Source organism: Sebastes umbrosus, chromosome 2 (assembly GCF_015220745.1).
Source record: "Sebastes umbrosus isolate fSebUmb1 chromosome 2, fSebUmb1.pri, whole genome shotgun sequence".
NCBI classification, from domain to species: Eukaryota; Metazoa; Chordata; class Actinopteri; order Perciformes; family Sebastidae; genus Sebastes; species Sebastes umbrosus.
In genome coordinates this window covers 37,504,368-37,645,737 of record NC_051270.1, presented here as the reverse complement: position 1 = coordinate 37,645,737, position 141,370 = coordinate 37,504,368, and the positions used below count along the sequence as shown (strand labels likewise).

The window sequence follows — 141,370 nt, the reverse complement described above, 5'->3', positions numbered from 1 at the left end:
GATTAATAGTTCTCCATCTTCATCTACGCCGATGGAAAACAAACATCATTCTGATTGGTTAATGCAAAGATGGAGTGCTATCATAAAAACAAACATTTTCTCTCAGAGGAGAACAAAGTACAAGTGATACAGAGCAGACATGTATGGTGGAGAAGATCTTAAACAGTTGTCAACAATAGTCAGTGTATTAAAACAACAAGTCCTGTTTCCAGACATGAAGATATCAGCAGACCAATTTACAGTCTTACTTTGTACAGTGCTGGTATGACTGGCTGTCTGAGGTCCAGGTCTTGTTCTGGATCTGGACATCAGCTCCTTCTCTCTGTGGAGACATTACTTTATTACTAAAATTATTTGTTGATTGTTGGTGAAAAATATCAAGACTTGGCCGATAATGTCTAGAAGCTCAGATGGTCACAGAGACGAGTTAAAGTGTTGTTACTTTTCTGTTTGAATTCAGCATTCAGTCTGTAATGAAAATGTTTCTTTATTTTAACTCTCCTGCTTTAATAAACAAGAATTAGCTGCTTTTCCTATCTGACTGTCTAATTAAACATTTAGTGATCTGACAGAAGTTTGTTTATTAAAGGAGAACAACGGCCATTTTTAAAACATTAAAGTTATTTTGGAGGCGAAATAACTATATAAACTATATAACTGTATGAAAGAACTGCAACCTGCTCATGTATGCACATATTGCGAGGACGCCCCGGGAAATCATAAGGTGGCAGCGTCATCAGGGTAAACAGTAACTGCCTGTCAGTGGCGATATGAATGGAGTATAGAATTTCAACAACATTTGCAATATAAAGAACCATTCTGTCACTTTCTGAATCTATTTTATGTGATAACAATAACCACTTATAAAACAGGGAAACTGTGTCATACCTTTCTGACTTCTTTAGTTTTCCAGTAGTTATAGTTAATTCAAGTGCTGTCCACTGGAACGGAGAAATCCAGGATTTGGGCAGTAACTAGCTTTTAGTTTCCACAGTGATGAACACACCAGTAAGGTATCTCGGATTTTTTCCATCTGTGCTATACGTGGTCAACAAAAGTCTGGTACTGTATTTATGGAATTAGTTATACAAGTCTAACTAGCTAGCTACCAATATGCCGTGCCTGTTGCTAGCATGGTCGCTAGTAGTAGGATGACCGTCACAACAATGCGCTGAAATCCTGTCATGTTCTGTCATGAAAAGTTTGTTAAACTTCAGTTAGAAAATACATTTTAGTAGAAATGTAATATACAAACACACAGTCAACAAAATCATGGCATTGGCATGGCATAATTTTGTTTGTATCTTTCCAGTGGTGTTCCTTATTTATTCAAATCTGAGAACTACGTACGTATGTTTTAGCATCAAAATGCCATTTTCCCTTCAAGCCCTTCTAAAGATGTTTTCCCACATGGTGACCTGACGTAGGTTTCTGCATGATGACACTGCTACATGTACAGTATATACTGTATATACATCCTTATAGTCAGTGTATTAACGTTACACACAGTAACTTAGATGGTGGCCGGCGTGCTCCCAGTTTGGAGAAGCAGACCGGAGTACCAAGCTAAGTGATGTATTGCTGCGGACGCCAAATTACTTCAGATCAGAAAGTCACACAATAACACAAACTAACTAACCGATGGATGCAGCGGTAGACCAGCTACTCTCCTGTTCTGAGAGGGAAAATTACTGGTTTTGTGAATTGAATCTGGTGGCTTTAAAGACAGTGATAAAACAGCTTCAGTTCTCCGTCAGAAAGGGCTGTCTGATGGCGAGGTAAAGCAGAGAAAATATTCTAAATATACCGTACACTTAAACGAATATTTTTTTTTAGGTGGCTAAAATACTTTTTTTCGCTACTCCCGTCCACAGTGGCTTTACCTCGCCGTCAGACAGCCCTCTCTGACGGGGAACTGAAGCCGTTATATCGCTCTCTTCAAAGCCATCAGATTCTATTCACAAAAGCAGTAATTTTACCACCCAGAACACGGGAGTATACATACAACCCCACTTCAAAAAAGCTGTCATAACAGCTGATTTTAGGAAAAGTCAAACCAACAAAATATTTTGAGGACAAATATGAGACAATTAATTACACATTTGAAGCACATTCTTCCAGATTTTGAATAGTTGTAAATCTTTACAGCGACTTCAACGTTCAGGCAAAATTATAAAGATTTTCTTGACGTGTAAATTGTGAAATGGAAGTTCTCAGGTGTTTTGTTACAGAAATACAATCAGTAGATTGTGGCTATAAAACGCAGACTAAGATCCATCTTAGGTTGAAACAGTATCTGCACTAATAGATAGTTCTGCATCAGGAATATAAATCTTTTAGCCTCAATGCATCATCGTTCACCAGGTCAGATTACAGTAAAAACAGTCTCTTACTTTGTGTCTGGGGGTCCAGGTTCATCACTGAAGCATATAGGTATTCCTTTGGACTGGTCACTCTTCATAGACAGACAGCTGGGTACTGGAGACTCTGCTCTCGGTCTGTACTGAACTCTGCAAACCCCAAGATTATTTTATTCATATCACATGAATCCTTGATAAATTCTCTGATGACAAAGCCATTTCAGTAGCTCTAAATACACAAACTACCGCTACTGTCAATAATTTGGTTTAAAAGTTTGTATTAGTCCTCTTAGATTACAGCTTTTCTGGGTGACTGACAGCTGTCACAGATACAAAGAGGAAGAAAGCACAAATTAAAGCCCCCTTCCAGTGTAATTTGGCATTTCTATAATATTTCATATTTATTTGAGTCATTTCCTGACTAAGTTGATTAGCCACACTTTTTGCCAATTTTTTGTTTTGACAAATAACTTAATTTTTTTGCTAAAAATTAAACTAAATGAGGGTTTTCATTTTAGTTTTTAGTTTCCTCAACATTAGTTTAGTCTGTTTATTTTCACAATGGCTTTTGTGAGTTCCGAGAACGGCTGCAATCAACGTAGTGGATTACACAAAATCCCACCGACAGAATTAACACAACACACTGACTGTCTCTCTCACTCGCTCTCTTCTTTACTTTCTCCTCCTGCTGGAGAGGAATTAACGGAAAGCAGCCGATGCCGTTTTGGAGGTTTGCCGGCCTCTATCAGGTCCGATCGACTGGGAGCGCAACTTTCAGTCCGAGAGAAAACCAGAGAAAAGTCATGTTAGAGAAATAAACGAATCTCTGAGCAGCCCGGTACGGTGTCGGTGCTGGAGCAGAGGAGAGAGCGGCCGGTGCTGGTGGATGGTGAACCTCCAAAACATCCCGAAACTGTTTCTCAAACGGCGGACCTCGTTAACATGTCTATTCGTCCTGTGGGCGGCGTGCGGCGGTGCAGCTCCTCGGTGCAGCAGCAGCCAGAAGGCCGCCTCGCCAGGAGGAGACGGTGAAGAAGAGATAGAGTTAGAGAGATTTGGTGAGTTGAGATAATTCTGGTCTCATTTGTGGTCTGATAAATAGTAAATTCATCTAAACTGGTTTGAAAAACAATGCAACTTGGTTGCCATGGTGATGAATGACGTCTGACTAATAACCACATCCCCATTCTCTGTTTGAGAAAGAGCAGCCCAATTCCAATCCACCCCCTACACCCTCCCCCTACACACTTCCACTCCATTTGCGCGATCGCGTGGAGGGTCCGCCATATCAAGTGTCATTCCAAATCAATTCACAGGGAGTGGAAGTGGGTTATAAAACCCTCCAACAGTGAACCTGCATCGATGCCGACTTAACTAGCTGCCCTAACTGACGACATGCAATGCCTTTTAGTGATCCAATGTAAGTTCCGTGTGACTACTGGTACAAATATTAACTTGTAAACTGCTCAAACTGATAGACATTTAATTTATTCTACTTTATTGTCATACAGACGTCAACAACATAAAGTAAGTAGATTGTATTTAGGATCAAATATACTCTTGTCTAGACTAGAAAACGGTGTGTGTGTCTGTGTGTTTGTGTGTGTGTGTGTGTGTGTGTGTGTATATATATATATATATATATATATATATATACACTGTATATATATATACACAGGGGCTATTGCTCCTGATAGGGGTAAAAAAATATATATATATATTATTTTTTTACCCCTATCTGGAGCAATAGCCCCATCATTTATTATATCTCCAACTGTGCAATACTGACTTAACAGTGCAATAATTTAGTGTAAAATAAAGTATTTCTGATACTGATATTTCTTTCTTTGCCGGAGAGAGAGGGAAGTTCGTTCCGCCGCTGTATTGATACCCTCCACCTTAGAAAAAGGAGCTTCATTAAGCTGTGAGTGTGACTACAAACATAGTTCACTCCGCCATGGAGAGGGAGGGTGTAGGGACCGGATTGGAATTGGGCCAGCATGAACCAAAAAACAGGAAGTAAAACTAGATGGAGGGGGGGGGGGGCTTTAGTTCTCTTTGTGTTGTGAAAAGTTTGTTCAACTTCAGTTAGCAAATACACTTTAGTAGAAATTTTAAAATAGAAACACAAAATCAACAGCAAACAGTATTGGTAGAGGAAAGTGAAAATTAGTCATAAATGAGTTGGTAGCAGCTCTCTTACTTTGACTCTGAGGGTCCAGGTTCATTACTGAAGAATGGAGGATATTCTTTAGACTGATCACTCTTCATAGACAGACAGCCAGAGACTAGAGACTCTGCTCTGTCCTCCTCTTCCTCCACACAATCACTCATCTTCTGATCTGAAGTCAGTCTGAGAGGAAAAACAGGAACACTGACTGTGAGTTCAGATGATTTAAAGGAAACAAGTTAGTACAAGAGTCACGGGCAACACTGAGAGAACAGGAAGTAACACACAACCTCTCTCTCTATCAAACACACACACACGCGCGTGCGCGCACACACACACACACACACACACACACACACACACACACAGTATACAGTTTGTTTGTTTATTTAGATCCACATTAGCGTTTGCATAGCAGCAGCTATTCTTCCTGGGGTCCACACAGTTTACATTGTGACAATACATAACACACTTTATCAAAAAAATGACTTGCTCCGCACACACATTTTTTTCTGCTTTATTAGTCAATGTTTTGGTCAACAAGGACCTTCATCAGGACATTAAGAAGATAAAATGGTGGTGAGTGTTCTTTTAAACACCACCAAATCAATGTGATTGGATGATTGGAAGTGTCTGCCATCCCTATTGGTTGATGAAGTGACATCATCACATATCCATTGCACCATGAAAAAAAACAGTAAGAGAAGAGAAGAAAAATACATGTCAAACAAAGAACATCAAACATACATCACTATTGAAGGAAAACACTAATAATCTTACCATAAATTATCAGGGCACATGATCATAAGTATATAAAGTTACACCTTAAAAACATTGCTTGGTCAATTTACTAACAGTAACTCAAACAACAAGATCAAAATGCCAAACCATCATCATTACAATTAAGTAGAAGTTCTATATTTTACAGACATACACTCATCATTGAGCCCAAAGTGGGTTATCATCATCATGACCGAAACGTTGACTAATAAAGCAGAGAAAAGTGTGTGCGGGAGCAAGTCATTTTTTTTAAAAAGTACATATTGGAGGGTATCTACTCCAAGCACCACAAACAATTTTGAGAATGTGCATGTTTTCCTCTCCTTGAAATACATAATACACTAACATAACACATCGTAATGCACATCTACTGTAAATAAAACAATAACAAGTGAAACAGTTTAAATAACACAAACACTGATCTATCATGATCTAACAGATACATATCATCATTTATCTGTTAGATCATGATAGATTCAGATAAATATCATGATCTAAGAGATACATATCATCATTTAACATGGAATACCCATAATACCTTTACACACCAAAGAGTACAATAAAACCATCCAGAACTCTACCTGGTCAGTTCTCTTTGAATCTCTGCTTGTTTTCTTGGGTTACGGCAGGTTTAATGAGTATTATTCAGCGAGTCATGACTTTGTGTTCACAGATGAATCAAACTGTTGAGTTCATTCTAACAGTTCCCTACCCTACAGTCCACAGGGACAAAACTGACTCAGAGACTTTGACAGTGAAATAATAAAATGTTGGATTAACACTCACCCTGCTTCAGCCTTCAGTCTGGAGCTGACTGACTGAACACTTTAACTTTCAAGGTTCCTTCCCTGTTCTCATGAGCCTGGATCACATGGTGAGTGTGGCTCCTTCCCTCTCCATTTACAGGAAATCAGCTGAGTTCATCTGTGACTGTGTGTGTGTTCACAGCCATTTAACATGATGCGTTCATAAGAATCTCTCTTGCCTTGAACAGGCTGAATTAACCTTCTGAGACCCACAGTAGACCAGATTTAGTCTTTTTTTAGGGGGATGCAGGGGGTCTTTAGGGGGAGATAGCAGGTCAGCAGTAGATTTCCTATACAAGTGGTGTACATCATCTGAAAGCTGGGAACCTGAAGATTAATTCAGCACTGTGTGTCAAGTTGTTCTGGTCATAAATCATAATTAAAAAATAATTAATTAAATAATTAAAATAAATAGTGAAAGTGCATAAGGGTTTAGAGCATTATGATAGAAGTATATGATGATCATTCCCATGCTCTATTATATCTCATAAATTGTTGCAGCAATTTTTGGGTTGATACCATTTGTTACTCAGATTTTGTGCTAAATTTAACCATTTTATAACACTGGAGAATTGATAAAAATGATCAATAATCCCTCCAAAATACCACATTAAGACACCAAGATCTTGAGGAACACCATAGAAAAGCCATGCTGTGATTTGATATCAACCTGAGTTGCATTTTTCGGCGATTGGATTGCGAGCACTTCTGTTGTGTAAACTGCTCAGAAACCCCCTTATTGTCAATCTAGCTAGGAGAGCCATCCATCCTTTGAATTAGACCTGCACGATGAGATTAAAAGTTGCAGCCGCAAGGAATTGTAGGGCGGCATTACCTTCTTTCCTTTGCTAAGGACGGTCCAGTGTATCCTATGCTAAAGGAGATATTAAAGGAAGCATTGAAGCACCTTTCCTCTGCATTTATAGGATTCAAACAGCTCTTATCATGGCTGCTACTGAGCTACTTCCGGGTCATTTCACTCCGTTAGGAACCTTCCTAAAAGAAAAAGACTTTTCGACCGCAGCCCCGGATTGGAATTGGGCCGATATATTGTTGGGCAGCGAGTCTCGCAAGAGTATGTGCAAGTTTTGCAGATCTCAAATCAGATTTCGAAATTTGCGGGCTCCCTTCTAGACACAACCTTTTTCAAACTGCTGAGTCGGCGTTTCCATTTACGGAACAGAGCCAGAGTTGCCAAGTCAGCTTATTATAAGTGACTTCGGGCTTGTTTTCCTGAAAAGTCCCTTACTAATATTGGTAGTCGTGGGTAGTGTATTTTTGGGCTTGTTTCTAGAGTGTAGTTGCTTATTTGGGCTCCTGTCTCTCTCCTTTATACCGGCAGTTTGTTCACACACAGATGGCTGACAGTCACTGACAGTCACTCACCGCCACCGCCACCACTCAGTGTTTTGTTGTTGTGAGACAAATCTTGATGGGGTTGATGGAGTTTATCTAACAATGTCAGGCACTAAGTGGGCAAAATATGGCAAAAAGTTGGAAACAAAGAATGGGAAAAGGAGAGTGGAGTTAAAGATTGGCTTCGCCCTTAAGTGGGGAACGATTCAAAGGCAGTTTGACGTTTTTGTAAGTGTGATATAATAGCACATCATGCCGATCTGGTTCAACATGCTAGCACTGAAACACATTAAAGAAAACGCAGCTCCATTCTCTTCAGTGAGGCTTCGATTCACGGTCTTTGCAAAAATGAAACAAAATACAAAAATAAACTAAAATTTTCAACTTCTTTAAATTTATAACAAGTTTTCTTAGATTAGATTACATATTCTCTAGGTGACTGACAGCTGTCACAGATACTAAGAGGAAGAGTTTATTTGATGAAGTCTGTTAAATTTTAGTTGGCAAATACATTTGTGTAGAAATTTGAATATACAAACACAAACCGAAAACATGGTATTGATCAGAGGTAACTAAGAATAAGTCATATAAATGAGTTAGTAGCAGTTTTCAGTGTGTGTGTGTGTGTTTGTGTGTGTGTGTGTGTGTGTGTGTGTGTGTGTGTGTGCGTGTGTGTGTTTGCGTGTTTGTGTGTATGTGTGTATGCTCACACAGATCAGCTTTTTAACTTGATTTCTTTATGAGTGTCATGACCCGGCTAATGAGCCATGACAAGAGAGGTGTACAAGTTTATTATTAAACATACAATAACCCAAAAACCATAGTGAGGTGATGAGGTGTGTGAATCAGTGTTATCAGTTTGTCAGCAGATGGATGAGTGGTTGTGTGGTGAATGAAGGGTGTCAAACCTAATCTAGTAACATAGCCGAAGCCAACCATACAAGAACATGGTGGTGTAGGAATGGAGAGATCTCAGCTTTATCTTTAAATCATGTTAATAAAGTAAGTGTTAAGTAATTTGTAATGAGGTTTTTTTAACGTTTTGTTTTTCTTTTACAGACTTATACAAATAAAATTCTTCTGAATATCTGGATGAAAAATTATTCTGTCTGTTGCACAATAAAAAAATAATTTCAACCATTTTCCTGAGTTGCAACTGTGCAACTCTTTTTCATAATCCAAACACAGATGGTAACCAGAAATGACACATCTTATTGCTCAAATAGTACAATGTGAAGCACAATCTTTAAAATGTATTATATTATCATATGAGTTACATTTGTTTATATTGATGTTTCTTCCAATATACAATTCCAGTATCATAGAAAAGGTGTGAACATTTTGCTTGTGTTTTACAAAAAAGAGCAAGGACGTGCCGTTTCCAGCAACCTGGATTTGGAAATACAATCACAACTGACACTTAACCTTTATTAAACCAAGTCAGTCAGAAAGAAAGCATTCACATCATCAGTTCAGTGTTCATTGCATCCATTCAGATAAACCACCTTTGAGGTAAAACAGAGGAAATGGTGACATCTGCTGGCAGAAAGCAGCTCCAGCAGGAACAACAGAACATGAACGGTGGTGATAACGTCCGTGTTGTCAGCCCAGGAGAGGTCCTCTGAGATGGTGACTCCCAGAAACTTGAAGCTGGAGACTCTCTCCACAGCCTCTGCTTTAATAGTTATTGCACTGTGTGTGGTCTTTCTGGTGGTCCTAAAGTCCACAATGATTTCATTGGTCTTTTTGGTGTTTAAGACCAGGTTGTTGGTGTCACACCATGCTGTCAGGTTCTGAACCACCTACCTGTACGCAGCCTCATTGTTGTTTTATATGAGCCCAATGATTGTCGCATCATCCGCAAATTTAACAATTGTGTTTGATTTGTGGGTGGGTTGGCAGTCGTGGGTGAAAAGTGAATAGAGGAGGGGCTCAGCACACAGCCCTGTGGCACGCCAGTGCTCAGGTTGAGGGTGGAGGATGTGTGATTTCCCAGTCTGATAGACTGGGGGCGGTTAATGAGAAAGTCCAGTAACCAGTTGCACATGTGGGGAGTTATTCCAGGTGTATGGAGTTTGTTGGTCAGCTGGCTTGGTACGATGGTATTAAACGCCGAGCTGTAGTCAACGAAAAGCATCCTGACGTAGGTGTTGGCTTATCCAGGTGCGAGAGGAGCCACACAGATGGCGTCCTCAGTTGATCTGTTTGCCAAAGGCAAACTGGTGTTGGTCTAGATCAGCTGGGACAGAGTTTTTGATGTTGGTGATGACCACTCGCTCAAAACACTTTGAGATGACAGTGGTGAGAGCGACTGGTCGTTAGTCGTTAAAACAGGTTATCGTGGGTTTTTTTTGGAACAGGCACAATGGTCGTGGATTTCAGGCACGTAGGGACTGTGCATAATATATTACGTTATTAAATAAGGACTATTAGAGTGTTCATACTGGGAAGTTGATTCACCTTAAAAAAATATCGGCTGAGTTACAGACGTCTCTTTCCCAATGTAAATCTATGGGAAAAAGTATTTTTGGGCCCAATGGCATCACGTGACGGACATGAAAGTTGTAGTACCGCCGTTTGGCCGCTACGAAAATGGGAAAAACCCGTCGCTCTTCCTGAGGGCTTGGTTTTAATAGGGTAACTTTATTAACTTCCCCTGATATTTAGAAATATGTGGAAATAAACAGCAAATCTCCATCGTTCCACAGGGTGGAGCTGCAACACAAAGCAAAGCAGAAAGATCTATTTAAATGTGTTAATCTACTGTAACTTTGTCATAAACTGAACTATTCTGTAGAGGTTTTTTGGGTTCAGAATATATGAATGAATAACAAAAAAAAGACAAAATATGATCCAGGTCCAGGTGGTGAACCTCTGTGGATCATCAGGACACGGCTGATTCTCTCAACACATCCACTTTTCTGATCAGTCACTCTGACATAGATCACCACGGCTTCCATCTGATGAGAGAAGAAGAGAACAGAAGTCATGAATCAGTGTTTACAGAGACTCCCTTCATCAGCTGTCAGTCACTGATGCAGCACATAGTTCATTTTTAAAACTATCATTGGCAAAACCAACCTCCATATCTCCGCTCACTACTCAATATCTCCAATAGTAACCGCAATTTATGGTCTAGCAAATTCATTAGTAAAGTTTTATTGCACTTATTGTACTTATTTTCTATGATCTAATATCTTGTATGGCCTTGCCTTCTGTCGCTGCCTCTTGGCCAGTTCGTCACTGTAAATGAGAATTGGTTCTCAGTTGACTTATCTGGTTAAATAAAGGTAAAATAGAAATAAAACATCCAGTATAAAGAGAAGCAGGGACTTCAGCCTGTATAGCGTAGCCAGCTTCCTTTCAGCTCTCATGTTAACATATTGGAGTAAATGTCACAGTAAGATTTAGTTGTTTGAATCACTTGATCCAGTATTGCACGTTTATTTATTATTATGGATTTTATCATGTGTGTACATGTATTTCCTGTTGTTTTTTATTGATGTTGTGGTGTTGCATGTTTGCCAGTTTTATTATTGCATGGGTTTTTATATTTCATATCTGGTTTTACTGAGTTGTTTGTAATTTGGATCAAGGTGATTAACTGATGAGAAACAGCTGTGACAAATTGCTTCACACACCCCTGACAGCTCCGGATTGGTAGACAGAGACGCTGTGCTTCTTTTAAGTTGATTGTGGACAGGTGCGCAGCAGTTGCACAAAGGGAGAGATTCAGCAGGCACGAGAGAACGAGGACGCGGAGCTTGACACACGAGTTTGGGACCGAGGCGGCTTCACCGGTACGTTTTGCCGCAAGAACACGGGCCGACAGAGTGAGAGGGGTCTTTTTTAACAGTGGAAACACCTTTCATTGCTCGTATCCAAATAAGAACCTCACACTTTTTTGAGATGAACACACTGAGCTCAGCTCTTTAGGCATCAAGTCTGTAGATTTCACTGAAGTACACAGTGGAAATAAACTGCTGAGAGTCCTGAATGCATCATTACTGCAGAATCAAAGAGATATCCACTGCTCACTTTAATGATGGATTTACTGCTGTTAGGGTTCAAAGATGTTAAAAAAAAGTGTCTCAGTGACATTTGAATTAAAAATGATTACTGGACTTCAGCGAAGGTTCTGGTCTGTATAAAGACCACATCATGGTTACTAAATGTAACCATGGTTCTATGAAATAAGAGCCAGTCATTTGAGGCTTCAGTCAGACTGATCTCAGAGCTTTGACAAAGATGAACTGATCAATGAGAGAACAAAGACTTTCTGATCACATTTGATTGTACAACAGTTTGATGGATGAGGACCACTGTCTCTATACATGTGATGCTGTCAGCTGTAATCCAGCTTTATTTCCTGAAGACATGAACACAACAACAAAATCTTTTCTTCACATCAACTCTAACACATGATCACAACAAGCTTCAGGCTGATATGAGCGGCTGACTGTTCTCTCTCTCTCTGTGTCACCGTTCTCCTCTCACAGCTTAACTGAGGAAACGCATCACAACAATATTGTTGAAACCACACCCTAAAAAATGTGATCAATGGTTAACTTAAAAAAATTAAGGCAACAAAGTGACACGTAATATAATTGAGTAGATTTTACTACTACAAATTTGATTAAAAAGTATTGAATAAATTAAGTAAATCCAAATTAATTTCACAAGGAAAATTGATTTATATTTACAGAATATCTGGGTGAAATTGATTTATATTTATTAATTATCTAGGTGAAATTGATTTAGATTTACTGAATATTTGGGTAAAATTGATTTATATTAATTACTTATCTTGGTGAAATTGATTTACATTTACTGAATATCTGGGTGAAATTGATTTATATTAATTAATTATCTTAGTGAAATTGATTTATATTTATTAATTATTTGGTTGAAATTGATTTATATCAATTAATTATCTTGGTGAAATTGATTTATATTTATTAATTATCTGGGCAAAATTGATTTATATTTACTGAATATCAGGGTAAAATTGATTTATATTTACTAATTATTTGGGGGAAATTCATTTATATTTACTAATTATTTGGGTAAAAATGATTTGGATTCACTATATAAAATACATAATATCAACTAACATTTTAACACATTGTTGCTTTGATCTATTCAATAATATTGATTGTCACTTTGTTGCCACAAATTTTCTATGTCTAATCTACTCAATAATATTGATTGTCACTTTGTTGCCACAAATTTTCTATGTCTAATCTACTAAATATCATGCCTTTTTGGTGCCACAGTTTACTTCAGTTGGGCCAACAGATCACAATGCATAAGTACAGCAGGTAAACATTTATTTGAGCCATTTATAAATTATTAAGTTTCTCCAATGTTTTTCAAGTGCAAAGTGCAAACATACAACAATAAAGTAGAGAGGGGCTATAATAAAACAAAGAAAGAAACCATGCATGTGTACAACAGGGATACAATTAATATTTACCTGACAAATGTATACTTGAGACTACTTGACAGACAGATGTTCACTTGGAGTGATGAAAAGGCTAAATTTACCAAAACTGCACAATGACCTATAACCTCTGCCCATCACTTTATTACAGGCACAGATTCCTTTTTTTGGATGTGATTAAAGGTTTAGTCCTGATAGTTTATTGCATTTAAATTACATTGTATGTTTTCAGACTGCAATTATTTTTTTAAATTTGAATATGAAATATTTTTTTATGACATGCACTAATTGAAATCCTCAGGGCCATTATGTTTTTCAAACAGCTAAAAGTAAGCGATAAAATATCACATGTTAATTGACTTACAGTTTGGGATAAGGTCAAGTGCTTACATTTGCCTTACATCTTCACTACTGGCTAAAATAGGACTCTGGACAATCACATTATTCATTTGTTAAAATTCCCCAATTAAAACCTATTAAATTTGCATCCCTGGTGTACACAGTAGAATCACAAGGTACAAGAACAGCTACCTGTGGCATTATTAAGTCAAAAACATAATACCACTCCCCTCAAATGAGTATGATTGTTTCTTTCTAAATAACCACCTGCAACACTGAAACTTGTGCATTTTACAAAAATAACTAACCCTTGAAAGTAACAATGTGACAGTTTTCACAATAACTTAACAATTCCCTTCATTCTGCAAGGGTCCATTTTCTTAAGCTAGTAGCTTATTCTTGAGGCTGTTCACTTTTGGGGACAAATTCAAACAATCCACCTTGAGACAGAGTTTCTGGAAGACTTCAAGCGTGTACCTGAGCTCCTTTGGATAGGCGAGGTTCACTGCATATGCCAACCCAACGAGCAAGGAGCAAGCCCTTGGAAAGTTACCCAGAGCAGTCAGAACTTTCATGCCCTCGATCACAATACCGATGTCGCCGGGAACCTCTGAAGTATTAGTCTTGATGTTGTAGATTTTCATCCTCTGTACAGCAAGGTCATGTGACACACTGTCTTCATCAGCATCCTGAAATAGCACAAACATTGTATTTCAGAGTATGCAGCCGATAGAGAAGGTCCTAATTGAACATCTCCCAAATTGCTTCTAACCCTTTGGAGAAGAAAATCTGGGGCTGTCAAAGCTGTTGCACATCAGTGTTTTAGAAAAATCTGAAATAATGTACTTGCAAAAGCATATTTTTATGCCAGGTAAGTTAAAAAAGATCCAATCAGATCACCAACAAATCAAAACAATTCAGTGACACCAGAGATGATGGTCTGAACTGACTCACAGTTGTAAATATTTATAAATGAAATTTTTGAAATTAAATCAATCCAGTGCTCCATAAATTAATTTCTTCCTTGCACTTGTGTATTGATGAATAGCTTATTCTACATTCAATAACACAGGCTGGTCACCTGTCAACCAGTCCTCTATGGCAGTGTACGCTCACTCCTGAAACTTGAAGTAATCCACAGCAACTGGATCAACTCTGCTCCTTAATTTATTTTAGAAGTTGCCTCAGTCTCTCCGTAAAACTGTCTCTCAGCTGCTTTGTGAATAGCTCTTAGGAAAAAACTCTTAGCTAGGAACTTTTAGGGCCAAATTTTAAAGAGAAGAAGTCAACTACTGATAACTTGAATTATGTCAGTTGGTAAAATCAGAATGAGATGGTGAGCATTTAGTAACACCTATTTCTACAGTAGTACGTACGAATTCCGTAATGGAAAACAAAGACTTTACACACAGAGAGAACAATGATTACTTACAAGACTCAACAAACCTATAAAAACCTTGTCAAAAATTACTGAAGAAATAGAGTTAAGATCGTATTGTGTTATTTGACCTTCCCAAGACATACTGTACAAGGTGAGAAATGAGAGAGAGAGATCAGTTTCTTTATATTTTAACATTCAACTTACATCATACGCTTTTAAGAGTTGATCCGTCGATTCCCCAAGGTACACCATCAAACACTGAATGACAACATGTCTGGTCATGTTGATGCTTGGAAGGCTTGGGGCCTGGAATGACAAAAATAAACATAGTTCAAGTTCTATTCAAGTAAAAATCATCCACTGACCTCAAACTGGCCAGAAGATGCAATTTTTAACACTAAGTGGCTTATATTACTGTTTAACAAACTCCTATCAAGCATCCTTAATGTGCTGTCCAAGTGACCAGTCTACTGAAACACTTCCCGTTATTACTGAGGTTTCCAGGGAACCAGCGGGGACTCCAGGAGGTCATTGGTCCCATCAAAGAAAGAGTGCATAGCACATAAACTCCCATAAAACTACAACATTTACACCTTTCTTTATGTATGGATTAAACAAACAACACATTACATTTTAATCAGTGAGCTCTCAATGTGCTGGTAGGCAAATTTTGTTAACTTTGGACCGTCTCCCCTTGTTTCCAGTTTTTTATGATAAGCTCTGCTGCTGGTTGTAGCTTCATATTTATAGTACAGACATGTGAGTGATATCAATCTGATATCATCTACCAAATTATCTTCCAGCGGTTTGATCACAAAATTCCTAAAAAATAATATTAACAAACATAATACTCATTGAAGGATACCTTGAGTAGGATAGCCTGCAGCCTCAACCCCATGGTTCCGCCCTTGGAGTAGAAGAGGTTCAGAAGCCTGGGAGTGTATTCATCCAGCTTGGACATGCATTTTGATTCAAGGTGCACAGTTGTGATTCTGTGAAACTCATCCTGGATCTGAAAGACCAGTAATAAAACCAGCTTTAAAGCCTCAAATATTACTATTATACAATTTTATGACATCCGTGTTTGCTGATTGTTTACCTTCTGGGTTAAATCATCTGACTGTACACTGCGGGATTCCTGATGGAAGTACCAACTTCTCAATTCAGTCATCAATCATCACTCGGAGCTTTGCCTACATCTCTGCCAGCATGACAAGAATGTGAATAGACAAAAGTTCAATAGCATCACAAGCAGAAGTTTAAAGATGAGACGAGACATACAGTGAGTAACGTAATTAAGAGGCTGGAGTGTGCCACCAGAATAGAAAAAAAAAATAGAACTAATTAATTTATTAATTAGATTGTTAATGTAATTAAAATATATTTAAATTTGCCAATTACAAATATTTCCTTATTCTGTATTTAATCAATAACATAAATGTAATATTAGTATTTGTTGTTTAGTATGTGTTGATACTGTATATATTACATTAAAATTTAGTTTATAGGGTTTTTGTCTGAAATCTAAAAAAAATTCAGAATAAATTATTATTACTATTATTTACAATATTACAAGAAGAACATGTGATTAATTTGAGTAATATAAATTGTAACTAGGGTGTGGAAAAGTATGCACAAACCATGTGTTATCAAAGCTTAATTATATGTCTATGAGAAATGAGTGATCAGTATTTTACATTTTCTGCTGCTTTAATTCAAATTCAGGTTGGAACTACAGAGTTTTTTGAACATCACTGATAATCAAAACTGAAGCAAATCTGCTTTCTAACCAGCAAAAGTTGAAACAAAAAAAGCTAGTATTAACCAAATTTTGTATTGCAAAACAAACGGTGTACAAAACATTACACAACATGTACTGTATGTGAAACATTGTATCACATCAGATTGTGTTTTGCATATAAGTGTGATACATACCTGTTGATAGATTTCAGTCAAAGACTCTTGATGCACCTGGAAAGACATTCATATTAGCTTTAATTCATGTAGCTGGTATGTCAATATACAGTAAAAAGATCACTTTCACCGTCTGTGGCATATTCTACAGATGTCTAGACATTGAAACTGTAGTAATGTTGCTGGTATGATGTCAATAAAATGTCAAACGGTCATTTTGACTGTCTATCTTTGCTGTGAACGGCAGCACAAGGAAAACAATAGACGAGACCAGTAATCTGTAGAAGAGACTCAGCTCTGCAGTCACGCTGCGCTGCTCAAGCGGTAACTAGTTTACTGACCTCAAATCCGCATTCACTAACGAGGCTTGGTGTAATCTGTCCGCATGAGCTGCAAACACTGTTTGAAAGTAACGCCACTCCAACAGAGTCAAAGTAAAGCGGGTCGGTTCTACCATCTGAATCCTGCTGTGGCCTCATAGCACCGTGAAGAGAGACATTAAACTGCAAGGCTCTGTGAATTAGTGATTAACAGCAACCAGAACATTCACTAAACACAATCACGAACTTTAGAGAGAGAGAGAAAGAAAGAGGAAATAAAGCACTTTCAAAATGTAATGACAAACCCTGATTAAACTGATTTTAGGCAACAAAAGTTGAAAAATTGGTAACTGCTTTCAACAGTTTACTTGAGAAAACGAAATGTAGTCATGTCAATGTCTCCTATAATTAATCACCTCTGAGAGCAGGAAAGTTTGTTTGTTTAAGTTTAATTGTGCATGTTAATGCACACTTAAACAGGTGTGGGGATTGGCTACTTGCTGGCGTTAGCTAGCTTGTTAGTGTGGGGGATGGGTGGAAGCTCCTATGAACATGTGTAAAAGTAGATTAGCTTGTATATTCAAAGGGCATTATATGTGGTATAACGTTATACCTGGGAAAGTCACATGAAATTGTGACATAGAGTCAGTCTCTTTTTAGGTCCATGCCTTTAGTGGAATCAAAGATAACACAGACTGACTATGAATACAGGCCTATGGACCGACTCCGACCCTCTACTGACCTCAGAGTCTCCAGTCTACAGTGTGGACTCTCCAGAAGATCAGACAGCAGCTTCACATCTGAATCCTTCAGCTCGTTGTGGCTCAGATCCAGCTCTCTCAGATGGGAGGGGTTGGACTTCAGAGCTGAGGCCAGAGAAGCACAGCTGATCTCTGACATCCTGCAGCTCCACAATCTGAATAAAGAATAAATGATGTAATTTTAGAAGACAACATTCCTGCTTGAAATCATTCAATGATTAATAATCTGTTCTGAGCTGAAGAAGGTTTAGAATGTAGACGTTTAGAAGATGTAAACTCCAAACACCTGAAGCCAACAGGATGCAGGTTAAAAACTGTAAAATACAAAAAGTGAAACAGAGCTCTTATTAATATTAATGCCATCGTGCTGCTACTTCAATAAAGACGTAGTGACTTAAATTCTTCAACTCTGACAGCTCCACCAGTGGATCCATCTATACAAACTCATGTTGTGCAGCCAAACACAAATAAAAACCCACAGAAGTTGATTCAAGATTCAACTCAAGATCTCAAAGTTCCCAAAGACACCAAATATGTCAGGATGGATTTTGGGGAAATGTCAACAAAAGTCATCTAAAATATATATTTTAGCAATAGTTAAGTCATAAAATCAAAGAATCTTCAGTTTAAACTATTCAGTCAGTATAAGCATCATATAGCTTCATAGAAGTTATAGAAAAAAGCAAATACTGAACATTTCTATATATATAACAAACTCAATCTGGGTCTGTCACAGTTGGCATTTTGAGTGAGAAACTGCTCCAATGTTGGACACGCTTTACATGTGTGTATGCCAAAATCAATAACAGGAGAAGATGTTGGGAAAAAGGAAGCTCATATTCTCCGTCAAGCCCTCGTCAGGGAGCTGTTCCGGCGTGAAAACATCATCGTCAGCAGAATGCGATTTGACAAGCGTCCTTTGTAACCCCGTACATGTCGAAGATAAGAGATGATTAGGTTGAGAACTGTGAAGAGGTTTGTCCCTATACACTGGCACTCAGTTACCAACTGTAAAAAAGTTTGTTTTATGAATTTGCTTAGAGCTATTGTCTGATAGCTGAAATAGAGATTATTTAATTATTCTTTATATTTATTTATTACACTATTGTGTTGGAATACTCGGATTCTGATCACGGCATTCTCCGGGTCTGAATTATTTCTTTATAGCAGACCGTTGCTATAGGCGCAGTTCTGATGTTGGACGCTGGCGGACCTGTCTATTCCCTGAGGAGCGCAAGAGACCCGCAGATCCAAGCGGGACGTCAGTTGAGTAGGTGGTCCTTCAATGTGGCCCAGGACACATTCACGTACACACTGCTAAAAGGAATGTGGCCTAATGCGATCCAGACCACCTCTGAATGTGGTCTGAGTGATCGGATCCGATACGTCCTCAATGTGTCTTGAGTATGTTCACACCTGTACTTAGAGCTGTCCACTTGTGATCGGATCACCCAGGACGCATGTTATGCAGGTCTGAATAGGCCTTAGTGGGGTTTCAGTTGTCTAACCATATTTGGTCATTTACATTTTGTTACCAAGTGACAGAGGCATGGCTAGCTCCTTTTGTATGTGGGGGTTTATTTTGTCCGTGCCTTATATGGAAGACAGGGGCGGGGCTGTGTGGTGGGCGGAGCTACATCCACCCAATGAAATTACAGTTTAATATTCTGTCAGTTCAGGCTCCCGTCACGAGGACGCAAAACTGAAGCAGAAGCGTTTGAATTTCTCCTCCAGCCAAGAGAACGGTATTATACATATGTCCTGTTATTGATGTTTTATTTTTATCTGTATGATTTATTTTACTCTATTTCTTTTTTCATATTTGGGTTGAATTTTTTTTTTTTTTTTTTTTCCTTGCATGCAGATTTCTTTGGGTTGGAAGCGTTTCTGTAACGTAGTGTAACGTTTGCCACTGGGTAACTGTGGGCGGGAGGTACAGAAGTTCTCTTTGGAAATTCAAACATTTTTGCAGATCCATTAAAAATAAGCTTGTTTAAGTTAAAGCTGCAGTAGGCAGTATATTTTTGGCATCATTGGGCAAAAATTTCCATAATAACCTTTCAGCATATTTAATTCAAGTGTTCTGAGAGAAAACTAGACTTCTGTTCCTCCTCATGGCTTATGTTTCAGGCTTTAGAAAATCTAGCCCGTGACGGGAGGACTTTGACCAATCACAGGTCATTTCATTGAGAGAGCGTTCCTATTGGCTGTGCTCTGGTCATGTAGCCGGTACTTGGCGTTTCCTTCAAGAGATTTCCAACCATGGCGGCTGGGTCACAAACTTTCTCATTTTACAGCACTACAAGATGATTTTGAAAACATTTGAGGCGAGAATAGGCATTAACGTAACAGAATATTCATCTGTATTTGGTCAGCGCTGCCTAGTTTGACCGTTTGATTGGTGTTCGCGAGTGATTCACAGCTGCCTCTGTTGAATGAACAGCCAATGGGAACGCTCTCTCTTTGAAATGACCTGTGATTGGCTAGATTTTCTAAAGCCTGAAACAGAGCCATGAGGAGATGCAGAAGTCTAGTTTTTCTCTCAGAACACTTGAATTACAATATGCTGAAAGGTTAAAATGGAATTTTGCCCAATGATGCCAAAAATATACTGCCTACTGCAGGTTTAAGTTAGTTAAGTTATAATTATCCCGCTTGATACCACAGCTACTTACACACGTGGACAAAATTGTTGGTACCCTTCCGTTTAAAGAATGAAAAAACCCACAATGGTCACTGAAATAACTTGAAACTGACAAAGTAATAATAAAATAAAAATGTAAAGGAAAATTAACTAATGAAAATCAGCTATTGTTTTTGAATTGTGGTTCAACAGAATCATTTTTAAAAAAAAAAACTAATGAAACTGTCCTGGACAAAAATGATGGTACCCTAGAAAAGATTGAAAATAATGTGACCATAGGGACAATGTTAAACTAAGGTGTGTCCTGTAAATAGCATCACAGTGTCTTCAAAACTTTAATCAGTCAGTCTACCTATTTAAAGGGTGAAAAGTAGTCACTGAGCTGTTTGTATCATGGTGTGTACCACACTGAACATGGACCACAGAAAGCTAAGGAGAGAGTTGTTCTCACAATGAAAAAAATTGTACTTGGATCAACTTAAAAAAAATTGCTCTAATTGTTTATAGCTAAATTATTAGTTTTTCTCAAATTGTATTTATGATGTTTGGTGAAACCGTAATTATGATTTAAATAAATTCAAAATATTTGTTTGGCCAAAGTCAAATTTATTTTTATTTAGCGAATGCAAAGTCCTTGAGCATGCAGTTGCCTCCTGGTCTGCTGTATGGAGGGTGTCTAACCCTCCTTTTAGACTGTGGAGCGGGCAAGCTTCAATGATGTGTTCCATTGTTGCACCCTCTCAACACAGGCACACAATGGCTTGGGCTGCTGCCCCATTTGTGAAGGCTGGCCAAGCAGGGGCCATGTCCGGACCTGAATCTATTAAGAGTTGACCACTGATCCTTGGCAGGTTGGTGCCAGGGACCTGTTGGGTGGGGGCTGACACCAGATGTTTATTGGGACATCCTTGGACTCCCATTCCTTTTCCCAGCTGATTGGGTGGTGAAGTCGGCTGGTGGGGTATTCTTCCATATCAGTCGTCTAGATGGAAGACGGGCAGTGGGTGGGTTGAAGATGTCTGCATGGATTGGTAGGTGGGCAGAGTCTTCGACCTTTTGAAGCATCCTTTGAGTAGATGCTACTCGCCGGATATGTGGGGGGGTTATATTGGATAGGACAGGGAGCCAGGGGAGTGGTGTTGAACGAATAGTCCCACTTATGATTCGCATGGTTGTGTTGAGCTGGGTGTCCACATGGTGTGTATGGGGTGACCTGGACCAAACAGGGGCACAGTATTCTGCTGCAGAGTAAGCAAGGGCCAGTGCCGAGGTGCGCAATGTGGGGGCTGCTGCCCCCCATTTTGAGCCAGCGAGCTTACAAGAGCAGGTTGTTTTCTAGTCTTCACCTTAGCTGCCGTTCCTTTCAGGTGTTCCTTGAAGGATAGGGTCCTGTCAAGTGTCACTCCCAGGTAAGTTGGGTTGAGGCGTGCTTCAGCTTAAGTCCGCTGAGTTGGATATTTAGCTCTGAAGCAGCTTTGCGTTGTTGAGGTGGAATACACGGGAGACTGTTTTAGCGGGGCTTGGTTTTTAGGCGCCAGGTTTTGCAGTACTGGTCCAGCTTTGCGAGGTCTTCCGTGAGCACCTGTTCCAGAGAGTCAAAGTCTGGTGCTTGGGTTTGCCAGACAGATGTCATCACGTAGATGAATTTACGGGATTAGTGGGGGGTTAATCATTTGTGTAAAGGTTAAACAGGGTTGGGCAAGGACTGACCCTTGTGGGAGCCCGTTTGACTGTTTTTCTCCATTGCACTCTTATTCTGTCCAAGGTTGAACTCTGAACCTCCGGTTAGTTAGCAGAGTTTAATTGTTGCTGTTTGCCAGGCAGGGAGTGCTTTTGTGAGTTTTAGCAGGAGGCCTTTGTGCCAAACAGTTATCGTAGGCAGCTGTGAGGTCGAGGAATACTGTTCCTGTCTTCAGTTTGCGCTCGAAACCATTTCGATGAAGGTGGTTAGGGCCAGTACTTGTTCTCCTGTGCTGCGGCCCTTGCGGAAACCGGCCTGGTCTACGCAAAGAATCTCTTCTACTCCTGGAGATATGCGTTGTAATATAAGGCGTTCTAGGATTTGAAAGGGACGCAGAGTAGAGAGATTGGCGGTAGCTTGCTGTAGTTTGTTGGTCTTTATCAGGTTTTGGTATGGCAATTACTTTTGGCTGACCGCCATTTCTTTGGGATTGAGTTTGACTGTATTATCCTGGTATAGAATTGGGTCAGCCAGGTTAGAGCTCGGGGGCCCAGATGTTTCATGAACTCTGGAGAGATGTTATCATATCCTGCTGCCTTTCCACATTTCAGGCCCTGCCAGGACTTTCTCCAGTTCAGCGACCTCAAAGGCTCAGGGTTGCTTTCCTCTCTGAGCTTTTTTCTGTGTGCCTTTAGCTCAGTTGTAATTGATCTTCTGGTGTTTTTGTCTTGGCTGCTTTGCAATAGTCAGTAGGTGGGACGCAACTTGATTGGGTGTGACAGGTGGTCGGCTTTGGGTAGGTGGTTTCTGTGCAGCTCAAGGCGGCGGATGAGGCTCCAGCATTTTCTGCTTGAGCGGGTGAAATTCATGTCTTGCTACAGTCTCCTCCCATTTTTTCCGCCGAGCTGTAGATAGTGATTCAATGAGATGGTCTGCCATCTCGGGGTCCCCTGATGTTTTGTAGGCTTGTAGGAGGGCAGCACTTTCTCCGTCCAGGCATGGGACATAGAGGGGTCGGTAGCCTCGTGGAATGCTTGTGTGGGCTAGCTTTGTAGATGGCACTGCAAAAGCGATTGTATGCTTCATCTACAGTGATGGTTTGGAGTGGGTATGTGACGATACTCCGGTCCAGAGTTTCACTGAATTTCGTCCAGTTGGCTTTTCGGAAGTTCCAACGCATCATTCCTTCGGGCGTTTATGATTTGGGAGTTGTAGGCCAATGTGTATAAGTGAGGGCCGGTGTTGGCTGTGTGGAAAGTCGTCAAGGATGAGGGTCTGTGCAGGATAGGGGGTTCCATTCAAAGAGCTGACCCAGCACAGGTCAGGGGAGTAGTCCTTATTCCACCTGGCTGAGTGGAATGTTCCTCTTTGTTTGGGGTCATGAATCAGAACAAGGTCGTTTCTGGATGCACAGGGCTGAAAGTGCCTCACAATCTACTGCTGGGTATCCCCAGTCAGGGTGGTGGCAGTTAAAGTCCCCCACATAGATGCAGGGTGGGGGAAAGTGGGTAGGACTTGCTGATCACAGTTTGGCACTCGGGGGCTTGTATACATTAACGATGTGAAAACCGCCAATGGTTATGGTTTCAGAGAAATTGATTGTTGTCAAATGGTTAGCTTCAACTATGTCAGAGCGCACATAGGTGGCAAGTCCGTGTTTGGTATGGGGCGTGTAGCACAGAAGATCAAAGCCATTGATGGAGTAGCGGCCTGCTTCCTCTGTGCCAACGTGAGTCTCTTGGAGGCAGATAACGTCAATGGAATGTTGGGAAGCGAGGACTTCGATGAGGCTCCGCTTGGCTGCAGACAGGCCTTCAACATTAAGTTGTAGTATTCGGAGGGCAGGTCCAACCGCTAGGTGCTCTTGGGGCTGTTTGTGGTTACTGCTTTCGGCTTGGGGGACTGTGACTAAGATTCTTCGATTTGGCTCTCCAGGCGTTGTCTCTTGGAATTTAGTCTGCTGGTAGGATCATTGGCTTCCCCAGGCGGGCCTGGGTACTGACGGGGGGCGCGACGTGAACGCTGATCCATTGCCATCCCCCAAAGTCAAAAACTTACATTCACACAAAGTAAAAAGATTATTTATTATGAAGACCATAAACTATTTTTTTTACTTTGTTACAACTTAATTTTTCATTTTGGATAAAACTAATATTTACTATTACATCCAAGTAGAGTTTTACTTGGAATAAACTAATTAAAATGGCTCTAATTTTTTACATCTAGTTTATTAAGTTTCTCAAGTCAAATTTCTGATTCAGTACAAACAAACTAAAATTTTAATTTACCTTAATCAATATATTTTCTTTAGTTGCAAGCCAAAATGATACTTTATCTGTGTCAATATAATAGCATTTTTTGCTTTTTTACAACTTACATTTTCACATAAACAAAAGCACATAAGATCAAATTAAAAAAACATTTTGTTACAGACAATGTTTAGTTTAGTTTACTATTAATAAAGACAGGAATATTCTCTTCAAATACCTAAAATGTTTATTGTGATGTCTTTTTAAAATATGCATCACCTTTTCTGTTATGTACTAAAAAAAAGAAAGAAAAAAAAAACAAAAAAAGGAAACCCACAATGAATTGTGCGGCCAATAAAGCTAGCAAGTATACTCAACACTTGAGGAAAAATACATAGTAACTATAAAATCAATAAATCATGATCTTTTCAATGTTTTTTTAAACCTTATGCAACCTTTCTGTAACCTTAACTACAGATATCTTAACATGTGAAACGGGTTTGTACATCTCTCCTTTAGAACCTGAGATATGTAATGTAATAGCCATTAAGAAATGTAAAATAGATTCTAACAGTGTTAAAACTTGACTATCCTTTGATAAAATGACCAGAATGTAGAATGTCCCATTATTTTGAACCATTACAAATGTGAGATCAAGAGACCCAAAAAAACAACCAAGGAAAGTGCAGTTCAATTGCTGGGGTGCAATCTATGAACAAAGCTTGCTCTTTTGTGCATAAGTCAGTTTAAGAACATTACCATTACTAGTACTGAATGCTGGTCATTGTGAATTTAGCATTATTCACATTCAGTGTTAATAAACAGTGCCACAATATTATACCACAGAAATAATTCTGTTTAACAGGGAAAATCTGAAATTAAGGCCATCTATCTTTCAACTCTTCCACTCCTGATTCCTTTCCCATAATGTCCTGTCTTTTGCAGTGAAAAAGTCTTGTCCATTTTGTCCTTTATCACTGCACAGTTGTTTCGCTTCTTCACATCACTTAAAAGTGACAGTCTCTGTTAGGTATGTCGTTGGCCTTTCCACTTTTTTTTTTGCCTGGCAATGCATCCTCTGGAGCCAGTTTTGAATTAAAGTCTGTTTCTCTCTCTTATTTACAATTAACAATGAAACTCTTCCATCATCTTGGAATGTATTTGAATACAAGCTATAAAACATGCTGTATCCAAATGTCTTTCTTGATTGATCCAGTATTTAGAGCTTGACACTCAGACTGCACACTTTGCGTGTCATTTTCTTTGGCTCTATCTCCATGAATATTTTCTGTAGTGCATCAAAAGTGTATTTGAGCTCACCTGGATAGCTCAAGTTTAGAGCATAGATGAAGGCCAAATAACATGGCACATGCATGTGCGACCGATGGCAACTCATTAAGGACTTCCCACACCTTCAAGAACAATCCCAATGTCATGTGGTGGCTGGAGAGGATCCTCCTCCTCCCTGATGACAAACACTTGCCATTGTACACCTCTCAAGCTCGGTTTCAGCTTCATCCTTCTGCACAACCTGATAAAAAACATAGACATTTATGAGAAAACGATTCTGATGAAACCACTGACTGATTTACCAATACAAGAAAATATCTATACAAACAATTCTCTCAATCAAATCTCAATAAAAAACTTAAATTGGGGTTCTAGTGATGCGGAAAATGTTAATGACTTGCAAAGTCCAGCAGATTAATGGCAGGCTCCTCCAAATATTTTCCCTCATAGCAAACATTTGACTTTATCGCAAGTAAAGCATTGGTACACGTATTAATAAAAGCTATATCCAAAAAGTATATAACATCTTAAATAGTACAATACAGTAGCATACATACTACTATAAGAATTCACTATAATGTTAAAAGATACAACTGCCTTGTGTCTTCATATTTTCATTAATTTCAGAATCTTCAGGACACTTTCCACACTCCAATATTTGGATATAATAGCCATTTTATGTCCAGGCTTTTCGCTACTCCATCTGCCACTTCTGCTGCTGCTCTGAAGTGACAAATATTTCACACTGCAATTAAAAATATCTTAATAGGTTCCAGCCAATATAGCCACACTATATAGTGTTTTACAAAATATAAAATATAAACCAGCACAGAGACTTAAGTCATTGTGTTAGACATATTCAATTTTTAAAACAATTGTGATAATTAATGACCACTGGGGGGGCAGAGAACTCCACAATAATTATACGCAGTCAAATGTACAGTACATGCATGTAAAGTTTGAATATTCAATGTTTTATCTTGTGTATAGCTTAAGTGATTCATGCAAAACTACTTACCAGATACTCCTTGATAAGTTTGTCCACGTCTTCCCCAAGGTACAGAATAAGGCACTTCAGCAGACACTCTCTTTTTTGATTCACCTCGAGGCTCTAGGTGAGAGCACAAACACACGCACATAATGCAAAACTATACTGTCCAATTTTTCAACTTGAAGATGCAACCTGAAGATTCAAACACTGCACAATGCAAAAATGGGAGTTACAGTAATTGTGATTTACAAATGCTTTGAGCAAACAGTTAAAAGGCCTGTCAAACTGAGAAAGACAAACGTAGTACATCTTCCAACGTGTAATCTAACTCCACAATCAAATGTGTTGACAAGATGAGCACTATTGCGTCTATTTACAATGTTACTATTTATGTGATTATAAGGCAAATGTTTATGTATTGTATGTACCAGTACATACTTGATCAAGAACTTTCAGTATGTTCCGGGTCTTCTCCCTGACAACTCTCCCTTGTTTCTGATGATGTCAATCAGCTTGCTGTGGTGCTGTCCAAGGAAGCCAGGAATCGCGGTTGAAGTGGAACAGTTGTGATCCTCATGAATTCAGCATTGACCTTTAAAAAACAAAATAGCACATGCAAATGTTCTTGCATTACATGTTACATTACAGCTGTGTGGTGCATGAGATTTTATTTTTGATATCAAGGGCCAAAACATGCATTTTAAATTGGTTCGGCTCCATTTCTTAGCAGGTTTCTTATGATAGGGGATAATATTATTTATTTTACAGGCCACCACTGAAGTTACTTACCTCATCCATTGTGAACAATGCAGGCCATCTCTCTTTCATCTCTTCCACTCCTGATTCCTTTCCCACAACGTCCTGTCTTCGTAGTGAAAAAGTCTTGTCCATTTTGTCCTTTATCACTGCACGAATAACTCGCAACTTGGCTGGCCTTTTTCACGGCCATGGCAGCCCATCCCAAAAGGATCTAGTAAAAGCAAGAATAAAAACAGTAGTGTTAGTTGGAGTGAAAAAATCGGCCATTAACTTACATCTGATTCATATTCACAAATTCATTGATTCACAATTCTGGTGAAAAGAAGTTGTTTTTGATTTGTGTTTATAATTCTTAAAATATAATAATAAATAAACATGTAAAAATACTGATATGAAGTGAACCTGCCAATAAATGTTCATACTGTCATGTAATTTCCACTGCATTACTAATTCAACTGAAATTATTGAAATTGCATTTATATACTACATTAGTAAGTTGGCCTATACATCTGTGGTAACTTATTCTCTAAAGTGCTGTATTTCTATTTTGGGTTTGTCATTCCTATTTAAACATACATGAAAATGATGTTCACTGTTGTTCATTTGGACTTACAAATTCAGCAATGTGGCTAAACTGTGACCTTTTCAGGAAACAACAGCAAACCTGTAAACACAAAGCAAAAGGTGAGATTTCACATTTAGTTTTTTGTTGGGATAGTCAACATTGTCCATAATTGTCACAACAGACTCTAATTTAATAATTAGGCCTTAGACATACTAGTGGTATTACAATATACTGCATTAACATTGACAAATGAGAGAATGTGATATGAATTCTTCCTCTTTAATCGATACTCACCGTCTAGTACTCAATCCATTCTCATCATTTTTGATTATGCTTAAAAAGAGTAAAAGTAATATTCATATGAGTTCACAATATTTATATTACAACATGTTGTTTCAAGAGCAAAAAGAGCAAAGTCACCATATAAACTAACATATTCCTCTTAGCAAAACGGTAACTCTGGATTAAAAAATGTGTAGGGCACAGAAAATTGTCAATCACCTGTCGTACTATCAATCCCTCCCTGTGTTGCTTATCTAAGCAGATTCACTGCTTGGAGGGTACCCTGATAGAGGGAGGTGGGGGTCTGGAGGGTACCCTGATAGAGGGAGGTGGGGGTCTGGAGGGTACCCTGATAGAGGGAGGTGGGAGTCTGGAGGGTACCCTGATGGAGGGAGGTGGGAGTCTGGAGGGTACCCTGATAGAGGGAGGTGGGGGTCTGGAGGAGCTGCATGGTTTTTCTGGCCTTTTCAGACATGGGATACCTAACTTTTAAAATAAACGAGGTTCCATGCAGTAACCAGAGAGAGAGAGCTGAGGCTGTAAACAGACCGGCTGTGGATGAGAGACGGCCGGTGAACGTGCGTCACCTCCGTCAAATTACGTTTTGTTTGTTAAACACAAGTTTTAATAAATTGATTTCGTTTTTACTCCAAAGGTTTATGACACTTACAGTAACGTTCATTATGGTCGTCAATTCAGTAACGTTAAAGTGTCCGCGGAGTTTCACCTAGTCCTCCTCACCTGGCTCTGCTGCAGCTCTCTGTGTGTCTCTGTGTCTCTCTGTGTCTCTGTGTGTGAGAGCGGCGGAGGAGCCCCGCCCCGCCCTGGTAGAAACATGTCCAGACCCGCCGGCCCTCTACCCTTCTCCCGGTCTCCCGGTCTCCCGTTATAACACAGCCATGCCTCTCCCGAGCACTTTTCTCAGGTGAACTCCGGACAATGTCCGAAGAAAATAACTGTAGCTAACAACATTAGCATTAGCATTAGCTCCAGTATTGACTTTGCACGTGTGAAACGTTGGTAAAGAAAGGTTTCTCTCTACATGAGACATTAAAGCAGATAACCTGGTTTAGCTAGTGTTAGCTAACAACCGCGCAAAATACAAGAGACAGTGTAAAATAGTTGTCCATCCTGCCACTAACCATAAATGTACACGGAAAACACATGTGCCCCTAAAAACAACACAATTTATAATTCCTACCTTGTTTAAAAGAGTTTTCTTGAACAGCACTCGTCCTCTCTGTTGAAGCGAGGTAATGGCGGACAGCAAACTTCACGAAGGAGCGAGCTGATGTGACGTCATGTGGTCACGTGACATGAAAATCTCTGGTTTGAAGTGAAAATACTATTTGAGTTAAATTATTGCTTTACTTTACTCCAGGGGGAGTATTATTTGCTTTAAAGCAAAGTGAAAAAAACTGGTTTAAACCAGAAAGCATGATTTTCAATCAGACCAATATAGAAATGCACTTTAAATGAATGACACAGTCGTTGCACTTTTTTCAGTGCAGGAGATTAGAAAGAAAATTATAGACAAGCATGTTAAAGGTAAAGGCTATAAGACCATCTCCAAGCAGCTTGATGTTCCTGTGACTACAGCTGCACATATTATTCAGAAGTTTAAGGTCCACGGGACTGTAGCCTACCTCCCTGGACGTGGCCGCAAGAGGAAAATTGATGACAAATTGAAAAGACGGATAATACGAATGGTAACCAAAGAGCCCAGAACAACTTCCAAAGAGATTAGAGGTGAACTCCAAGGTCAAGGTACATCAGTGTCAGATCGCACCATCCGTCACTGTTTGAGCCAAAGTGGACTTAATGGAAGACAACCGAGGAGGACGCAAATCATAAAAAAGCGAGACTGGAATTTGCCAAAATGCATATTGACAAGCCACAAAGCTTCTGGGAGAATGTCCTTTGGACAGATGAGACAAAACTGGAGCTTTTTGGCAAGTCACATTAGCTCTATGTTCACAGACGCAAAAATGAAGCATACAAATAAAAGAACACTGTACCTAATGTGAAACATGGAGGAGGCTCAGTTATGTTCTGGGGCTGCTTTGCTGCATCTGGCACAGGGTGTCTTGAATCTGTGCAGGGTACAATGAAATATCAAGACTATCAAGGCATTCTGGAGCGAAATGTGCTGCCCAGTGTCAGAAAGCTTGATCTCAGTTGCAGGTCATGGGTCCTCCAACAGGATAATGACCCAAAACACAGCTAAAAACACCCAAGAATGGCTAAGAACAAAACATTGGACTATTCTGAAGTGGCCTTCTATGAGCCCTGATCTAAATCCTATTGAACATCTGTGGAAGGAGCTGAAACATGCAGTCTGGAGAAGGCACCCTTCAAACCTGAGACAGCTGGAGCAGTTTGCTCACGAGGAGTGGGCCAAAATACCTGTCGACAGGTGCAGAAGTCTCATTGAGAGTTACAGAAATCGCTTGATTGCAGTGATTGCCTCAAAAGGTTGTGCAACAAAATATTAAGTTAAGGGTACCATCATTTTTGTCCAGGCCAGTTTCATTAGTTTGTTTTTTAAAATGATTCTGTTGAATCACAATTCAAAAGCAATGTCTGATTTTCATTAGTTAATTTTCAGTAAATTTTTATTTATTATTACTTTTGTCAGTTTCAAGTTATTTCAGTGACCATTGTGGGTTTTTCTTTCTTTAACGGAAGGGTACCAACAATTTTGTCCACGTGTGTACTTAACAAATCAATAATTTGACACTGAAATGGTCTGCCAGTGTTCGAGATTAGAACGGCCTCCATAGCAACGGTCTGTCAACGGTCAGCTATAAAGAAATAATCGAGTATTCAACAAAGCCACGTAATAAGGAGGCGTTATCGGTCCCTATAAGTGTAACCAGTGGACTTCTGCGTTGTGTTGGGTTAGTTAGAAAGGACACCGTGACACCGGGATCTCTTCATATACGGCCTCTGTTTATTCTCTGACAAACACACAGGCAAACAGAACCTCCGTGTGAAATCTCATGTCCGCTTCAACTCCTATACACACGATTACTATATACAAAACAGAAGTTAGCTTAACTTGCCGTAACTTTAAGCTAGCAGCATTTACTCTTAAAACAACTAGTTCATTGAAATCAATATATTGACATGTTGGGATAGACGTTATAACATGGTAAGAAACAAAAATATAAACAAAACCGTACGATAAATAATGGGATGGATAAGGATAATAAATCAGCCAAAAGATATGTCACCCACCTCTCCCACAGGATAGTTGTACAAAATGACAGAGGAGATTTATAATAAGGACCACAGAAGTAGAAACGAAGGAGGGGCTCTGAACTTCAAATATCCTCGGGGTTTGGAGGTTCTCCCATTCAGAATAAAGAGCAACTACATCCATTTTGTGTAATTATAAAAACCAGAGAACAAGATAGACATAGGGTACATAATGACCCTGTTACATAAGCACTATAGATGTGGGTCAATAAGGCCTACTATGTTGTGAAAGTGAAACTTAAAAGCAACACGTTCTAACATGTAAAGCTGAATGAAAAGTTACATTTTGAATGCAAACAAAAAGGCTTCTTTAGGTTAAGGCAACAAAAACACTTAAATTAACTACGGTTCTAAAGGGAAAATGAAACTACAGCTACAGCATCGTTGGTTTCACATGGGATACAAACCCCAATCTATTGGGCGAAAGCCCTGTGTTTCCCATCCATCACCCCTGACCTTCACCCCTTATGGACTTTTGTGCAATTTATACTACAGCACCTCACTTCCTCTTCTGATCCTGTCATAATTACTATGGTCACTAGATGTCACCGTTGTGTTCTTCTATACCTTCTTCTTCTAACATTTGAATAGATATTAAACCCTACTATTGGGTGCAGGAGGCCCCTATTGACCCACATCTATGGTGCTTATAGCAACTGATAACGCCTATTTAATAGTCTGAGAGGGTGAGGGCTCTTTATTTGGTGTGATCTAAGGCTTGCTCCTGCAGATTTTCAGGTCAAAGTTTGAAACATTTGTTGATATTCGACCTGCAAAGTAGACTCTCAAATGTCCAGCGAATATGTCATTTTCACAGCAGACATTTTGACTTATCATAGATGAAAAAGCACAGGTGTAATTAATAACACTAATGATGGGTCTGTTCCATTTAGGTGTCCCCGTAGTGAACTGGCATGCACAATCCCAGGACCCTGGCACAGGCCGACATAAGTGGAATGCAGCCAGTATTAATGTCATTAACCATTCATTACGACTGCCTACATCTAGCCTGATAATTGGTCTGAATTGCCTCTTCGTTCAGTTACTCAAGGCATCCTGCAAGACTGGCTGTTAAATTGTAGAAATACAAAGTGAAGAATTTTCAACTTCTCGAGTAAATTTCTCCTCGCTAAATTTGAAGTCTTCAGCCAGCCTTCAAATTCAGTATTAATTTCAGTTTATATTGTCTGTGACGAGGTGGAATATGAGAAATTGCAAGTTATTAATGTGGTGAAAATTGAGTCCCTTTACGCCATGAGGGTCAAACCACTAAAATACTAGTATAAAAATGTTTTCGGATTTTAATAAAACATGTCTGCTGTTATGAACAGTGAGTAGAACTGGACAAAACTTGGCCTGTTTCTTTATTACCCACAACCATAAAATCCAAATTTAGTGGGTCTCACATCTCTTGCTGGAGGGAGTGCGGATCAGTTTCAGTGGCCCATGCACATATATTTGGGGTTTTGTCCTTATGTTACGCCTTTTTGGAAAGAAGTGGGCCATTTAGTCTCAAAGATTCTGAACCAGAATTATGATTTCTCTTTTACCTTTTTGTACCTGGGAAATGTTCCTAAAGGTCTCAGTAAAAGCAACACATACCTTTTGAAGATTATTATTGCATTATGATTATTATGTGCATTTTGAACTGTATCTGTGCCTCTCTTTTTATTTACTTATTTTTTCAATGATTATTATTGATTATTGTGTAATGTCCCAGTCCACACGTGTTCTATGTTCATAAAAACAAAAACAAAAAAAAAGCAGACAGGAAGAATAACATATTTTTCAGGTGAGAAAAATAAAAAGAAATTGTTGCTTTTTGGTCAGATTAACACCTGATGTAATTCCGCCCCTTCAAATTCAAATTCAAATTCAAATAAGCTTTATTGGCATGAATGTTCAGGTCAAAGCTAAATTACATATTAAAGGTCCCATATCATGCTCATTTTCAGGTTCATACTTGTATTTTGTGTTTCTACTAGAACATGTTTACATGCTGTAATGTTAAAAAAAAAAACTTTATTTTTCTCGTACTGTCTGCTTGAATATACCTGTATTTACCCTCTGCCTGAAACGCTCTGTTTTAGTGCATTTCAACGGAATTGCAACAATTGCAACAATTGCAACAGAGTTGCGTTGCCTGGCAACAGTTTGGGTCCATGTCCATTTAGAATGTGTGCATTTAAAACCGTGTAATGGTTTAAATATTGTAGATTTGTGACATCACAAATGGACAGAAATCCTAACGGCTTGTTTCAAATGCACAATTTCTGAATATGGGCTGTGTTTTTCTCCGTATATTGAACGTTTTGATAGTTTAAAAGTATTTATAAGGCACTTAAACCTGCTTTATAATGTAAAAGACCTGAAAATCTCACTTTTTACAATATGGGACCTTTAAGTAAAAGTACAGAAGTATTATCAGCAAAGTATCTTAAAGTACCAACAGTGAGGCCATGAGATGATTATTGGAGCTGCAAAGAAGATAAAACAAGTTCTGCTACAGGAATCATAAAGCACTTAAACCTGCTTTATAATATAAAAAACATGATAATCTTACTTTTTACAATATGGGACCTTTAAAGTGCTTTAAGGTAATTAAAAGGAACAGCAGCACTTTTGTGGAGCTGGAATCATGAAACGTTTTTTTACATGAGAATTGACTGAAATGATTATCAAAATAATTGCCAATTAATTTTCTGTCAATTAACTAATTGATTAATGGACTAATCTTTCCAGCTTCACTTAGACCGTTGGGTTTAATTTATAACAAAACCTATTTCATAAGCTCTTTGTATTATTTTGTGTGTAAAGTACAAGTACTTCAAATTTGTACTAAAGTACAGTACATGGGTAAATGTACACCAGATACAACATCAGATAAAAAATACATCCTCCTCATTCCTTCAGTGACACAGAGGTTATTTACCTCTCCACACCTCTGCTATAAAAGTAAAACCCTTTACCAACCAAATGTTAACAGCGTTCTGGGTGTGTGTGTGACCGATGAGTCAATTGCCCTCACATACAGAAAAAACAAGGTTACTTCCAGGCTGTCTAAACAGTAACCAAGCAACAGGGTCAAAGACCTGAGATTCAACAGTCTCAACTTTGTATTAAAGGCTCCACAGTTCCTTTGTGAAAGTGCGTCTCTCTTGAATATCACATGTACATGGTACAAATGAAAGGTCTGATCAACATTCAGAGGACAGAAATGATTAAGTTGTGCCTGAGGCCACTTCACAGCTATTTTTCCAGTCAATAAATAAGCACATAATGTCATGTCCAATAGAATCTGTGTATTGACCGTGGCGGTCTGTAGCAGTCAGCGCTGCAGGCTCCTCCCCCGTGAACTTTGGATAACTTCTGTTTTTTTTCCATCTTTCTGTTGGCTGAACAGTCAGACTTCCCTCCTTCTCATCTCAGCCACAGACAGACCATCATAGAAGTAAGTACTCCAACTCGATTAACATGTGTAGTTCTGAATTCATGCTAGAACATGAGGAATTAAAATGATGAGTTTTAATTAGTATGTGGTTGGTAAATAATATTTACTTTGGATATGTAATGTAGTTTTTTTTTGTACTTTTTGTAAAGCTGCAATGTTACAGCTTGTTAACCTGGTGCTCACTACCTGTGTGGGGTCATGTGATTTGCAGACGGGTCGCAGCAGATAATCAAAGCGCCATCTGTGGTTTCTTATTGCCTCACACTCTCAACAAGTTTGAGATGATTTCCTGCATGTGGTCCCCTTCACCACTGAAGGGCTCTTTGGATGGATTTCACTTTTTACGTCTGGATGAGGGGAAATCACAGTTTATAGTCGTCACTGGCCACTTGCTCATCATCAAATTGGGCTGAGGCGAGATGTAGCATTGCGGTGAGGATAAAGTGAGGGTTCGTTCTTTTTTCCCTCTTGTTACTAATGAGCTGATACTGGTAATGTTGTTGAACATGTATGTTGATTAAAACGAACATTCCTCAAAGAGCACATTCCTTCCTTCTCCCCTCCTCCTCAGCTTCCCATGGTGTCTTGATGAACTTGAATCAAGCATGACGCTTCGTGGCTGCCCAGTGTTAATGCCCTTAAAATACATACGGCCCATCTGCCCCGTCTCCGGTGAAGGAGGTAGTGGGCGCCCGGCACTGGCCAGTGGCATGAGGCTGTGTCCATTCGTGAACACTGTTGCTGGTGTGAGGCTGAGAAAGCACACCTCACCCAGTGTTTGCAGTGTATTACAGACAAGCTGAGGGGAGCGGGGTGGGGGGGGGGGGGGGAGTACTCCTGTGTCTGTTTTTCTTTCATCTACCTCCACACGGGAGAAAAGAGGTAGGAAACACAGTGACACGAGGTGAGCTGGCGGTGTGTTCGAAGCCCTCATTGCCGGCTCAGCCCTTTTCCATGTCAGCCCCAGCCAAGCCAGCCTTCCGTTTATGGAGAACCTGGCGGCTGTGAAGGCTGTGATAGGATATCACAGCTTTCTAGCTGCTGCTCCACAGCTGGTAGTGGCAATGCAACTGCGCGTTAACAAAATGCATGCACAGGATGCTGAGACTGGGTTATTTTCTCTGGTTCTGCAGCAGTCCATCAACCGGGAGACTGGTTTACCACCATCGACTTAAAGGACAACATACTTTCATGTCGAGATGGCTCAGAAACTCAGGAAATTCATGCGTTTTGCCTTCCAGGGGATAGCCTATGAGTACAACAAACTACCGTTCGGCAACTGTCTTGGCGGCGGGCCAGACTATTGGGGAGGGGGCAACGGTGACGGTGTTGATCGTCATGCAGGTGCTGGGGTCCATGGCAGCTGCTCACCCAGTGGTGCCGCTTAGACTGCTGCACATGCGACACCTGCAGAGGTGGTTTGCCAGCCTACACTTGGATGCCAAGAAGCACAGGCAACTCTTGGTGACCATTCCCCGCTCGGTAGAAAACGATCTACACTACTGGGGGTCTCCACAACACCTGTTACAGGGAACACTGCTCGGACGAGCTTGACGAGTGGTCAAGCTGTTCACGAACGCGTCCCTGACGGGGTGGGTGGGGATTGCCTAGGGAGAGTGGTTGGTGGAGTGTGGCCACCGGCGGAGAACTGACACATTAACCTCCTCGAGCTCCAGGCAGTGTTCTTGGTCCTCCAGCATTTCAGGCCCCGGATACAGGGAAAGCATGCGTTGGTGAGGACCAACAACCGCACCACGGTGGCTTACATCAACAGGCAGGGCGGAGTTCGGTCCGCTGCCCTGGAAACAGTGGAGAACCTTTGGTTGTGAGCCTTAAAGCATCACGGTATGGTTTTCCCTGACATGGCAGGACGATCCGCCCTAGAGGGTGGATGTGTTTGTACACGTTTGCACACGTTTGCACACGTTTGCACACGTTTGCACACGTGCCATGGCCAAGAAAGCTGCTTTATGCCTTTCCATCGCTCCATCTCATCCCTCCCCTACTGGAGAGAGTGAGGTGGGAGCAGTTGTCAGTCATTCTGATAGCAACAGGTCTTCGCTCAGCACCATGGTATGCAGAACTGACTCAGATGTTGGACCATCCCCCAGTTCTGGGAGGCTCTGTCTCAGGAAGTGGGGACAGTAGGCACACTGCCCACTCTGGGCCATCCACTCCAGGCCTGGCTCCTGAGAAGGACAGGCTGAGGAGGGCTGGACTGTCTGTGCAGGTTGTACAGACTATCCAAGCGGCAAGAGTGGGATACAATACTGCCTGTTACAAGGCAAAGTGGTTAGGGTTCCAACGCTGGTGCGAGGCTACTCTCAGACCAAACCTCTCCTTCGTTCCTAAGAACTTAAAGAGTTAGACCATGGCCTTACCCAGATCAGTCGCATACTATATAGGTTGGCTAGGGCCCCCTGCTTCTCTGCTGCAGCAGCCTAAGTTATAAAGAAGTCGGTGGGCTGTGGTGTCTAATCCTAAACCTGTCTGGATCTGTGTGGTTTGGTCGATAAGGTGGCGCGGCAGGGCGTACATTCATCGGGCTCTACCCACTGCACCCATAGAGTCCAGTAGAGGGTGGAGCCTGTGGGAGTTAGAACGAGAGTTACGATAATGCAACCCTAGTTCTGTAAGCAGAGGCGGAGCCCTCTACCAAGGGGGCCCTGCCGCTCCTCCTCCCTGTAGAGGGTATGGGATACCAGGCAACGAGGGACACCCGTATTCGGTAGCCACATCCTGATTGGCCGGCTAGGTTCATGCAAATCTCAGTGGGCGAACGCGTGCATGTGATTGGAGGAGAGTAGTACCCATAGAGTCCAGTAGAGGGCTCCGCCTCTGCTTATAGATCTAGGCTTACATTATCGTAACTTTCGTTCTCGCTTTTTGACTTTTCCCTGATTACCAAATTCACTTCATTTAACTGAAGTCATTGAGCTATTCAATCACTGATTTGTGAAATACAATTTATCAATTTGTAGACAGGGCTCAGATCTTCAGGTGAAACAGAGATATAGAGTAGTGTGTCATCTGCATAGCAGCTGATAGAGCCTGATGGCAGCATATACAGACAGAAAAGAATCAGGCCCAGGACTGAACACAACTTTCCACTGCAGATTTGTTACAAGAAACTGGACAAAATGCTTAAAAAATATTTTGAGCACCTGGTATTTTACTCCTACCATGTCACCTACTAGAAATGACCCCACTTTCCTCTAGTCACTGCTTTTTAATGAAAAGCATGAAATTGCGGTGACTTTTAATAACATTGCTCCATCCTCTTTAGATATGTTTGACGCCTGGGTCTTATTGTTTCTTCCCCTGTTAGGTAAGTACATGCATCATTCAGACACATTTAGAACAGGTTTATATATTAACAACAATGAATCTAAACCTGTCTCAACACCTGCAGGGGCAAGGGCGTTCATGATCCACAACACCCAGTGCAGCCTGTGTCTGGAGGAATCAGCAGCTATAGGTGAAGTCCTGCTGAAGAGCTGCAACCTGGACTCACAGTCTCAGCAGTGGATCTGGAATGATCGGGGCATGCTGATGTGTGTTGTGTCGTCCAGATGTTTGTCAGCCCTGCAGAGAGAGCCTGTCCGGACTCGGTCCTGCTGGGGGTCAGAGGTGGATGCAACAGGGTTGATATGGGACTGTGACAGGGGCAGACTGATCAGCAGGAACACTTCAATGCTGCTATCAGTAGATGGCTCGCGTCTTATTCTCACACATGACAGTAAAGAGTCAAAGTGGAGATCTCTGGATGAGGGGGACATCTGCCAAGAAAAGCTCAGTAAGTCAGTGAAGATTAAAGGAACAGAAAGGTTGGGAGATTTGTGCTGGGCAGGCATTGGATTTCAATTTGATTTCTATATTCCATATTTGTATCAAAGCCATTTCTATGATATTTCATATTTATTTCAGTCATTTCCTGACAAAGATGATTAGACACACTGTTTGCCAAAAGATTTTTGACAAATAACTTAATTTTGTGCTCATAGTTAAAAAAAAAAAAGAAAGTTGTTGGTAAAATGTGAATATGACGTATGACTATAGTAGAAGCTGCAGGTCAAAGGTCATCCTCCAAGCTGCAAGTCAAAGGTCATCCTCCTGCAGGTTCACTCATGCTCGTTTGAGTCTGAGCAGCAAACCGATAAATCTGTTTATCTGTTAGTTTGTCTTTCTAGTTACTTAGTTAGTTAGATGTAGTTAGCTAGTTGGGTGAAGTTAACAAGTTAGGTATAGTTAACTAATTATGTGTAGTTAACTAGTTGGTTGTATTTAGCTAGTTAGGTGTAGTTAGCTAGTTAGGTGTAATTAACTAGTTAGGTGTAGTTAACTAGTTAGGTATAGTTAACTTTTTAGGTGTATTTAGCTAGTTAGGTGTATACAAGTATGAACCTGAAAATTAGCATAATATGGCCCCTTAAGAAGCTTGGACTTTGACAACTGGTAAAAGTTTTAATTTACTAACATTAGTATGATATTGAAATAATATTATTTAAAAAATATTAAACTGAAGCTGTTTTTGACAGATACTGTTGCATTTACATGTGTATGACATACTGCATACAAATAATCAGAAAATTGAGTTGAACGAAACGATTTGGAGACATTATTTGGCACAAGACTGATGATAATAAAAGGTCAGTCAATTTAGTGTTTGTATATTATGTATCATTTGGTCTGTAACAAACAGTGCTGCTGTGTGTGTGTGTGTGTGTGTGTGTGCGTGTGTGTGTTTGTTCTTCCTCCAGGATCCAGGAGGGCATCTGATGATCCAGACGAGTTTGAGGCTGCAGGGAAGACAGGCGAGCAGGCTTCCATGACGGAGGAACAGAGAGAATACCTCCGCTGGTACTATCGCACTGAGGACGGTAAGCTGCTCTTAAAATGTTTCATCCAAATGAAAACGTAGTGTCAGAAATCATTCTCATCACTCCAGACCAGTGGTCAAAGTGGGCCGCAGTACCGGCACTTCTACATTTTACTCCTTGGTGTACCGTGACTTTTTCATGCGAACGAGGGTGCTGTAATTTATCGGTACAATGTTCACGTCCTTTTTGTAGGCTTATTGAAAGAGATGAAGACGCGTGACATCTCCTCTTTTCACCTTCCTTGGATACGTTTTGCTGGTTGGGCCGCCAGTGACACCAGAAAATGTCAAATCCCACCAGGGCTTCAGGGCCCCATTGTAACTGCCTGACAGCCCTTGTTCATCTTCTCGCTGTGTGAGCGTGTGTTGCTGTGTGTGACAGAGTCTTGAATTGTGTACTCTCTCTTGTGAGAAAATCTTGAGAGCGATCAATTGGAGAGTGAAGAATTGACTGGAGACCAAGGAATGTCTGACGCTGGAGGTTTATTGCGTCTCGAATTGAAGGAGAATCAAGTAACAGCAGTACAAGTGAAAAACAAGTCACAATTCTGAGGACACCGCTGGTCAGAGGAGATTTCTAACCTGCTCGATGTACGCAGGCAGGATAACCCAAATATGGTCATTCTCATTCTACAAAACAACATATGCTTCAGATCGTATGAACGCACAAGTGCGTATCTAATTTCCTAATTTATTTAATTTATCTCAGGTCACAGGCAGTAATTAATCAGTGAGACAGAGACAACTAAGAATGTATGTCTGGGTAAAGGCTTCATTTATGTGTGAGGGGAGATGTCTGCATGTGCTGTATGAGAGACTCAAGCCTCGTCCACACTGGGAACGTCAAGAGCGGGTGGCTGCTGCTTTACCTGTTGTTTTTTATTTCAGCGTCCGGCTGGGTTGCGTGTCAGCTGCGTCTCTTCTAGAGATTCGAGGTCTCGCCTATTTTTGACGCGAGCCGCGCGGTTCACAGCAACAACAGACGGTGAAAGTGATCTATTGAAGGTTTATTGACATCATATCAGCAACATTACTACAGTTTCTATCTGTAGAATATGTTACGGAGATGAAAAAAAGTAAAGACTTGTTTTAAATCAATACTTCCTGCTTTCATTTCAAAATAAAAGCCCTGAAGCGTTTTTACTGGGGGCAGAATTCCTTAATTTGTTAACACAAGGCTTTTATTCTGAAATATGTGCCGGATAGTGTTGTAGAACATGCAGTGACTTGGAGAGCTCCATGAATGAATATAGTACTGGGTTTTAATTGTCGATTATTACTATTATTTACATATTACCACACGGTTCTTAACCTTTCCCTGTCTAAAATAAATATAAATGATATTAATAATGAAGTGAAATGGCCATTATGAAAGGCAAACTCTATGTAGAAAGAAAGGGCTGAAAGCAGCAGCAGCAGAAACGCAGGTGAAACGCAGCTGATCTGAACACATGCCGCGCCGCCATGCGATTACAATTACAATTACAGTATATTACAGATATACTGTATTCACTGTATATTATATCCTTAACATATCTCACAATTCTACAAAGCACATATATATATATGAATATCATTATATGAGCTGCATGTTTAGCAGTCTTCTTCCTGTTGCAGCAACCACATGGAAGTTTGTGCTGCTGGGACTGGCCCTCGTCTGCCTTCTTGTTGGTTTTTTGCTGCTGGGAATGGGAGCCATGGCCAACAAGTATGAGTTATACAACAACATGTTCATGGCAACGCTTGTATCATATTGATATTCGAAAGGCTGTTGAGTAAAAGTTCCCCGTCTTTTTTCCCTCAGAAACAGAAAGAAGATTGCCAAGTACAAGGCAGCAGCTGCTGCTGTTGCTCAGAAAGGTGAGGAGCTGCAGAGCATTTCACTGCTCAGAGATGACAGCAGCAGCAAACCGTCACCATCACTCGACAGGCTGATGCAGGGAAACAAACCCTCCCCGTCCAACGGGGAGGCGAGTGAGCTCAAAGCAGGAAACATCGTGGTCACGTGGAAAGACGGCAACACCTCCAGCCTGTACTCCGATCCCGCAGCAGAGGAGGAGAAACAGGAGGAGGAGGGCTCAGCTGATGAAGAAGTGAAGACGATGGAGTGAAGAGTTCACATTCCAGCCTGTAACACACTGTTGGACTTTACCATGCTCCCTCTTGTTAGCAGCTTCCATCACATATGGTTAAAGCCACCACCACACACTGCTCCACCCGCAGGATGCTAACATAATGTACAACTTTGGTGCACTGCTAATACTATGAAGTTACAAAGCATTACATGTGTAAAAGCTGCTGTCTCCCTACATTCACAGCAGTCTGACAGTCCAACAGATGAATCAATTCCTGAAAATGTTATAAAAAGGTCTGTAGATCCAAAACAATCCATTAGTTAGAATGTATGCAGGATGTTAAAGAGATATACCATATGTGTGACATGAGGAAGCTTATTTCTTTGGCTAATAATAATAAGTATTGCTAACACTAATAAAATTCTCCTACACGATAAACTGCATATTTGTTTTGTTTGACTGCTGCTGTGAGAGGACATTACCTAGTTAGTCGATCGTGGATGTCCAGTCAGTGTTGATGGTAAATGTAGTCCATTGAAGCAATAAATTCCTTAGTGCTGCTATACTGACCCAGAAAGCTGAGCTCTTCTGCTCTCGGAGCTGTGCTGGTAATGCCTACATGTACCAGGATGCATTGCGCGCAAGCTTCTGACGGCTGAATATTTGAGTCAAAACTGTAAAATGCATCCTCGTCCATAGCATCCTCTGCTCTCATATTTTGGGATGCCATTTTCACTGCTGGAAATGTAACTAGTTTGCAATACAAGCAAAGAGGACAAGGAAGTTCTGTTTTGGGGCAGCATCTAGCACAGCACCCCATTGGTATACCCAGAGACATCCCAGCTAAAAAAACAGTAGCCTGTAGTTCTTCCTTCATCCAACTACATCCCTGTCACGTCAAATGATGGCGCTGGATGCAGGAAGAACAACAGGAAGACTCAGCTGTCTGGGTCGATATAGCAGCACTGTGGAATCTATTGCTTCACTGGACTACATTTACCTTCAACACTGACTGGACATCCACATGAAAGGTGGCGAATTCTCCCTTTAAACTCTTCTTTAACTCTATTATGTATGGTTACATACTGTAGGAGCATGCTGTGTTTTTGCTTTCCCTCAAATGAAAAAATGATTGTCAGCAGATGAGCTTGTTGTTCCTTGTTTGTTTTTATGACAGTGAGTCTGGTACGAGACCCAAAATAAGCATAGATATGATTCAAGTAGGAGGACTATGAAGAAAACAAGAGAGATTAAGCCCGTTTGATATAAATGGACTTCCTGTTGTGATCACAGAGTGAAGGAGCTTCAGATACTCTGTAGGACATCATGAACTTGATGATGATTGTAGTTTGAATGCTGCTCCAGCTGCCTCAAACATACAGACAGCAATGAAGAAGTGGATGAAAGTACTGTGTGTCTGATGACTCAACCTAATTCCTGTTGTGACCGACACATGATGAGCCTATCAGCTAATGCCTCTTTCCAAATACTGTATGTTGATTGGCTAGGAAGACGAGTCGACCGTTTCTCTTTCTATCTATTTAAGCATTTTAATCTATCTGATCCCACATTCCTTGAAAAGCTGTATTGACATGAACTATAGTAGGACAGTGATTACATTTCAGAATAAATGTCGGCTCCCTCGAGTCTTCACTCCATCCTCTGCTGCAACTCTCATCACTCTTGTTTACATGGAACACACTTTCTTCCCTTTTGTTTTTTAATTTTATTTTGTGACCTTCACTCCAGAGCGCTGAAGACAATTCTGTTATTTACATAATCATTTAATTTCCTATTTGTATTGATTTTAATCAAAGACAATATACTGGGATCAGAAAAGTATATTCATGCAAAACTTTCACCCAGCCAACATTTTACCTAGCAACAGTTGTACCCACACACCTTACCAATCAGAGAGCTTATGGGTCTGATTACTGACCAATCACACACCAATCCCATCAGGACGAGTATAGTAGGAGATGCTTAACAGATGGTGATGCGAGAGATGTTGTAGTCTGAACGCTGTTGGATTTATTATGTACAAAAGTGCTTACAATGACCTACAATAACCTGATTGTTGGATTTGTTGTGTGTGAAGTGTTTGCGAGGACAGGGAGGATGGCATGCTCTGTTCTTTTTGCAAGGTCAAGGAGAGAAAGGAGTCAGAAGGAGAAACAAAGAAGAAGATATGCAGCAAAAACATCACGTGCCATAAGCTCATGACTATTGATATTGTGTAAACCATAAAAACGCTGGATCAGGGATAGCTCGGGGTTCAGACTTCGCGAACTGACCCATGCACTGTATGTTGTCAGGGACACGTAGGTTGGATCCAGATATCTGTAAACTCTTTTATTTTACTTATGCAACATTGATTGTTCGGAATAAATTGTATTATTATGCTTTAACCCGTCTGTTTGGAAATTCTCTTTGTCACACAAGATTAACCAGCACGTAACTGGGCCTTGACCTCTCGGAGGTAGAAGACCAGTTCCTTCAATTGGTGACCCCGACGTGATCTTCGGCATTGAGAAGCGTGTCCAAAGGACGGACAGACCGGCGAGAGAGAGAAAGGGCCCTGAAATCTTAAGGTAAGCAGAACCTGTTGTATCGAACTCTGCATATTGGCTTACTCTAAATTATCTCTCTTGTTGTGCTGAATCTCCTTTGTAATGATAAATGTTGCAGAAGTAAAGACTTTCTTTTGAAATTTAGGGGAGCAAGCTGCCCTTTTGGTAAAGACTAAGAGGAGGAAAGCTGCCCTTTTGAAATTTAGGGGAGCAAGCTGCCCTTTTGGTAAAGACTAAGAGGAGGAAAGCTGCCCTTTTTAAATTTAGGGGAGCAAGCTGCCCTTTTGGTAAAGACTAAGAGGAGGAAAGCTGCCCTTTTGAAATTTAGGGGAGCAAGCTGCCCTTTTGGTAAAGACTAAGAGGAGGAAAGCTGCCCTTTTGAAATTTAGGGGAGCAAGCTGCCCTTTTGGTAAAGACTAAGAGGAGGAAAGCTGCCCTTTTAGTAATAAAAACTGTATGAGTGTACATTAATAACTAGTATTCAGAGGAAAATTAAAACTTACTGTTGATACTGGGCCAACATCGCTGGAACATCAAAGTGTCCAGTAGAAGCTTATGTTGGTAGGATCACAGCGAGGGGCATAGCGACCCATTTACTCTGAATCTAGTTACTGTCATAAACTGAATAAACCTGTGTGAAATAGTACTGGACAGAATGGACGGAGAATGTGACAAAGACTGTGAGGAACGGGGTGGCTGTGGGCCTCCCCGTTTATCATTTGGACAGCAATGGGCTAAAGTTAAGACCAATGTAATCTGTACATTTGATCCCAAGACTAGAAATAAAGAGACTCAAGACCTAGATGAGTGGTATAACATGACAGTGAAGGAAGGGCATTTTCCAGCCACGGTGAGATGCCAGTGATGAGAGCATTAATACAGGTGGTTCATAGAAAGCTGCTGCAAGCAAGACAAGACAAAGAAAAGGGACATATGTTTGTAAGGAGGAAATTGAGGAAGAAAGAAGACGAGTTGGCAAGTAAATTGGTAAAATATAATGTGATACAGATGGCTGCACTATCAGCCTTAGGCAGCCAGACGAAAGCCACCCACGCAAAAACCGCTGAAGCAAAACCACTAGTGAAACCCTCACCCAGTCCTAGCGCACCCCCACCACCAAACCCACATACTAGCCAGCCGCCACATTACATGTCCCTCCATCAGCAGTACCCACCTGGCCCACATCCCAACCCCCCTCCTTATCCTCCTCCTACCCCTAGTCCGGTACCAACCCCACAGGACAGTGATTATACAAACGAAGTTATGGCACCATTGTTTCAAGTGTTAGGTGGTACTTTGGAACTTTAACCCCTACGCTACCTCCTTCGGTAATGCTATTAGACAAAAGTATCCCATACCAGCGGGTAAGCTCCACAGCTTGGTGTTTAAGATTAAGAACGGGGAGAGTGGACGCACGTTCATAGAAAGAGCAAAGACAGAGTGGGCGGGGGCTACGGGGGTGAACCCAGATAAAGAATCACAGCAGTCTCTGTTCAGAATAGCTCTGTTAAAACATGCTCCGGAAGGAGTTAAGAGAAAGATGCAAGAGAATCCAGATATGGCAGGGGCAAAATCATCAAGATGGGAAACACATTTCTGCCATCATCAGGATGCAGAAACCAAGGAGGAGGAAGAGGAAAATGAGTCATTAAAAGAGATGGTAGCTCAGTTGACTAAATTACAGTTGGCAGATGCACGGACTCGTGCGACAGATAAGAAAAAGGGAGGGAAAGAAAAAGATACCCAGATGGCTCAAATTGTAACACCAGCTCCAGCCCCGCCACAGAATCCTTATCCACTGCAGGGCCAGTCACAGGCTATGTATCAACCCCAGTATCATGTTCCTTACCAAGCTGCCCCGTATCAGCAGCCCCCTTATCATGAAGGTCGGAATAGAGGCAGAGGGAGAGGAGGAGGAGGCAGGGGGAGGAGGTATGCCCAACCAAGAGGAGGCAGTTGTAACATCTGCGGAAACCCGGATCACTGGGCACGTGACTGTCCTCAGAAACAACAACAGCAGATGAGAGGGCCTCCACAGCAGTCATATCAGCCAACAATACAGACTCCACCAAACCAACAGCTAGCTCCAATGCAGGCATACAGCGGGTACTCTGCGCAGGGACCTCCACCTGGTCCATATACACCAGGAATGTTCCCATAGGGGTGCCCGACGGAGATGGAGGGCCAGGGGCTGGCAGAGCCCTGTCTCCAGTTGACAGTGAACGGAAAGCGAAGATGGTTCATGGTGGATACGGGAGCACGTTACTCCACCTTAGCTGAACCTATGTGTTCCCTTTCCTCTCACTATGTTTCCGTTTTGGGATTTTCCGGCACTGAACAAAGACTGCCTTTTACTGTTCCCCTTCCTGTCCGGCTTGGGAGACAGGTGATGGAGCACCCCTTTTTGTATGCACCTGATTGTCCACGTGATCTCCTGGGAAGAGATGTTTTGGCAGCACTGGGGGCTTCTGTACATTGTTCACCAGAAGCTGTGATAGTGAGTTTCCCCGGAGGAGAAGAAATGGTGTGCTCCTCGCCCTCCAGTGCTGATCGCATGTGCATGTTGAGTCCTGATACCTCACCTGATGCCCCACCACCCTGTGCAGACATATATTGGGCCCTGCTAGCCGACAGAAACCCTCTGATTGACTTTTACAACATGTGGCAACCATGGATTAGGGCTCTACACCCTTACCTCCCTGTTCCCGATCCTCCCCACTGCACTCTGAATTATGACAGAAATAATGATCTTATGTATCAAGATGAGTTCCAACAGAACCTGTTAGATACAACCTGGGGGATAGGAGTAAGAGATGTTTATATAGCACCAGCAGGAGTAGCAGCCGCAGTAAAATTAACCCCAGCACAAGAACAATGGTATCGCATGTCAGAAGAAGCTGTTCCCCATGTGTCCCTAGCCATAGCTCCAAAACATCAGGCTAAAGACTTAGGCCCCATGGTTAAAGCAGCAGTCGCTCTGACAGACTGGGTTCCCACTTCCCTTTTGGGGGTTTCAATCTCACCATCCTCTAACATATATCGACTCTCCTTTTACAATGCAGTGTCAGGTATTTGCAAACATGAGTTACTAACACGCCACCACGGTAGGGAGATGTTAGATGGTGAAGGAGCCACTTCCATGTTGGCAACTCTCCCTTCCTCACTGTGGTCTACGGGCCCCTTTGATGTTGGCAGGTGCAGCATGGAACCGGTAACTTTCGAGATGAAGACTTACTGCCCTATCTGGAGACCTCAGTATAAGCATAAAGTGGAAGCAGCCCAGGGTATCTCCCCTACGATTGAAGGACTGATAAAGGCGGGAGTATTAAGAAAATCTTACTCTCAGTGGAACACTCCCATTTTGCCAGTAATCAAACCCTCCGGCTCATACAGAATGGCTCATGATTTAAGAGCCATCAATGAGCTGGTTTTGACTCCTGTTCTCCAGTACCGAACCTCCACTCTGCTCTCTCGATGCTCACCCCAGCCCATACATCTTTCACATGTATAGATTTGGCTAACACCTTCTTTTGCCTGCCCTTAGCAGATCATTTACAGGACATGTTCTCATTTACATATGAAGGCCAAAGGCTGACATATAATGTGTTACCTCTTGATGGGAAACAATCTGCTCAGGCAGCAGAACTTACGGCTGTAGTTTGTGCTCTGCGGTTAGCGGAAGGGAAGGCAGTGAATATTTTCACAGACTCTGCGTATGTGTGCAATGCAATTCACAGAGATATGTCTGGCTGGGTGCAAGCGGGTTTTAAGACTAGTCAGAATAAACCTATGGCTCATGAGGAGTTGATGAAAGAGTTGTTGGAAGCAATCCAGTTACCACAGAGGGTAGCTGTGATCAAAGTGAAAGGACACAGTCAGGGCACTGACTTAGAGAGTATAGGAAACGAAGCAGCGGATGCAGCCGCTAAAAAGGCGGCAGGGTATTTACCTACTATGATGGTCATGACCACAGCAGATCTCGGTTCTGAGATAACTGATCTCTCCATCATACAAGCTCAGGAATCTGCCACAGCAGCAGAACGAACCATCTGGGAAGATAAGGGAGCTATAGAACAGTTTGATGGTATATGGTATAACGGAGATCAAATAGTTATGCCCCCCTGTTGGATGTCCTCAATATTGACTCAGACTCATGGACTTGACCATAAAAGCCACAAACAGATGTTACGAGATCTCCGCCACTGGTGGATTCCCCGGAAACATGCTACTATAACTGACTTCTTGACTAAGTGTGACGTATGTAGTACATGTAACATCAGACCTACCATCACTCCTAGGGCAGGAAAACATCCTTCTCCCACTGCCCCGGGACAGGAAATCTTTATGGATTTCACAGATATGGGAGTAAGGGCTGGGGGGAAAAGATTCCTCCTAGTAATTGTGGACGCATTTTCACGTTGGGTGGAGGCCTACCCTACGGGAAAAGAGGACGCAAAATCAGTCATTAAATGTCTGGTGAATGAGTACATTCCGAAACATGGGTTTCCTAAATTGATCAGGTCAGATAATGGTTCACATTTCAAAAATAAAGACCTGCAATCTGTTGAAAAGGCTCTGGGACTACAACACAAATTTGGCACTGTGTATCATCCACAATAACAGGACTCACATCATTTGAGCTTACGTGTGGCCGACCTTTCCCAGGGCCGTCCCAAAACCCCTCTCCCCTTCCTGACCTCGGTTACAGACCATACTATTTGAAGGTTAATGCTCTTGTGTCAGCTCTCTCCTATACAGGTGACAAACCTGTCACCCCTGTCACAGAGGACGTTCCAGGACCTGACCCTGGACCCCCGGAACACCTTTGGTTGAAGGTGTTAAAGAGGAAGTGGTCGGAGCCACGTTGGACAGGCCCACACAAGGTTCTGGCCAGAACTGCAACAGCTGTGCAGCTTGCAGGAAAAGGACTCAACTGGTGGCACCTAACACAGTGCTCCAGCAGCAGGACAGGACCTGAAGCAGAGGAGGCAGCCCCACAAGGAGCCCAGGCTACGTGAAAAGAGGGTCACGTATAATTTTTTATTTTTCATATACTGTATAAACTGTGACTGTGATGAGATACACATAAGGGAAAGAAGGTTACAAGGTCTTGCCTGTATTTACAGTTAAATCAGGCTAACATGGTTGTTTAGGTGGACTCATCTAGGTGGTTTTTGAAAAACATTATATATCACATTGTATTAAAAATTGTTGCTTAGAATAAATGCTAAAATAGACAAAAATAGACAAAAATAGATAAAAATAGATAAAAAAGAGAAACCAGGGGTGGGGAGAATCCACCAGAGAGAAATTTCACTTCCTTTCCCAAACCAGTATAAAATAGGATCACCCAGATAAAAGTTTTCAGTTGCGCGCAGGAAAACAAACTAGAAGCATCATGCAGTACGACAAACTGCTAGTAGCGTTTGCTGTAGCATTTGTGTTTACCTCTCTTGTCCTCGTTCATTTCATATTACTATCTTAATGCAATTCATGTATTTTCGTGTTTTCAGTTACCATTTTAGTTATTCATGATAAAAGGATAAAGAATAACCTGGGAAAGCACAGACTGTACTAGTTTAGATACATTACTTATCATCCTCGCCTCTGCACTCTGCTAAAACTGGCTAATCACAAGTAACTCTTTAACAATAGACAATGCTTTCACTCAGAAGCAGGGTGGAAGGTGTGGGCTACAAGGGGGGGAAGGCTAAACCAAGATTATAAAGAATGATGTAGTGAGGTAGCTTCCCTAATGAATATAAACTAGCTGACCAAATAGCTGCAGGTTTTGAAAACATACCTATAATAAGTGCTCTGATCCCTATCACTCCTAACAAAAATGTTGACCGCATTAACTACATCCACTATAATGTTCTCCGTTTGACTAATCTAACCCGTGATGCAATTGCCGGACTAGCTGAACAAATGGCTCCTACGTCACTGATGGTGATCCAAAATAGAATGGCATTAGATATGCTGCTGGCAGAGAAAGGCGGTGTATGCTCAATGTTCCAAGACTCATGTTGTATTTTCATCCCTAACAATACAGCGCCGGACGGGACTGTAACTAAGGCGCTAGAGGGGCTCCGGACGCTGTCTGAATCCATGCACGATGACTCAGGTATCAACAGCCCCATTAACGACTGGTTAGACCGTACCTTTGGGAAATGGAAGTCCATGGTGGTATCTCTATTCTCCTCAATCCTTGCTGTGTGTGCATGCTTAGTATTATGCGGTTGTTGCTGTATTCCATGTATTCGCCACCTCACTGAGCGCGTGATTATTTCTGCTGTGCAACGAAAGCATCCGGATGCACCTCCTTCTTATCAGATGGCCATGTTCCAAGCGGAGAGACAGGGTCTCCTGGAAATGGTGGGGGATAGTGAAGATGTTGATCCTGAAGAGGTTGTGTGATGATGCTTATAATTAATACATCTGTACGTAACATTATCTATGCTTATAATAAATATATCTGTATGTAACATTATCTGTAGGTGAACTTAGTTAAGTTCAAAAGAGGGTCTGTTGGATTTATTATGTACAAAAGTGCTTACAATGACCTACAATAACCTGATTGTTGGATTTGTTGTGTGTGAAGTGTTTGCGAGGACAGGGAGGATGGCATGCTCCGTTCTTTTTGCAAGGTCAAGGAGAGAAAGGAGTCAGAAGGAGAAACAAAGAAGAAGATATGCAGCAAAAACATCACGTGCCATAAGCTCATGACTATTGATATTGTGTAAACCATAAAAACGCTGGATCAGGGATAGCTCGGGGTTCAGACTTCGCGAACTGACCCATGCACTGTATGTTGTCAGGGACACGTAGGTTGGATCCAGATATCTGTAAACTCTTTTATTTTACTTATGCAACATTGATTGTTCGGAATAAATTGTATTATTATGCTTTAACCCGTCTGTTTGGAAATTCTCTTTGTCACACAAGATTAACCAGCACGTAACTGGGCCTTGACCTCTCGGAGGTAGAAGACCAGTTCCTTCAACGCACACCCTTCATACTGTATGTTCAGGTCTCTATTAAGGTCTCTATTATATATGCCGACGACACAGCATTGGTCGGATTTTTAAAATCTGAAAATTCAACAGTGGAAGGTTTTGAGAGGGAAACATGGAGATTTATCCAATGGTGCTCAGATAATTTTTTTGAGGTCAGCGCTAAAAAAACGAAAGAGATGGTCATAGATTTTAGAAGGAATAAGATAACAGTTCCTCCTGCCAAGTTTAAGGGAGAATTAGTTGAGTGGGTCTCAAGTTATAAATCCCTTGGAGTTGAAATTGATGACATTTAAAATTCAGTGTATGTGCACAAAGTAAGTCTAATTAACTACAAGAGAGGCTGTTCTTTATTAGGAAATGTAATTATTTTAGAGTTGAACGTTGTATTCTTCAAATGTTTTACAATACTGTTTTTCAGAGCGTCTTCCGGTCTGCTTTGCACCTTTTGGTAATATGCATGCTCAAGATCATGTCAAACTGCAGCGCATGATCAAGACAGCAAGTAGGATCATTGGGATCGATCAGGTGTCTGCAGCACAGCTGTATAGGGACCTTATTCTAAAAAAAAGCAGATCAGATCCTCAACGATCCTACCCATCCTCTACATCAGAAATTCAGAAAGAGTAGCAGATCAAATAGCAGATTCCAGCAGCAAAAAATTAGAACAACGAGGTATAGCAATCTTTTGTGCCGACAGCAATTACACTTCTAAACGAGAGGTAAATAGGCTGTGGCCCACCCTATGTGTTCTGGATATAGGCGTTTGAACTGTGTTTTTTTCATACAATTTGATTTGTTTTGGACGGTGTTTCTCTGTCTATTAAGACTGTCGGATTGCACTTTGCATAGAGTATATATTTTATATTGTGGAGGGTGTACTTTTGTACCGGCAGTATTGTACTGGATTTTCTGCTAGTGTGTGTGTGTGTGTGTGTGTGTGTGTGATCTTGGAGGAGGGAGTGTGCATGGGAGTGCGCTGTGCACAGGTTCCTGGGAAGTGTGTGAGGTTTTATATGTTTTTCTTTATGAGACGTGTTTATGACCATATGAATTTCCTCTTGCGGGATAATAAAGTTGACCTTTGACCTTTGAGCTTATCTGAAAGAATAAAGAATAAAGCTTGTCATACTTCCGTTTCACTCTTCTGTGTGTCAGTGTTCACGTCCTACCAACTATCAGTCGTTATTTATTTAAAGTTAAAGTCCGGGTAAAGTCAAAATAAATATGTGTTCTGAGTTTGTCACACCACAGAAAAATGTATTATTAACCACCCAGCCAAATTTGAATGAATAAAATAATCACCCAGTGTATAAAATGAGGTTTAAAAATCATGGAAAAATAAGCAGTATTCTCTGCTCTGAAACGCTGGCAGGCACAATGAAGGCTGCTGAAGGCGCTGAAACCTCACCCAATCACGGGTCAGGGTTGATTATGTAAGAACAGTATATACAACACTTTATACGTTGTTGGCCATCCAATGCTGAACACGACTTTTGAAAACTATTAACGTGCATGCTCTATTGGCAGAGCATGTGTAACAGAGACTTCCGCCGGCCGAGCCAGCTAACTTCCGGTTAGCCCTATGCTTACTTGAAGGGGGATAAAATAATTAAATCGTGAGACTCTTCTAGACTTTCCAAATGTTATCGGACCAAATCGATCAGATTCTGATAGTGAAACGAGTCATTAAAACTATGTATCCACCGACATAAGCACAAGTTTAACTAGCTTGGTTGTGATTGGCCAGTGAGCGCAGACCTGGAACACGCAGTATGTTCTCATGCACACCCTGAATGACAGGAACACAGAGAGACAGACGGGACTGGACCTGGACCACCAGTAAAACCTTTATGGATGTCTTGACGGTCCACTAGGATTTGACCCGTATGCCAGATGGCCAGTACACCACTGGCTGTGGTGAGGAAGTGTTGTAACTGGCGACTGAGAGGGGGACAACCACTGATGCTATGTGCTCTAGTTATCATATAGTGTTAGAGGAGGGGTTATGCTCAGGATGGCAGTGGGGTCATCGAGCCATGATTTCAAGCCCGCCCAAAATATCCTGAACACAAAAATGGTGAAAAACAGTTTAACTACACAGTTCAGTACTGTAGTTCAGTCTTTTTACATGTTTTAAGCAATTATTTTTACCTCCGTCAGACTGAAGGCCTAGGAAGGAGGTTATGTTTTCACCGTCGTTGGTCTGTTGGTTTGTTTGTAGATTAACTGAGACTTTCTTGACATGCAAAATTATCTTTTAAATGTACAAACATCATATGTGTGATTCATGGTGTAATTCAAACGGGGTTAAAAAGTATTTATCTCTCGCCGTTGACTACCGTTCATATTTTTTCCAAAATAAGGTCCCATGGTGTCCACCAGAAGGGGCAGGACTTTGCTTCTCTATTTGAGTAAAAGTCCCATTCATTTTTCCCATTGACAATATCAGGTGACAGTTGGGTCGACGCTCTATTTAAATCATCACTACAAAAGATGAACAACTACGTTTGAAAGTATCTGATTCTTTGATAAAAAAAAGTCAGAGGTACAAGAACCATTTCAGCAAGAACCTTCCAATCACAGAGCTTAAAATTCTGTCATGTCAGCTACTAACGGTGGGCGGGAGTTAAAGGTTATGGTGCTGAGAAAACAGATTTGACAATCTTCAGTTTAAATGAAGCATGGCGACATGTTTTGTTCAAAACTGTGACGAGGCATTTTGAATCTACTACAATTCTGGGCTGGCTTCTTCTCCATGGCAACAGCGGCCCCAGCTCATGGGGATTGTAGTACTGATAGCTGTCAGTCAAAATGACAGATAAAACCTGTTTACTCATAAGTCAAACTAGTGGTCAGAACATAAATATGTTGGGTTGTTACATCATCCAGGAGAGTTGGGAATTCCCAGGGCATCAAATGCCAACGCTTTGTCCCCGGCCCGGGATTTCCATTAACTCCAATGTAAAGTTAGAAGATCTTGAAGCCTTTCAGCAGGGTGAGTGTGGCGGCCCTCCGTTTGCTCTGCACTCTGGATGTCTTCACGGTGACCAGCTTGGCGGTGGCGGGGGCCGGCAGCTCCTTGTAGCAGGGGGTGGTGAAGGTGGGGACATCAAGCAGCGCTTTGTCCTCGCTGATGAGGACGGCCGGTACCAGACGGCCACGCTGCCCACCACGTCTCACCCTCCTCACCGCCTCATGGAAGACGCGCTGCACAGAGAGGAAGTCCAGACAGGCCGACACCTCAAAGAACAAACAGCCAAAACGAGACGCCAGCAGCTCTCCGTCACACCGGCTCACCTGCCTGAGAGAGAATACGTATGTTACTGATTATTGTGCCGCAACCGAGGACACTGCAGCACTTTTAAAATTACAGAGCAGTGTACAACAGTGACCTATCTGTATATATACGGTATGTAGAATTGATATTATATGATGTGGTTAAACAATTACATTCAATTTACATTGCCACATATCACAAAACTATTTTTAGCTCAGCTTTCACACGTTCTCTATGGATTGGCCAGACATTCATGTTTCCCAGACGATGAATCCTATTGACCCCTGATCTGCCACCAGCTGGTTGTTTCACACTGAAAGACCTCAACAACTATTGGATGGTTGGTGATGAAAGGTGGGTCATCATTCGTGTTCCCCTCAGGATGAACTGTAATCATTATGGTGACCCTCTGACTTTTCATCTAGCGCCATCATCAGGTCAACATTTTAAAGTTCCCATATTGTAAAAAGTGAGCTTTTCATGTCTTTTACATTATAAAGCAGGTTTAAGTGCTTTATAAATACTGTTGAACTATCAAAACGCTCAATATACGGAGAAATACACACAGCCCGTATTTAGAAATTGCGCGTTTGAAACAAGCCGTCAGGATTCCTGTCCATTTGTGATGTCACAAATATACAATATTTAGACCATTACATGGTTTTAAATGTAAACATTCTAAATGTGTCCCAGTTTATTTCCTGTTGCAGTGTATGTTAATAACATCAGCTGACAGGAAGTAAACATGGACCCAAACTGTTGCCTAGCAACGCAATTCCGTTGCAATTCCATTGAAATGCACTAAAACAGAGTGTTTCAGACAGGCAGACAGTACGAGGTAAATAATGTGTTTTTTGAACATTACAGCATGTAAACATGTTACATAGCATATATGTGACAACAATTAGAGCTAGCATTTCTGCTAACTACAAACATGCTAAAGGCAAACCAACGTACTGTATAGATCTAACGTGATGAAGTCAACAGTCTTAAAGCGACCTATGTGCTGTTGTGCTGGAATGATGTCAAACTTCATAATATTCATGGATGTGAATATGAATGTTTATGTTGTCTGTATATGATGACTAAAACACCTGTTAGGAATCCTGCTGTCTGATTTATTAAAGAATTAATTGTAAAGATAATGATGAAGTAATGATGGACTCCTCATTAACTATTCAGTATTATGTCTCACTGTACTGGGGGGGGGGACACACAAAAACAGTAACTAATGTTTAAGCAATCAGTAATTAAAGGCAGGGTTGACGATGTTCTCCAGTACACACTATCTGTTATATTGGTTGAAATGGTCTTTACATCCCGACAGCGATCCATTACTGATGAGCTCTGAAAAAGGACCGGAAAAGAGCCGTCATCTTTAGCTGCTGTAATCCTGTAAAAACGTCTACAAATCACTGCCTGCTTGGAAAGAACCAATCAGATGCCTCCCTGCCTCCCTGCTCGTTATCTACCCTTGGCGTGCACCAGCCTGAACTCAAAGCCAGTCGCCGCGGTACTCGTGCATGTGTGTGGGGGGGTGTTGCCTTGGAAGTAGCCCAGAGGGGAGGGGTTGTGTTTAAAGTAGTTGCTACTTTCAAATTATACTAGCTTTCCAACATCGTCGACCCTATCTTTAATGAGTCGTTATTATGATTTGATTTTTATTACGATTATGATTCAGTTAATCAGGAACGACTAATGAAAGTTGTCAGTATGATCAAGTCACACGGTAAATGGACTTGCATTTATATGAAAGCACCCAGAGAGCACATTCAGTAAACCTCCTTCTACAAGGACGCACACTCAAGTACATTTATTATCTCAACAAAAGAAAAGAAGCTCAGCTATTGTTCTCAGGACCGAACTGACCAGTCTGCACATTAGGACTCAGATACACAGAGCCTTTCTTCAGCCTGCTAACTTCAGTAATGCAAAAGCACAGTACTTATACTGATGGACACATGAGGTCTAAACACAAACACACACAGAGATACCAGCCTGTGTCTGTCCATGTCCAGCTTGTTCCCCAGCAGGATGATGGGAGTTTGTGGCCTGAAGGTTTTGTTGTGTAGAGCCAGCGTCTGCAGGTACAGCTGGCAGCCTTTAAAGCTCTCCGTGTTGTCGATGCTGTAGATGACGAGGAAGGCGCTGGCCCACGTCAGATAACGCTCACTGTTCACTGGACCCTCCTTCACACACACACACACACACACACACACACACGCACACGCACACGCACACACACACACACACACACACACACACAGAAAAACCAAAAACACACACTGCATACTCATGTTCTCATCATCATGCCCTCCCGCCTAGAGGGATATCAGCTCACGTTTGAACACTGATACAAATACAAGAAGACGACGGCGACCTCTAGTGGCCATAGAAATTATGACAGGAGTAAAGGAGAAAGTCAGGAGGCGTAGTATAAAGAGCGAGGAGGTCGGGGTGGATGGACGGGTCAAACAAACACAGGACTTTCACCCAGGAGGCCGCTGGTCATGTCCTGTGTGAAACCAAAAGTCAACGTTGACTTGTTTTACCATAATTTAGTTTCATAACTTACATACTTCAGTAACGCCACGTAGGCTGCATAAGTTATGTAACAAATGTAGGCTACTTATTCTAACCCTAACCATGTAGTATTGTTGCCTGAACCAGTGTTTCTGAAGTGGGAGTACTAGTACCCCCAGGGTTACTTTGGAGTACTGCAGGAGGTGCATGAATTTTTACTTAAAGGGACTGTTTGTAAGTATCAGAAATGCTTGTTAACAGCGACACCTGTGGCCGTTAAGTCAACGGAAGTCAGCGTTGGGCTCGCGCTTGCTCGCTCTAAATAGACATGAACAAGCATCTCTCAAAACAGTGAGGCGACACACGTCAGCTAAAACCACAATATCACTCTATATTTCAGCTGCTTGGCAGTAATGTTAGCTGACCAGACGAAGGTCTCTCCATGAATCAATGCTGATCCTAGTGTTAGCTTTTCCTGCCTCAGCCCCCCGACCGCGGCCGGAGGGAACAGGGGAGACACCGGAGTTTTGGTCAAAGACGATAACATTTCTCGCTGCGAAGCTCCGTCACTTCACAAGACACGGAAAACCTCTGTTGGTCTGGAGGAGCTGCAGCAGTTATTTCTGCACAAACGTCCACTGTACATTCACTAGATATTGTCAGAGCTACAAAGTCTTCTGCAGTGTGGAGTGAGTGCGCATGCACGTGAGGTGGAGCGAGCTGAGTGCGGGCAGGCAGGCAGAGGAGCAGAGGAGCAGAGTACAGCAGAGTCTCCCCTGCGTCCTCCGACCGCGGCCAACACTGTTTTGCAAGACAGGCTTCACTAGATATAACTTTGCGGTTTTGGTGCTTCTGTGTAGTTTGTGTTGGAGTCTGAGTCTGAACAGCTTAGCCACACGCGAGCACGCATATGCGAGCGCGCATGGGACACCGACCTGGGTGATTTTTAAGTGTAAGAAGTTACAAACAGTCCCTTTAAATGTTAATTGAAAAAATATCAGAGATGCAAAATTCTTAAAATAATGATACTTTAATAAGTTCAATGAACAATGTAAATTCGATAAACCACATTTTATATTCAATATTCCAATTTTCAATGCAATCGTCAACTGCCGTAAACTGTCAACTGCTGCAAGAAGCGCAGTCACGTTCAGGACAACGATTCTTCACTTACGTTTTACGCTGGTCAGGCGGTACTTGGCTGAAAAAATATTTCAAAGGGAGTACATTATTGAAAAAGGTTTGAGAACTACTGGCCTAAACCTAAAGTTGTTTTGTTTCAATCAGTTTCATCAGTGTGCGAAGGAAATTTAGAATGAAGTCCTTGTTAAATAACTTTATGCTGCAAGTCTTCTGTTTTGTTTTGCTGTGTTCACCCTTTGAAGGGATTATGACAGTTACGTGTTACGTGTGTTTATTTGCTTGTCCATTTGTTTTGGCCTTGACGACTCGTTGTCTCGGTTGAACTGGACTGTAGTGGAGTTTTCTGTGAAGGCTTCAGCTCCCGTGTTCCACCAGCAGGTGTCAGGCCTCACCCAGAACTGGGTCTGAACTTTGGCTTCTCCTGAAGGTTTTTATTATAAGCCTATGTACTATGATCAAACAAAAATGATCAATTCATTACTTTAAGGACACATTTCCTGTGTACTTATATTACAACTGCATTAGCACACGTTGATGATATTACTATGACCTGAGAGCAGGTGTTTATTGTGATGGGTTACAAGTCTCCTCACTGTACAATCTGACAATCTTTGTCTTGATATTAAACTGAATATCTTTAGATGGTTGGAAAAAACAATCTAATAATGTCAAATAGGACTCTTGGAAATTGTAACAGACATTTTTCACTATTTTCTGCCTCCTGTACTGTAACTCTTGGTCTGGGTCAGCCCAGCAGGCATTGATAGGCTGGAGAGGAAAGGACCCGATGGTCTCATATAGTGATGGGGGATCGGGAGCAGAAGGGTATGTGGGAGTAAAAGCAGTTTAACCATACCTGGTCACAGGTGTCCATCACTCTCACTGTGACTGGCTGCTGGTCCACCCTCTCCTCTGATGAATAGATATCTTCTACACGGCAGCAATGACACAGAGAAGACTATTATTACTTTCCACCACTTATTTTCTGTGTATTATTCAAATGAAAGCAGAGGTCTCACCCAGATGGGGGTCATATTCACTGATGAAGCGCTTTGTGAGGAATTTGACAGTCAGTGCTGTAAAACAAAGAGAGACAACATGACATAGTGTGTGGAGCCTCAGGGGACCGGGGTCAGCGAGGGCCCTGAGAAAACCACCGCTACACAAACAGTCACATGGAACATCCAGATGAAACTCATGTAGCACGAAGACATCTGGTCATTTCAAAATAAAAAGCAAACAGAGGGTCAGGGCTGTATGTAACTGACCATTTCACAACAACTTCCACTGAAAACACATGTGAGCTGTTAACTGTGTAGGAAGAAACGTCTCTTTAGACTGATATTAGCTTTAAAGGTACAATGTGGCCTGAATTTACTTTAAATCAGGGGTCTGCAACCTGCAGCTCCGGAGCCACATCTTTAGCACACTCTTTAGCCCCTCTCCAGTGGCTCCCTGTGGATTTTTAAAAATGGAAATGAATAACTGTATAACTGCTATATTTAGACTGTAGGACCCAGTAGTAGAGGTATTTCTTTGGAGCATGTGTCTGTATGTGTCACACAGTGCACCTTTAATGCTTAGAACTGAAATAAATTCAATCTAATTAATCATGAAACAGCATAATGTTAAGCCAGGAAGATACATTATTGTCATGAAACATGAAAAATAATTATTTATATATATTTTTAATTTGTTCAATGAAACAGCAATAAGTCATTCAGTGTGTTATCACTTTCCTGGTTTGTATTAATGCAGTCAGCTGCTTACTTTACTGTAAACTACGACTCTGTGAACAGAAATGTATAAAACTTGGGGAAAATACAGTTATTTAGCTAGTTGTAGCCACTAGTTAATTTACTAGCTAATGATTTAGCTAGTGTTAGCCTAACTAGTGCAGTCAGTATTTTCTGACTGAACTAACATTTCAATTCGGGCCGTCAAAGTTAACGCTTTAACGCAAATTCGTTATAACACTTCTAAATTCTTTAACACATTAACGCAACTTGTGATTTTTAGGTTGTAGCGGGCTCAGTTTTAAAGCTAGAGTGAAGATACTAGAAAACCTAATGAATCCATTGGTGCCAGCCATGTCATACTAGCTTGTCAGGAAGGATGTTAAATAACGCTCCAAACTTACGCTACATTTTGGGGAAGAAAAACTGGCATAGCTATTTTCAAAGGGGTCCCTTTGACCTCTGACCTCAAGATATGTGAATGTAAATGGGTTCTATGGGTACCCACGAGTCTCCCCTTTACAGACATGCCCACTTTATGATAATCACATGCAGTTTGGGGCAAGTCATAGTCAAGTCAGCACACTGACACACTGACAGCTGTTGCTGCCTGTTGGGCTGCAGTTTGCCATTTGAGCATATTGTTTTATGCTAAATGCAGTACCTTTGAGGGTTTCTGGACAATATTTAGCATTGTTTTGTGTTGTTAAGTGATTTACAATAATAGATATATACATACATTTGCATAAAGCAGCATATTTGCCAACTCCCATGTTGATAAGAGTATTAAATACTTGACAAATCTCCCTCTAAGGTACATTTTGAACAGATAAAAAAAATGTGTGATTCATTTGCGATTAATCGTGATTAACTATTTTAATCGATTGACAGCCCAAGTTACAACAAACAAGCCCTTTCAGTAAACCTACAGTTGGAAGTGAGGCTAAGCTTCCTTCACCTTTCTTGCCATGAAATATTAGAATGTTAAAAGAGAGACCTGATTTCCCGGAGCCCATCACACCGAGCAGCACCAGGTTACACTCGGATGGACTTCTGTCAGCAGCTGCGGCAGAGTTACACGTCTTCACTTTCCCAAACATCGACATGGTTATCTTCCAACTGCTTCACATACTTATTTCCCACAATCTCTGGTGTCATTTGATAATGCTGAAGAGGATAAAAACACATTTCCGTACAGGCAGGCTGTGATTGAAAAGCACAAGTTCTCTGTTTTTTTTCCCTTTTATGTCCTCTAGAGATCCAAGTGGACTGATATACTGTGCTGTACGCAGTGTGTGAGTCTTCTGCTCCCGTGAGAGGAAAAAACAGTCCCGTGTGCAGATGGTGCACTGACTTCTCCATTTTAGGAAAAAGACTTCAAACGGAGCTTGTAAAAGCTGAACTGTAACTTTACTGAAGCACCAGCCAGTTCACTGAGCTGCAACTAGGGTGGCTGTAAATCTTCATTTAAGACATTCAGACCACCAGATATTAGTCTTACTGCATTTGTGAAATGCCTCAGGAGCTCCTTTTGTTTGTGTATGTATGTAATGCCCCAACCCATCTTTCACATACTATCCCATAAGCTCTGTCTGTATGGTATATAATATATGATATATAATATATATAATATAATCACTGGATTACTTTGATACTGAAGAAAACTCAAAAACATGAAGAATCTCAGACAACTTCTGGAGTTATAAGGAGCGTCTTTTTTCTATAATCTGTTCATGATGGACCTCAGAGACGAGGCAGTCAAACAGTCCACATTCCTATGAAACAACTTGAGGGAATTCTTATTTCCTATGATATACAACATAGGCTACATGTTGTTGACTATGTATTTGAAACTGAATTAAGAGAAAGGTTGGTATTAAGAATGCGACAGAATGTGAAAAGAGCCTACAGAAATGGAAGAATGTAATCATAGCATTGATTTTCATTTTGAATACATTTTTGCAATATTCACTCTCTTTTAGCTCTGACTTTGGTCTCCATCAACTCCTGAGGGAAATATCTGGGATTTATTGATGTTCGACTTTCTTCACCAGTCACCATACTGTATATGATATACAGTATATATATGATAGATATCATGAGCTGATATTAGCTTATCACAGACATGACAGGGTTGCTGTATATGTTAGTTCAAAAAATGTAAATAGATATGTATAAAAACATGTTTGCACTCATATAGGAACAGAAAGAGAAATATATCTCTACAGAGTTTGTCCACCAGAGAGCAATATTATATTAAATTATATTATATTATATCATATTATATTATATTATATTATATTATATTATTTTATATTATTTTATATCATATTGTATTATATTATTTTATATATTATATTATATTATATTATGTTATATTATACTATATTATATTGATATTATATTATATTATTTTATATTATATTATATTATTTTACATTATATTATATTATTTTTATTTTATATTATATTATACTATATTATATTATATTATATTATATTATATTATATTATATTATATTATATCATATTATTTTATATTATATTATATTATATTATATATCATATTGTATTATATTATATTATATCATATTATATTATATTATATTATATTATATTATATTATATTATATTATTAACAACAGCACAAATTAATAATACAATTGTAATTCACTAATGATTTTTAAAGCAAAATGATAATTGCATGGATTATGGATTATTTTTTCATTTTGATTTCTTCTTCTGTGTGATGGTTTCAGGCCTTGGCTCCTCCAGTAAAGGTAGCAGTGCCACAGTGGAAAAGTACTTAGTTACAAGTAAGAGTCCTACATGTCCTGCACTCAACTTTTCAATGACTGCTGAAACGGTGGCATGAACACTATGTGACCCAGAAGAACAACCTATTGTTACAGTTTGACTCTTCCTGCTGCTCAAGGACACATCTTCAGCTGTTCCACAACTGTCAGCCACAAACAAAGAGCTGACATAAATCGTCAGCACATTCACAGCTACCCCGCCGTTATCCGGCTCCCATTTCTCCTCTGGCTGCATGTCATCATAATGTACTGAACCGTGTCACACGTCCGCCTGCTATGTATAGCAGTCTGTTCTCAGAGCTGTGAATAAACTCTTGTCAGCTAGCATCTGTTCTGGAGAGGAGCTACTCGGTCTCACCGGCAGTATTTTGATGTGCAGTATTTCGATCGGGATCAAAGCTTTTCTTGTGAGCGTGCAGTTCAGCTGGGATGTAATGAAGATCCACGACAGGGAAGTGATGGAGTCCGACAGCTGTCCACACTTCAGCCAGCAGCCATCGGACAGCCTGAGGGTCAACATTGACGACAGCTCTTTCACTGTGGATAAAGCCGTTCTGGCGGAGAACTGTGAGTACTTCAGAGCGTTGTTCCAGTCAGGAATGAGGGAGTGCCAACAGGAAGAGGTCCACCTGCAATGTGTGGGGGTTCTGGGGTTTCTGGTCATGCTGCGGGTCCTTGATGGGGAGCGACCCGTGCTGAGCAGCGACCAGATCGTGGGCGCCATCGAGTGTACGGCTTTTTTGCAGGTGCCCGCTCTCACCAAGCACTTGACCAACATCGTCAATTCTGAAAACTGCCTGCTCATGTACCACACGGCCGCCACCTACGGCGTGTGGGAGCTCTCCCACACTTCAGCCTTGTTCATCAGAGATATGTACACTGACCTGAAGGAGCATGTTCGCGCCTTACCCAACAAGCTGGTAGAGTACATAGAGTCTCTTCTCCCGAGTAGCTACTTGGCGGTGTGCAGCCACTCGCCGTCCACAGAGCTGCTGCAGGACTTCCAGAGGACCGTCTGCTACCTGGACGAAGACAAGGGAGAGTGGAAGGTCCTCACGCATCTACCTGTGAGCACGAGCACCACGATGGCAGGTGTGGCCGTCCTGGACAACAAACTGTACATCGTCGGAGGAGTGCTTGATGTAAGCAAGAAGGTAGTAGAGACTGGTTTCTGTTACAACCCTGCATTCAACACATGGACCACCATCTGTGGCTCCCAGCAGCTACGCTACAACGTCACTCTGATAGGTCACGAGGGCTGCCTCTACGCCCTAGGAGGTGAGTACGACACGAAGGCCCTGTCGTCTGTGGAGAGATACAGGGTGTCTAGTGGAAGCTGGGCTTTTGTCTCCCCCCTCCCCTGCCCTGCAGCCTTGGTGGTGTCCGCTGTAGCTATGAACAGGATCTTTATCTGTCTTTGGAAAGGTAAGGGGGCCACGGATATACACGAGTACGTGTCCGAACGGGACCAGTGGCGTCTGGTCACCACGCTCATCCGTGAGCACAGTTACGGTCTTCACATGGTGGCCCATAAGGATAATCTGTATGTGATGCGTAATGGACCCTGTGATGACTTCTTACTGTGCGTGATGGACTGTTACAACCTGAGCTCAGGCCAGTGGATGGCCATGTCCGGCCAGTACGGGAACAGTAAAGGCTCTCTGCTCACCGCCGTGGTCAGAGGAGACTCTGTGTTCACACTCAGCCGGCAGGTGACCACAGAGTACACCGTAGAGGATCGCAAATGGACGGTGAAGCGTGAGATGAAAGGTTTTGGCAGGATTGGATCCATATATACATTTCTGATGAGGCTGCCTAAAGCCCCCGTCTCCCCCGTGGGAAACTCTTCGGATGTGACTCAGGACCAAAACGTCAGAGACTGTCCCAGATTCTCCCCACAATGCTCTGATAACCTGTAAGAGCTGCAGACAGAGCTTGTCCAGGCTTGTTACTATGCACTATGTGGTAGAAGGGAAAAAAAGGTGAAGAATAAAATGATGACCCAAACCGTCTTTTGTAAACATCCATCACAGTTTATAGACTCACTGTATGATGATCATGAGGGGTTACTCTTTGTGTAATCTGGCTAAACTGCTCGTACATCGTCGTGGGAATATCACAGAGTTTGCAGATCACACAGCAATGATTTGGTAACTGATAGAAATGATGAACAAAACTACAAAATTCATGTCTTTTATATTATAAAGCAGGTTTAAGTGCTTTATTATTGCTGTTAAACTATCAAAACGATCAATATACGGAGAAATACACGCAGCCTGTATTCAGAAATTGTGCGTTTGAAACAAGCTGTTAGGATTCCTGTCCATTTGTGATGTCACAAATATACAATATATAGATCATTACACGGTTTTAAACATAAACATTCTAAATGTGTCCCAGTTTATTTCCTGTTGCAGTGTATGGGTGTGTTCCAATCTGCGTACTTCTGTATTTACACTTACTATTTTGAGTGCATAAGTGCGTTCAAACTGTGAAGTATGGCAAAGTGCAGTGCACTCAAAGTACCCGGATGTTGTACTCAAAACGGTCAGATCGTTGAGTGTGGAACGCTGGACACTTTCCACACTCAATTACCTCCATCTTGGGTACGCAGCGGAGGGGCGGGACCACGACCACTATTCAAACATACGTAGATAACAGAATAAAACTATACAATACGTAAACATACCGGTGCATTTTCCGCCAACAGGAGGACACAGCGTAGGCAACAACGTTGGAAATGTAATTTCCACTCTGCTTTAATTTTTTTCTTCAACAAAGCAGGCAGATATTTTGGCAGGTAGTGGATGGGTAAAACCCTGAAGGAGGCCGCAGGGCAACACGTAGGATGCCAGCTGCAGTAAAACCCTGAAGAAGAAGATGATATTATGGCGGGTAGCGAGCCGCGGTGAAATGTTGCGATCGTCATTTCCGGTCAGTGCGCTGCAGAGTATTCGATTTGAGACGACCCTACCCCGCTGAACTTTACACACTACTCAAGTTAGTACAGAGTGCACAAAGTGCACTACATTGAAATGTACTTCAGGAAGTACGTGGATTGGAACACACTCTATGTAACTAACGTCAGCTGACAGGAAGTAAACATGGACCCAAACTGTTGCCTAGCAAGGCAATTCTGTTGCAATTCCGTTGAAATGCACTAAAACGGAGCGTTTCAGACAGAGGGTAAATACAGGTATATTGAGGCAGACAGTACGAGGAAAATAAAGTTTTTTTTTAACGTTAAATCAAGTAAACATGTTCTAGTAGAAACACAAAATACAAGTATGAACTTGAAAATGAGCACGATATGGGACCTTTAATAACCAGCAGGTCCATTTTGGTGATGTGAATAAATGAGAATATGTTGTGCTGTTAGTGGGAACCAGTCCCTGATGGACACTGCTCCTGTTTTCACAGAAAACAAGTCTCGGATCAGGGTTGTTTTCCCAGACGGATTCATTCTAGGAAACAAGGTTAAATAAGGCCAGAACATAGAGGAGAGAAAAGAGTTGAATAAAAATAGAAACCTGCAAATCACATGAATGACAATTAAAGAAAAAAAACACTGTCTTGGTGGATTTTCATGACACTTTAATAAATCTGTCACAATTGCAACTACTCACATCAGTTGAGACTCTCACACCAAGCACAAATCAAATTTTTCGCCCTTTTTGCCGTTGTGTTCATTCGCATCACTCGTGCTAGATGCACCGGAGAGGGGGGGGGGCTTACCTCCATGTAGATACCAACAAGGTTTCATCAACCATGGCCAAAATAACCACCATTGCTGCTTTGTACCTGTTGTGGAAGTCCCAGATATGTCTGAAAACCAAACGCTGTCGTGTCTGGGTTCATAACATCACCTGGCGGCACTCTGTGAATTTCATTAGCAAGCCACACGTCGCTACTGCGGTATGAACACTGAATAAACAGATTATGCTGTGATTTAATTGCAATAAACTGATTAAAATGATGCCGAATTAACTACATAATGATGTTGATTTGTAAAAAGTCTGAATTCATGCTTTGTCAGGTCTGTCCACAAGACGACAATCAAACAACTTTTAAATTGCTTGTTTTGTGAATGGAGTTTGGATTGATCAGTGTCAGGCTATGCAGCTGCTCCATCAACACTCCACATAAAGTCATCCAGGCATAAATACTTCAGCGACGTTGTTGTTTCTACCATAGACAGTGTATGGTTTATAGTCGTGTTACCGGTGTTACACGGTGTTCGGGCACACACCAGTTACATTACTAGCTCACCACCCCCACCGCCGTTTTATTTTTTTCATAGAAATAAAATCCATTTAGTGTATTTTCACCTTTCAGTGCCGTTTTATCAACACATTGTCGGACGACGGACGCTACAATTTGAAAGTGAAAGTGTCCGCTCAGAGTATCAGGAGTCAGATTTCACACACGGGACGAGAGAGAGAGAGAGTTGACAGACAAGACGATGGCGCAGGATCTGGTGTCAAAGCAAAAGGCAAAAGCGCCTACATGGCAATATTTCAGGTTTAAGCCCAATACTATAATAGGAAACCGTAATGGCAATGAGGCAATCGGTGTGTGGAGGACGGAGGGGTCACAGCCGGTGTGCGCGGTGCAGCGGTGCCAGGAGGAAAACTGCAGCCCCGCAGCTAAAGCTGGACCCGAGAGGCTGGACACAGGGTTTGGTCTGGTCTCTGTACAGATATGAGGTGCTGCTATCACAGAGCTCTAGGTGCAAACAGCCACAGACGGCTACAATTTGTCAGGACGTCCATGTCGTCAGTGACGGCAGGACGTCAGCGACAGCAGGAGGAGAATCTCAACACTGATAGGCTTTTGCGTCGCAGCGTCACACCTCTTCCTAACTGGCTGCGATGTGAACAAGCGATTGTTTCAGTTTTTCCCAATGAAGACGTCCTAACCTGGTTCGTGCGTCAGCAAACAGGCTGAGCGACGTGCCGCTTGTTTGAAAAACAGCTCGCCCTGGCTCTATTTATGCAAAGTTTCAAGCACCTCCAACCTGTGTTCACTGGTCTAAATCGACGCTGACAGTAACAGTTAATGACAGTTAATCAGTATCATGCTCTCTATGTAATAGAGAGTGACATCGCTCGTAGTATCTGGACAATTTTTCGGCAGAGTTCGCTCGCTCGCTGTATGTTAGGAAGAGGGGTCACGCAAATTCGTCACTCAAGTTGAAATATTTCAACTCACACAAATTTTGCATATTCACATCCTTTGAATCACGTCCTGTCTTCATTCGCGCTGCCCGATGCAAACTTACGTCTATTCGCGTCTATTTGCCTCTTTGCATTGACTTTGTATGTAATGACTTTGTATGTAATGACTTAATCTCACCACGCGGAAAATTAATTTTGTGTTTGGTGTGAATGCCCCATCACACACATAACACAAGTTCAATCACTTTCAGACGAGCCATGAATACAATCAATAAACACAGGAAAGAAAATGTGCAATATGGGCACATCATCATCGTCATCATTATCATATACAGTATATATATATATAGTTTATATCAGGCCACGCGCATCATCAGCTCCTCCAGCGCTCTCTCTCGGTGGTTTTCATGGACCAGCAGCACTTCTTTGATGGCGTTCTGCTGGAAGCCCATCTCATTGAACTGACTCAGCAGATGAAGGAACTCCTCTGCCTCAAGAGGAAGACATCATTACACTTTTTTATACAATTTCAGCACTAAAACAGACTCTTATCAAAGGAAAAGTGTAAGAAAAAGTCTTGATGAGTCTATGAGAAGATGAAAGACAAAGCCATGTTGGAGCTGTGTGCATGTCTTACCTTTGTTTCACAGTTGTGGAACATCTCTAGAGCCTCTTCAACCAGGGCCATATCATGACCCAGCTGACACAGATGGTCACATGCCACCAGGTAACTCAAGATCTGCAACACATACACACACAGCTCTTCATTCATGTGGGACACAGCAACACCTTGTGGCTCAAATAGGGTAAAAACAAAAGGAAAACTGTTGAAATGACAGTTATCCTTCTCTGTTACCAATCAGTCGGCCTGAGAAAGAAAGATGGTAACCCTGCTTATTAGGATAATAATAACAATAACTCTTGTCTGGAATACTAACCATCTAGCAGTGGTGGCGGAAGTACTCAGATTCTTTACTTTAGTATGTTACCTAAGTCAAAGTATGTACGTATAATCAGGGAAACGTCCATGTAAGCATTCTACTATTATATATCCCATCATTAGATCATTATTACTCAGGCATTACTGTAAAAGCAGGATTTTACTGTTGTATCTGCTCCAAGTGGAGCTCATTTTGAACTGTTAACTGATTATTTTGATTATTGGTTTGTAAAAGAAAAGCGTGAGAGATGCCGTCACAGTTACCCAGAGCCCAAAGTGACACCTCCAGATTTGAGTCCAAACCATCAAATTATTACAAATAAATTCAACTGAAATAATTACAAGCAAAAAGAAGGATCCTCACATTTCAGAAGCTGGAACCATGAAATGTTTTTACATGAAAAATGTAAAATAAAATAGTAAAATATCAAAATAGTGGCCAATTTATTTCCTGTCAATCGACTGATCCATTAATTGACTAATAGTTTCAGCTCTAATTTTATATATACTGTTAGGTAGTTTAATTTTTAATAAAGTATCACATTGTATGTGCTGTTGATATAAATAATAATAAATAAATATAATATATAAATTGATAAAAATCTTAATTTTGTAAAGTCCCCAGTAACTCCAGCTGTCGGATAAATGTAGTGTAGTAAAATGTTTCCCTGGCATGAAATAAAAATACTCAAATAAAGTATAAACACCCCAAAAGTACCAAGCCAGTACTGAAAGCTTGGAAATCCTTTATGACTACCTTTGGTGTCCCAAAAGTGGTGCAGACTGACCAGGGGAGTAATTTCATGTCTCGCACTTTTCCCCCAAGTGGTTAAACAGCTGAGGGTTGAACATCAGGTGTCCAGTGCATAGCGGTGAGAACCACGAGGCTTCAGATATACTGCCGCATGGAAGAATGGCAGTGAAGGCAACATGGACAACACACAGCCAGACAACTGATGAGTTTAGTTGAGCTGAGCAGAGGCTGATCTGTAACCCCACTATCAACTTAGTAAAACCATTAAACGCACCATTGAGTCCAATAAAGGCACTGAGCTGCATATCAGTGCTGCGCCATTCTTTAAGCTACTTCTCATGTAAAACAAACATGAACATTTCTCTTCATAGAACTTCAAGCTGATGGAAACTTGTTGAAAGTTCTCATTTGCATGTGTGTGCTTTTGTAACTTTAAATCTATTCAAGTGGAACTTAAAGCCCCCATATTGTAAAAAGTGAGATTTTTTAATATTATAAAGCAGGTTTAAGTGCTATATAAATACTGTTAAACTATCAAAATGCTCAATATACAAAGAAATACCCACAGTCTGTATTCAGAAATTGTGCGTTTGAAACAAGCCGTTAGGATTTCTGTCCATTTGTGATGTCAAAATATACAATATTTAGACCATTACACGGTTTTAAACGTAAACATTCTAAATGTGTCCCAGTTTATTTCCTGTTGCAGTGTATGTAAATAACATCAGCTGACAGGAAGTAAACATGGACCCAAACTGTTGCTTAGCAACGCAATTCCATTGCAATTCCATTGAAATGCACTAAAACGGAGCGTTTCAGACAGAGGGTAAATACAGGTATATTTAGGCAGACAGTACGAGGAAAATAATGTCTTTTTTGAACATTACAGCATGTAAACATGTTCTAGTAGAAACACAAAATACAAGTATGAACCTGAAAATGAGCACGATATGGGACATTTAAGCAAGGAGATAAAATATATCAGAATTATAACAAGCCAATATTAATAAGTCAGCCGGTGTGTCCAAGAGTGTGCGTCCCCTCTCTCCTTCTGTCCCATCAACCATGTACTGTGGCCTGGGATTGGAGGTGAGGCGAGGTTATGGGAACTCTCACTGTGGAAACTCTCAGCTCTATTTTTACACTGGCTTAAAGTGGCTTTAGTATACTTTAGTATATTGGCTTTTGGTTTCATTCCCACCTCCAGTTCCGCCCAAAATGTCAATCAAAAACCACGCCTACTGACTACAGCGCATGGCCAATGTCTGCTCAAAGTCCAGAGTGCAGTTCGCTGAGTGGACATGTTCTTTTTTTTTTTTTTTGATAGGGCGGAAGTAATAAAAAATTGCGTGCTGTAAACGATAAATGTCAGCTGGGTGCTGTGAATGATGAACGGTTGACTGTTGATTATCAGAGCAACACTGTTTCAAATAAAATGTCAAATTATCACATGAAGTTAAGATTTATCACTCTATTTTTCAATTCACATTAATTAGGCCACTTTCTTGAAATGATAAATGACAATTTTGTGTTATGAATGATGAATGCTGAATATAAGATGGGGAAAATGATGAAACTGGCTCTGTTTTCATCATATCACAACTGCTTTAGTCAAATTAGCCTTAAATGAATCAAATCACTTGGTAATATTTCACATCCATTTTCATCACCTCCATTTTTATCAATTCATTTTTGTGACTTCCACCCCTCATAATGGTCCCTCCTCCCGCCTGGATACTCCCGTCAGCTGACTGCTCCTGGTTCAGAGGCTGGCTGGCTACCGGTAGAAAGGATGAAAACCGGTGGACATGTTACCTGATGTTAACAGAGACGCTCAGCTGCAACTCAGTTGCATGTAAAAAACAGTTATCTCTCCACCAGCAAGACCATGTTGGACTAGCTGGATCTGGCACACAGGCTGGAGTTCAGACTCATCCTGACTCAAAGGTGAGTACACTGAGATTATTACACCTGTTTCACAAATGTTTGCCGTTAAACCCCGACTGGCTTTCACTGTTGCTGTGTGTCTTTCTGGCTCTCTTTCCCTTTGTTTAACTCAGATACGCTTGTGACTTTATGGGTGATAGGATTTGTCAGGGAACGGACCCTGGGTAACAGCCCCCACCCGCTGACACTGCGTTCACACCAGCTCAGGCGTTACGGCAATTCGCGGTAAGGGGTTGTGCGGCGGTGTGGTCGGCGGAGAGTCACTTTAATGGCCATTGTCTGCACTCGTTTGTTCCCTCATGGCTGGTTGTGCAGCTCTGGATCGCGACGTCGGGTTCTCCAAAAGTTCATTCTGTTTCTATTCTTCTGGGTCAGCATGAAGGACAGACAGTATAGAAAGTCAGAGGTCTTACTGTACGTTACACTGACTGACCTGATCTGGGGTCTGGTGGCCTGTCTTCTGCAGGGCGATGATGGCGGTACGGAGGGGGTACCCCCGGGCAGTGACGGCCCCCAGCAGCTCTCTCTCCTCTGGGCTCAGAGCTGACAGGAGCTCAGCTGACGAGTCCAAACCAGAAGACTTCTAGGAAACAAGAGCCTGTAGTGAGTGAGAGTGTTTTTTTGGGAGCAGGACGAGGATAACAGGAGGACAGACATCTGCATCTCTCATATCACAGGACACAACACAGGACAGGACATCAGGAACATCCACCTGGAGCATCTCTGTGAGGGCATCAGGTGCCTCTTTAGGCATGTGTCTGACACCGTAGAATTCATTTTATTCCATCTTACTGGGGTACTTCCACCTGCTGCTCATAAGGACCTGAGAACCTGGCTGGATTCAGGCAGCAGACTTTACGCAGTCTATTTTTAGAGTGCAGATCCCTGAAACTATTTTGGAAATGTGAACTGAAAAAAAATGGTTAGGACTGATTTCCTCATTCACAAGCAGAATAAAAGGACATCTAAAAACTGACTTATCGCCAACTTGAATAGAAGTCCGGTCAGAGGCTATGTGTGATACAGCAGGGAGCTCTGTCTGTCTGTCTGTCTGTCTGTAAGGCTCTATAGTAAACAGCAGACTGTTCACTCTAGGTTGGCTGCTTTTACCCAGAGGCATTCTCTTAATTTGCAATATCAGTTTTGGCCCCCTGACTAGTAGTCACGATTATTTATCAGCTCAAGGTCCGATCGGCACTGATGGAAACATGACACTTGTGGACATGCTACTTTCCGCCCCTTTTTCAGCAATTTCTTTCATCTCTGCCACAAACTCCGTCAATCTCCGTCCAACCAAGCGCTCAAAAAATCATTCCAAAATAGTTGGCACCGAGTTTGAAGAGAGACTGAATAAATAACAGATATAAAAAAGTAGTAACCACTGTAACATTTTCACTGGCCTCCACGCGCTTTCTATTGTTTACTAACTCTGTTTTCTGGCGCATTCGTGACGTTGACCGTGATTCACCAGCAAAAAAACCCCCCAGAAAAGCATAGGCTACTTGTCTGCTGGCAATGGGAAAGCAGTCTATCGCTTATTTTTAGCAGGTTTTCCCACATTAAAAAAAACCTGCATATATGTGCTAATTTTGGTGGAAAAATGGTATCAGTTAAAGGGAAAATGTGCCAATTTTCAACCTTATCTCTATCTGAGTTATGCCTGCAGTTGTTACTAATGTTCTCTGTGTGTCTGGTGCACAGCTGTAAAATCTGTTGTTCTTCCTGCTTCCAGTGTTGTCGTTGGAATCAAGGAAGAACTACAGAGTGCTCCTTCAGCTTTGGTAGCTGCGGGGCTAACAAAAAACGTCCTTGTTCTCTTCTTCGGTTATGTTTCCAACAGCATAAAAATAGCTTACCAAAATATGCAGTGCAGAGGATGTTATGGACGAGGATATTTACAGTGTACATTTTACAGTGTTTTGGTTGACTCGGATATTCGACCGTATTCGGTCGGAGCGAAGCCGCTCCAGGACATAGCCGGAGGGGACCCTCCAGAACTTGAGCTGCCGAGAGCACACACCGACCGGTGGAGCCTCCGATGCCGACCGAAACGGAGTCATTCTGCTGTAACGAGTGTCAGCTTGGGCAGTTTTTGTTGGGTGCTGGCCAACACCATCGCCACAGCCTGTCGGGCTCTGGCCAAGGAGACAAGCCTTCATAGCGGCCGGAGATGGTAGCGGTTGTCGCTGCCGCAGCATCGGCGAGTCAACGGCAGCAGCCCACCGGCCTGTGCTTCTACCACGCAAGTTTTGGATCTAAGGCCAAGGGGTGCCGCTCCCCATGCAGTTTCGGCAGGGCGGGAAACGCTGGGGCCGGCGCTCTGTAGCTGCCATGAGCGTCAGCCGAGCAGGCAGGCTGCAGTTCATCCAGGACAACGTCTCCGGGCGGCGCTTTCTCTGTGACACAGAGGATCCAGCACCATTCTTGATTTGAGTGTGTTAGTGCTCATTTAGTGAAACTGAAACACATCCTGGAACGTTGTTATCTTCCTCAAAAGATCAGACTGCTATTTCAAACGATTACTGTCAATAAAACCGGAGCTCCACACATACACAACACAATACAACATGTTCCCTTATGACACATTGTTGAGCTCTTACCCTGTGTGTTGTGTTGATGATGGGGAGCCTGTCGACTGTATTGGCTCTGGTGGTGGGCGTCCTGTGTGAGGACAGTCTGTCTGTGTTGGCACCATGTTGTTTTGACGTGTCCAGTTCCGACAGGGAGCACTGTCGTAGGTTCTTCCTGCGCTGGTGTGGCAGGCTGCTGAGGCAGGCCGGAGGGTTCAGGAGGTCTGGGATGAAGGCTCTCTGTGCTTTCCTCTGACCACGCTGACATGTAGCAGCAGCGGGACGCTCTCCACCAGAGCAGGCTTTCACTGACATACATAGGCCTATGTTGGCTTTCTCTGCGGCGCTCTCGCCATCATCCTCAGAGTCTGAGATGGCCAACTTAGTGCGCAGGACGGCGGGGTTGAGGCTGTGGGAGCGCTGTCGAGGATTGGGCTCCCAGAAGTCGGAGCAGTGGCGGCTGGCCAGGCGGCTCTGCTGTGGGCTGTTTAACATCACCCAGTATGGCGGACAAGAAGGCTGCAGTCCTGATGAAGAGGAGGAGAGCTGAGGCCGTTGCTGGCTGGCGAAACCACTCTGCAGCCCAGTTAACACCCAGTTCTCCAGGCTGAACTCATACTGTCACAAGGATAAACTACATATTAGTGACAGAATGTATTCTTCTCAGCCTACTACTCTGGAGCTTAAATATCCTTATTTCAACATTAGGAATCTCAGTCTGTTGGTCAAGTACTGGTCTGAAGTGAAATGTCTCAACACCTGTTCATGATGACACAGTCTAAGTCTCTATCAAAAGTCAGAGGGGAACACAAATGATGACCCACATTTCATCACGATTCATCCAGTAGTTGTTCAGTTTGGACCAAAGTGGAGGACAGACATGGCCATGCCTAGAGCCACGCCATGATCGTTCGGCGTGATGGCGTTAGTATTCTCATTTAGCCATTTGTTAGCAAAGGCTTGTGTTAACCACAGACCTTATTTCAGATATCTAACCAAAACAAAACATTCAAAAACCCATTTACTTTGAGATGTGGGAACCAGAAGTGCTAAAATGCTAACTCATTTCCAGGTTTTAGGACTCATTCCCCAGGCTGCACGGTGGTGCAGTAGTTAGCATTGTCGCCTCACAGCAAGAGGGTTGCAGGTCCGAAGTATGTGTACAGTATGTGTATGTGTAGAGTATGTGTATGTGTACAGTATGTGTATGTGTCCAGTATGTGTCTAGTATGTGTACAGTATGTGTCTGGTATGTGTCCGGTATGTGTCCAGTATGTGTCCAGTATGTGTCGTAGTACACTCACCTCTGTCTCCTGCAGTCTGCTGAGATAATCAGGGACAACAATTGCTACGTCTTCTTTGACTTCCTGTGAGGCAGCCTCGGGCATCTTCATAGGGACACCGTCCATCCTGCTCACTTCACTGACACGCACGCACACATACACGCACACACACGCACACACAGGTTTACTTATCTCACTTTTGGACATATTGTAGACTTACATTCATTTCCTGGAGACTTACCCTAACCTATAACCCCATTACCCAAACCTAACCTATAACCCCATTACCTAACCCTAACCTTAACCTAAACCTAACCTTAGCCACTGTCCAAAAAAACAGCTGTTTCCCAATTGGGGGACACGACTTTTGTCCCCAATTGGACAAACCGTCCCCAGTCAGCCGGTCTTTAGTCTAAAATGTGTCCCAGACACAGTTTGACTTTGGATGCTTGATCCATTCACCAACACTCTAGTGTAGCTACACACTAAAAAAACGCCAGATGCTGCTGTATCTGAGCATCCTGACATGAAATGGCTCATGTTACTGTACAATCTGCATAATCTCTCATCATTTTTACACAAACATCTCTGAGTCAGAACTCAGTCAAATCCAAACTGACATAATAAACAGTTTTATAAGATTCAGTGTGACTTACACTTAAAGTTCCACTTTCTTATTAAAAGATGAAAGTAGTTCCTTCATGTGAGTAAAATGAAACTGCAATTTAGTGTCTTTCCACCTACACTCCACCTCTCTGCTCTCTCTTTTAAGACAGCGTACTGTATGTCATCGTTCATCCAAGGGGTTAACAGAGGGAAAGGATTCATGACAACAAGGTTATTAAAGGAGCAGACTAAGACACTGGTCTGGGGCTGGCCAGCAGCGACCTTGGAGAGGATATAGCTTGGTAGAGCGTGTGAGAGTGAAGCATGCGTTTGATGGATTGGGTGTCAGCATTGAAGACAGTATAAAAAAATAATACCCTTGTGGTCAGACAGTATACCAGGTACATCTGACTTTCTGCACACAGACAGGTTCACACACTAAATCAGATTACCTTTCCCAGAAAACCTGCCAGCTCACACCTCTGTCTTTCTATATCGGTCCAGTGTGTTACACAGTGAAGAGAGGATCAGACACAGAAAACATGTCTGCGTATGACTACGAGTTAACCATAAGGTATAAAGGTAAATGTGCTCCGTGTCCTCTGTCCCTGCTGTCCTGTGAAAGCTGATCACATACTGTATTTGCTCCAGTAACACCTCGAGGCCAGATGGTCCAGGACTTAACAGCAGAGAGGACAGATGCTCCGTGAGCTCATCGTGTTGTCTCTAATGCTGCTGGACTAACAACAGCAAAAGTATGTGACCACTTCCAAGTAGGCCAGTTTAAGGCGAGTACGACCTCACCCTCACTTCACAAAGGCAACAAAAAAACATTGATTCTATTTTACTCACTGTACTTTTATTGACTGGATTTGATCAAATTGTGGAGCTGACTTTTGTCCTTTGTAAAGCATGTTGTAATTTTCTGATATTAAATGTACTTAGGTATTGAAAGTAAAAGTAAATGCAGAATTTTGAGATTTATGAAATGAATTACTCTTAACATGTGCACCACCCTATAAATGGAGAAAAACAAGGTCTTCACAACTTAAAGAATTTAAAAAAAACAAAATCCCGTTTTTCCTTCATCGTAATCGCATGTAGCATGATGTGATCCTGACATGCAGCCCGTCTGGACTGAAGCGGAAACTGAAACTCCACTACGGCTTTGAGAGCACTTTGTTTGCACCTGTTGCCACATCACGTGAATGATGGAACTCGCGAGCTTTGACCACTGATTCAACAAACCTGCTTGATTGCCATAGTAACGAGTAACAGAGCTACTTAAAGCTGAAGTAGGCGAGATCGGAGCAAATATGATTAAAAAAAGTAATTTTTATAAAACGGTCACTATATAGTGACAGTAGTACATGAAACAGGTAACATGAAAAAAATCATGTGTCACTGTGTCCTCCGGTGCTCCTAACGGCATCTGCAAGATTTCACAGACCGGAGGAAAACAAGCAGTAAGAGCTGATCTGAGGTCTGCTGTCCAGCTGCTGTCTATGAGAGCAGCTGTCAATCACTCGCGAACTCCGACCAAACGGTCAAACTAGGCAGCGCTGATCAAATATGAATCAATATAATGTTACGTTAATGTCTATTTCTCTCCTCAAATGTTTTCAGAATCATCTTGTAGTGCACGGTTTAGCTGTTAAATGAGAAAGTTTGTGACGCCGCCGCCATTGTAAAATCTGTTGAAGGAACGCCAAGTTCCGGTCACATGACCGGAGCACAGCCAATACGAACGCTCTCTCAATGAAATGACCTGTGATTGGTCAAAGTCTCCCGTCACGGGCTAGATTTTCTAAAGCCTGAAAACAGAGCCATGAGGAGGTGCAGAAGTCTAGTTCTCTCTCAGAACACTACAGTGTTCTGCTGAAAGGTTATTATGGAATTTTGCCCAATGATGCCAAAAATATACTGCCTACTGCCACTTTAGGGGAAATTTATCAGAGTAAAAGTACACATTTTATTTAGGAAATGTAGAAAGTTAACAGAATTATAAAAACTCAAGTTAAGTACAGATACTCACAAAGTACTGTAATGAAGTATTATTACTTTACTATATTACACCACTATATATATATAAACAACACATCATTGTGTTTATTATTACCACATTGTGTAATAATTAGTTTACACTGTTTAGAGCATTTTGGCAAATTTTTCTTGGGCGCTACCCACATAATCAGTTGTGCTGCTCATCCCACAAATGCATGATCCTTACAAGTTAGACATCATTGTGAAGGTAAATAAACAGGCTTTCCAACCATGTAAAATACAATGCCAATTAGCATTGTAACAACAGAGAAAAAATCCACCAAACACAAGTTTCCGAACTTTGTTTTTACAGTTTATATATCTATATATATATATATCTATATACAGATCAAACTGCAATGCACTGTGTGTTCTGAAACCTTTCTATCGGAACCAGCATTAACTTTTTCAGCAGTTTGAGCTCCAGTAGCTCTTCTATGGGATCAGATAACACTGGCCAGCCTTCGCTCCCCACGTGCATCAATGAGCCTCGGGTCTGACGCTGTCGCCGGTTCACTGGTTTTCCTTCCTTGGACCACTTTTGGTCGGTCCTGACCACTGCACACCGGGAACATCCCACAAAAGCTGCAGTTCTGGAGATGCTCTCACATCCTTACACTGGCCCATTTTTTCTGCTTCCAACACAAAGTTCAAAGTTCAAAATGTTCACCTGCTGTCTAATATGTCCCCCCAACTGCCAGGTGATATTGTAACAAATAATCAATGTTATTCACTTCACCTGTCAGTGGTCTTAATGTTACGGCTTATCGGTGTATATCTATATTTTATTTGTACTTTATGAGCATGTGCCCTTTAAAATAAAACAGTGTATAGCACAGCCTAATCTTAATAAGCTTGGTTCCAGTAAATTGTCTGTTTCAACAATATTTGAATGTTAATAAAACAAAAGTCATCTTACCGGTGTTGTCGTGGAGCTGCTGTCACACTGTCGGGATCCTCTCAGCTCAGATGGACGCCGAAGCTTAAATTAGAGGAGATTCACCTGGAGCAGTAATCTGGGGATTCACACTAACCTGATTTACTGCCCACACACACAGGAAGTCAACAGAGTAAAAGCCTGACGTCAGATGCCATTACAGCCGATTACAGCAGAACCCTGTGTAAACACGGTGATGTCAGGCTGGCTGGAGTCAAACATCCACATCATTATTAGATTATTCATTATTCCTTTATTATTATAGGAAATTGGTGTGACTGTGGCTCAGTGGGTAGAGCGGGTTGTCCTTTAAGCACCAGGTTCGATCCCCGGTTCCTCCCGTCTGCATGTCGTTGAGCGAGACACTGAACCCCAAGTGTCTTCCCGGGCGCTTCACAGCAGCCCACTGCTCCTAATACTAGCATGGGTTAAATGCAGAGGTCACATTTCATGTATTACCTGTATATATGTGATGATTCTAATTAAGTTTAATGGTCCCATATTATAAAAAGTGAAATTTTCATGTTTTTTTTTATAATAAAGCAGGCTTCAGTCCTATATAAATACTGTGGAAGTATCGAAACGCTCTATCCACAGGGAAATACACACAGCCCGTATTCAGAAACTCTTCATTTGAAACAAGCTGTCAGGATTTTGGTCCACTTGTGATGTCATAAATATTCAATATTTAGACCATTACACAGTTTTAAACGTAAACAATCTAAATGTGTTTCAGTTTATTCCTGGTTTCAGTGTATGTGAATAGCATCTACTGACAGGAAGTACACATGGACCAAAGCTGTTGCCTAGCAACACAATTGTTGCAATTCCATCGCAATTCCGTCTAAATGTGCTAAAACGGAGCGTTTAAGACAGAGGGTGAATACAGGCTTATTCAAGCCAACAGTATGAGGAAAATAAAGTGTTTTTTTTTTACATTACAGCATGTAAACCTGTTCTAGTAGAAACACAAAATACAAGTATGAACCTGAAAATGAGTATAATATAGGACCTTTAAGTTTTTGAAAGCAGGACAGATGCCAGACTCTCTATTGTATAATGAAAGTGCATTTTGTGCCACATTGTACACATCAAATATGATGCACTATAATCCAGAACATTACTGGACAGATTTCGCACCCATTTGTTGTGAATACACACGTAGGCAAAATTGTTCGTACCCTTCCGTTAAAGAAAGAAAAACCCACAATGGTCACTGAAATAACTTGAAACTGACAAAAGTAATAATAAATAAAAATTTACTGAAAATTAACTAATGAAAATCAGTCATTGCTTTTGAATTGTGGTTCAACAGAATCATTTTAAAAAACAAACTAATGAAACTGGCCTGGACAAAAATGATGGTACCTGTAACTTAATATTTTGTTGCACAACCTTTTGAGGCAATCACTGCAAACAAGTGATTTCTGTAACTCTCAATGAGACTTCTGCACCTGTCCACAGGTATTTTAGCCCACTCCTTGTGAGCAAACTGCTCCAGCTGTCTCAGGTTTGAAGGGTGCCTTCTCCAGACTGCATGTTTCAGCTCCTTCCACAGATGTTCAATAGGATTTAGATCAGGGCTCATAGAAGGCCATTTCAGAACAGTCCAATGTTTTGTTCTTAGCCATTCTTGGGTGTTTTTAGCTGTGTTTTGGGTTATTATCCTGTTGGAGGACCCATGACCTGCAACCGTTTTTCTCACCTGCAGCATTTTGTTCTGTGACCAATGCAGCTGGAACCTCATCCCTTCATCTTGTATTAGATCTGACACAGACAGTTCTACAGTGGGACGCTGTAGTTCACATGAAGATCACAGACCATGATGTAATTTTCTTATTCAGGTTAACAGAGGGTTTGGAACAAATGACTTCTAAATCCTTTATTAACTTCTTTACTCATTAAAGTCTTATTTGTACATCTTGCTCAGATGGGTTTATACCAGCAGTCCTTCCAGTCACCTGCACCGGAGGTTTGGATTTACTGTATTAGTGGAGTGTTGGATGTCGGGCACCAGTTGACAGCACATACAGTGAGTCAGAGGCCGTCTCAGTCCGTGTCAGCAGTGCACAGAGCAGAGGCCCAGGCATGGTCTGACGGGGCGTCTGGCAGGATCCAGCTCTGAGGAACCGCAGAACCATCAGGATGATCCGCTGGAACCGCAAACACATCCCACTCTCTCCTGAAAGAAGAACAAGTTATCATGTCACTGTCAAGGTCATTTCAATAACAGCATTCGTGGGCCTTAACACATGACTGAATGATGTCTGAATTCAACTTCAGGCTCCTGCTACTGTTCATGCTGCTCACTGTCAGGTCCATCCAAATACATCTTAAATGTTCATTGAATTTCCAGACAGTATCTAATGAAAGTTTGCATCCATTACTGTGGTAGGGTGAAAAGGAGCTGATCGGTTGATGGAGATAAACAGCCGGTGGAGCCGATTCTCCAGTTGGTGCCATTAAAGCATTGCAGAGGAAGAGGACACAACGAGACGAGGTCAATAAAAGAGCTCCATTCAAAGCTGAAACGATGGAAAATCGTGTGGAAGACATAATGTTTCATGAATTAATGTGAGGAAGGTTACGGTCTCCTCATCGCTCCACACGCATGTGATGTTTTCAGCTCTTCTGTGATGTTTTTAGCAAGCTTGGGGGGTAACCGATTGCATGGAAAGGCATTTCAGCAAACTGAAACTACTCAGCCCAGCACTCGGGACTCTGCAGGCATGATGGGAAACGTGTCGTCCCTGTCCCTACCATGGTCGCTATGATACTCAGGGCACTTCCTGCATGCCTGTGTAATTTTACACTGCATGAATTAGCCAAGTGGCTAGCAGACTTTAGTTAGTTAGTTACTTTTCCTTACTCATCATAGCTTTTCTACTCTTACTTGGTTTAACATTAAGTCACTGCATCTCCCGACAGAACAACACCTCGGTTGAATTTCAACCTACAGGCACATTTTTCAGCTCAACGTTGTTGAATCAGAGCAACTGATATTGGTAGCGAGAGCAACAAGCTCTCAGCGCCAAAGCTCCGCCTCCGCCCTCGGTGACTCCCATGGGTGACACACAGCGGTCAGAGGAGAGAAACAAGCGCGACAGTAAATGACAACAAAACCGTGTTTTTGTCTATTACAGCGCACTTGTAAAATACTGCAGAAGGATTTCTGTTTTGTTTTAGTAATGATTCTGTACTGAGGTGGGTCACAGATACTGATAATGAAAAGATGCAGCTTTTTATATTGTAGACTGTTGAAGTTTAATTATTGAAACACTTTCTAAATAAAAAGGGAGTTCAGTTCTCTTTTTAAAGAAGAATTTGAAAGTGTAAATGACAGTTGTCAGGGCATAAAACCAATGATCTGTTGATCTTTATGAACCAAGACTCCATAATCCAACAATGGCATGTTTAAATTAAAAATCGAATCGGATCGTGGATTTGGAGAATCGGGACACCCCTAGTCAGGTCACATCCCACATCTCAGTGTAAACAGTACACATCAGGTCAACCTGCACAATATATAGACTTAGTTGTACACTATACAGTAAGGACATGACCTGCTGTATATATATATACTGTATATATACAGTACATACATATATATTCATCTCCTTTCACTTCCTATAATAGCTAAATGATTCTGTTTGTTGTCTTTGTTTTATCTGTAAGTGTATTCCATCAAACATCTAACCTGATTTGTAGTAAAGCATGCAGTGAGCGCTCAGCCTGGGTGTAATAGTGTCTGAAGGGCTGCAGGACAGAATCAGCAGGAAGCTCATCTGAGAATAAAACAGAGGAAAATGATTACATATTACAAAATTACGAACAAACACATGTACTGTATGTGATTCCATCATACTGTTGAACTGTTAAACTGATGCTCTCCCTTTGGTGTCGACAGGGATGTGGGTTGTTACCTCCAAACAACATTGTGTTCACTCTGCGTTTCCTCTGCAGGTGTCTCTCCCTCTCCTTCTTCACTCGTTTCTCCTGCTCTCTCCTCCTCTCCTCCTCCTGCTCTCCTTCCAGCATCACCATCAAAGCCTTCTCCTCTGTGGAGTAGATCGCTGTCCTCTTCTTCATCACATTCCTCAGCTGCTCCAGTCTGCTGCCGAAGGCCTCGTCACATTCTCGCTCAGTGACGATACCTGCAACACACACAGTTAGAGACTGTAGTCTACACTGTCCTGTACAGACTGTAGGCTACAGGTTACACTGCGTACAGTGTGGACTCTGTACTTTGGCAGAGTGGGAAAACGCTAGGGATGGGAATAGAGAATCGGTTCTTGTTGAGAACCAGTTCCTAGTTGTCCCAGTCCTTGGTATCGCATGCCTCCATGACTATTGATTCCTCTTACTGCTTTCCAACAGTTACACATGCACAATGAAGTAACGCCATACACACGCTGTATCATGTTTCAGTTTGTTTAGGACCAGAGCCATGTGGGAGAGAAAAAAACAAAACAATCGAAAGCATGGCACTACTACACCTGAGGCGACGCACCCTATTTTGTCCCTGGTAACGCTACACTGTGAACAACAAATCTGTGTTGAAATCAACAGAAGAAGAACTAGTAACGCTACCTGTTAGCAGCAGGTGGACAGTACTGTCCTGTTTGGCTAGATAACAGAGCTACGAACGTTAACGGAGGCTCCATTGAGTTACCCTATGACAGGTTCACACTCTGTTCAGTAAAAATGAGCACTGGGCGAAGGTAAATTAAAATGTTATCATGAAGAGTTAAATGTAATCTCATTCAATGTAGTTTTTGGCCAGACACTTGAATAATTACAGTTGTTTGAAGGAGGTGTTTTCACAGTAATATGAGATAGATATTAGAGAGGGAATTGACCCCTTACTAAGTCCATCCCCTTGAACGCAGACTGGCCAATCATAGTGCAGCATTGGCAAGCTTTGACCAAGGTCTGACAACTATACAGCTGTGCTTCATCGACTCTAATGCATTCATTTCACATTTTCAGGCTGGTTTTGTGGATTTTGAGTTAGTCACGGTTAACCGTTTTGTAATGGCGAAACTCGTTACCCAGAGAGGTTGGGAGAGATATACGTAAAAACCTGTGGAGCTAGCAGAGTGTGTTAGCACATCATCAACTTAGCACTAAGCTACGTTAGCTACTGAAGGTATACCGAATGTATACACATGTTGCTTTTGATTTTTAATGATTGTAACAGTGAATAAAGACCTACAGGGCTTCACAGGAACCGCGTTGCTCTTACATTTCATTGTCTTCTGTCTGGCTCACCAGGTGATGCTGGTTCACTGGCTTTAACTTCTGTCTTTATCTTTTTAACCTGTTATCGCTGCTGAATCAGTTGGACATCCTGATATATCATTCAAAAACTTAGCAAATTATGACCTGTTTAACTTCCTAACACTAGCTCTAAGCAGCTTATAATACATACAAATCTTGGCATTAGTAGTTTATTGTAATCAAAGCAAATATTTAAATAAAAATACATTTATTTCCTATCATTTGAATTGTGTGTTTTTATGCAAATAACCACTATAGATGATAGATGAATAACAAAGCACAGTACGGTACTGTGTATAGTACCCTCCCACCTCCGAAAAATAGGGTGAACACTGGAATTTACCATGCATGTAATGCTTTTAGTGTAAAATATATAGAACATTGAATGACATCAGATCTAGAATGTTATTCCTTCATTTAGCGCAAAAAAAAGTTTATTGCACTTCCGCATTGGCTTCACTTGTCAGACCCCGGAGTTGCCCACTGGTCTGGGAATAAGGTGCATGGCTGAATAATTTACCTTTCCTCGATGCTGCCTCTTTCCTCAGTCTGCGCAGTTTCTCCAGAGATCTCAAGATGTCATGCATCCTCTTCACATCTGCCTGTTTCTTCCTCACCTCACAGAGAACCGCGTCCGCAGCCAGTTTCAGCTCCCGCTCCTGATACAGAAACAGATAAAAACACTTTAAATGCTGCGGCCGCAAGGAATTGTGGGATGTTATTCTCTGTTTTCCTTTGCTAAAGGATAGTCCAGTGTATCCTATGCTTAAGGAGATAATAAAGGAAGCATTGCAGCTCCTTTCCTTAGCATTTGGAGAATTCAAACAGCTCTTGTCATGGATGCTACTGAGGTACTTCGGGTCATTTCACTCCGCTAGGAACCTTCTTAAGAGAAAAGACTATTCGAACGCTACCCAGTATACCTTGTGGGAAGACCCGCCCCTACTCTGCCGCTGATTGGCTACTGGCTTCTAAACCTAAACGCTAACGGTAGGTAGCCTAGCTATGATGCTAATAGGAGCTGAAGGTAGGCTACCCGGTCCGAACACCGGTATGTTGTTTCATCATTAAAGTCGCTTATGAGAATTTTTGAGGCAAGAAATCATCTGTGTAGATTTCGAATATTGGCAGGTTTATAAAAAATGTTTGATGTTTTCGGAGTTGAGAAGCTACAAACTGGTGCGACAGCAGATGATCGAAGTCTTTTGCCAAGACAATTGGAGAAAGCTCCAGCCAGCTCAGAGCGGGTTCTGTCAGTGGCCTGGCCGGGTGGCTGGATGATAATCCCTGCAGGCGCTTGCTCGCTGTCGCGCCAGTTTGTGGAGCATCTCAACTGTGAAAAAATCTACACAGATGATTTCTCGCTTCAACATACCGGTGTTCAGACCGGGTAGCCTGCCTTCAGAGCTGCCGTGGTTGAGTCGCTCTCCTCCGCCACGGCAGCTCAGCAGCTCCGGTTAGCATCATAGCTAGGCTACCTACCGTTAGCGTTTATGTTTAGAAGCCAGTAGCCAATCAGAGGCAGAGTAGGGGCGGGTCTTCCCACAAGGCATGCTGGGTAAGCGCGCCCGCACATATCATGGATATATTAAAAGAACTGGAAACAGCGTTGGAGGCGGGGCACCGTTCATTCCTATGAGAGTTGCTCATTGGCGCATGAAGCCTAAATGGCTCGACATCCGTCTGGAAAAGTACCCGGATCTTGGCGGATCTTGGGCAACTGGGACATGCGCAGTAGCGTCCGCTCAGTCACATGACTTGGTCACGGGGTACCAACGTCACGCCGTCGTCACGGCTTATGCTCCAGCCTCGGTCTGGGTCTCACTCACATGAACGGAGGAAGGGAAATAACTCTGGATTCAGCTATAAGTGCATGTTACAACTTTAAAAACTTAATGATTTAAATAAGGGCTAATAGAGTGTTCTTACTGGAGAGTTAATTCACCTAAAAAAAATTATCCGCTGAGTTACAGACGTCTCTTTCCCAATGTAAGTCTATGGGAAAAAGTATGTCTGGGCCCAACGGCATCACGTGACTGACACGGACGTTGCAGTACCGCCGTTTGGCCACTACGAAAGTCCGGATCGTCGACCGGAGCTCTTCCTGGGGGCTTGGCACATATGCAAAGCAGATTGAGCAGCCGGGATGGATCGGGTACATGGATGTATAAGGAGAACTGGATACAGCGCTGGAGGCAGGCTCCAGTTCTTCCTCATCCATTGGGCCCATAGGGCAGGCGCAGTAGCGTTTCCTTTAACTCCGCCTCCCAGCCCTCACTCCAGCCTCGGTCTGGGTCTCATTCACACGAACGGAGGAAGGGAAATAACTCTGGATTCAGCTATTAGTGCATTTTACAACTTTTAGGACCTAATGATTTAAATAAGGACTATTAGAGCGTTCACACTGGGAAGTTGATTTACCTAAAAAAAATATCCTCTGAGTTACAGACGTCTCTTTCCCAATGTAAGTCTATGGGAAAAAGTATTTTGGGCCCAATGGCATCACGTGACTGACACGGAAGTTGTAGTACCGCCGTTTGGCCGCTACGACAATTTGCATCAATGCCCGGCGCTCTTCCTTCGGTTCCGAGATAGATAAAGTGATAACATGCATGAGTTTCCTTTATAATTCTGCCCCCAAGTGGACAAAATGAACACATGTTTGAATCCTCCGACAAACGTGGACTACTACTTACCTTCTTCTTCTCCTCCACTTGGTGTACCCGCTGCATCCTCCACTTGTTTATGGCAGCTTCCTTCTCAGCGAGGAGCTCCTCTCTGTGTTCTTCCTCCACCTGGAACAGCTTCCTGGCTCTCAGTCGCCGAGCTCTCCTGTTAGCAACACGGGACAACTTCGCTCTCCAGCCGGCTAAACACTCGCTGTCACCGAGGCCCTGGAGCTTCTCCTGTAGCTCTTTCTTCACATTTAAAGCCACCACATAAGAGTCTGCCCAAACACACCCGTCCTCCACGTTGTTCCTCAGAGTTTCACAGGACTCTGCTAACTGTGAGACGAGCTGAGCTGCCCGGTTCAGAGCCGCTCTGAGGTCCGGCACGGGGGTGCGGTGCGGCGGCTGCTGGGTCTGCTGCTTCTGGGTCTGCCGGCTCTTGGGAGTGTTGTCTCTGCCTTGGAGGAACCGTCCGAGCCACTGCTGGTCCTGCCTCCTCTGAAGGGCTGTTTCATCCTCAGGTCTTGTCGTCGTTCCCGGACTCCAGTCCCGGTCCTTACCGGTACCCTGCGGAGGAAACAGCAGAGCTCCGCTTCCTGAGTAATCCTCACAGTCCCGCTGCTGTCTGTGACCGGGCTCCAGGTCATACTGAGCAGCCTGAGGACCGGCTCCGAACGGCTGGAAGGTGGCGGCTCCCCTGCTGCTGTACGCGTGCACCGGAGCGGCGGTCACCACGGTAGTGGGGAAGTGTCCCGGTGGTGAACAGCCGAACGGAGGCGGGGGGACGGAGGGGTCAAACCCGTACGGAAAGACCGGGTGATGAGGCGGCGGTGCCGGGAAGTCGCTTCTAAACCCGTACGGGTGACCACCGTCATACCCCCCTGGAGGGGTCCAGCGGGGAGCAGCCGGGTCATGGTCCGCCTGCAGCACGCTGCTCCCCGGGGGTCTGTTGGCGGTGTACGGTGGCGTCTCCAGATAACCGCCATTATAGCCGAGAGGCTGCTGCGGCTCTGACGAAGCCTGGTGGTGGTATATGTTGTCCATATGGTGAGCAGTAGTGACCTACGGTGAACGTTATGGAGCTGCAGGCTGCATACAGTCTCTCTATCAACTCCTCTCTGGAGCCATGTTTAGTGTTGTCGTCGTTTCTTCTTCTTCTCCTTCCTGTTTTCGGTAGCTTTTGGTACGTTACATCGTTACATCGCCAACAACAGCAGTGTGGCTCAAATTGGTACTACAGCCCGTAACTCAACAGTAAGAAGCTGCTTACTGTGTCTCCTTTAGCTCCACCTCGAAACGCTCGGTCTGGTCCACCCCATGGTCCAGCCGAGGTCAGGGCTCATTCACATGAACAGAGGAAGGAAAATGAGATAAGATCAGATATTCCTTTTTTAGTCCCACAGTGGGGAAGTTTGCAGTGTACAGCAGCAAAGGGGATAGTGCAAAAAACAAGAAGCAACAGTAAAAACAAAAATCAAGAACACAGTAAAAAAAAAGTAAAACAAAAGTAGACAGACATATAAAATATGAACAATTTAAATAGAAGAAAATATAAAAATTAGGAACAATATTACAAGTTACAAGTTACAAATTCAACTTTATTGTCATTTTCCACATACAAAGTACACGGTTAAAACGAGATGTCGTTGCTCACGGACCAAGGTGCAAACACAGACATACAAAAACAGTCACAAACACATAACACAGTGAACAAAGTGCGATGGTGCAGCACAATAAAAAGTGGATGACAGGACATTAACAGAGTAAAGCAGTATAAAAGCAATCAGGTCTTTAAAAGTGCTATATATAAAAACAAGGGGAATGTTAAAAATTGGAACAATATATACAGTATTGACAATACACAGACTATTAACACAATTGCACAAGTGGAAATATGATATTGCACAGTGACATGAACTGTAACTGAAACTGTGACTATATTGCACGGTACGAATTACACCTGAGTAGTATTGATAGACAGTCAGTGTACAGTATAGTGCAGTTATTGTCCGTTTTTTGGTGTGTTTGTGTGTGTGTGTGTGTGTGTGTGTGTGTGTGTGTGTGGTCTACTGGGAGCAGTGGTGGTTGTGGAGTCTGACAGCTGCAGGAAGGAAGGACCTGCGATAGAGCTCCTTCACACACTTTGGGTGGAGCAGCTTGTCGCTGAAGGAGCTCTCCAGTGCTGCGATGGTGTCCTGCGTGGGGGTGGGATTCGTTCCCCATCATAGATGACAGCTTTTTAGCCATCATCCTCCTCTCTCCCACCACCTCCACTGGGTCGAGAGGGCATCCCAGGACAGAGCTGGCCTTCCTGATCACTAGATAGCTCTGCATTCAGCTATAACTGCATTTTACAACGTTAGGGACTATTCAAGTACTGGGGAGTTGATCTACCTACACATAAATGATCCGCTGATTTACAGACGTCTCTTTCTCAATGAATGTCCGTGAAGTCTATGGTAGAAAGTCTACTGCGTTAGTCTGTGTGAGAGACAGACAGACAGGCAGACAGACAGGCAGAGAAGGCAGCCTGACGCTTTCAAGGCCTGTTGAAGGAGGTTCGGTCACGCTTCATCAACGCGTCATATTTTCGGAGTTCTACGCAAGCGCAGTAAAACCCGCCGAGATTGAGCCAATCGCAGCGCACGGCCGTAGCTTCAGTTACACTGCGCATGTGTAAAATACCCCCCGGACACCCAGACCAGGTCCGACCAGGTCCGCCCTTGTCCTAGCCTCCTTCAACAGGCCTCGGACGCTTTGCGGAAGTGTATGAGAGAGGGAGTCATATGACCAGGCAGGCAGCCGGAGAAGATGCTACCTACATGGATAACACTCCTCGGACACGGTGACTAACATCCACAACGAACACGGTAACAGTTCCCGTAATAGATCACACGTAGACACAGTCAATAACGTTAACGTTATCTGCGGTCACTGAGTGTTGACGGCCACACGCTCCTATTGATTGTATCTCTAGTAACAGTTCGCTAGCTAGCTGGCTGTCAAAGCTAATATAACAGAGGCAGGTGTCTGTCTCTCTCTGCAGTACGTGAAGTGATTTAACGCGCTGTTTGAGTCACTAAGTTCTGTTTTCCTGAATGTGTTTGTGTCTGAATGTGTCCTCAGATGGAGGAGATTAAAGTGTCTCCTGACTATAACTGGTTCAGAAGCACAGTGCCCCTGAAGAGAGTAAGTACCTCCTGATTTCTAACCTGTGATGGTGGTCCTTAATCACTGGGCCCCACTGCTTGATACAGAACCAGTAGGCCTACACATCAACACATCACATGTGTACATAATCATTTTACAAACATGTTGAAATATGAAAAAAAAACAGATTTCACATCAAAACATTTTTCCTAAGTAAGTCAATAGACAGATCAGACCAGACCAGATCAGTGTTATTACTTGGCCTGATGTGTTTCATTTCAGTGTTCTCTCTGTGATGAAGACGCTTCGCCATTAATCAAACACACGTTTGTTGTTGAACACGTAACTGTTGATCATTGTCATGCAGCATGATTATATTTGCATATCTGCCTGATAGCAATGAGCATCCGTCCCCAGGAGAAGTAGTCCAATCAGTAATCTCTATAAACAGACATTCACATGTAGACTTTGTAGGCAACGGGACAGGATGTTGGTACCGGACGTGTTCTGCTCTCTGTTTGTAATCGGAGTAGTATTGACCAATCATGTTGGAGTAGGCTTTAGTTGAACACAGTCGGTGTGGAGAGTAAAGAGGCGGAACACATTAGCTGAAATGTAATCTGGGAACCCTGCGGCTGTCGTGTGACGATGATTTAGCTTTTAAATCAACTATTAAACTGGTTTCTGGTGAAACAGTCTGGTCGTACACGTCGTCTCTCAACTCCAACTCCAGTCTCACATCTCAAGTATCTAATTGGACTGTAGACAATGAGCAGCGCACGGAAAAGGAAGTCTTGGCTAGGATATCCGCTGGCTACACCAGAACCACAGAAATATAGACCCTTGACCCCAGAGGCTCATCTGTCGTTGGCCCGATAGCCGATGGGTTCGGAGATTGTCCAGTCAGAGCTTCAGACCTGCCAACCCAATCGCCATAAAAGCAGTCCAATTTTTTCATTTCCATTTAGGAAAGGTGTTTCTGTCTGGTATTAATATATACTGCGGTACTGTGATACTTGATTCAGCCCGATGACTGCAGCAATGGCAGACCTACCGGCAGCTGTTTCAAATTATTTTTGTCTTGCTGACTTTGAAGCGAATCTGCAGTCGTACCAAGAAAATGCCAATATTACTTTTGTTGTTCAAAGAAGCCACACATTGTTTGGAAAAACTGGGTAGAGCTGCAGCTAAAGTTAAAGTAAAGAATAGAATCGGTCAACCAAGTTAAGCTGGTTTACTAAATGGATTTCCAATTTAATTTACTATTTTATAACAAACACGACAAATGTCAGCATTTAAAAGAAAAAAGAAGATCTGTTTCACCCGTTGTGGCAAGAGCGCCGCCATGTTGCAGTACTCTAGCCTGTGACCTCACAAGGTCGGTGGGCTCTGCTGAGTTAGACGGATACAACGGTAGAGACCATGAAAGATGGAGACAGAGGAGTGAGAGAGGACAGAAGAAAACAAAAGAGGGGACACTATTGTGTTGTCCCTGGATGTAAAAATGAGTTTTACAATGTTTAAATCAAGTACAAAACAGTCCATTTCATAAACTGATTACAGGATTCTGCAGGTACTTTCCTGGGAAAGGGGAGCAGATTTTCGTGAGAATTCCTGGGACATAACAGGATCTCAATCCCGAGAATTCAAGCTGGCTTTCTGAGCAACATGAAAGTCCTCCGAACTGAGCCGCTCTGCTAGATTACAAATAAAAAAATAAACCAGATTAAAACACAATAGAGCAGCTGATGGCTGAGCTGCTCCATTACAGTAGCATTCACTCCTGACTACTGTACTCCCGTTTACTGCTCAGACTGCACTAACAGTCACCCTCACACTGGTCCTCTGCTTGTGCTGTTTACACCAATAAGACCTCATATTCACAGAGAGCTCTGTGCCTTTGGTTTTAATACACAACACTGTCTCACTGCTTACCAGTGACTCTTAAGCTTCTAACGGTATAGTTGAAATCTGGGCTCATTTAATCCCTTACAATTGTGTTTTGCACGTTTGTTAGTTAGTTAGTTAGTTAGTTAGTTAGTAAAACTATTTTCTGAAAAACTTGGAGGAGGGCTTGTTTAAAGTAGGATGCAGTCAGTATTAGAGATAACTTAAAAGACATTCTGTCCTCTTACCCATCTCTAGCGCCTCCCAGAGGATGTAAAAATTGCAGAGTGAAGGATCATTTATAATCTGGAAAGCTTTAGTCTTTATATTTAATTCATATTTTTCGCTTGGTTGCATCTGGGACTTCTCTGCTCTGTCAGTTTATTCCTGACTTTCAGATTTCCATATGACCACATATTGCAAAATACAGTACTGTAACATGACCATGCTGAAGAATAGACTACTTTCCACCCGATTCTCCAGAGTTAGTTTACCAACGTTAACACCATTGAACCTCCTGTCTGTGAGACTGTCCACAGCGTAGTCGCTGTTCACACAGACTTTCTAAAGAGGATGAGGGTCAGAGCTGGCAGTTTACCAGTAGAGCCCGTTTGATGCTGGATGAAATGGTCAGTCATCCATCACATGCTCAGTCATCAGTCACATGCTGACTAGGGCTCAGTGTTCATAGTATTTACTGGGCTAAGGGTTCGCACTGGCTGATTCATCACAGCAGGTGGTGTTGGTTATAAGCTGTGAACAGGGCAGTCAAACTGATTATTATTTAAGAAAGGGATGCACTGATACCGTATCGGATATCGGGCCGATACTGACTCAAATAGCTGGATCGGGTGACAATGAGGCCGATCTATTAAATTCAATTCCATGTTTATATACTATATATATTTTAAACTGGAATTTTAATTCCTGTTTAAGTTTTGACCAATTTGTTGCTGCATTAAAAAGGTTTACACCCGAATTATAATTCCTGTTGTCTTTAACCTAAGGTTTTTTACCAAGTTGTCAGTGTACGATTTATTATTTTAATAATAAATAACAATTTAGTAAATTTATGTCTGTGTATTTATTTGTTACATTTTGTGTTACAAAGTTAGGAAAGCAGAGTTTAAGTCCAGCCTGATGTTGCCTTACACATAAAAGAATGATCCCAGTCATTTCCACACAGTGAGACATACAGCTGATTAATTAAACACTAGTATCGGATCGGTACTCGGTATCGGCCGATACCCAAAGCCCAGGTATCGCTATCAGGACTGAAAAAGTCGGATCGGTGCGTCGCTAATTTTAGAGCCCAAAGAAGTCAAAATATCCAATATTTCACAAAACAAACACCAAACACTTCATTTAGTCGATCAGATTTTTGCTTCTTTGTCTCGATCATATTGCAGCCTCTTACAGGGACCAGACCCCCATCTTAGAGGGTCCAGACTAGGGCTGTCACGATATCAATTTTTCTCAATGCGATTATAATGGCAAAAAAATATCACGATAACGATATTATCGCGATATCATTAAAAAAATGACGCAATCACTTAAAATACATCTTTAACTTTACCTGGTCCAACGTTTGTTTGTTTAATTTCTAAAACAACGGACAACAGTGTATTTTACATGGTAGTGAGTGTCTCTTAACTGAGTAAACAAATATAATATAATAAATAGGTTCAGCTGACCTGCTCCTTTTTCTTTCCCTGATGATTTCTCACGTTTCTTGGACGCTGCTGCCTGACCACAAGAAAAGTACAAGCGGTGCAGCTCAGAGGATGATATCGGCGCATGATGCGCGCAGATACAGACATAGATATGAAACAGTTTTATATGTTTACAGATTTCGGAGGAGACCAGCGGTGTTGAAAAAAGCCTGCCCTTTCAAAACTACTCGTTAACTGCTAACGTTACTCGCGTTAAATAGCGGTCCACTTCCGTGTTTTGGTACGGTTGGATTTCACACCTGATGCGAACCGTACCGGAGTACACACGATCCGTACTCCAGACCACCTTTTCAAGTGGACTCGAGCACGGATCGACGAACCGTGCCAGAGTACAGTACGCAGCGTTCACACTAATCAATCGAACTGGACTTTGTGGACAAGTGTACTCGGATCCGGGCACGGGTCCCTGATGTGAAAGCACCCTTAGTCTTCAATTCAGATATTTCCATATTTGTCTCCTGTGGTCTGTTTTGAAATCCCACATGAAAGAAACTTGAGGGCCGTGATGAGTTTGCAGGATGTATTTTTCTCACCCTGTGTTTTTGTCTCCACCAGATCATTGTTGATGATGACGACAGTAAGGTGTGGTCGCTGTATGACGCCGGCCCAAAGAGCATCAGGTGTCCCATCATCCTCCTCCCTCCAGTTAGCGGGACAGCTGAGGTGTTCTTCCAGCAGGTGCTGGCGCTGACAGGATGGGGCTACAGAGTCATCTCGGTGAGCTCGTCACTAGAAACACACTGCAGCTTCAGCATGTGTCTGATTCCTATCTACATTCATCTTATTTTTATTAGTTTTGTCAATAAAATGTTTGAAAACAGTGAAAATTGTCTGTTGAGTTTTTCAAATGTTTTGTTGTGTTTACTGTGATAGAAAACTCTGGCACAGTGGAGGAAGTGACACCAGAGGATGTTTAACCATAATCAAATCATAATTGCACATTAAGTTTCTGTCAGTAGATTAATTGATTAATCGACTAATTGATGACCATATAGGCCTAACCCTGATTAGCGGAGGGGTCTGTGAATATGTAAATATCTAGTCTGTGTGGTTTCCAGCTGCAGTATCCGGTGTACTGGGATCTCTTGGAGTTCTGTGACGGCTTCAGGAAACTTCTCGATCACCTGCAGTTGGATAAAGTAAGTCTGTGTTTTTCCTTTTGCCTCAGAGCTGAGCATGCAGTATTTTTTCTGTACTCATGTGTAGGTTTGTTGCTATTCTTACGTAATCACCTGACTGCGATCACCTACGCAACAATTTTAGAACAAAGCTATTGGAAATCACTCTGTGCAGCGGAGCGAGAGGTGAAACATCGTTTCAACAAACTATTTGAGGACTAATTGACACTCCTTTGCCAATGATGCTGACTATGCCAACAAACTACCCATGGAGGGTAAAGGAATAGTCCTGTTATCAGTGTGGGCATGTTACCTGATCACCCTTCTGACTGTCTCTCTCTGTCCAATGATGAACCTCCAGGTCCATCTGTTCGGTGCGTCCCTGGGTGGATTCTTGGCTCAGAAGTTTGCAGAGTGCACACACAAGTCTCCCAGAGTGCACTCGCTGATACTGTGTAACTCATTCAGTGACACCTCCATCTTCAATCAGACATGGACGTCAAACAGGTGTGTTTTAATGATACCATCATAAACTTTCCTCTCAATGTTCACCTTCATTATTAAAGCTGAAGTAGGCGAGATTGGAGGAAACATGATTTAAAAAAAGTTATTTTTCTAAAACAGTCGCTATAACCTGACAGTAGTACATGAAACGGGTAACCTGAAAATAATCATGTGCCTCTGTGTCCTCTGGTGCTCCTAACGGCATCTGCAAGATTTCACAGACCGGAAGAAAACAAGCAGTAAGAGCTGATCTGAGGTCAAACTAGGCAGCGCTGATCAAATATGAATCAATATTCTGTTACGTTAATACCTATTTATCTCCTCAAATGTTTTCAGAATCATCTTGTAGTGCACGGTTTATCTGTAAAATTAGAACGTTTGTGACGCCGCCGCCATTGTGAAATCTGGTGAAGGAACGCCAAGTATCGGTAACATGACCGGAGCACAGCCAATAGGAACACTCGCTCTCTGAAATGACCTGTGATTGGTCAAAGTCTGCCGTCACGGGCTAGATGTTTTAAAGCCTGAAAACAGAGCCATGAGGAGGTGCAGAAGTCTAGTTATCTCTCAGAACACTTGAATTACAATATGCTGAAAGGTTATTATGGAATTTCTGTCCAATGATGCCAAAAATATACTGACTACTGAAGCTTTAAAGTCTCGTTTTGCATGTTCCTCCTCAGTTTCTGGTTAATGCCGGCTTTCATGTTGAAGAAGATTGTTCTGGGGAACTTTGCTAAAGGACCTGTGGACCCTAAAATGGCAGATGCAATCGACTTCATGGTTGACAGGGTAAGTGGACATGTGTGTGTTGACAGGGTAAGAAGATGTATGTGTTGACAGGGGAAGTGGACGTGTGTGTGTGTGTTCATTTGTGTTACAGAGGTGGTCCATGTCAGAGTAATGTATCACTATAGTGGAACAAAATATGTCTTCTTGATTCCATTTGGTGATGTAGATGTAAAGCTAGATATTAGCATCAGTAATGCTAATTGCAGTGGTGGCCTAAAGTTTAGAGACGCAAGCTTGTGACCGGAAGGTCGCCGGTTCAATCCCCCGGACCGGCGGGATAAATCTGGGTGGGGAAAAGTGAAAAAGCAGTGCTTTACCCTCCCTCATCACCACTTAGATGCCCTTGAGCAGTGGAGCTGCTCAGTGGCCAGCAGATCAGACTGTGGTTGTACTGGGCAGCTTCCAGGAGTGAATGTGTAACTGTGTGAATGTGATCAGGGCATTCCTGGAAAAGAGAACATTGCTCTCAGTGAACCTCCCCCTGAATAAATAAAGGTTAAAAAGAATATATATATATATATCAGCGACAGCCGTGGCCGGAGGCTTTATGTTTTTTTTTAGGTTATCCGTCCGCACGTACCATTCCCGTGAACGCAATATCTCAGGAATTTCAGGAGGGGAATTCTTCTAATTTGGCACAAACGTCCACTCGGACTCAAGGATGACCTGATGAGATTCTGGTGGTCAAAGGTCACAAAACACGTTGTTGCCCGAAACTCAAGAATTCGTATGCTTATTATGACAATTTATCAAAAATGTGTGCGCTCATTGTGCGTCACCAGAGTCTTCCAGATTTAGGGACTTTTGGAGCTAGTGCTGCTAGCTGCTGTCAGGGGAGAAGAGTTGGCATCACTGGGCTGATTTTTTCGGTTGGATCGTTTTTAAAATCTAGTGTCGCCTACCTTTAAGTAGAGATATGTGATGTCTTTGTGTTTGAATGTTAAACTCTGCCCTCCATGTGTTGTGTGTGCTGTAGTTGGAGAGTCTGAACCAAAGTGAGTTAGCATCGCGGCTAACACTCAACTGTCAAAACTCTTACGTGGAGCCGCACAAAATAAAAGATGTTGCTGTGACCATTATAGATGTAAGTGTTAAAACCATCTCTCTCCCATCAGGTATACGTCCATTTATGTATATTTCTACGACAATAACCTTAAAGACATGCTTTCTCTTTGAATGGTGTTGAGGTGTTTGATCAGAGCGCTCTATCGCTGGAGGCAAAAGAGGAGATGTATAAACTGTATCCCAACGCGAGACGAGCTCATCTGAAAACAGGAGGAAACTTCCCGTACCTGTGCAGGAGTGCTGAAGTCAACCTCTACATACAGGTACGCTCTGCTGTATCTTTTTAACTAGGAAATGATGATGGAACCGGGACACCTGTTGATCCTCAAGGTGAACAATGATTGATGATCTATTTGGTCTCAGTCTGTAACTTCAATTTTTTCAGAAAATCTGATGTGGAATATTTTTAGGGAATATAATTTGAAGAATGTTTTTTTTTTTTTACCTCACACTTTATATTACCACGCAGTTCAATGCGATTTAACAAATGTATATATGAAGATTTTTTTTTCCTTCATAATTTCCCTTGATACTGTTATGTTCATTTTGCACTAACATTCTCAATTACATGAAAAAATACTAGTACTAAAGTACTTTTCATTTGTCAAGTATTCAATTCACACTGGAGTATGCAAAAATAGGCTTTACCATGTAGTTATTTCATATTGAGTATTTATTTATTTATTGAATTACCAGAAAACATGCTATGTTATGATATATATATATATATATACACACCAATCAGCCATAACATTATGACCACCTGTCTAATATTGAGTAGGTCCCCCTTTTACGCCAAATCAGCCCTGACCCGTCGAGGCATGGACTCCACTAGGCCTCTGAAGGTCTGGTGTGGTATCTGGCACCAAGCCGTCGGTAGCAGATCCTTTTAAGTCCTGTAAGTTGCGAGGTGGGGCCTCCGTGGATTGGACTTGTTTGTCCAGCACATCCCGCAGATGCTCGATCGGATTAAGATCTGGAGGATGTGGAGGCCGAGTCGACACCTCCAACTCGTTTCCATCCACATGATGTAAAAGAAAATGTGATTCATCAGACCGGGCCACCTTCTTCCATCGCTCCGTGGTCCAGTTCTGATGCTCACGTAGCCCATTGTGGGCGCTTTTGGGCGGGTCAGCACGGGTCAGCACTGTGTGTTCTGACACCTTTCTATCAGAACCAGCATTAACTTTTTCAGCAGTTTGAGCTCCAGTAGCTCTTCTATTGGATCGGACAACACGGGTCAGCCTTCGCTTCCCACGTGCATCATTGAGCCTCGGGTCTGACCCTGTCGCAGGTTCACCGGTTTTCCTTCCTTGGACCACTTTTGGTAGGTCCTGACCACTGCAGACCGGGAACATCCCACAAGAGCTGCAGTTCTGGAGATGCTCTGACCCAGTCGTCTAGCCAGCACTATTTGGCCCTCGTCAAAGTCGCTGTTCGTTCTGATGTCGGACCCTGGAGGACAATTTTTGTGTCAAATTGATAGGCGTGTAATAGCCGCTACACGTCGGGCGCAGCATCGCCCTGTCGGGTTCATTTCACAACGACTGGCTCAAAATCTCACAAGCCTGACGGCCGGTCTCGAGGCACCTAGACGAAATGCATTGTGGGGTGATGTGACGTGTGGTTATATTTGATTTGTCTTTTCCGGGGGGTTTTTTATGACGCTGCTTGTTATTTTTCTGCACAGATTCACTTGCGTCAGTTCCACGGGACGAGATACGCCGCCATCAGTCCTGACATGGTGAGCGCCGAAGAGCTGGAGGTGCAGGAGAGTCACCTGAGCGGTAACCAGGACTCTGACGAGGACCAATGAGACCACTTTTTACCTCCCAGAGCGGTTTCCTCTCAACATTTCCAACAGTTTCTCTCACCCCTTCATCATTTCACAGGACGTTTTCTCCAGATTTTCTATAGAGCTCAACGGTCAATCAGCGAGTCACCCGAGAATATTTTTATTTGACAGATGAAACAATATTTTGATAATGACCTGTACATAAACGGTACTCGGCCGCTTTGCTTTAAACATACGACACCTTGCCTTATGTGGAATGAATATGATAATTGTTGCACTCATAAACTGCCTGAACTGTTTGCCTCAAGTGTTCATTTCTATGTGTACTATATGTTGTGGTTAACACAGCCAGCGATGAACTGGTTTCCTGTTAACGGAAAGATGAACACACTGGCTATGGAGAGACGCTATATCTGATAGTCTTTGTGTAATTCAATGAGACGAAATTGCATTTTTTTTTTTTCATTTGTTTTGGAATACGGTAAATTACTTTGTATTTCCCATGTGCAGTTGTTGTTTCCACCCGTGTCACAGTGATGAGCCGTTAGAACTGTGGCTCTGCACTACGTTTACATGTCGTGACTGTGAGCAGCGACCAGTCCATGACATCGGTCTGTCTGTCGAACTGACGATGCTTCGGCCACTAAAACTCACATTCTGATTTTGCAAGCTGAAAATCAAGCGTAGATCCGAGTGTCACTGGATGTTTTGTAGTGTGGAGAACATTTCTACAGATATATAAATGACTAACGTGTGGTATACTGCAGCCCTGGGGTTCATTCAGTGTATCTCCAAATGCTCCTGTAGCTATAATTGATCACTTTTCCTTCTCTGCTTCACTTGTCGAAGAATAAATGAAAATGATGTGCTGTGCCTTTTTATAAGAGATAATGTACACATTCTCTACACTGTGAAACGCCTCTTCATTTGTTTTTTTAGTCACTTTTAGATGAATGTTGAAATGTCATGTATAACCACAACTGAGGAGGAGTAGCAAGTCTACCGCATCATCTCAGCCCTCCACCCATTTGTCATTTTTGAGTATTTAAAGGTACCGTTTGTAACTTCTTACGCGTATAAATCGGGTCGGTGTCTCGTGCGCGCTCGCGTGTGGCTACGCTGTTCTAACACAAACTACACGGAAGCACCAAAACCGCAAAGTTCTATCTAGTGAAGCCCGTCTTGCAAAACAGTGTCAACTCTTCCTGCTTCAGCTCCCCCGACCGTGGCCAGAAGACACAGGGGAGACCGTAGCTTCGGTCTCCAGGACCGGAGTCTCTGCTGTACTCTGCTCCTCTGCCTGCCTGCCTGCTTGCCTTCACTCACACACCGCGCTCGTTCTCACTCGCTCCACCTCTAACGTGCATGCACGCACACTACACACTGCAGAAGACGAGAGTCTGAAGCAGGACAACACAGTATCAGAATCGATTCATGGAGAGACCTTCGTCTGGTCAGCTAACATTACTGCCAAGCAGCTGAAATACAGAGTGATATTGTGTTTTTAGCTGACGTGTGTCGCCTCACTGTTTTGACTGATGCTCATTCATGTCTATGTGGAGCGAGCGCGAGCAACAGGACGCTGACTTTCTTTGACTTAACAGCCATAGGTGTCACCGTTAACAAGCAATTTCTGATTCTTACATAGAGTCCCTTTAAAGTTCTGTAAAGCTGCTTGGTCAATATCAACGGATCAAATGACAACATGTAATGTGAAAGAGGTCGCTCATGATGACAGAGTTATCACCTGACTCTGCAGTTCAGATCTACAGAGCGTTTTAGCTTCTCTCATCTCACCGTTCAGCTGTCCCACCCACAACTTTACCGTTCTGGTTCACTCTCACCGCTAGCGTCTTTCCCAGAGGCAGCAGGCGGCTGTTTTCAGAAGAAGCCACTGTCCTGTATCTGCTCAACAGCAAACGGAGACTAGCTGGTGAACATTGTGGAGCGTGTAAAGGGGCAGATATTTCCCTCAAAAGTTGGTAGAGGCCAAAAGCAGAGCTAAAGGAGAGAGAAATATTGAGCCGTTTTCTCATATGAACTCCAGAAAAGTAGAATCCGGGCATTGACATTTAGGCGAGGGCTGATGCAAGGAGGCAGGACACGACGCAGGAAATCAATAACGCGGTCACGTAGCCGGCTCTTAACTTGGTCATAAACAAACGAGTCTCCTGCCGTTGATTGAATTTTGAACGATTCTCGGCTCACTGACAGAAGTCTCCGGATCTCATCGTCTCTCCAGTTAGACGTTTTCGTTGGGTAAAGTCTGTTTAATGTCCGGTCCAAATGATTGGGATATTTGTGTTTTCACACACAGCTCCTCGGGGTAATGTCTAAATGAGTTCAGGGTTAAAGCATTCATCAGGTGGACACAAACACTCCAAATGAATGGCTGTGTTGCTCTGTAACTGCTGGATGTGGAGATAAGCAACTGTTTATCAACTTAAAAGGTGAAGGATGATATGTCACTGTTTTTATATTGGCTGTGTTTTACAGTTCAGCTCAGCTGGTAGAGCAGAGGCCTGAGGCCTGAGGCCTGTATTACGCAGCAGGATTTGGCGTTAGCGAGGTAACTTCAGGGTTAACCCTTCAGGGTTTTCCGTCCTATGAAGGTGGATCACTTCTTACCGGGGTAGATCGCCATGGTAACTGATGCTGAACAGCTAACCTGCCCCAGAGCAGGTTATGTTCTAGATCAGCTCGTATAAAAGCACAGTCTACTGACCAATCAGAGCTTGGTGCGCAGATCGTATGGTAATATTACACAAATATGAAGAAGTTAAGTCATAATCCAGGCTAAAACTTGTGGAGTGAAGCAGAGTGAAATGACCCGGAAGTACCTCAGTAGCAGCCATGATTAGAGCTGTTTAAATTCTCCAAATGCTGAGGAAAGGAGCTTCAATGCTTCCTTTATTATCTCCTTTAGCAGAGGACACACTGGACCATCCTTTACCAAAGGAAAAGAAAATAACATCCCACAGTTCCTTGCGGCCCTAGCATTTAAAGCGACGCACCATTCGGCTGTTCATAATAACAAACATATATGCTGATCTTGTATATTATTTTCATACGCTCATACATTAATTGGGATTCATGTTTAATATGAGTGGACAGTGATAACCATTTCGTTTCACTTTATTTTCCATTAATTATTTATTTTGAACATGTAACAAATACCTCAGTAAAAAACAAAACCAGAATAACAAATAAAATGAACAGTAAACAATCAATTGACAATTAATCAACATAAATAAATATTACATGTCCCAAAAGAAGTTGGAAGAAGTATATGATCCTACACCTTCTCCATAACTCCAACAATTAACCCAATATTTATCATATATTCCTTTGTTTATTTAAATTCCAACCTTAGTAATGAAGTGATATTTTTCACCGGTTGTCCACGTTAGGTCAGATGATCCTTTATTATCTGTTAATGTAAAGTGTTCCAGCAGCAGGAGGACCTGCAGTATCTCTCTTTAACACACCGTGGGTGAAGGAGTCTGTCATTGAAAGACCTATTTAAGAACGCACAGAGGGGAGCAGCGCCTTTCGTAGTCCATCTTCAGAACATTGTAGTTTCACCACGGCAGACCTGCATCACTAACATCCGCTGCCGATAATTACGGAGCCTAGTGAAAGTGCAGTCGGATTCTCTGAACCCCTGGGTTCTTTTCCCAAGTCCTTCTGAATTCTCCTTCTCATCTTTCCTTGACCTCATGACATTTTCCATCGAGGTCAAGGAGAAGTGGTTAGGAAAAGACATTAGGACGTCATATTTTGACTATTCGAATGCAGCCCATGTATGAAAAGGTTAACTTTTTTGTCCAGAAATGTGTCATTCCAGAGCAAGTAACAAAAGTGTTTACAGCTCCTGTTCTACCATACATCACATGATACCAGCAAACCCATCTGAAAGCAAGGGCTGTTACTGTGGGCTGCCTGTCCTGCAGAATGAAGATAGACTTGAGTGTAAAGCAGGAATCTGTAAAAAGACAGTTTATCCACTGAAGTTGTTTAAAACTCGACACCTCGCATTTAAAAAATGTTAAGTTGGAAAAGCAGCGACTGTAGGCGGGAAATAGCTAAACAAAAGAAGGATAACTGTTTATAAGAATCAGAAATGCTTGTTAACAGCGACACCTGTGGCTGTTAAGTCAACGAAAGTCAGCGTCCTGTTGCTCGCGCTTGTGCTCGCTCTACATAGACATGAACGAGCATTGCTCAAAACAGTGAGGCGGCACACGTCAGCTAAAACCATAATAACACTCTATATTTCAGCTGCTTGGCAGTAATGTTAGCTGACCAGACAAAGGTCTCTCCATGAATCCTGATCCTAGTGTTGTTTTTTCCTGCTTCAGCCTTGCGACCGCGGTGGGAGTGAACAGGGGAGACACCGGAATTTTGGTCGGAGACGATAACGTTTCTCTCTGCGGAGCCCCGTCACTTCACAAGACATGGGAAACCTCTGTTGGTCTGGAGGAGCTGCAGCAGTTATTTCTGCACAAACGTCCACTGTACATTCACTAGATATTCTCAGAGCTAAACTAACTCTTCTGCAGTGTGGAGTGAGCAGCATGCACGTGAGGGGGAGCGACCTGAGTGAAGGCAAGCAGGCAGAGGAGCAGAGGAGCAGAGTACAGCAGAGACTACGGCCCTGGAGACCAAAGCTACGGTCTCCCCTGCGTCCTCCAACCGCGGCCAACACTGTTTAACAGACGGGCTTCACTAGATACAACCAAGAGGTTTTGGTGCTTCCGTGTAGTTTGTGTTGGGAGTCTCGTCTGAACAGCGTAGCCACACGCGAGCGCGCATGGGACACCGACCCGGGTGATTTATACGTGTAAGAAGTTACAAACAGTCCCTTTAAAGTGCTTTATTTAACACAGACCACATGCATTGAGGCATATGTACAGAGATGCATATAGTTATGAAAGAGATGTTTATTAAAAACCCAGTTGAACCACTAATAACAGAAGCATGAATCAAACAAGTTTTGTTATATAGACTTGGAGTGTCTCTCTGTGGCACATATGCTTGTGTAATGATAACATACTGTAAAAAATGTTACCCTTAAATGTTTTTTTTTTAATATTCTAACAGGAAGTTCTTGACATGAAATCAGTTATTTATGATTAAAAGTGTGAATTCATCATTTTCATTGTCATTGTTTCATTGACGGAAATAAAAAATTCCATCGAACGACCGACGGAGCTAAATTTGTCAGTGCACAGCACACATGGACTACTTTATCTAGAGGTGTAAGACCTTTAGGATGCTCGGCTTCACACATCTGAATTCCAAACGTACTTTGAAGTACGGTATACCGATTCCTCGCCTCGCCGGTAACTCTCTCGACGTGGATCCTGACTGATGCAAGTCCTCGTGTTGACTCCAATTCCACTGGACCCAGTTGCTTTTCCCCTTTAGTAAAAGCTGGGATCTTAAGCTCGGCATTGTACAGACCAACTGAATCTGCCACATCGAACCCTCTATCAGCTAGTATCACATCACCGAGGTTGAGGTGATCTAAAAATCCAGTGCTCTCAGTCAAGTGTTTGTCCGATGTTCTGCCTCCCCATCCTTTTGATATAAAACAAACTGTTCCTTGTGGTGTTATGCCAATTAGATATTTCATGGTATGGTGGCGTTTGTGTTTCGAGTATGTCTGTGCTCTTGGTCTTAGGTCTCTAGGCTTTTCAATGAAAATCTCAAAGCAGTCAATAATACAGGCGCATTTGCGAAAGACCTGTCTAAATACCGTAGGCATCGACAGCTGGAGCTCTTCTCGATTTGGCCAAAACACAAGTGCTGGAACGAGCCTCGCGTTCAACACTTCAATGGTGTTTCTAAATGTTCTACTGGCAGTTGGAATTGAGATCTTAAAAATACAACCAAGAAATGAAAGGGGAAGGTTCATTTTCAGTCTCATAAGAGTTAGCAGCAGTTGCTGAAAGGGAGAGAGGTCTGTACCGGTCTGCAAAAACGACATCACAAACGTCAACACGACTTGTAACTTGGAATATGTGGGGATTCCAGTCATCGCCTTCACTTTTTCATCTGCTTCTTCAAAAGCCAGTTCATCAAATGTTCCCGATCTAATTGTGTCCTTCAGCCTTTCGTTTTCCTCCCTGAGTTCATTACATTCCCTTTGTAATCGTTCAGTCTTTTCCTTACAAGGTCTGTTGTCACACCGTTGTTCATCCTCAGCAGGCGGAGCAGGCTCAGCTTCTGGCACTGATGACAACTCTAGGAGGACATCCACTGCTTCTTGCTTCTTTTTCTCCTCCGCTCTTTTGTTATTCATCCTGCTGTGGTGGTCGTACCTTTCCATGTCTCTCTCTCTTTTCCTCTTCTTGGTGGCTGGTGTGTGTGAGAAGACAGATGGAACCCAATCGGGGGACAGCGGGTCATCAGATTTGGCACCTGTAATGATACAAGAGAGATAATGTCCAACATATATGCCAACAAGTTACGTTTTTAGATACCGTTCATGCAGACCGGCAAGACAATCTCTCCCTTCCAACAACAGCTTTTTACTCTTCAGACTGAAAATGAACCTTCCCTTTAACAATAACGATCGAACCCCACTTACTACAACCTCGATTCCAAAAAAGTTGGGACGCTGTGTAAAAAACGTAAATTAAAAACAGGACTCATCACATTCAGAATGAAACTTTAACATCTTGTCTTTGTATTTAATTCAACAAAGGTCGAAAAGGGTTGGCACATCACTGTATTCTGATTTTATTTACGTTTACCACAGCATCTGAACTTATTTGACTCGGGTTGTATTTAGCTAGCGTTAGCTAACAGCTGAAGTTAAAGGTCCCATATTGTAAAAAATGAGATTTCCATGTCTGTAATATTATAAAGCAGGTTTAAGTGCTATATAAATACTGTTAAACTATCAAAATGCTCAATATACGGAGAAATACACACAGCCCGTATTCAGAGATGAATGTGCGTATGAAACAAGCCGATAGGATTTCTGTCCATTTGTGATGTCACAAATATACAATATTTAGACCATTACACGGTTTTAAATGTAAACATACTAAATGTGTCCCCGTTTATTTCCTGTTGCAGTGTATGTGAATAGCATCAGCTGACAGGAAGTAAACATGGACCCAAATTATTTCCTAGCAATGCAATTCCGTTGCAATTCAGTTGAAATGCACTAAAACGGGGCGTTTCAGACAGAGGGTGAATACAGGTATATTCAGGCAGACAGTATGAGGAAAATAATGTGTTTTTTAACATTACAGCATGTAAACATGTTCTAGTAGGAACACAAAACACAAGTATGAAACTGAAAATTAGCACTTTAAGGTCACTCACTGGAGTTGGTTGCGTTGGTCTACAATGAACGAATTATGTCTGAACAATCACATACAGATATAATGACTATGAATATACTAATTAACATGCACAGTGTTAATCTGAGTTTACCATTGATGAAATGTTCGTTGCAAATGCGTGTGTACTTCGATGGCTGCCACTGTTTGCTCTCCCCGGGCACAGAGTCCCGTCTGATGGCAGAAATCCACCATCTCCTCCTCTCTAAGTTGTCTCTTTCTGAAGGGATGCGGTAAAAGCACAGTCCGGGTTTGTTTCCCCGTCGGTTAGTGCATCCAACTGCACAACAACTGTCCGGCATTTTCAATAGATGGCGAAAATCAAAAGGTCTGCGACGAAACTCAGTCACGTTGTCAGTTGGCGGGCAGCGGGAGACGGCATGTTGTTGTGCCCTCCAGGGGGGCGGTCCTATAGGGCCGTGACGTCACGTGACAACTATGACTTGGCTGCTATGATTGGCTGCAGGCGTTCGGATAGGGGGCGGGACATCCGGCTGCTGTACTGGTCTCGATTGGCTACGGCTCATCAGACCGGGAATATTTTGAAAGTAACCGGGTGTGTTCTGCTTTCCGTTTGTGTTTGTGTGTCAAACTCACTAAACGTCGCAGCAGCACTGTTAAACTGACTAAACCTGACGGTTAGTCCACTAAACCTGAAGCAGTCCTCCATGGAGACAGAAGCGAGGGAAGTCCCGTCAGCCGCAGCGAGGGAAGCCGGGTTTGAGATGACGGACGTCGTGGTTGATTGTGAGTCCTACGTTAACGTAGAGCTCGACATGGAGAAGACCGGCGGGGTTTCTGAAGAGGGACAGAACGGGGCCGGGATCAGTCAAGGTCCGTGGCGTGATTTACTCTTGATGTCAGTTGTTGGTTAGTTTAGTGAACATTAAGAGCGTGTGTCCTGATGTAACTTTAACCTGTAGTTAGCCGGTCTGTTTTCTGTAGAACTCAGCAGTTTGTGTTGTTGTCTATTCAGCCTCAAACCAGTGGAACCAAACGATGCTCAGTGACGTCACAGCCCAGTAACATGTTAGATAATAACGTTTGGCTGTATGCCTCACTGTGTGGAAGTGACTGACACTGCTTTCCTAACTTTGTAAAAATAATTAAATAAATTAATTAATTAATTAAACAATAATAGAATAATAAACGTACACCAGCAACTTGGTTAAAAAAAATCTTCATAATTAACAGAAATTACACATTTCAAATGTAAACTTTTTTAATGCATCAACAAATTTATGGGCAGATAATAAATGTGTCACTAACTGAATTTAAATCATTTATATTTCAAATTTGAAATGCTCAAATTGAATAATTCGTGTCTCATTTGCAGTCTGATAAACAGTAAATTCATCAAATTCAGTGCCTCATATCACTAGTATTTTCCGAGCTACTGTAGCTGTCATATTTCAGATGGACCTTCCTTTCTGACACTTTGGATTCAGGATTTAATCAAACTAACAAACTATCAAAACTAACAAATCCGTGATTCATCAATATTTTCTTACCTGAATTTGTTCTTACTCTGCAAACAGATTTAGAAGTGCCTCAGATAGCGATGCACCAATACCAGTATCGGGTATCGGGTCCGATACTGTGCTCATGTACTCGTACTCGTACTCGCAAAGCGGCTCCGATACAATGGCACCGATGCCACTTTACGGCAGCGTGACGTTAACCTCTTGTCACCATCTTTCGGGTCCTCACGCTCCACCTCCGGCGAGACGGGTTGGTGATGGGATCCCACCTCAGCCGGCGCGCGCCGGCCCTCACTTTCATGGCGTCACAGGGTTTTGATTGCACCCTCTGACTCGCGCGTGCGTTAGACTCCTTGGTCCGTGTTTCAAGACGGGTCGGGTGGGTTGCCGACATCGCCGCAGACCCCTGCCGCCTTTTACGTGTGCCACAGCACAACGCGGTTGGGGCGCACTGAGGACAGTCCGCCCTGGTCGACAGTCGCGCCGGGAGCAGGGCGCTCCGTCCCTCCCCGACAGGGAGAGAGGGCGCAGCGAGCACTTTGTCCGCGGCGAGGTTCGGGGCAGGGAGCCCCACCTCTACACCTGGCAGGTAGTGGGTGTAAATATTTCTTAGCTGTTCTGTGTGTTGTGAGGTGCAACCAGTTTTAATTTAGCGATTTTTCTGAACAGCTGCTGCCTCGACCCCCAGAGCTGGAGAAAATAATAATACATACGTTTTCCCCAACAGCTCTGTTTCAGAATGAAGAGGACGATGAAGATGAGAGTGATGATGATGATGACGACGACAGCGGCACAGACCATTTTAACGCCGAAAAGTCCGGGACACAGCTTCAAAGATGTGAACGCCACGGACGAGAGGATTCCAGTCTTCCTGACACCTTCCAGACCGGCCACTTGCTTTTCTACGAGAGGTTCAAGGCCTACCAAGACTACATGCTCGGTAACTACAAACACTCTTACATATTCCCACTCAAATACAATCTCATAATAATAATAATAATCATTGGGAGTCCTTGTATGTATATTTTGTGTGTAGGAGACTGTAAGCCATCCGAGGTAAAGGCCTTCACAGCAGACTACCTGGAGAAGGTGGTGGAGCCGTGTGATTGGTTGGCTCTGTGGTCTACTCATATCTTTGATGTCCTGGTGGAGGTGAGACCAGCTTTCAGACATGTTCCTGTTAATATTGTAATCTGATGTCAATCTGATTTGGAGGAACTTGTAGTAACTGGTTCTGGGTCTGTAACATTGAACCTGTGACTCATGTGACGGTACGCACTGTGAAGCTGAAAATGAGTTACAATATCAAGTCAATTAAATTATGACACCCAGATGATGTAGATGCCATTTAACGCAATAGGCCTAGGCCCTGTTCACTGGCCGTAGTGATGGAATCTTACAGCATGTGCTCCACCAGACTTTGTCAGTAGCATCATTTTGGTTTTCCAGGACGGAGGTAAGAAAAGAGTGAACTTCTTTGAGTTCATCCACAAAATAATAATTGATGGAAGCATGCACTGATTTGCCTTTTCCAGCATTTTAGGATTTGGATTGAAATGTAACTGCTTCTAAATCATTTACAACATCTCATTGATTTGATGCACACAAAAAAAGTTCCAGTTGAGCAGCTTCTAAAATAAATGTGTAACCGCAGAGTAGGGATGTCACGAGAACCGATACTTCAGTACCAAGTCGATTTCCAAAATTCTAAAAACGTGACGGTACTCGTTTTCTACAGTAACGGACGTACAGTACGATGCCTGCAGGGTCCGAAATAAACACCCGCCACGCGCCAAATTCGGCTGCTTCTGTCCTCTGCTCTCTGTGTCGGAGTTTGACACACAAACACACAACAGCGCCATGCAGCAGTGAGATCCAGAGATGCAGAGATCCTCTGTGTTCGAGAAGAGGATTCACTCGTGGGGGGAAAAACTGAACTGAACAAACTGAATTTCTATCTTTTGTTGCTTATTGCCAAATCTCTGAAAAGTGGTGTTTATTTTTTTTTTTATTGAATTCTGGGCTCTTTATTTCCGGTGAATGTTATGGGACTTGCATTTGATTATCTTACACTTAAATCCCCAGATCCACTTTGTTTGAACCATCGATGAAGAACTAACGTTACATTACTGAGCACCAGTTGGATCCAGTTATTCTGCTGTTAAAATGACATATTTGATGGAGAGCGCATATGGCTGGTTTAGGACTCGAGACCTGAGTTGGGACTTGGGTCACAGACTTGAGACTTACACGTGACTTGCAAAACAGTGACTTGGTCCCACCTCTGGTAGCCTATACCCAGTGAAATGTCACCATGTCATTGAATTTAAACTATAATACTGTTGACACATGTACACATTAAATAGGATTTATTGTTTTTTGTTTTTAGTTTTTTTTACCGTGGTATCGAATTTGGTATCGAGAATCGTGGAAATTCACTGGTATTGGTATCAACTACTAGATTTCTGGTATCGTGACATCCCTACCGCAGAGAGCGTTGGGTTGAACGTGTTTACAGTGAACAGCTGTTCATGACTCCCAGTGTTGGTGCTGAAGAGCTGCTCGTGATTTCAGGTGTGTGATCTGGACTTGAAGGATCTGAAGGCGTGTGTGAGGCTGGTGCTGCCGCTGCAGTGTGACACCAGAGGCTGTGAACTCAACGAGGACGCCATGAAGTCTCTGCTGGAGGCCACTCATCAAAGAGTCCCTCTGCAGGAGCTCCACGTGGTCTACGAGCAGTCTGGGGACTTTGATCAGACCGCCCTCGCTCTCGAGCACCTCAGGTGGGACTCCTGAGCCGATCCTGTGCCTGGGCGTCACTGGTTAGCGTGTCCACGTTTTTCAATCCTTCCTCTCTCTCCTCTTCTGTCTGCAGGTTTTTCTATACACACATCTGGAGGCAGTGGGATGAGGAAGATGAAGATGATGACTTTGACTACTTTGTTCGTTGTGTGGAGCCTCGTCTCAGGTTGTGAGTACACTTTGTGTCTGGGTACGTCATCACCCAGTTTCATTCCGACGAATCCCATTTGAAAATGTGTCTTCTCTCAGCTACTACGACATCTTGGAAGACCGAGTTCCCGCGGGTCTGGTGGCAGAGTACCAGTCCTTACTGGAAAGCTGCTCCCAGTGCTTCCAGCAGTTCTCTCTGCTGCGCAGCGGCCTCAGCACCGACTCGGACTCCGAGCTGGACAACGTGTCCATGGTGGAGGGCCTGAAGCTCTACGACCAGCTGGAGACATTAAAACGCAAGCTGCACATCATTGAGAACCCCCTTTTGAGGTAAGACGTATTCAAATACCCAGTGCCCTACAGCATCGCCACTGCTCCTTCTATGGATCCTTTTCTTTATTGTCCTAACTTATGTTTCCTTCCTTCGCGTCCCATCTCCTCGCTTGACCCGGAAATCGTTCCCCCTCTGCCATCATGGAGGATCTTCCAATCTCTTAAATGCACCTCAAGGAGAGAGCAAGGAAACACCGGTGTATCCTTCACCGATGCATCCTTCACCGATGCCTTTTACCGACCGACACGCACCCCAGTTAGATATCAGTTACTGATTGGACGCTGCTGCTGATTGACACGCCCCCTTATTGAATATCAGTCACTGATTGGACACTGCAGCTGATCGGATTGATCTGATAACGTACAATCTCAACATCACTGAGTTTCACACCGGAGTAAAGACAGATCACAGATTAAACGTTTTATATTTTAGTTGTCTTCTGATTCACCGTCTAGTTAAATTCGGTGTTAACTGTAGGTGTGAGCAACAGACGGACCATGTTGATGGTAAAGTGCTCCAGCAGCAGAAGGACCTGCAGTGTCTCTCCTTCACATACCACGGCTGAAGCAGCCTGTTACTGAAAGAGCTGTTTAACACGTTAGGGATAATGTACGGCGAGCCGGTCATTGTTGTGAAAGAATCCCCGACATGGCGATGCTGTTCGCGTCGGGGTCTCTCATCGCCCTTAAGGGGTTTCTTTCACAACAATGACCCGCTAGCTGTACATTATCCCACTTATTACACGGCTACTTACTGAAGAAATCAATATTTTGACACAAAAACGGTCCGCCAGAGTCCGACATCAGAGCTGCGCCCATAGCAACGGTTTGTTATACATAGCAACGGTCTGTTATAGAGAAATTACAGACCACAGAACGCCGTGCTTCACCAATCAGAATCGAGTATTCAACACAGCCGTGTAGTAAATGACAACGGTAGCAAAAAAAGTAGTAAAAAAAAACATCACTACTCAACTGATACATGCGGCCTCCAAGCCGATCAGCTGCGATCAGCTGCCACCGTCATCGCTTCAGATGATGTTTCAGAGGAAAGGACGTCTCATGTCTCTAAAAACATATTTCCTTGTTTTCTCCTCGTATCTCTTCCTCGCCTCCTCCTCCTCCTCTGCATCTCAGGTGGGAGGGACTAAGAGGCGAGGACAGGAAACGAGGAGACACATTAGCATCATGAAAAGCACCCTTTGTCTCTCTCATCCATCTTTCTCTGAATATCTTCATCGTCCTGACCCCCATGACCTCCTCTGCAGGTATGTGCTGGGTTACAGAGGTAACGCCAGGCAGCAGTGCGCGCAGAGCCGCGGGCTCAGAGCATCGGGTCTGAAGGTGGTCCATGTGGTCACAGCGTCCTGCAACCCTATCCAGCTCCAGTCCCTCCTCAGCGACAGACTGCTGCCTCTGTGTTCCTCCGAGGACACGGAGATTCAGGTCCGTACCGCGCACGCTCACAATAGAATGTCTTACCTCCGCTGTCCACTGGTGGGCCTCAGGGTCAGGCCAAATGCTTAGATTAAATTAAAAAATGCAAAGTTACTTATTTTTCTATTTAAATGTGCTCAAGAATTCAAAATCATAATTCATAATTTCAATGACCAGTTACGTCTGAATACCAGCACATCAATCAGGACCCATCATCAGGTAGAGACCAACGGGTTTCACCAGTGTTGGCTAACGTTCCCTTGGATGCAGCGACATAACATGGATCGCTTTTTGATACGAAAAAGTGACGTGGGAGAAAACCCTGCACCAGTAACAGTTAAAACGTATAGTAAGGGAATATGACCCTGAGTACATTCAATGTGAATTCATAATCCATTTGGGTCATTAGAGCTGACCGTGGCATAACACATATTAACAGCCCAGTTTATTTTATCTCCTTTTTTTTTTTTTTTATCATAAGTTTTTTTTTCTCATTTATTTAGGAAGGTGGTCATCGGAAATTTAGTAACAATCAGGAGTGGGCCTTAAAGGCAGGGTTGACGATGTCATCCATTATACACTATTTGTTATATTGGTTGAACTCCTCTGTTTGTATAGAAGTCTATGAGAAAATGACCCTACTTCTCACTTGATTTATGACTTCAGTAAACATTGTAAACATGAGATTATGGTCTCAATCACTAGTTTCAAGTCTTCTTCAATACAGCATGATGTTCATTTGGTAAATTATCTGGCTCCAGACTAACTTTTTACGCTGGTTCCATTAAGGTTTACCCAAAATGTTTCACCGTGCCTTTTGGCGGTGCAATAATATATTTTAAGCATTTTATCAGTTCCCATAGGCCAGGGGTCTGCAACCTGCAGCTCCGGAGCCACATGCAGCTCTTTAGCCCCTCTCCAGTGGCTCCCTGTGGATTTTTAAAAATGGAAATGAATAACTGTTTTTTGTTTACATTTTCATTTTTATTTATCGTTGTAGGTCTATGGTACGACGGTACGACGAAGTATTAAGGGCACATTGAGAGAAAATAAATAAATATGAGATTTCGAGAATGAAGTCATATTACGAGAATAAAGTCAAAGGTTTACGAGAAAAAAGTCGTAATATTATGAAAATAAAGTCATAAGTTTAAGAGGAAAAAAAGACATAGTATTATGAGAATAAAGTCATAATATTATAAAGTAGTAATTTTACATGTCATTTTTTTCTTTTTTCCTCGTAAAGTTATGACTATATTCTTGCAATATTACGACTTTTTTTCTCGTTAAGTTATGACTTTATTTTCGTAATATTACAACTTTTTTTTCTCGTTAACTTATGACTTTATTCTTGTAATATTACAACTTTTTTTTCTCGTTAACTTACATTTCGTACATTGGCCCTCACTGCATTAGACTTATATACTATACATATGTACTTAGACTATAGGCTGTGTTACCTTCATCAAAATGCCCATTGTTTGCGGCTCCAGACAGATCTTTTTTGCCTAAAATGACTCTCTTGATTGTAAAGGTTGCTGACCCCTGTTATAGGTCTATGCTAGTGATGTCACCATACCAGTAGTTTATACCAATACCAGTGAAATTCCACAATTCTTGATACCTGATTCAATACCACGGTAAAAAAACAAAATAAAACAATCAATGGGATGTGTGTGTGTGTAGTTCTATAGAGACCCAGTGTCCGCGGTGGAATCTTGCCATCAGGGTGACGTGGTCATTGTTCTCCCAGGGATCTACAGTGTCAGCAACTCCATCTTCCTACCAGACTCCGTCACCATAGAAGGTAAATGGGTTTCCACTGAGATCATCAGATGGATGATCAGTTTTTTTTATTGTAACTCAGTACGTCAGCCGGCTCCCTGCAGGGTTGTGTCCTTTTTCCTTTTACTACCTTGGTAGTACCATGTTGTAAACTGATCTGATGACAGATACTACGTCTCTTCTCCGTCACATGGAGCCGTCATGCAGGAACACGTGGACTACTGCCATAGATGTTTTTTTTTATTCAAATTTGTCCAAAACAAAAGAAATAGTCATTATTGTCATTCTTGTTGAGAAAACATTCAAACCTGCAGATACCGTGTTATCATAATTAGTGTTTTTAGATAGCTTTGATGTGTATTTGTGTATGTAAACTGGCTTGCCTCAGTATTTAGAATTGAATTGATCTCTACTGTATCTGGATGTTAATTAAACCCCCTTAAATTCAGACATCCCTCTGAGTTTAAACCTGACAACAAACACATCTTTACTGTGTTCTCGTGTTGTCTGTGTGCCAGGCTTCGGGCTTCCTGATGAGGTGGTGATTGAGAAGAAAAACAAAGGCGACTCATTTGTGGAGTCCACAGGAGCTGATGTCAAACTGTCCAACATCAAGTTCATCCAACACGATGCTATCGAGGGTATTCTGTGTGAGTATACGTGAATCCAGGTTGTAGGTGGAAGTAGACAAACTTCCCATCACTGTAAACCAAGCCCCCAGGAAAAGCGCCGGGCTTTGAAGCAAATTTAAGTAGCGGCCAAACGGCGATACTACAACTTCCGTGTCCGTCACATGATGCCATTGGGCCCAAAAAGACTTTTCCCCAAAGACTTACATTGGGAAAGAGACAGGAGCGTGTGTGATTCACGCGTCGGGTGTTCAGACTGGTGTTTCTGCTGCGTTTCTGCTGCTGCTGTCGGCCCTTCCTTTCTACATAGTTTGCCTTTCATAATGGCCATTTCACTTCATTATAAATGTCATTATATTTATTTTAGACAGAAAAAGTTAAGAATGAATTAACAACATTATTATTATTATTCCCATGTACTGTTATGTGCACACATGTTGCTGTGTGATCCAGCGAAGCTGTCTGTTAACATGCTGACTCTCTCCTGCTTGGCTTCTGTCAGGTGTGCGTCACGGGACTCTGAACATGGAGAACTGCGTGCTGCAGTGCGAGACCACGGGAGTGATCGTCCGAACATCAGCCCATCTCACCATGAACATGTGTGACCTGTACGGCTCCAAGGTCAGTGCTACTGTATATTTTTTTTTTTGTGCATGTAAAAGGTCTTTAGTTATAAAGCCCAAAGTCCACCCTCCCCCCCCACAGAAACACTGCTCCTGAACTGCCTGTAACGCCCCGCTTGAAGTCCCGCCTTTTCATCTGTAATGTGGTGATGTCACCAAGTAACACATTTGCATAATACCTGCCTCGCGGCTAGTTTGGTACGCCATCAAACAAAGTTTGAGCAGAGCTGGAGCGGAGTTGAGACTTTGGTTCGGTCGACCAATCCCAACAGTGGGCCAGCCAGAGGGGTCAGCCAGGATAAGGAAGTGTTTTTTGAACATTAAGCGTGTAAACATGTTCTAGTAGAAAACCCCAAAACATCACCTGATAACGAGCATAATAGGTCCTCTATAATGTAAATGTGACTGTATGTGTATGTCTGTCGTGTTGCTGTGTGTTGCATGCAGGGGGCTGGTGTGGAGATTTACCCCGGCAGTGTTTGCAGTCTAGTCAGTAACGGTATCCATCACTGTAAGGACGGGATCCTCATCAAGGTGAGGAAACATTCAGCCTGATGGAAACAAATACTGTCTTCGGTGTGCGTCATGTGACTTCACGTTCTACCACTGTTACTGAGATAGGGAATTAACATGCTCCCACCCCAGTATGTATAGACGGGTGCTGAATGCTCACGTTTCCTTAGCGTGCAAACTGCCGAAATAAAAAAATAACAGGTAAAGCAGCCGCCACGCGCGCCTGACGTTCCCAGTGTGGACGAGGCTTTAGTCCCATTTCTCAGTGGAATGCTGTGATTAATAATTACAATCAGGTTATTAAATGTGAAAATGTTTTGTCTGGTGTGTGCGCAGGACTTTGCTGATGAGCTCGACGTGATGCCTTCAATCACCATGGAGAACAATGTGATCCACAACAATGAAGGCTACGGTGTGATTCTAGTGAAACCCAACAACGGGGAACAACATGAAGGTAGGTCGATGTCGAACATCAGATCAATGAAGATGTGGATATGAAGGCTGCTTTGTTCTGTAAGAAGCTCTCTTGCAGCACAGAATCAATACTGACCAGAGCTTTTGTTCCCAGAGGGCCCTGCTGGACCGACGGCTGAAGACAAACAGCAGGGAGGTGTTACCGACCCCCTCCTCATCTCCACAACATCAACTACAAACCCGAGCAGCAGCAGCAGTTCAGCAGACGTTCAGCCCGAGTTGGCAGAGAACAACGGCGTGGACGGCGACGCGGCCTCCGCCTCAGGCAGGAAGTGGCAGTTCAGTCGTCAACTGAGCAGAAACAAGGAGACTTCCTGCAGCCGAGCCGTCCAGGATCTGATGGACCACCAGATCTTCGTCTCCATTCAGGGAAACCAGTTCAGACGCAACGGCATGGGCGACTTCGGCACCTTTTTCTACTGACACAACGTCGATACGCGGCTTTTTAACATCCTTCCACAGAGTTCATGTTTTAGATGATTTCTTTTTTGTTTTGTCATGAAATAAATATTGCTGATTCACAGCAGAGACGATGAGGATGTTCCTGTGATCAGTTAGAAGTTCCCTGTTTGTGTTTCTATAAGCACAAACGGGGAACTTCGCTCGGTGAATCGCTCCCCATGTTTGAACTTGCACAAATGCTTTTATCTTATTTATTCCTTTGGACTGCTGGCGCAAAATGTTTTTAATATTTTTAATGCATTATGTTTGATATCCACTCGTCACTTTGAATGCAGTTTTGGTGGTTTCACTTCTAATAATCTAATAAATGTTGTTACCTGTAAGGTGGGGGCTTGTTGAAAGCAGTGCACTGTTGATGATACTAAGTTTTCCATTGTTCACGAATTTAATGTTTTTTTGTGATAATGAATGTCCTGCAGATTAAAAACCTCTACATCTTGCGGTGCAGTATGATGATCCTTCTAGAAGGTGTGTATTGTAACCGGACTAAACTGACCTCAACCGCTGTGAATGACACTCACTGAGTCTAATCCAGGGGGCAGCAACCTTTACTTTCAAAAGAGACATTTTTGGCCAAAAAATAAAAATTATAGCCTTATAATAATGTTAACACCGCCTACTAAGTTTAATGCAGTGAGAACCCAAGTGCAAAAGAGACAGGACACTGAAGAATTGTCTTGAGGAGATCTGGCAATATGTTTGTTCTGGAAATGTCTTTCAATTACTGTTTTTTGTTGTTTGCTAATTTTGCGTTGCAGAAAGCAAACAAATCTGTCCGCACACTATTAAGTTCGCTATGTTCCTCTGACACTTTTCTTTTTGGGGGGATTTGGAAGCCTACTGTAGCTAGGAGAACTCAAGACTAGCCAACACGTGTTGATCGGCAAAATTAGTGGATAAGGCCGCGGGGCTGTAGACGTACGTAGGCTACAACGCACAGTTTAGTTGACTGACATGTAGGAATGTTTAGGGCTTCAAAGCTTCGGTGAAAAGTATTCGAGGACATTCAAAGCTTCGTGTATTAGCATGGCATGGCATGTTGACATGTTCTGTTTGTCTTGTCTGTCTCCATCTCCCCTGTTTCAGTGTCCGGGCCAGCGCCGCTGCCACACTACTGTACACACACACACCTCTACACACAACAAACAGCGATATCCGTCTGAGAATAACTAATAATAATTAATAATGTGGGGTTATTCCTTATTCCATGGGCTGTTTTGGGATTATTAAATTATTATTAAATACTTATATATATGTATATATATATATAAAATTTAAATTAGAAAACAAAGCGTTTGAATACTGATTTGGAGGTTGATTACCATGGCAACGGTCGAAGCTTCAAAGCATTCGGGTCGGCCCTCCTGAAATGTTGAAACTTATTTTTTTATTCGGCGTATAGGCTACACACGCTTGCAGTTAGAGAATGTAAGAATCACTTCAAGCCTATAACAAGGATTAATGAAAGTTGTTAAAAGATAACCATTATTCATATATATATTTATACATATATTACATGTGTTGAATACTCGATTCTGATTGGTCAATCACGGTGTTCTTCCACTTATTCATAGATTTATGAATACATTTGTAAACAAATGTATTAATGCTTATTTTTTATTGTACAATTAGTTATCATTAAATTAAGTTCTTTACTAGTATCCACGTGACTCCTGTGGTCCTCCACAGAGAGGAAAGGCTGTAGGGTGTGATGACGTCACGCCCTCCTGGACGTTAGGTGGCGCTCTGCACCGTTCAGCTGTTTGTGATCCGCCATTAAAACCCAGAGGAGAAGAAGAAGAAAAGAAACGCTGGTTCGGTCGTGACAACAACAGTGAGGTAAACCGTGGTCAATCAAACCCAAGATGTATGATAATATAAAGGTCACGTTTGTGAAACTGAAGCGTAGCATGTCTGCCACGATAGTGTGGTCTAACGGAACCGACGCACGGCTCTTTAAACCGACGTCACCACATCAGCTAGCATTAGCATGCTAACGAGCCGTTGTCTGGTGTTCTGTTCTGCTCACGCGAAGCAAACAGAACGCTCCACAGAACGCTGTCCGTGTCGCGCGCGCACCTCTGATAGGACGAGGTTAATGCGCGGGACGTTGCACATCTTCAACATTCAGTATAGTATGCCACTAAAACGGCGCGTGTGTGTGTGAAGCATGAGCCTCAGTCAGTCCTTATTGGTTCTCATAGAAAAGCCCAAGTTACAGTTATTGGACATTTCAGCACATTTTATGTGGTTTCAGCTCTTCTAATGTGTCTGTCCGGTCAGTGTTGGTGGTGAATGTAGTCCATTGAGGCGGTAAAGGAGATGAGAACAGGCGGCAGCAGCAGGGGGCGGTGACCGTCTCCAGCATCCTTCACTGAGTTTACAGGAAGTCATAGGAGTAGTGACTTCCGGTTAGAGCCCTTCTGTAGGCTACTTGTAGTTTTCAGACCACGTTCAGATTTATTTATATTTGTTTGTAAATCTACGTTGAAATGTGCGTGTATCTGGCATTGGATTGGATTCTGAGCTCTCGTTTTGATAAGTGTTATATAAATAACCATTATTGTTATAATTATTATTATAAACCACACAAGATGTTTTTAACAGATGAAACCTTAATTTAATATCCTACAATCTAGTGTTAAATATTACAATTACACATAAAATTCAGACTTTCTACAACAAGTAGTGTTTGCTGTCAAAACTAAGAGCCAATCAGCTCTTTGATCAGGCGACAGCCAGATGTTTCCCATCATGCACTGTTTTTTTTTGCAATCGGTGGAGAGCAACTAAAACTGCAGCCGCAGCCGCCTCGATCTCGTGAGGTTATCGTTGCCCACGTGTGCATGATGTCATAGCAAGTCGGACATAAATCTAACCAGCATGCATTTTGCGGCGATCACCGGTGATCGATTCTGCGCCGGCCTGCCTCATTTCCAACGAGCCTATTGACTGAGAAAGCTTAGTTTTCCTCAGCAGCATTGCTGTGGGAGCTGTGCAGGCAGTGCCTACACGTAACAGGATGCATTGCGCGCGAGCTTCTGCGGCCCAACCCCAAGACCTCCTCTCAGTCCTTCCGCCACCTGTTTTTGCATTTATGTATATGTTTTAATTCCACCTTATTTGCACTTTTTTCTTGTTTGTTTTTTTATCAGTCTATACATTGTTTTTTTAGGAAATTGTTGCATATTATACCTTTAAGAAAATCTAAGTTTCTGTGATTGGACTCAGTATCGGCAGGTAATCAAAAGTAGAATACTCGGATTGGGTCCAAAAAACATTTGTGTCCAGAAGGTAACGCACAACTTGCGAAAACTTGCAAAAACTCTCCCGAGACTCGCTGCCTAACGACATATCCTAACCTTAACCATCAACCAAGAGAGTTTCACAGTTTGTGGGTTACCTTCTACACACAACCCCAAAAAACATTATCGGACATCCCTACTTGCTCTGCACATTTCTGGTGTCTTTTACTTGTCTTCAGTGCCCCCCTGAGAGTAAAAACTCAAAATGTGAGTGTAAAGGGTGAGGAGGGTCACTTAAAATCAATTTATTTCACATGTCTTCAGATCTCTTCAGTATATGGTTTGTTGACATTTGTTCTTGTTCTTGTATTGAATCTCAGATTGATCATCAACAGAGTGGCAGTGTGTGGGGAGTTGGCTTCCTCAGTTTCATAAAGAGCCAGTGAGTCTGCAGCCCAACAAAGACAACATGGACACCACAACAGGAGCACAAACAAGGTATGCACACATACTCTTCACAGAGTTGAGCAGCTCTCAGCCCGGGTGGTACCTATCCTTAAATAACCGGCCAAAACAAAATTACACATATTGTTGTAAATGCCGGACTTCTGACTGCCATATGCCAACATGACATCGGTCACTTTTGGTTACAGTGTATGTTACAGTAAGAGCTAGTCCATAGGATATGTGGACATCTCCATGTCAGCACAACAGAGGGGTATACATATATCCCATGTGTTGTGTGATGACCCTGATGAAGACCACAGGCTGAAACTCTTTGGCAGGGGTGAAAGTAGATGAAGTTGCTGCCGTTACTGCTATCCCAACCTTCATGGCTTCATATTGTTCTTCTCCCACCCCCAGATTCATGCATCCCTGAACACATTCATTCAAGTTCTTAAACGCCTTTATGGTGACAAATTGAAATTAGAAACACTTGACATCATAAAGGCTAGGCCTGTCCTCGACCAAAGACATTCTTAGTCGACTAACACTCGTACGATTTTGTTGACTAATCGATTCATCAGATTTGTAACAGATTATAACAGATCTGTAAAACGGAGTTTCTCCACGAAGAATCTCACAAAAGCACCACTTTAAATCTGTTTACCAGAGACGTGCTGAAAAAATGTAGGCTTATAGAAGGTTATTTCTTTAAATGGTGGAAGTGCCACAGAAAAAAAATTAGAAGACAGTTACAACTAAATTCATCAACAACAGTTGAACAGTTTACAAGCACTGTGTGTGTGTGTGTCAGGAAAGGACTGCCTGCCAAAAACCCAGAGGCACTCGATATCAGACAGGAAGCTGCAGCAGATGTAGGCATCTGTTCCGAAAGGGGGACTGCCTCGGCATTAGTCCCATTTCCTGAGTTGGGAAGTCGTTCTTCCGACCTGTGACTTTGTGTGTTAATGCACTTTAAGTCGTAATATGGACACCTCAAAGAACATGTGATTTATTGCTTACGTTAGCTGCTTTTGAGTTGTTGTTTCGACGTGAATTTTCCCAGTCGAGAACTAATTTTTCAGATTATTCCAACACCACATGAATGGTGAAAGGTCACCGCACATATTTTCTATTTATATGTTTTTTAGCTCTCTGTATTTTATGTGGTTACACCGTCAGGATTGCTACTTAATTCTGTTGTACTTTGTGCAGTGACAATAAAGGAATTCTATTCTATTCTATTCTATTCTAATGCCGCACAAATGCCCTATCTCGCAATGTTAATGAAAGTGAATATGTAATGCATTTACAAACAAACAAACGGTCGAAATTATAACCTCCTCGGTGCAGGTAGGCTAACCAACTGTTGTTTATGTTGACCTAACGTCAGCAGATGTGTTTCTTGTTGGAAATGCGCTGTGTAGGTAGCTGCTGTCCCTGTTCCCAGTACTGCGTACCGGCACTGAGTCTTTTAGTGGTACGGAGTAGCGGACCGTACCGGCCTACTTTCACCCCTGCTCTTTGGTCTCACCATATAGTTGTTCTTTGTATTACAAGTTTTGCTGGAGTTTCTACCTCTTTCTCTCTCACCAGGTTGTAGATTTTGGCGAGCTGCTGAGTCTTGTTGTTAAGATGTGTGATCAGAAGAATGGCAGTGACCGCGGCGAGATGTTAAACAGTGATGATACGGACGAGCTGTCAGCCAGTGATGAATCTGAGCCTGAAGAACGACCCAGCGGTGCTCCCTTTGACCCAGAGCTGGACGACGACGATGATGATGATGACGAGGAGGCTGTGATCACTGCTCCAGTTGCTGGACACAGAGCTCAGAGTTCATTCAGTCTGAGAGGAGGGGGCTCAGCTTTCTCAAACCGCAGCCACAGCATCTTTGAATGCCTGGACAGTGTTGCCCGGCTGGCCTCCTCCTCTCTGAGCCCGGATAACGTTACGGACGGAGTGTTTGCTCGGCCTCTGCCTCCACGTCCCAGCAGGAAGACGATCCGGCCTCCGCCCAGCTGCCCCACACCAGCGAAGAAGAAAGGAGTCCCGGACTACCTAGTGCACCCGGAGCGCTGGACCCACTACAGTCTGGAAGATGTGCCCGAGACCTGCGATCAGGGCAACAGCAGGGCGGCTCACAACTTCCTGTCCAGTCTGCAGCAGACAAAGGAGCAGCAGACGAAGGAGAAGCAGACGAAGGAGCAGCAGGAGAGCCGGAGCGATACCTCCTGTAACGTCGGGGAGAAGATGATCTTCTCCAGACCCAGCGGGCTGCTGAAGGAACAACCTGCTAATCAGCTGTCATCTGTTAGCGGCAAAGAGAAGGAGACTCGCCTCAGTCATCTGGAGGAGGAGCACGAGGATGAGGACGGCAAGGAGAAAGAGAAGGCTGGAGGAAGGAGAATAGACCAGAGTGTAGAAAAGGCTGAGGAAAGGGCGAGAGATGAGGAAAAAGACACAAGGGGAGCAATGGGTCGACCAGACGAGAAGAAACCGGTGCAGAAAGAAAAAGAAGAAGAGGAGGAGGAGGAGGATATGGAAGAGGTCAACCCCGCCTTCACCTCCTTCAGGAAGACCAAGCGTAAGAACTACAGGAAGGGCTCAGGGCGAGAGGACAACTGACCACGACACAGCCCTGTTAGTTTATCTGTGCTAATGTCAGCATGCCGCCGGCCTAACTAGCTTACCGCACAGTGAAGTAAGCTGATTTTAAATCCAAGGACGAGGAGTATTTCATTAGCTGGCGACATGTTGGGTTACAATGTTAAAAAATGTTAAAAACCTTTTTACATGGTTCTCTTTTTAAAAGGAGTCCACTGGAAACATTAAGAAAGTCAGCTGGAGACAGTGTTGTCAACTTACTCATGGAGCTAACGTAAGCGTAATTAATTAGGTAGCTGCAGTGACCGTTTTCATTTCAGGAGGCAGCATCAACAGTCGTCGGCTCAAAATGAGAAGCTGCTCCTGTCTCAACCCTATCTCTTGCAAAACACCGTTCCCATACATCTAAACTGCATTCTCAATTACGTTTCGAGGGAAAACTTTTTCTCCCGGATTACGGTCACAGTTTTAAACACGTGGTTACCGTAAATTTAAACAAAACCAAACAAAAAGGTCAAAAACATCATGGTTTGGCTTAAGATAGGTAAGTTCGTTACGTTATTTAAAGGTGCCAAATGCAAGATTGGGAGTATTTCCGTTGCCTTCGCACGGCTCTCAAAATGCCGACGGCTGAGCCGACAGCTTGCAGCTAACGGCGCTAACAACACTAACAGTGAAACATACAACAACAGTGTTAACCCCTGGGGGAACAACAGGCTGGGCGCTATGCTTCCACGACGAGCTGTAACCGCGCAGAGCGGCGGCCATGAGCTAGCCAGTGGGGCACGCTCACATGCACTAAAAGCACAGAGAAGCTCTGATTCTAACACACAAAGAGAGACTTCATTCTCTGCTCAGGCAGACATTACTCCTCTATATCTTTACATAGACAATATTAGTTGATGAAATATTAATGCTCTGAATATCGTATAGAGAACCTTTAAGTTACGGACGTAAATTAAGATATAAGTCAACGTTGATTTTTGGTTTCACACGGGACAATAACAGCGATCTCCTGGATGGAAGTCCTGTGTGTGTGCTTGACCTGTCCTGACCTCCTCTGCAGACTATGACCAGAAACGTGTTTGTAATATGTAGAAAAACAAACGTAATCCATAAGAAAATATGTTTCCCTTGAAACGTAATTGACAATGCAGTTTCATTGTATGTGAACATAGTTTTTAGGAGACCAGGCTGTCTGTCTGAAATCAAAGACCCATTGTTTAAAAATGAATATGAATTGAGATGGTAATTCTGCTGCTGTGAACTGTATGTGCTGACAATGAAAGATTGACAGGTTAGCAACAGTCAGTAATGGGGGCGAGGAATCATCAGCTGAATCCAAATCAGCCTGAAAGACAAAAATGAAAACTCTTATTTTTTATTTTGAATAAAGGAATTAAAATGAAAGAACATGAACACGTGAGAACATCCTGTTTACACTTAGCTGATCAAACTGGGGAGGGAAATTAGAACCAGTGTAGGAATTTCAAACTGTTAGTGTTTATCTTTATTTGATTTAAATTTCTCGTTGCATGTTCTGTAAAATGGAATAGTCGCAATAAAAAAAAATTGATTTGTATTATTTGTTTTACTTATCATCCTTTCAAAAACATTCAATGTTTGTTTTGTTCAATCTGAAACTTGATAGTGTGACAGGAAAATAGAAATACATTTTTGATAAAGTTACTCATTAACGATAAGCTTCTACTACTTCTGAAATACTGACATGTGAAATTCAATAAATATGTATTTAATAAATAATTAACTAGTAACTTAAACATTTTACGAGTAGAGAATTTGGGATTATATTTCCGAATCCAGGTTGCTGGAAATTACTTATGTCTTTTCTCTTTTTGTAAAAACAAAAAAAGCTGAATATTCACATATTATATTTTATGAAAACATGGAATAGTGGAAGAAACATACAAATATAACTAATAATATAATAATATGGCACTTTTTAAAATGTCTTGCACTAATTGAGCAAGGAAGATGTGTCATTTCTGGCTGTTTAGATTATGAAAAAGACTTACAACTAAGAATTACTTTTATTGTGCAACAGAAAGAATAATTTTTCTTCCAGATGTTCAAAAAAATCTTAGTCATTATTCTGGAAAAAAAACAACTGTAAAAGCACGTTAGTATTTAACTAAACGGATTTATTGACATGATTTAAACATAAAATGAGATAACATTTGACCAAAACCCTTTTTAATTCAACCTGTTCAAGACAAAAGAGATTCTCATAAACACATTGTGTTAAAAAGATGATTTGTGTGAGTAACACACACAAACACTCGTAGATCAACTCTAAGGTGAAAGATTTCCTGTAAATGGAGAGGGGAGGAGCCACACTGATCCGGTTGATCCAGGTACATGAGAACAGTGAGGGAACCTGGAAGGTGAAAGTGTTCAGTCAGTCAACTCCAGACTCCATTTAGAGACAACAAGGCAAAAGGATGAAGACTGAAGGCTGAAGCAGGGTGAGTGTTAATCCAACATTTTATTACTTTACTGTCAAAGTCTCTGAGTCAGTTTTGTCCCTGTGGACTGTAGAGGAGAGAAATGTTAGAATGAACTCAACAGTTTGATTAATCTGTGAACACAAAGTCATGACTCGCTGAATAATACTCATTAAACCTGCCGTAACCCAAGAAAACAAGCGGAGATTAAAGAGAACTGACCAGGTGGATGTTGGGTGGTTTTATTGTACTGTAGAGTGTGTGTGTGTGTGTGTGTGTGTGTGTGTGTGTGTGTGTGTGTGCGTGCATGCGTGCGTGCATGCGTGCGTGCATGCGTGTGTGCATGTGTGTTTGTGCGTGTTACTTCATGTTTTCTCCGTCTTGCCTGTGACTCTTGAACAAACTTGTTTGTCTTGATTCTTGTGTTCTGGGCTCACAGCCAGTTCCCCGTTTTACCTCTCAGACTGACTTCAGATCAGAAGATGAGTGATTGTGTGGAGGAAGAGGAGGACAGAGCAGAGTCTCTAGTCTCTGGCTGTCTGTCTATGAAAAGTGATGAGTCCATAGGTTGTCCTCTACTCTTCAGTAATGAACCTGGACCCTCAGACACAAAGTAAGAGAGCTGCTATATTACAATTTCTACACAAATGTATTTGACAACTAAAATTTAACAGACTGTCAAATCAACTCTTGCTCTTAGTATCTGTGACAGCTGTCAGTCAACTAGAGAAGATGTAATCTAATCTAAGAAAACAAGTACAAACTTTTAAACCTCCTTATTGTTGACAGTAGCAGTAGTTTGTGTGTTTAGAGCTACCTTAATGACCTAAAAAAGAGAATTTATCAAGGATTCAAGCAGTATGAATAAAATCATCTTGGTGTTTCCAGAGTTCAGTACAGACAGAGAGCAGAGTCTCCAGTACCCAGCTGTCTGTCTATGAAGAGTGACCAGTCTAAAGGTGATCCTCTGGACTTCAGTAATGAACCTGGACCCTCAGACACAAAGTAAGAGCTGCTACTAACTCATTTACATGACTCATTTTTCAGCTATCTCCGCCAATGTTTTCTGTTGATTTTGTTTGTATGTTAAAGTTTTTACTGAAGTTTATTTGCCAACTAAAATTTTTACTTTTTGTGACACAGACAAAGCTAAATCATTTGTGCCATCTTGCTCTTAGTATCTGTGACTGCTGTCGGTCACCTAGAAAAGCTGTAATGTGATCAAATAGGACGGCTACAAACTTTTAAACCTCCTAAATATTGACAATAGCAACAGTTTGTGTGTTTAGAGCTAATTAGATGGTTTTAACGTCAGAGAATTTATCAAGGATTCATGTGATATGAATAAAATCTTCTTGGTGTTTGCAGAGTTCAGTACAGACAGAGAGCAGAGTCTCCAGTACCCAACTGTCTGTCTATGAAGAGTGACCAGTCCAAATATTATCTTGTTGACTTCAGTAATGAACCTGGACCCTCGGACACAAAGTAAGAGACTGTTTTTACTGTAAGCTGAATCTAAGGCTAAAAGATTTATAGTCCTGATGCAGAACTATAAGTGCAGATACTGTTTCAACCTAAGATGGATCACACACAAACATACAAACTACTGATTGTATTTCTGTAGCAAAATACCCGAGAATCTCCATTTTACAATTTATCATCAATTAAAATATTTTTTTCATTCAGATCCACTGCAACAGGAAATAAACTGGGACACATTTGGAATTGTTACGTTTACAACTGTGAAATGGTCTAAAGATCTGCGACTATTCAAAATCTGGAAGAATATGCTTCAAATGTGTCATTCAATTCAATTTGTCCTCAAAATATTTTGTTGGTTTGAAAATCAGCTGTTATGACCTACTGGGTGTCATCTTGAATCAGAGCACATCATAATTGTGCAACATGTGGTGAAAAAGCATCTGTAGAAAATATTTACTCACCTTGATCATCATGTGTTGATGGTTTGAGTTTGTTTATTAAGACAGTCAGATAGGAATTGCTTCTTAACAGCGACACCTGTGGCCGTGAAATAAACGAAAGTCAGCGTCGGGCTCGCGCTTGCTCACTCTAAATAGACATGAACGAACATCGCTCAAAACAGTGAGGCGACACACGTCAGCTAAATCCACAATATCACTCTATATTTCACCTGCTTGGCAGTAATGTTAGCTGACCAGACGAAGGTCTCTTCATGAATCAATGCTGATCCTAGTGTTGGCTTTTCCTGCCTCAGCACAGACTGAGGCAGCGGGGCTCCGCAGCGTGTAACGTAACTGTCTCCGCCCGCAGCTGGAGTGAACAGGGAAGACACCGGCACCCGGTCGGTAACGATATGACAACCAGACCTCTGTTGGTCTGGAGGAGCTGCAGCAGTTATCTCTGCATAAACGTCCACTGTACATTCACTAGATATTCTCAGAACTAAACTAACTCTCCTGCAGTGTGGAGTGAGTGCGCGTTCACGTCTAGAGGTGGAGCGAGTACGCGAGAACGCGTGCTGTCTGAGTCAAGGTAAGCAGGCAGGGGAGCAGTGGCTTCGGCCACACGCGAGCGCGCATATGCGAGCGCGCATATGCGAGCGCGCATATGCGAGCGCGCATGTGTCCCGACCCGGCACATTTATACGTTTAAAAAGTTACGAACAGTCCCTTTAAAATAAAGCGAACATTTTCATTACAGACTGAATGCTGAATTCAAACAGAAAAGTAACAACACTTTAACTCGTCTCTGTGACCATCTGAGCTTCTAGACATTATCGGCCAAGTCTGGATATTTTTCACCAACAATCAAAAAATGATTTTAGTAATAAAGTAATGTCTCCACAGAGAGAAGAAGAGGAGTCATGCTTCTGGGGAGGAGCTGATGTCCCGATCCAGAACAAGACCTGGACCTCAGACAGCCAGTCAGACCAGCACTGTACAAAGTAAGACTGTAGATCGGTCTGCTGATGTCTTCATGTCTGGAAACAGGACTTGTTGTTTTAATACACTGACTATTGTTGTGACAACTGTTTAAGATCTTCTCCACCATACATGTCTGCTCTGTATCTCTTGTACTTTGTTCTCCTTTGAGAGAAAATGTTTGTTTTTATGATAGCACTCCATCTTTGCATTAACCAATCAGAATGATGTTTGTTTTCCATCGGCGTAGATGGAGAACTATTAATCTCTGTAAAGCAACAACATCACTGCTCTACTATAGACAGACAGACACACTGATGAAAGGGGAGTTTTTCCTCGCCATTGTCGCATAACAATGCATGCTCATGGGGAATATCTTGTTGAGTCTCTAAATTAGTTAGAGTACGGTCTAGACCTGCTCTATTTGAAAACCGTCTTAAGATAACTTCTGTAATGATTTGACGCTATATGAAAATAAATTGAATTGAATTGAACTGAACTGAACAGGAGCCACAGACTTTGAACAACATTAGCTTTCCTGCTACAGTCTCCTTCTCTGACTTAAAAACATACGTTCTGCAGAGCGACTTGTTGAAAGACTATTAAAAATAAATATAAAATCACTTTGACGTTAGTTTTGACTTCAAGAAGGGATGATGACTTTATAACCTTTACTTCTTTATAGGTTCTTATATTGATTATTTTCATATTGGCAATGAAAATAATACGTTTCTTTGTTTTGTCTCAAACTTGTCTCTCTCTTTCAGCAGATAGTGGTCTGCAGGAGGTTGTAGATGAACATAAGATCAGTCTGAGGAGGAGATGTGAATGTGTGACTGAAGGAACTGATGAAACAGGAAGTGGAACCCTCCTCAACAGGATCTACACTGAGCTCTACATCACAGAGGGACAGAGTGAAGACGTTAATACCCAACATGAGGTGAGGCAGCTTGAGACAGCTTCCAAGAAGAAGACCCTCCATGACGCTCCAATCAAGTGCCAGGACATCTTTAAAGCCTTACCTGACCAACAGGGACACATCAGAGTTGTTCTGACGAACGGCGTCGCTGGCATTGGAAAAACCTTCTCAGTGCAGAAGTTCACTCTGGACTGGGCAGGGGGCTTGGAAAACCAAGATGTCAGTCTGGTGGTTCTGCTTTCGTTCAGGGAGCTGAACTTGATCAGAGATGAGCAGTACAGTCTTCTCATGCTGCTCCATGTTTTCCATCCAACATTACAGAAGGTCACAGCAGAGAAGCTCGCTGTCTGTAAAGTTCTGTTCATCTTTGACGGCCTGGATGAAAGCAGACTTTCACTGGATTTCAAGAACAACGAGGTTGTGTCTGATGTCACCCAGAAGTCATCAGTCAACGTGCTGTTGACAAACGTCATCCAGGGGAATCTGCTTCCCTCAGCTCTCGTCTGGATAACTTCCCGACCTGCAGCAGCCAATCAGATCCCTCCTGCATGTGTTGACAGGGTAACAGAAGTACGAGGCTTCACTGACGCCCAGAAGGAGGAGTACTTCAGGAGGAGAGTCAGTGATGAAGAGCTGTCCAGCAGAATCATCTCACACATCAATACATCCAGGAGCCTCCACATCATGTGTCTAATCCCAGTCTTCTGCTGGATCACTGCTACAGTTCTGGACCACATGTTGACTACAGACCAGAGAGGAGAGCTGCCCAAGACCCTGACTGACATGTACTCACACTTCCTGTTGGTTCAGACAAAGAGGAAGAAACAGAAGTATGGTGAGGGACATGAGACGAGTCCACAGGAGCTGACGAAGGCTGACAGGGAAGTTCTTCTGAAGCTGGGGAGGCTGGCGTTTGAACATCTGGAGAAAGGAGACATCATGTTCTACCAAGAAGACCTGGAGCGGTGTGGTCTGGATGTCACAGAGGCCTTGGTGTACTCAGGAGTTTGTGCAGAGATCTTCAAAAGAGAGTGTGTGATCTTCCAGAAAACAGTCTACTGCTTTGTTCATCTGAGCATTCAGGAGTTTCTGGCTGCAGTCTACATGTTCCACTGTTACACAAACAGCAACACAAAGGTACTGGAGGCCTTCCTGGGAGAAGACTACAAGCACAGAGAGTCAATCCCAAAGTCTCCTCTCAAGAACATCTCTAAGTATTTTGGAAACAATGCTAGTCGTGGCCCCTCTCTAGATGTCTTCCTGAAGAGAGCCATGGAGAAATCCCTTGAAAGTAAAAATGGCCACCTGGACCTGTTTGTTCGCTTCCTTCATGGCCTCTCTCTGGAGACCAACCAGAGGCTCTTAGGAGGTCTGCTGGGTCGGACAAAGAGCAGTTCAGGAAGCATCCAGAGAGCCATCAACAACCTGAAGGAGATGAACAAAGATAATATCTCTCCTGACAGAAACATCAACATCTTCCACTGTCTGACGGAGATGAACGACCACTCAATACAAGAGGAGATCCAAGAGTTCCTCAAGTCAGAGAACAGATCAGAGAAGGAACTCTCTGAGATCCACTGCTCAGCTCTGGCCTACATGCTGCAGATGTCAGAGGAGGTTCTGGATGAGTTGGACCTGAACAAGTACAAGACAACAAGAGAGGGACGACTGAGACTGATTCCAGCTGTGAGGAACTGCAGAAAAGCTGAGTAAGTCCAGATGTGATTAACATTGTAAATCAGTGTATATTAGTAGTTTAGTTATTAAAATATACACACTATACAATTATTATCCTTCAAATAGTGTTCCCCATGTCTATTACATAAATTATGTCAAATGTTGAATGCAAAAAATGTTGATTTTTCAGTTGGTTGGGTTTCCAGCTGTCAAGGTAATGAACACAGTTCTATTCATGATATTTCTAATAACTTAAGACTTAACAGTTTCTTCTATAAATCTGTATTTGGGTAATGGAGGCAACAAGAAAACCTGGTAAAACAAATCAAGGACTTTAGAGGTGGTTGAGGTTTCACACCAGCATCTTACCACAACATATACAGATGCAGCCACCTAGAATTTCCCCTCCCTCCATGATGGGGCCCAGGCCGATCCGTGACAGGTCTGGGCTGGGACCTTGCTGGGTTCTTGACTGAAAGGAAGTCCCCCACGATGACATAGTGAACGTGGGACCAATTAGTAATGCCCCCATGGAGCTACATGTGGAAACCAGTTGCAGTGGTTTATCTATCCACCAGGTAGAGAAGTGGTTATCAAAGCTGAAGCTGCCTTATACGGCACCTGAAATCAGCTGTTCTGTACTTATCATATTTGATATGTATGAGGAAGTGTGCTTGAACCACAAATGTGGTCAGAAAAGCCTTAAGACCTTGATGATGCATTATTGTGAAGACTGTGAGTTTTTGATGAACGGCGTTGCCGTAGCATTTGCGGCCATTTGGCGTGATTCTCCATGAAACAGGAAGTTGTTTTAACTTCAGCATTCTTTGTCAAATCTGCTCCAAATTTCTCAGCCATGATGATGGTCCATGCCTGAGGTCATTTACTTGCCAATATAGACTGATGCCCCCGCCCCCTACACATTAGCCACGCCCCTTTCACAACTCATGAACCGTTTGTCCTAGACTCTTGTGGGAGGCATCATTGGACTCAGCGGGGAGATCCTCTTTCATTAGTGACGATGTTCCCCGCCCCCTACACTTTTGTCCAGCCCCCTTTCATAAGTCAGGAGTGGTTTGTCGCAGACTCTTGTGGCAGGCATCATTACTCTCAGCAGAGTTCTGGTTTCACTGTGCCTGGCCACATCCACCAGCGTTTTGCCAGTACCGCGTCATGTGGGAAGGTGCGAGGGCCCGTTCATCGCTGCTTGCAGCTTTAATTAGATTTGATTCTTTTTTTTGTCTATTTGTTAAAACTATTTCTAATCTTTTTCTGAATTGCATTGTATTTATTCTATTTTTTAGCTGCTGTGTACACAGTATTCAATCTTAAAAGCACGTTGTAAACCTGTGTTGTATAGATAAAGGATTATTATTCTTAAAATTGAGTATGTAACTCATGCTTAAGCAGAGTGTCCTCTTTCATATAATCATGACAGACTTTCTTGCTGTGGAATCTCAGAGACTCACTGTCCTCTTTCATAATAACATATTTTGTAATATTTGTGTCATGACAGATTTTCTGACTGTCAGATGTCACATACTCACTGTGAAGTTCTGGCCTCAGCTCTGAAGTCCAACCCCTCCCATCTGAGACAGCTGAACCTGAGTAATAACAACCTGGAGGATTCAGGAGTGAAGCTGCTTTCTGCTGGACTGGAGAGTCCAAACTGTAGACTGGAGACTCTGAGGTCAATTCACCGACTGTAGCTTATGAAGTTTTTTATAAATTAAATGTTTTCAGATGATTATAAATTCATTTTTATCGACATAATTCATTCTTTATTCAGATTGAGTCGTTGCAGTTTGTCAGAGATCAGCTGTGCTTCTCTGGTCTCAGCTCTGAAGTCCAACCCCTCCCATCTGAGAGAACTGGAGCTGAGTAAAAACAAGCTGAAGGATTCAGAAGTGAAGCTCCTGTGTGGTTTTCTGGAGAGTCGACACTGTAGACTGGAGACTCTGGGGTCAGACACCATTTTTTACTTCTGTACTGAGATTAATATGATGTGAAAGTTGTGGTGACACTAAACTGCAGACATAGGGCTGATATTATACTGATCCAAACTGAGTATCTTAATGTTAAGTACATTTTCTTCTCCAGTGGTTTAGTCCATTGACTGTGGCAAAAGCAATGTTGAGCTACACATTTAAAACCTTAATACAGTGGAAACCACTTATAGTTATCACGTCTGTCTGGGTCAAATTGATCACTACTGTATAAGTGGATGATTACCATAAGTGAGTCTTTGTTGTTGTGCATCATTTCTCCTGCAGATTACCATCTAATTGGCGTTTGTATTATTTATTACATGAATACAAAGAAATTCTCCCTCACCGACGGTGAGGCTTTGCTATTTTTTGGCCGGCTTTGCAGCGCGAGTGTGTATGCAGATGAATGATGCACCTTTTCCCGGGCTCCTTGCTCGCTGCGCCTTGGAGGTAGAGTATCAAGGGAGTAAAGTAAAAAACAAAAAAAAAATGTAATTAATGTTAGTCCAATGTAATTTTAAAAGGTTTTGCCAGATGTTCTCATGTATGAAAAGACCCAAAATGAACACTATAAGCGGACTACTGATTAGTATAAGCACATTATTTAAACAGCGTTTGTATTGGAATGATTCTGTCCCAAGCCCTTCGATCCATATAAGCAGATGATCACTGTAACCGTGATCACTATAAGCGGTTTCCACTGTATATCACAATACTTGACTTTCAACATGTTTTTTTTTCTCAAAGAAATGATGATAAAAAATACATCAATATGAAGAAGAAAAATAAATAATCTCTATTTCAACTATCAGACCATAACAAATATATTCAGTATTTACTTTTTCTAAAAAATGGTGAAGCTTTATGATGCTTATATTGACTGAATAGTTTAAACTGAAGATGCTTTGATTTTATGACTCAACTATTCCTAAAATTTATATTGTAGATGACTTTTGTTCACATTTCCCCAAAATCCTGACATATTTGACATCTTTGGAAACTTTGAGCTCTTGAGTTGAATCTTGAATCAATTTCTGTGTTTTTTATTTGTGTTTGGCTGCACAACATGAGTTTGTATAGATGGATCCACTGGTGGAGCTGCCAGAGTTTAAGAGGTGAAATCACTACGTCTTTACTGAAGTAGCAGCAAGTTGTCATTAATATTAATTAGAGCTCTGTTTCACTTTTTGTACTTTACAGTTTTTAACCTGCGTCTTGTTGGCTTCAGGTGTTTGGAGTTTACATTTTCTAAACTTCTATGTTCTAAACCTTCTTCAGCTCTGAACACATTATTAATCATTGAATGATTTCAAGCAGGAATGTTGTCTTCTAAAGTTACATCATTTATTCTTTATTCAGATTGAGTTACTGCAGGTTGTCAGAGATCAGCTGTGCTTCTCTGGTCTCAGCTCTGAAGTCCAACCCCTCTCATCTGAGAGAGCTGGATCTGAGCCTCAACGAGCTACAGGATTCAGGAGTGAAGCTCCTGTGTGGTTTTCTGGAGAGTCCACACTGTAGACTGGAGACTCTGAGGTCTGTTCACTGACTCTCTGTTACTATTAGAGATCTTATAAGTTTAATTAACAATTTAACCTAATTTATGTACAAACATAACTTACTTGTGTTTCTTAAAGAAACTGTAGAAGATGTCCACTGTTAGTTGTTAAAGTAAATTAATGTTTATCATTTGTGGTAAATGGTCACAGCTGGATACAGAAGATCCTCTGAACTAATATTGGTTTTAAACTGATCAAGTTTAGTTAATGAAGCAGAAATATTTCTCTGTTTTTTGTTAATTTCAACATATTCCACAAATAATGTCTGATCATTGATATTGATCCTTCAGCACACACACATAGATGAACACAGAGATCAGCAGCATGTTATTGATGTGTGTTGACATGTATAGGTGTATGAATGTTGTGGTGACATTTGGATGATGTCTGTAGAAGGCTGACATTATGATGATCCACAATAACACAATGAAAAAGTCACTCTACTCATTTTAGGGAAGAGCTCATTGATTAGGACATAGTAATGTTGAGCTACACATTTAAAACCTGAACACATCTGATTGGATTATAAAGTGATTTTTATCTTTGTCATTTATTATTTATTCAGACTGAGGTTCTGCAGTTTGTCAGATATCAGCTGCGCTTCTCTGGCCTCAGCTCTGAAGTCCAACCCCTCCCATCTGAGAAAGCTGGATCTGGATGGAAACAAACTGCAGGATTCAGGAGTGAAGCTCCTGTGTGGTTTTCTGGAGTGTCCACACTGTAGACTGGGGACTCTGAGGTCAGACACCATTTTTTACTTCTGTACTGAGATTAATATGATGTGAAAGTTGTGGTGACACTAAACTGCAGACATAAGGCTGATATTATACTGATCCACACTGAGTACCTTAATTCTTCAGGGGTTTAATCCATTGACTGTGGCAGAGCCATGTTGAGCCACACATTTAAAACCCTAAAGATAGGGTCGACGATGTTGGAAAGCTAGCATAATTTGAAAGTAGCATCGCCTCAGGAGCTCTGTCTAAACCCACACCCTCCCCTCAGGGCTCCTTCCAAGGCAAAGCCTCCCCCCCCAAACACACATGCACGAGCACCGCCGCATTGTAACTACTTCACAGACACAGTGCGGAGAGAGGACCTCAACTCAACAACGCTAACTCATGACAAGTAACCCTGGCAGTGCTACTTTTGGCTGAGTTTTCTCTTCCATTCTCCAGTAAACTTGCGGCGGCGATGCACTTTGAACTCAGGCTGCTGCACACTAAGGTTAGAGTACGAGCAGGGAGGCAGGGAGGCATCTCATTGGTTCTTTCCAAGCAGACCTCGAGGCAGTGATTGGTAGACGTTTTTACAGGATTACAGCAGCTATAAATGACGGCTCTTTTCGGTCCTTTTTCAGAGCTCATAAGTAATGGATCGCTGTCGGGGTGTAAAGACCATTTCAACCAATATAACAAATAATGTATACTGGATAACATAGTCAACCCTGAATTTAATATAACAGGAAAAAATCCTACAGGGATAATTCACTCTGAACCTCTTAAACACTTGATGTTCATCTTATATTCCACATCATGTTTTTTTTAATAAGTAAGGGATAATGTACAGCAAACCGTTCATTGCTGTGAAAGAGTCCCCGACAGGGTGATACTGGGGTCTCTCAACGCCCTGAAGGGGTTTATTTCACAACAATGACCCGCTAGCTGCGCATTATCCCGCTTACTACACGGCTACTTACTGAAGAAATCAATATTTTGACAATGGTCCTCCAGAGTCCGAAATCAGAACTGCGTCCATAGCAACAGTCTACTATACATAGCAACGGTCTGCTATACATAGCAACGGTCTGCTATACATAGCAACGGTCTACTACACATAGCAACGGTCTGCTATACATAGCAACGGTCTACTATACATAGCAACGGTCTACTATACATAGCAATGGTCTGCTATACAGAAATTACAGACTGCAGAACGCCGTGATTGACCAATCAGAATCAAGTATTCAACACAGCCATGTAATAAATGATAATAATACACACATTGGGTTCAGGTGTTTGGAGTATACATTTTCTAAACTTCTACGTTCTAAACCTCCTTCAGCTCTGAACAGATTATTAAACACTGAATGATTTCAAGCAGGAACGTTGTCTTCTAAACTTACATCATTTATTCTTTATTCAGATTGAGGGGCTACTGGTTGTCAGAGATCAGCTGTGCTTCTCTGGCCTCAGCTCTGAAGTCCAACCCCTCCCATCTGAGAGAGCTGGATCTAAGTAACAACAAGCTGCAGGATTCAGGGGTGAAGCTCCTGTGTGGTTTTCTGGAGAGTCCACACTGTAGACTGGAGACTCTGAGGTCAGTTCACTGACTCTCTGTTACTATTAGAGATCTTATATCTTTAATTAACAATTTAACCTGATTTATGTACAAACATTGTAACAGGTGTGGTATTGGCCCAAATGTAGCACAAACACTGACAGGTAATGTGGATAATGTCTTTTATTCACGGCATATACAGGAACCAGGACAAGCAGGTAAGTAAACTCACGGTACAGTTTTAGATGAAGGCTGAAAGCCTTGACAGTCTTTCAGGGGGGTACCCAAAGGGCATGCCCAAATTACTCATAGTGTCCCGTGGGTGTGTTGAAGGCCGTTTTCCACTCATCTCCCTCCCGGATGTGCACCAAATGGAAGGCATTGCGCAGGTCCAATTTAGTAAAGATGGTGGCACCCTCCCGGAGCTCGAAAGCAGAAGAGATGAGGGGGAGAGGGTAACGATAATCGATGCAGGGCCATAGGGACTTGTCCTTCTTCTCCACGAAGAAGAAGCCTGCTCCCGCAGGCGAGGAGGAGGGACGGACGATACCAGCGGCCAAAGAGTCATTAATGTTTGTTTCCATAGAAATCCTCTCTGGAGCGGACAGGGAGCACAGACGGCCCCTCAGGGGGGGTCGTACCGGGCTGCAGGCCGATGGCACAGTCATAAGGGCGGTGCGGGGGAAGGGAGGTCGCCTTGGCCTGAAGAAGTGGTTGACTGGGGCGCGGCGGCCTGTTTTAAGAAAACTTGGTGGCAGGCCAAGCTCCATCCCAAAATGGGCCCTAGTCCAGTCAATATTGGGATTGTGGCGGCGGAGCCAAGAGTAGCCCAAGATGAGGGGAAGCCTTGGAGACTGCAGGATGTGGAACTGGATGGTCTCATGGTGCTTGCCGGAGATCAGTCTGATCGATGCAGATTTGACCCAGCAGCTTGGGATCAATCAGGTTCTCCTGTTGGGTCCTGTTCCTGCCAGCGTCCTCGATGGTCATCTCCTGGGCATGGTCACCCATCAGACAGCTCCAGTCCGCATGCTTTTTTTTTTTTACCTTTATTTATTCAGGGGGAGGTTCACTGAGAGCAATGCTCTCTTTTTCAGGAACGCCCTGATCACATTCACACAGTCCACTGTTGGTTGTTAAAGTAAATTCATGTTTATCATTTGTGGTAAATGGTCACATCTGGATACAGAAGATCCTCTGAAATAATATTGGTTTTAAATTCATCAAGTTTAGTTAATGAAGTAGAAATATTTCTGTGGTTTCTATTCATTTCAACGTATTCCACAAATAATGTCTGATCATTGATATTGATCCTTCAACACACACACACACACACACACACACACACACACACACACACACACACACACACACACGTACACACCAAATGCAGCCGTTTAAAGGATCAATATAGTGATCCTCTAATTCCAGACATGACAGAGATCAGCAGCATGTTATTGATGTGTGTTGACATGAATAGGTGTATGAATGTTGTGGTGACATTTGGATGATGTCTGTAGAAGGCTGACATTATGATGATCCACAATAACACAATGACAAAGTCACTCTACTCATTTTAGGGAAGAGCTCATTGATTAGGACATAGTACTATTGAGCTACACATTTAAAACCTGAACACATCTGATTGGATTATAAAGTAATTTTTTATCTTCATCATTTATTCTTTATTCAGATTGAGCGACTGCAGGTTGTCAGAGATCAGCTGTGCTTCTCTGGCCTCAGCTCTGAAGTCCAATCCCTCCCATCTGAGAGAGCTGGATCTGAGAGTAAACGAGCTGCAGGATTCAGGAGTGAAGCTGCTGTCTGATCTTGTGGAGAGTCCAAACTCTAGACTCAAGACTCTGAGGTCAGTAGAGGGTCGGAGTCGGTCCATGCTGGTTCCAGCAGTATTGTATATTGATGTGTTTCCTCAGTTAAAGTGTCAGTATCCAGTATATTTTTTGGCATCATTGGGCAAAAATGCCATAATAACCTTTCAGCATATTGTAATTCAAATGTTCTGAGAGATAACTAGACTTCTGCACCTCCTCATGGCTCTGTTTTCAGGCTTTATAAATCTAGCCTGTGACGGGAGACTTTGACCAATCAAAGGTAATTTTATTGAGAGAGCATTCCTATTGGCTTTGCTCTGGTCATGTGACCAGAACTTGGCGTTCCTTCACCAGATTTCACAATGGCGGCGGCGTCACTAACTTTCTCATTTTACAGCTAAACCGTGCACTACAAGATGATTCTGAAAACATTTTAGGAGAGAAATAGGCATTAACGTAACAGAATATTGATTCATATTTGATCAGCACTGCCTAGTTTGACCATTTGGTCAATGTTCTTTTTTATATGTATATATATATATATATATATATATATTTTTATGTTTATATCACTGTTCTGTATCTGTTCTGTTTTGTTTTTGCACCAATAAAACAACAACAACATAAACTTGAATTTATTCACTGGTGACTCACTCTTAATTCCATTCTCCCTCTCTTCTCCACCCTGCAGCGCAGACATTCACCTTGGTGAGCAGCGACACATGAGCGACGCCGTCCTCGACATGCACACTGGCGTCCCGTAAAGCCCAAATGTAGCCTGCCTGCACAGAGCATGCTCCACGGCTTCCTGCGTTACAACAGGACTATTTTGATACTGCTGTTACATGCCCACAAGGAGACTGAGAGGATGACAGCCCTGCTACTGTAACTAACTGACAACACACAGACGGGCCGCCATCACTTCCAGACAGAGAAAAAAGGCACATGTACCGTATCTTTAACACCTGTTGGATCTGTCCCTGAGCAAAACACCAATCTCTGGAGTCAGATTTGTCTCAAAACATTTCTGCATAAAAATAAGATTGTGAAATGGTGAAATCATAAAAAAGTTACAAATTATGTCTGTTTTAGCTGAAATATACCTGCCCATCCCAGATATGTTCCTTGGAGTCTTGAGTTTTTCTGGATTCCAAATGAGTCTCCACCTGTGTATTAACAGACAACCAAGGTGGCTCAGAGGGTAGAGCAGGTTGTCCACCAATCGGAAGGTCGGTGGTTTGATCCCCGGCTGCTCCGGGTCACATGTCGATGTGTCCTTGAGCAAGACACTTAACCCCAAATTGCTCCCGAAGGCATAGCCATCGGTGTGTGAATGAGTATCTAGATTAGATCCTGATGGGCAAAGTTGGCACCTTAGCAGCCTCTGCCATCAGTATATGAATGGGTGAATACTGACATGTAGTGTAAAGCGCTTTGAGTGGTCGGAAGACTAGAAAAGCGCTATATAAGTCCAAGTCCAAGTGCTCCTAAAATAATCCCTCTCAATCATCACTATGACCCACTAGCAGTGTATGGTGGTGTCTGTATCTACAAATAGCCTGCAGCCCTCTGCCTGGATTTCCTCTTTTCTTCTTATTTAGCTGTGTTCGGGATGTTTCTGGGCTTCAGCAATAATGTTTTATTTCTCTGATTCACTTCTTTGTTCTCACTAACGCCGCTCCCTCTCCTCTCTAATTTGAGAAGGGGTGTTTGTTGTACAGGGCTTGTGCTATGTCTGTTTCAGCCGCCTTTATGTATGTTTTAGAAAGGCTGAACTAGTTTTAAAAAAGAAGATTGTTTTTACAGTTTTTACTATCTGTTTATCCTCTAGAGTTTTAAATCTATGTAGGCTTCTTGAACACAAATGCTATTTGGCAGCTCCACAATAACACAAATGAACACCTGATGGTCTGATGTGTTGACCACAGTAGCAGTTAGAATGGACCATGTCTACAAAGGCTGTGTATTAAGCAGCATGTTAGCAGAGTACCACCTTCAGTCCTCCTTATTGCACTCAACCACATTATTGGGTGTCAGTCATCAACATTTTGGCAGCACTCAGAGCCCAACACACAATCATTGTAGTTGCGTGCATAAAACTGAAGAAAACAGACTTGAAAATGTAAAAATAAGCTTCAGGTCACAGCTACATGTGTGTAGTGCGAGTAAATCAGATGTTATGCAGTCTGGGTAGACCGCTAGATTGATTCAAATAGCAGTGTATCTTTGCGTCCGTGTAGACATGCCTTTTAAAGCCCCTGCAAGCCAGGTCCAGACTGAAATTATGATGCGAAAAGGGGATATGTTTGTGTGCATACATTT

At 42.3% G+C, this 141,370-nt stretch overlaps 10 protein-coding genes and 4 long non-coding RNA genes across 22 annotated transcripts; 6 read left to right on the top strand and 8 right to left on the bottom strand.

The window, feature by feature from the left end:
• Positions 1 to 2,361: 2,361 nt before the first annotated feature.
• LOC119503266 lies at positions 2,362 to 6,116 on the bottom strand. Its single transcript, XR_005210288.1, has 3 exons — positions 6,097 to 6,116; positions 4,564 to 4,738; positions 2,362 to 2,510 (listed from the first exon to the last, which is right to left on the bottom strand). It is a non-coding gene; the product is annotated as an uncharacterized LOC119503266 (long non-coding RNA).
• A 19,568-nt stretch (positions 6,117 to 25,684) lies between these two features.
• Positions 25,685 to 26,970, bottom strand: LOC119503272. The gene is made up of 3 exons (XR_005210289.1): positions 26,924 to 26,970; positions 26,513 to 26,605; positions 25,685 to 25,735 (listed from the first exon to the last, which is right to left on the bottom strand). It is a non-coding gene; the product is annotated as an uncharacterized LOC119503272 (long non-coding RNA).
• Positions 26,971 to 27,856: 886 nt separating this feature from the next.
• Positions 27,857 to 29,588, bottom strand: LOC119503281. Its single transcript, XR_005210292.1, has 3 exons — positions 29,293 to 29,588; positions 28,104 to 28,142; positions 27,857 to 27,908 (listed from the first exon to the last, which is right to left on the bottom strand). It is a non-coding gene; the product is annotated as an uncharacterized LOC119503281 (long non-coding RNA).
• Positions 29,589 to 34,722: 5,134 nt separating this feature from the next.
• si:cabz01068815.1 (solute carrier family 51 subunit beta) lies at positions 34,723 to 42,195 on the top strand. The gene is made up of 6 exons (XM_037794872.1): positions 34,723 to 34,803; positions 38,090 to 38,131; positions 38,216 to 38,599; positions 39,564 to 39,683; positions 41,300 to 41,390; positions 41,487 to 42,195. The coding sequence occupies exons 2-6, from the start codon at positions 38,092 to 38,094 to the stop codon at positions 41,791 to 41,793; spliced, it is 942 nt and encodes a 313-aa protein (XP_037650800.1). The 5' UTR covers positions 34,723 to 34,803; positions 38,090 to 38,091; the 3' UTR covers positions 41,794 to 42,195.
• Positions 42,196 to 52,579: 10,384 nt separating this feature from the next.
• Positions 52,580 to 61,487, bottom strand: rasl12 (RAS-like, family 12). Its single transcript, XM_037794923.1, has 5 exons — positions 61,020 to 61,487; positions 59,306 to 59,362; positions 59,143 to 59,216; positions 56,619 to 56,809; positions 52,580 to 54,644 (listed from the first exon to the last, which is right to left on the bottom strand). Exons 1-5 carry the CDS (start codon positions 61,126 to 61,128, stop codon positions 54,311 to 54,313), a joined length of 765 nt encoding a protein of 254 aa, XP_037650851.1. The 5' UTR covers positions 61,129 to 61,487; the 3' UTR covers positions 52,580 to 54,310.
• Positions 61,488 to 62,965: 1,478 nt separating this feature from the next.
• On the top strand, positions 62,966 to 65,097 carry kbtbd13 (kelch repeat and BTB (POZ) domain containing 13). Its single transcript, XM_037794774.1, has one exon. It carries the CDS (start codon positions 63,210 to 63,212, stop codon positions 64,755 to 64,757), a length of 1,548 nt encoding a protein of 515 aa, XP_037650702.1. The 5' UTR covers positions 62,966 to 63,209; the 3' UTR covers positions 64,758 to 65,097.
• A 1,657-nt stretch (positions 65,098 to 66,754) lies between these two features.
• Positions 66,755 to 79,195, bottom strand: ubap1lb (ubiquitin associated protein 1-like b). Of its 5 annotated transcripts, none has more exons than XM_037794792.1 (6): positions 79,078 to 79,195; positions 75,531 to 75,648; positions 74,257 to 74,844; positions 72,090 to 72,239; positions 68,653 to 68,754; positions 66,755 to 68,506 (listed from the first exon to the last, which is right to left on the bottom strand). In XM_037794792.1, the coding sequence occupies exons 2-6, from the start codon at positions 75,633 to 75,635 to the stop codon at positions 68,372 to 68,374; spliced, it is 1,080 nt and encodes a 359-aa protein (XP_037650720.1). In that variant the 5' UTR covers positions 75,636 to 75,648; positions 79,078 to 79,195; the 3' UTR covers positions 66,755 to 68,371. The 5 variants fall into 5 exon arrangements, with proteins under 5 accessions (XP_037650720.1, XP_037650713.1, XP_037650747.1 ...); XM_037794785.1 differs by lacking the exon at positions 79,078 to 79,195 and adding an exon at positions 77,708 to 77,769; XM_037794819.1 differs by lacking the exon at positions 79,078 to 79,195 and adding an exon at positions 77,708 to 77,769 and having other exon boundaries at positions 66,755 to 68,502.
• A 1,767-nt stretch (positions 79,196 to 80,962) lies between these two features.
• On the bottom strand, positions 80,963 to 88,227 carry pdcd7 (programmed cell death 7). Its single transcript, XM_037794764.1, has 5 exons — positions 87,072 to 88,227; positions 84,896 to 85,034; positions 83,019 to 83,249; positions 82,793 to 82,880; positions 80,963 to 81,277 (listed from the first exon to the last, which is right to left on the bottom strand). The coding sequence occupies exons 1-5, from the start codon at positions 88,086 to 88,088 to the stop codon at positions 81,145 to 81,147; spliced, it is 1,608 nt and encodes a 535-aa protein (XP_037650692.1). The 5' UTR covers positions 88,089 to 88,227; the 3' UTR covers positions 80,963 to 81,144.
• Positions 88,228 to 89,754: 1,527 nt separating this feature from the next.
• spg21 (SPG21 abhydrolase domain containing, maspardin) lies at positions 89,755 to 100,004 on the top strand. Its single transcript, XM_037794885.1, has 9 exons — positions 89,755 to 89,914; positions 90,171 to 90,233; positions 94,370 to 94,531; positions 94,873 to 94,953; positions 95,294 to 95,439; positions 96,120 to 96,228; positions 97,205 to 97,312; positions 97,416 to 97,556; positions 98,984 to 100,004. Exons 2-9 carry the CDS (start codon positions 90,171 to 90,173, stop codon positions 99,107 to 99,109), a joined length of 936 nt encoding a protein of 311 aa, XP_037650813.1. The 5' UTR covers positions 89,755 to 89,914; the 3' UTR covers positions 99,110 to 100,004.
• A 4,050-nt stretch (positions 100,005 to 104,054) lies between these two features.
• On the bottom strand, positions 104,055 to 106,826 carry LOC119503167. The gene is made up of 2 exons (XM_037794781.1): positions 106,541 to 106,826; positions 104,055 to 105,514 (listed from the first exon to the last, which is right to left on the bottom strand). The coding sequence occupies exons 1-2, from the start codon at positions 106,746 to 106,748 to the stop codon at positions 104,253 to 104,255; spliced, it is 1,470 nt and encodes a 489-aa protein (XP_037650709.1). The 5' UTR covers positions 106,749 to 106,826; the 3' UTR covers positions 104,055 to 104,252.
• A 152-nt stretch (positions 106,827 to 106,978) lies between these two features.
• Positions 106,979 to 117,575, top strand: shcbp1 (SHC SH2-domain binding protein 1). Of its 2 annotated transcripts, none has more exons than XM_037794751.1 (13): positions 106,979 to 107,193; positions 108,655 to 108,867; positions 108,964 to 109,079; positions 110,502 to 110,710; positions 110,803 to 110,898; positions 110,979 to 111,209; positions 112,481 to 112,658; positions 114,336 to 114,456; positions 114,953 to 115,084; positions 115,566 to 115,684; positions 116,134 to 116,220; positions 116,536 to 116,653; positions 116,768 to 117,575. In XM_037794751.1, exons 1-13 carry the CDS (start codon positions 107,115 to 107,117, stop codon positions 117,094 to 117,096), a joined length of 2,028 nt encoding a protein of 675 aa, XP_037650679.1. In that variant the 5' UTR covers positions 106,979 to 107,114; the 3' UTR covers positions 117,097 to 117,575. The 2 variants fall into 2 exon arrangements, with proteins under 2 accessions (XP_037650679.1, XP_037650669.1); XM_037794741.1 differs by having other exon boundaries at positions 106,979 to 107,280.
• Positions 117,576 to 117,958: 383 nt separating this feature from the next.
• LOC119503284 lies at positions 117,959 to 118,484 on the bottom strand. The gene is made up of 2 exons (XR_005210293.1): positions 118,140 to 118,484; positions 117,959 to 118,107 (listed from the first exon to the last, which is right to left on the bottom strand). It is a non-coding gene; the product is annotated as an uncharacterized LOC119503284 (long non-coding RNA).
• A 315-nt stretch (positions 118,485 to 118,799) lies between these two features.
• tssc4 (tumor suppressing subtransferable candidate 4) lies at positions 118,800 to 125,010 on the top strand. 4 transcript variants are annotated; one of them, XM_037794835.1, is made up of 3 exons: positions 118,800 to 118,974; positions 120,761 to 120,878; positions 122,421 to 125,010. In XM_037794835.1, the coding sequence occupies exon 3, from the start codon at positions 122,460 to 122,462 to the stop codon at positions 123,447 to 123,449; it is 990 nt and encodes a 329-aa protein (XP_037650763.1). In that variant the 5' UTR covers positions 118,800 to 118,974; positions 120,761 to 120,878; positions 122,421 to 122,459; the 3' UTR covers positions 123,450 to 125,010. The 4 variants fall into 4 exon arrangements, with proteins under 4 accessions (XP_037650763.1, XP_037650787.1, XP_037650779.1 ...); XM_037794859.1 differs by lacking the exon at positions 118,800 to 118,974 and adding an exon at positions 119,019 to 119,270; XM_037794851.1 differs by lacking the exon at positions 118,800 to 118,974 and adding an exon at positions 120,101 to 120,234.
• An 850-nt stretch (positions 125,011 to 125,860) lies between these two features.
• Positions 125,861 to 140,165, top strand: LOC119503130 (NACHT, LRR and PYD domains-containing protein 12-like). Its single transcript, XM_037794729.1, has 14 exons — positions 125,861 to 125,914; positions 126,357 to 126,506; positions 126,782 to 126,898; positions 127,262 to 127,378; positions 128,722 to 128,819; positions 129,564 to 130,893; positions 130,951 to 131,424; positions 132,909 to 133,082; positions 133,182 to 133,355; positions 134,740 to 134,913; positions 135,502 to 135,675; positions 137,082 to 137,255; positions 138,910 to 139,083; positions 139,740 to 140,165. The coding sequence occupies exons 2-14, from the start codon at positions 126,376 to 126,378 to the stop codon at positions 139,810 to 139,812; spliced, it is 3,384 nt and encodes a 1,127-aa protein (XP_037650657.1). The 5' UTR covers positions 125,861 to 125,914; positions 126,357 to 126,375; the 3' UTR covers positions 139,813 to 140,165.
• Positions 140,166 to 141,370: the final 1,205 nt, after the last annotated feature.

Coding starts and splice junctions, on each gene's coding strand:
- si:cabz01068815.1 (XM_037794872.1), top strand. CDS start 38,092: ATGTTTGACGCCTGGGTCTTATTGTTTCTTCCCCTGTTAG. Junction 38,600..39,563: donor CATCTGCCAAGAAAAGCTCA/GTAAGTCAGTGA, acceptor TTCTTCCTCCAG/GATCCAGGAGGGCATCTGAT. Junction 39,684..41,299: donor GTACTATCGCACTGAGGACG/GTAAGCTGCTCT, acceptor TTCCTGTTGCAG/CAACCACATGGAAGTTTGTG.
- rasl12 (XM_037794923.1), bottom strand. CDS start 61,128: ATGTCGATGTTTGGGAAAGTGAAGACGTGTAACTCTGCCGCAGCTGCT. Junction 59,217..59,305: donor TGAATATGACCCCCATCTGG/GTGAGACCTCTG, acceptor GCTGCCGTGTAG/AAGATATCTATTCATCAGAG. Junction 56,810..59,142: donor TGATGGACACCTGTGACCAG/GTATGGTTAAAC, acceptor GTGTGTGTGAAG/GAGGGTCCAGTGAACAGTGA.
- kbtbd13 (XM_037794774.1), top strand. CDS start 63,210: ATGTGCAGTATTTCGATCGGGATCAAAGCTTTTCTTGTGAGCGTGCAG.
- ubap1lb (XM_037794792.1), bottom strand. CDS start 75,635: ATGGACGGTGTCCCTATGAAGATGCCCGAGGCTGCCTCACAGGAAGTC. Junction 74,845..75,530: donor GCAGACTGCAGGAGACAGAG/GTGAGTGTACTA, acceptor TCCTTGTGACAG/TATGAGTTCAGCCTGGAGAA. Junction 68,507..68,652: donor TCCACAACTGTGAAACAAAG/GTAAGACATGCA, acceptor CTTCCTCTTGAG/GCAGAGGAGTTCCTTCATCT.
- pdcd7 (XM_037794764.1), bottom strand. CDS start 88,088: ATGGACAACATATACCACCACCAGGCTTCGTCAGAGCCGCAGCAGCCT. Junction 83,250..84,895: donor AGAGGCAGCATCGAGGAAAG/GTAAATTATTCA, acceptor TGTGTGTTGCAG/GTATCGTCACTGAGCGAGAA. Junction 81,278..82,792: donor CATGCTTTACTACAAATCAG/GTTAGATGTTTG, acceptor TTCTTCTTTCAG/GAGAGAGTGGGATGTGTTTG.
- spg21 (XM_037794885.1), top strand. CDS start 90,171: ATGGAGGAGATTAAAGTGTCTCCTGACTATAACTGGTTCAGAAGCACA. Junction 90,234..94,369: donor GCACAGTGCCCCTGAAGAGA/GTAAGTACCTCC, acceptor TGTCTCCACCAG/ATCATTGTTGATGATGACGA. Junction 97,557..98,983: donor AAGTCAACCTCTACATACAG/GTACGCTCTGCT, acceptor TTTTCTGCACAG/ATTCACTTGCGTCAGTTCCA.
- LOC119503167 (XM_037794781.1), bottom strand. CDS start 106,748: ATGCCGGACAGTTGTTGTGCAGTTGGATGCACTAACCGACGGGGAAAC. Junction 105,515..106,540: donor CAACGAACATTTCATCAATG/GTAAACTCAGAT, acceptor GTATCATTACAG/GTGCCAAATCTGATGACCCG.
- shcbp1 (XM_037794741.1), top strand. CDS start 107,115: ATGGAGACAGAAGCGAGGGAAGTCCCGTCAGCCGCAGCGAGGGAAGCC. Junction 110,711..110,802: donor CTCGCTCTCGAGCACCTCAG/GTGGGACTCCTG, acceptor TTCTGTCTGCAG/GTTTTTCTATACACACATCT. Junction 115,085..115,565: donor TGCTATCGAGGGTATTCTGT/GTGAGTATACGT, acceptor GGCTTCTGTCAG/GTGTGCGTCACGGGACTCTG.
- tssc4 (XM_037794835.1), top strand. CDS start 122,460: ATGTGTGATCAGAAGAATGGCAGTGACCGCGGCGAGATGTTAAACAGT.
- LOC119503130 (XM_037794729.1), top strand. CDS start 126,376: ATGAGTGATTGTGTGGAGGAAGAGGAGGACAGAGCAGAGTCTCTAGTC. Junction 126,507..126,781: donor CCTGGACCCTCAGACACAAA/GTAAGAGAGCTG, acceptor TGGTGTTTCCAG/AGTTCAGTACAGACAGAGAG. Junction 135,676..137,081: donor TGTAGACTGGGGACTCTGAG/GTCAGACACCAT, acceptor TTCTTTATTCAG/ATTGAGGGGCTACTGGTTGT.